Source organism: Nycticebus coucang, chromosome 4, assembly GCF_027406575.1.
Source record: "Nycticebus coucang isolate mNycCou1 chromosome 4, mNycCou1.pri, whole genome shotgun sequence".
Taxonomy (NCBI): Eukaryota; Metazoa; Chordata; class Mammalia; order Primates; family Lorisidae; genus Nycticebus; species Nycticebus coucang.
In genome coordinates, this window is record NC_069783.1 from 141,041,141 (window position 1) to 141,142,646 (window position 101,506).

The following is a 101,506-nucleotide window of genomic DNA, read 5'->3' on the forward strand; positions in this document are numbered from 1 at the left end:
TCAAAAAAAAAAAAGTCACTCTGGCCTCAGAGGAAGGATTAGAGGGGCCCAGGGGCTGGCATAGTAGAGGCAGGGTCATGGATGGACTTAGTTATCCTGGATGTGGAAGAGCCTGATGCTGGGTGGCAGCTGGAGTCTAAGGGAGAGTGAGCCCCCTCAGATGACACCAAGGTTGGGGCAATGCTTCAGTTTGCTGACTTGGTATAGGGGACTAGTTAAGAGCAAGCCATGCAGGGGAGGTGCCATGTCAGCTCCAGGCAGAAGGCAAATGCCTCAGTGTGGGAGGACTGGGCAGAGTAGCTAGAAGAGCCCAGCACAAGCCTTGGAGTCCTCCTGCATTTAGGGGATGGGAGGGCAGCAAAGGAAATGGGGAACCACGACGGGACAGCCACTGACATACGAGGTGGAAAAGCTGGTGTGTTTGAGGGCTGCCATTTCAGTGAAGCCAAGACAGAGAAGAAATGGTTTTTTTTTTTTTTTTGAGATGGAGCCTCAAACTATCACCTTGGGTAGAGTGCCATGGCATCACAGCTCACAGTAATCTCCAACTCCTGGGCTCAAGTGATTCTCCTGCCTCTGCCTCCCAAGTAGCTGGGACTACTGGCTTCTGCCATAATGCCTGGCTATTTTTTGGTTGTAGCCATCATTGTTGTTTGGTGGGCCTGGGCTGGATTCGAACCCAGCAGCTCAGGTGTTATGTGGCTGGCATCTTAGCCACTTGAGCCACAGGCACTGAGCCCAGAAGTGGGTTTTAGTAAAGGAGGTGGACATAGTACTTTTCCTTGAATTTCCCTGTCAGAGCAGGAAGATGGTTTGCTGGCTGGAGGTGGATAACAGGTAGGGTTTTCCAGAGGCAGGATAGCAAACACATATAGAACATGAAAGAAAAAAGAACCAGCAGAGGTGAAGCATGTATCCAGCAAGGCTGGGGAACAAATGCAGAGAACCTGCCCCAAAACTTCAGGACTCTGAGGCATTTCAGGGGAACTTGTGTGTCCCAGAAGCAAACCCCACAGATGGCCCCTGAAAGGCTTCCTAAGTCCTCCCCTACTGCCATCAAGCAAGGGAAAGAAATCAAAGAACTCAGTCCACATTGTTCTTGTGCCCTCCCCCTTAACCCACTCTCTCCTTTAACTCTTGGACACTACTGAGACTGTCAGGACAGTGCTTTTGTTTCCATGACCAACAATGCCCTGCTCTGCTTTGATTTCCCATCCCAATCTTTCAGATTTTCCCTTACATGGCACTTGATCAAACTTATCTAGATGGCACCCATTCCCTGGTGGGTTCAGGGCATTGTCCAAGTAGACGTGCAGTGACTGTGGAACAGAGGCCGAGAAGAATGACCGTTTATAAACATTTGTAATTTTATTTAAAAAAAAAAAAAAAAAAAACATCACAACCATGAACATTGTTACAGTTAGAGGCCCTCCTGGTTCTCCACAATGATACTGAGCATGCTCACAAGGGGTTCCCACTGTTAAGTTTTAGTTAAACAACCATCTTTAAAAGAAAAAAAAAACTCCGCACACTACCATTTAACTTGTTTTAATGTTTCTTCACAAATGGTGAAAAATACTAAAGTACAGACAAGGAATAGTCATAATGTTGTGGCCAACATTATAAATATGGAATTATAAATTTAAAACATTTTCTGGTTTAAAAAATAAATCTGGTAGTCAATGCAGCTCTGTGGGATCTCTGCATCTAGTAGGGCCGGTCTCTGCGCTCCTGACGGTGCTCACCTCTGCAAGGCAAAGAGAGCCCTGTGGTTACAGCAGGGAGGGGGCCAGTAAAGAGCCCCACAGGACCCACCCTCTTTCTATCTGTCCTAGCACTGGCACAAGCTCCCTGACAGGTGGGAAGGACTAAATGCCCTCTCACACTGTGCCCAGCAGCAGTCTGTGCCTGCTTTGAATCATCACATACTTATCCATTTTTCCAGGTCCTCCACGTCCGCCTCTTCTTCCTCCCATCTGTTCCATCAAAGGTCCAGGAGGGCCTCCAGGGCCACCTCGTCTTCCTCCACCAAAACCACCTCGGTCCATACCCCGGCCACCACGGAAGCCACCTCTGTCTCCACCACGACCACCTCTGAACATTCCACCAGGGCCACCACGGTCCATGAGACCACCTCTTCCTCCCCGCATGCCACCAGGGCCACCTCTGCCACGATCACCACCTAAGGTGAGGAAAGGATGAGAGACAACAGTTAGTGGGTAGATGTAGAGGTTCTGTGGACATGCCATGGAGGCTGTTCAGGATATGCGTCCTTCTCCCAGAGCAGAAATAAAGCAGATACTTTTCTTAAGCAGTGGGAAGCTGTTTTTAACCAAAGCCCATAAATAAGAACAGAAGTGTAGCACCAGGAAGCTGAGCTCACAAAACTTGTACCTACCCGGGGGTGGGAAGGGTGGTGGGAGGAAGCCTTCAGGCTTTGGGGCCTTACACTGGTTGCATTCTGTTCTCCAGGCGAAGTTCTGGTTTCCACAACCCCTGTGTGAAATCACCATCACAGTAGAAATCATCATTTGAACTAAGAAAATTGAACAAATATCATGCTCGAGCAGTTACACACTCCACTATCGCTATAATCACTGGGTCCCAGATCACAAACCATTAAGTTCTGTGTACAGAAAATGGCTTTAGAGCAGTCTCAGAAGGCTGCACACCCACAAGACCAGTGGAATAAACGGTGATGAGAAGGTGCTGAAGCAGCCAGGGAATGCCTGATTTAATGGCCCCCTCCCCACCAGTCAGGTCATGGTCACGGTCATAGTCATACTCTTTTAAACAAAGAGAATTCAGCAATCCTCCTTCCCAGGGTGGGAAGGAGGTGAGGAGGAGGGTGACTTCAACTAGCAGGGTATCGATTTGCCAAAAAAGGTACATACGGATTGGGACACTGCCAGTCTCCAGCTCGGTGCTGGACGTTTCCTCCTCCTGAGGGGTTCCCTCTGGAGCCCCGCGGGCCCCTCGGAGGGAAACCTCCTCTATCTCCTCCACGGCCTCCCATACGACCCATGGGTCCCCCAGGACCTCCTGGGCCTCCAGGACCTACCAAACAACAACAACAACAACGAATCATTTCTTTGCAGGACCAGATTTGCTATAGGTAAATAAAAATCACTTAGCAGGGCGGCACCTATGGCTCAAAGGAATAAGGCGCCCGCCCCATATGCTGGAGGTGGCGGGTTCAAACCCAGCCCCAGCCAAAAACTGCAAGAAAAAAAAAAAATCACTTAGCAAATTGCAGACTCTACTGCTGTCATTTCCCCACCACTGGCCCCGTAGGCTCCATGGCCTAGCTCAGGGATCAGCTCATTCCTATAATCACCAGGGTCTGTGTGGAGCACTTTCCACATATTATTTCATTTAGACATTTTCATGATGAAACTAAAGCAGAATAAATAAAAGACAGCCTCCACAGTTGATACCCAAGCCTCCCTGAACAATTAAAGCCACACTTCTCTTCTATTCCTTTTATTCCCACAAACACTTACCATCAGCTTCCAGCAGTCTACTATTAACTCTACACACCTTTTTTGTATTTCTAATGGGGTCATCTTCACTACCAAGTTTCTCAAAGGCAAGAAGTGTACTGAAAAACTTTTAAAGCAACACAGAAGTAGCTCAGAGAAAGTGCTGAGTAAATACCTCCACGGAGTGGTGGTGGCACCCCTCTGCCCTCACGGGGTGGCATACCACCGCGCATGCTGTTCATTGGAGGCTTCTTCCGAGCAAGAGAGACTTTAAGTTTGCTCCCCTGAAAATCTTTACCTGAAACAAGATAACAGAATGCTAATTACTCCCCCACATTTTTTCACCAACCCCCACTGTATCACCAAACTTGAATGTCCTTAAATGCATCAAGTCTGCATAGTCTTATTTCTTTTTTTTTTTATGACAGAGTTTCACATCATCACCCTCAGTAGACTGCCGTGTTGTTATAGCTCACGGCAACCTCAAACTCTTGGGCTCAAGTGATTCTCTTGCCTTGTCCTCCCTAGCAGCTAGGACTACAAGTGCCTGCCACAACCCCAGCTATTTTTTTGTTTGTTCAGCAGGCCCAGTCTGGATTCGAACACACTAGTCATGGATCATGTGGCTGGTGCCCTACCACTGAGCTACGGGCGCCCTCCCCACAATCTTAGTTCCAAAAATCTTTATTGACAAATCCAGAAAAAGACTTTTTAAACATATTTAAAAAGCTCTTGGCCAGGTGTGGTGGCTCACACCTATAACCTAGTACTCTGCAAAATCTCTGAAAAAAACAAACAAATAAAAAAAAGCAAACCCCCCCCCCAAAACAAAACAAACAAAAAAACCCATAAAACCTCTCTATCCCCTGTAATCCCAGCACTGTGTGAGGCCGAGGCGGGACTGCCTGAGCGCAGAGGTTCGAGACCAGCCTGAGCCAGAGTGAGACCTTCTCTCTAAAAGTAGCTGGGCGTTGTGGTGGGAGCCAGATTCCAAAGTAGTGGCAGCTACTTGGGAGGCTGAGGCAAGGGAATCTACTTGAGGCCAAGAGTTTGAGGTTGCTGTGAGCTATAATGGCACACTACTCAGGGAGACAGTAAAAATCTGTTTCAAAACAACAACAAAAAAATCCAGGATTAATTTTAAGACCTTCTTTGAAGGGATCTCCCTAGTCAGGGTAAGTGACTGGAGCCCTCACACAGCTTAATGGAGACAGACAATCTTCTGGCTCCTATGGCTCAAGCTCCCTCTACCTGCCACACCCTACAAGACTGCAAAGAGAGAGTACATTTGTTTTTTGTCCCTAGAACCACGTAAGAGAATGGTGTTTAGGGCAAGCACAGTAGGGTGGCACTTGTGGCTCAGTGAGTAGGGCGCCGGTCCCATATGCCAGAGGTGGCAGGTTCAAACCCAGCCCCGGCCGAAAACCACACACACACACACACACACACACACACACACAAAAAAAAAAAAAAACAAGAACAAGCACAGTAGCTCATGCCTGTAATCCCAGCACTCTGGAAAGCTGGGGAGAGTAGAGTGCTTGAGCTCAGGAGTTTAAGATCAGCCTGAGCAAAAGCAAGACCCTGTCTCTGCTAAAAATAGAAAAACAAGTCCGATATTGTAGCTGGCGCCTATAGTCCCAGCAACTCAGGAGGCTGAGGGAAGAGGATTGCTTGAACCCAGCAGTTTGAGGTTGCGGTGAGCTATGATGCACTATTACCTAGGGTGACACAGTGAGGCTCTGTCTTAAAACAAACAAACAAAAAAAAAAAAACCCTCGGCGCCTATGGCACAGTGGTCATGGTGCTAGCCACAGGCACCAAGGCTGGCAGGTTTGAGCCTGGCCCAGGCCAGCTAAACAATGACAAGTGCAATAAGAAAACAGCCAGGTGTTGTGGCGGGCGCCTGTAGTCCCAGCCACTTGGTCGGTTGAGGCAAGAGAATTGCATAAGCCCAAGAGCTTCAGGTTGCTGTGAGCTGTGATGCCACAGCATTCTAGCGAGGGCGACACAGTAGACACTATGTCCACTGTCTCCAAAAACAAACAAAAAAAGAGAGAAAGAAAGAGAATGGTATTCTAGTAGCATCTAACAAGACCCTTTTTTTACCTGTAAATTGACACATGCAAAATTTGTTTCAAGACCCTGTGCGTGCCCAGAATGAGTTAAGAATGCCAGCACATCCTACCATCAAACCACTCCACGGCAGCCTTTGCAGTTGGTGGGTCTTCATAGGACACCGTGGCATCACCTTTGGGCTTTCCTGTTTCCTTGTCCAGGTAGATGTGGATCATGGGTTGTCCAGTTCTCTTGTTCATCTACACATAAAACAGTAGTTAGGCTGTGACTAGAATATACTACTAGTTTGGGAGAAAACAGTCCATGTGAAATTCTCAAGAGTCTCTCAGACTATCAAAATGTAGTCATTTTTTTTTTTTTTTTTGGTGCATTTTGGCCGGGGCTGGGTTTGAACCCGCCACCTCTGGGATATGGGGCCGCCCCCAAAATGCAGTAATTTTTTACATGCAGTCACTAGGATGTCCATTTATCTTTTGAGCAGTAAAATCATGGGTGACTTATTCCCCAAATTTTTACAACAATGTGTATTTAGATGATCTCCCCTTAGATGTGTTCTTTTTTTTTTTTTTTTGTAGAGACAGAGTCTCACTTTATGGCCCTCAGTAGAGTGCCGTGGCCTCACACAGCTCACAGCAACCTCCAACTCCTGGGCTTAAGCGATTCTCTTGCCTCAGCCTCCCGAGTAGCTGGGACTACAGGCGCCCGCCACAACGCCCGGCTATTTTTTGGTTGCAGTTTGGCCAGGGCCGGGTTTGAACCCGCCACCCTCAGGTATATGGGGCCGGCGCCTTACCGACTGAGCCACAGGTGCCGCCCTAGATGTGTTCTTATTATAAAAATAAAAACAGAACTGAAGTTAATGTGTGAGTAAACAGGATGGGCTCTTTTCCTTCCCTAGCCATCTTCTGTGCCCAAACAGGCAGCCACCTTGTAGATGCAGTCATATTTTGATGCCATCACATAAGACAGGACTACATAAAGAAAATACCCATAGACCATTAAGTACCCAGTATTAAGGGCTGGGTGTGCCATAAAACTTCTTGGTTAAGTCCAAGACAGCCAGCCTTTCTTTCAGAGTTAGAACAGAGAACTAGTTGTTCAGCTGAATATGAGATGTAGCTGGTTTGAATTCAGTAGCCACACTCTACAAGGATATTCATGTGTATTTTTTGTACTAAATATGCACATGGTCAAAGTCTTATCTATACCTGTTTGTTCACATATCCAGTAATACTTAAGAGCAATCAATTTACACTGCTGTAAAAACAGAGGAACAGTTGTAATAGTATGTATGTACTAATACCCATGCTTTAAAAAAAGGACGTGATACATAAAAACTGAACTATAGCAAAATGATAGTATGAAAAACGGGAAATGTATTTACTTCCCTTTATTTCTAAAATTTTGATGGTAAATACTACTTTCTCAACCAGTGTAAATCCTATACACCTTAATAAGTAAAATATTATATAAATATTAAAAAACAATCTTCTGAAAAGAATTTGTTCCTTAAACATAAAGTGCAAGCATAAGTATTTTTGGGTTCATCTTTGCCAGGAGCACGCAGATCATGACAGCAAAAACTAAAACTAAAACCATTTAGCTTTTGGGGCCAGGCATAGTGGCTCATGCCTGTAATCCTGGGAGGCTAAGGCAGGTGGATTGCTTCAGCTCAGGAGTTAAGAGATAAGCCTGAGTAAGAAAGACCCCATCTCTACCAAAAATATAGACAAAACTCCTTATGTAATTTACCAAATCCAGCTTGGCACCCGTAGCACAGTGGTTACAGCAACAGTCACATACACAAAGGGTGGCATGTTTGAAGTTAGTCCAGACCAGCTAAACAATGACAACTGCAACAAAAAATAGCTGGGCGTTGTGGCGGGTGCCTGTAGTCCCGGCTACTTGGGAGGCTGAGGCAAGATAATCACTTAAGCCCAAGAATTTGAGGTTGCTGTGTGCTGTGACACCACAGCACTCTACTGAGGGCGACATAGTGTGACTCTGTCTTAAAAAAAAAAAAAAAAAGATTTACCAAAACCAATTGTACTTCTACGTAACTGCAATAAATCAGAAAATGTCATTTAAGGACTATTAACCACAGCAACTCAAACAAAACAAACCAACACCCCCAACCTAAAAATAAATCTAATAAATATCTGTAAGACCTTTAAGGAAATATTAACTGAAGACCTCCATAAAAGGGGGGACGGGAGGGATGGACCTCTTACTCAGTATTACAAAAATGTCAATTCTCCTCAAACTATTTTATAGAATTAAACATCCAACTGGGTAAGGTTTTAAGTTTGTGGAGTTCACAAGCTGATTCAAAAATTTATATGAAGGGCTATATCTGTGGCTCAAAGGAGTAGGGCGCCGGCCCCATATGCCGGAAATGGTGGGTTCAAACCCAGCCCCGGCCAAAAACTGAACACACACACACACACGAAAAAAAAAAAATAATATATATATGAAAAGAGAAAAGAGCAAGGGATTGTAAAATATTCCTGAAGAAAAAAACAACAAAACAGGTTTGGTGCCTGTAGCTCAGTGGCTAGGGCACTGGCCACATGTAGCAGGGCTGGTGGGTTCAAACCCGGCCTGGACCTGCCAAACAACAACCAGAGCAACAACAAAAAAAATAACCAGGTGCCTGTAGTCCCAGGTACTTGGAAGGCTGAGGCAAGAGTCTGAGATTGCTGTGAACTGTGATATCACCGCACTCTACCGAGGGCAACATAATGAGATTGTCACAGAAAAAAAAAAAAAGAAAAATGACAAAACAAGAATTTGTTCTAGCTATCACGACTCAACTCAGCATAAAGACATAGTAATTCATTGTGGTATTAGCAGAAGATCATACAAACTGACCAACATAAGAGAGCCATTGCCCGGCAGTGCCTGTGGCTCAAGTAGGGCGCCGATCCCATATGCCGGAGGTGGCAGGTTCAAACCCAGCCCCGGCCAAAAAAAAAAAAAAAAAAAAGGAGAGCCATTGCCGGGCATTGTGGTGGGTGTCTGTAGTCCCAGTTATTTCGGAGACTGAGGCAAGGGAATAGCTTAATCCTGGGGTTTAAGGTTGCTGTGAGCTGTGACAACACAGCACTCTACTGAGGGTGACATAGTAACACTCTGTCAGCAAGTTTGCATGCGTAAATTTCTATGTGACAGATAAAGCACTATACACCACGGGGGAAGGCGAAGACTTGTTAATAAATGTTGCTGAAACAAAAAGATTTTGTATATAGAAAAAAATAGACATAAATCAGTAAGGAAAAGAATAATTAGTTCAACCATACTAAAATCATTATCTTTTGGGCACGCCTGCGGCTCAAGGGGTAGGGCGCCGGTCCCATATGCTGGAGGTGGTGGGTTCAAACTCAGCCCCGGCCAAAAACAAATAAAACCAGTTTTAAAATCATTATCTTTTATTCATCAAAAGAAAACTAAAACAAGGAAAAGATATTTGCAACTCAGACACAGCTCATATAGATATGTTTTTTTTTTTTTTTTAGACAGAGCCTTAAACCGTTGCCCTGGGTAGAGTGCTGTGGTGTCACTGCTCACAGCAACCTCAAACTCTTGGGCTTAAGTGATCCTCTTGCCTCAGCCTCCCAAGCAGCTGGGACTATAGGTGCCCGCCACAGCATCAGCTATTTTTTTTTTTTTGCAGTTTTTGGCCAGGGCCGGGCTTGAACCTGCCACCTCTGCCATATGGGGCCAGCGCCCTACCCCTTTGAGCCACAGGCGCCGCCCCGCATCAGCTATTTTTAATTATAGCTGTCGTTGTTGTTTGTCAGGCCTGGGCTAGATTTGAATCCGCCAGCTCCAGTGTATGTGGCTGGCGCCTTAGCCTCCTGAGCTATAGGAACCGAGCCACGGCTCATATAATATAAAGAACTATTACCTATAAATCAACAAAAGACAATAAAAAATGAGTATAAAACATAAACAGGAATTTCATTCAGGTAAGAGGGTAGGCAATAAAAACAACCTTTTAACAATCAAGGAAAAGCGATTTAAAACCATGCTATTTTTCTTTCACCAGAAGAGCAGACAGACGATTCTAGCGTAGAGAGAAAGACGTAAACCTCGTTATCAGAAATGCTGGCTGGAGTCTAAGTTGTTCTGCCATACTGTTATCTTGTGAAGCTACATATGTGCACACTTCAAGAACCAGCAAATTCCACTCCTAGATACAGGTGATCCACATTATTTGTGGATTCATTCTCTGTGAATTTGCCCATTCCCTAAAGGTTATTTGTAACTCCCAAATGGTACTTTCATGATAATTTATCAACATAAACAGGGTAGCAAAACATTCAAAATGCCCAAGGCACATGTTCCTAACTGAGGTGGAAGACAGGGCAGAAGCTCTGTTGTTTTGTTTGAGTTTGGGCAAGCTGAGAAGTTTGGAAACCAACTCTGGCATCAGTCAGCAGGGCAGGCTCAGACAAGTCACTTAACATCTTTTTTCTCTTAGAAACTCAGCTACTTATCTGCTTCTCCCTTTGAAAAAAACTCCATCTTTCTTAATTTTCCAAACTTCACTAACACCATGCCAATAATTCAGACCAAAACATTCTAGTCACACCAGCCCTGTGAACTTGCCAGATTCCTGCCTCAGGAACTCTGCCCTTACTGTTCCCTGCACCTTCTCCCTCTTCTTGCTTTATTTTTTTGCATACTTAATCTCTAACCTGACATTCAATTTTACCATCCATTACCTATGATATGCAAACTCTGTTCACTGGTATATCCCCAGTCCTGAGAATAGTGCTGCCTTATAGTTATGTGTAGTAAAAATTCAAGTTAAAAAATATATGAGGCTGGATGCCGTGGCTCACACCTGTAATCCCAGAAGTCTGGGAAGCTGAGGGAGGATCCCCCTTGAGCTTAGGAATTTGAGACCACCATGAGCAAGATAGATACCCCCTCCCTGTCTCTACTAAAAATAGAAAAAAATAGCCAGGCGTTGTTGCAGATGCCTCTAGTCTCAGCTACTTGTTAGGCTGAGGCAGAATGATTGCTTAAATCCAGGAATTTGAGGTTGCTATGAGCGAGGCTAATGCCATGGCACTCTAGCCTGGGCAACAGTTAGAAGATGTATCTCCAATGAGGTAAGAATAATAAAATTCAGACTGTGGGAGAGAGGGATTTAATTCGGAATATGCCAAGTGTCTCAAAGGCAATCTTTTTTTTTTTTGAGACAGAGCTTTAAGCTGTCACCTTGGGAAGAGCGCTGTGGCATCATAGCTTACAGCAACCTCCTTCGAACTACTGGACTCAAGCGATTCTCCTGCCTCCACCTCCCAAGTAGCTGGGACTACAGGCACCAGCCACAATGCCTGGCTATTTTTTGGTTGCAGCCGTAATTGTTGTTTTGGCGGGCCCGGGATGGATTCGAACTGGCCAGCTCAGGTGTATGTGGCTGGCGCCCTAGCCACTTGAGCCACAGGCTCTGAGCCTTCTAAGGCAATCTTATTAAAGCTCTCCTTCTTTTTTTTTTTTGGAGACAAGAGTCTCAAGCTGTCATCCTGAGTAGAGTGCCATGGTGTCATACATCACAGCAACCTTGACCTCTTGGGTTTAAGCGATTCTCTTGCCTCAGCCTCGCAAGTAGCTGGGACTACAGGTGCCTGCCACAATGCCTGGCAATTTTTGTTGCAGTCGTCATTGTTGTTTTTAGCTGGCCTGGGCAGGGTTTGAACACACCAGCCTCGGTGGATGTGATCGGCACCCTACCTACTATAAAGCTCTACTACTTTTTTTTTTTTTTTGAGACAGAGCCTCAAGCTGTCGCCCTGGGTAGCATGCTATGGTGTCACAGCTCACAGCAACCTCCAACTCCTGGGCTCAAGTGATTCTCCTGCCTCCGCCTCCCAAGTAGCTGGGATTACAGGTGTCTGCCACATTGCCCGGCTATTTTTTTTGGTTGCAGCCATTCATTGTTGTTTAGCAGGTCCAGGCTGGATTCGAACCCGCCAGGTCAGGTGTATATGGCTGGCGCCTTAGCCGCTTGAGCCACAGGTGCCGAGCCAGTGTTCCTTATTTTTTAAACTCTATTCAACCTCAAAACTCATGGGTTTAAGTGATTCTCCTGCCTCAGCCTCCCGAGCAGCTAGGACTATAGGTGCCCACCACAACGCCTGGTTATTTTTTGGTTGCAGTTGTCATTGTTGGTTAGCAGGCCTGGGCCAGGCTCGAACCCGCCAGCCTTGGTGTATGTGGCCTGCTAGACAACTTATCTGTTTATGTGTTTACTGACCTTAACAACCCCACACTGCTTAAAGAAGTCTGCCAGATCATCTAGGGTCACATTGTCATTTAATCCTTGCACATAAATTGCACTGTTGTCAGAGTCTTCATCCGGATCTACAGGTGGGCCTTGCAGAGAAAATAAGAGTGAAGTTATTATCTTTATCTATAGGAGCTTCTTATCTTGCTAGTGCCTGATGGTATTCATCACAAATCTAAGAGAACTACCAACTATAATAACAAAGAATGCTGTTTTTTATTTATTTTATTTAAGGTGATCATGGGTGCTCGTAAGGGCAGCCCAAAGTACCCCTGACAGTAAGAGTGTAATACATTGGTCTATCGGGCTGCTGTATTCTACCATTCATTTACTTCTGTGCCATTAATTCATAAAGCACAGTACAAAGTTCAAGAGTTCAAAATTACCTAGATCAAGATCTGGTCCTTCATCCATGGGTCCTGCCAACCAGGAAAGATCATATAAAATATTATTAGTGCACGCCTTGCAAGCTACAAACCTTACAAACACACACAGCTATCTACTATACCACCATTTGATGGGGATTCATTAAATTCAAAATGACCTGCACTGCTAAAATGGAGCAGTGCCTCTTTAACATTTGTGAAAGGTTTGCTAGGGTTTGCTGTTTCCTTTGCTGGTTTGCTTCTAAACCATTAACCAAATACACTCTCAATGCTTATTGTGCCAAATTAGTGTTAAATTTAAGTCAAAATTTTTCCTCCAAATAAACCAAATTTAAAAAATGTATTCTCCCCCATATTACAGAAGCAGTTGGCTCAATACTTCAAGTTACCCTTTGTTTTGTAACCATAGGTTAACCTTATTACCCCTAAGACAATGCCGGCAGTACCCATTAGTCTCTTTTGTATAGATCATTTTTAAACCACTTATGAAACTAATAAAAAATTATAGTTTTCTAAAAACTGATCGTATTTTTTTTTAAACACTATCCATGGTAATACTCAAAAACTTACCACCAGGCTTATTGAAGCCACCTCGCTCTCCAGCGCTGCTGGGGGGATAAACGAAGAAATGAAGGCCTTTCCCTTTAAAAGCCAGTACCGCTCTGAGCCTTGTGGGGGGCTCGTGGGGAAGAAGGGCACTGGCTAAACACATCTCCAAACAATGCATCTCTCTCATCTTGTCACTATGCCTTTCTTCAGGGCAGCTTGCTCAAATTTCCTCAATATACAACCTTGCTTCTCTGATTGTACACACCAGTGTGGTTGGTTCCTTTCATTTCGGGGGCTGGTATTAATAGTGCAATACTTGGCAAATTAGGAAGAAAAAAAAGTAGATCCCAAACACCCACCCCATAAGCTGAAAAACCGGGACACATAGAGAGGAGGAGCAAGCAAGAGTAACAGCTGTGATGAATCTTTCCATGTTCATAAAGGTGCACCCTCAACCTCTCCCAGGGGAGAGCCAAATGAGGCCCTGGGCTTCCTAACAAGTCACAATATAATAAAGCAGAAGACAACCACATCAAATGCCTACAACACACATCAGAGGACGCATCCAGCCAATCTTCAGCATAAAGCCATACATTTCAGGGCACTAATGGATTTAACAATTGCTGTGAAAGGAGAATTTACAACAAATACCAAGGCTCAACGGACTGGGGGTGCAACTTTATAGACATTATCAGTTAAAAATAATGATTATGGCAGTATAAAATTACATATCTCTTTAGAGTGGAGACAAGAGTATGAATTGGGCTTTTTTTGGTTAGAGTTTGTTTACTTTAAATAAAGGCAGCTCCTCAGTGGGAGGCCTTGAGATTTTTTCTAACCAGTATTGCACCTTTAATACCTGAATATACAATTTCAAGCTGTTGCATGCAGCTTTGTTTCCTTTTTAAAAGAACACACCATAAAATGCTCGCTCTCTTTAAACACAAAAAGTTTACACTTTAATTTTACACAATTCTAGAGTATTATACCTCCTCTGGTTCATTACCAAACAACAAGTATGCAGTTACCAAAGTTACAGAAGGATTCCATTTATACAATGAATACATTTTGTTAAAAATATTCTATGTATATTTTTCCTCTCCATATGGACACCGTGTCTAGTCCCACTTTTCATTATGCTGCCGGCTGAGTACTGAGTACAGGTACTTTTTAAGTATTGAAGTGTATACAAGGCTCTCACTTTGTAACCTGTAGCATATAAATGCGACAAAGCATGTTAAAAAGTTTCCACGTTTAACAGCCAATGAAAATATCAAAATACTGAGGCAATGAAAAAGGGCATGTTAACAACATTGAGTGCCTTACCTGCAGAAGACACTGAAAACCATCACCACACCACAATAAAAAAGGGGAAATGGGGGAAACACCCCTGTCATGTTCCCAAAGGATCCAACAGACTGCTTCACAGTCTGTTGAAAAACCTATTGGGAAAGCCATGGTCTCTTCTATGGCTCCAGGCATCCAGAAAGAGAAGCCCCTCTATTAGCAAAATTAGTAAAATAATTACTTCTGGAGTATTAAAATAAATAAACTTGAAATTGCTCTGACAATCGAAAAACACTAAGAAGTCTAGGTGATTTGAGACGTGATGATAGTAATTTCAAGTGTCTATGTCTATTTTAAAACAGCCATAAAGAAGTGAAACCTTTATAATGGAATGATATTTTCCGAATCAGAAGATTGATTGTACTATATACCAAATTATTCACAAACTTTTGCAATTGTAAAATGATTTTTTTCCAATAAAGATTTCACTGAAGACTTTATTTTTTAAAGTTATGCAGAATATGCAAAACACTATTAAGTAGAAAGAGATTTGCAAATATGAAAATTAAAGCTCAACTTTTTACCTATTTAATTCTGAAGTTCATTTCTGTTAAAAAAATGCTTTTAATTTTTCCTTGAACTAGTAGTGGCATGCCAAATCCAATTTATACTTCTTTAACATTCTGCATAACTTTTTAAAAACTAGTTTATATAGGGACAGAACACACACAGAACTAAGCCTTCTGGATTATGTTAACCATCAACATTATAGCTCACCTTTATCAAAGTACAGACACCAGAAAGGAAAGAGGGGACGGGAGAAGGGAGGGGAAGGGCAGGCAGAGGTATCAGGGTTATGTCATTGATCTAAACAAAGTTTTCTAAACCAGATTGTGCCATCAATCAAAATGGTCAAACCGATTTAGACTTTCAGAATCTCCAATGGGGAGTGAACCTATATAATTATATATATCACTCTGCAAAAAGCTATTGGATTTTTCTGAACTTCATCCAAACTCTGTATCAGGTGCACCTCAGGCCATAGTTTAAGGGTTATGGGACCCTGATCATTATGTTCAACCATTCTGAGTATAAACAGAAGTTGGGGACAAACATTGTGGAAAACAGCTGCATTCCTTTTCTGCAGTTTATACCAGGTATTTCAAGACAACCATTCAGAGGCAATTAGTTAAAAACCTAGGGTCGTTAGAAGGGTTGTGTGTGTTCCATCCCAAATCTATTACCCACAGAGGCTTTTCACCTCTGGAAATCCTGAAGGGAACTGAAAGCTCTAGTTTCAAAACCATTCTTTTCTTTCCCCAACCCAACAGAGTATATTTGGCAGGGAAAAAAGCAAACTGCCATATATATGTCATAAAGATGACATTTCCATGTTTTAGAATGGTTTGATCTCAAAAGATTGTCCATGGAAATGCAGAAATAAATTTCTTATGTCTTTCAGTCCCTTCTTTCCATTGAAAATCCTATGGATGAAACAAAATTAGGTAAAAGGAGAAAAGGTTTGCTCTTACCCCATTCCACCGCGTCCTCCTCCCCGCCCACCTCTGCTCATGCCTCCACGATCAAATCCCCCTCTTCCCCTGCCCCGGTTATCAGGGCCACTCATGCTCCGGTTCTCTCCTGGTCCGGAAAATCCTCCAGACTCCTGCCCATAAACACCCATGCTACTGGGGTGGTCCTGTCGGAATGAACCTGAGGAAAGAGTCACATCTGTAAGCCAGGGACCAGCATTTATACTATTGCCTGATGTACTTTCTCCTGGAATCACAGAATTCTCAACTGCAAGGCACTAATACCAAGGTACAACCTTCTTTACACCATGATATGGCAGCCCAAATCAGTAAGCTCTTCTAAGTTCAACTGCTGATTTTATGAAGGCTGAAACCATCTTATAGAGTTAGCCTAGAATAAACCATTTGTAGACCAAAAAAGCCCCTGGCCGACATACATTTATAGGGTTCTATAGCCTAAGATGCCTCTAAAAGCAGCCGCTTTAAACTGTACTCAAGAAAAATATAACCAGTAGGGCTTTAGAATTTTGCTAGGGACTGAGCTCCATCAAGTAGCACTACTTGTTTCAGTCATGAGACATGCTTGCTGATGGAAGAAATTAATTAAAAAAGGGCAACAATCCAGGTAGAAATTATGAAGATAGTAGTTTCGTGCTTTTGGTTACTTCCCTACACACAAAAGTACAAGTATTCTGTAGTTTTTTTTTTTTTTTTGAGACAGTCTCATTATGTAGCCTTTGGTAAGAGTGCTGTGGCATCACAAAGGCGTCTCTTGCCTCAGCCTCCCAAATAGCTGGGACTACAGGCGCCCGCCATAATGCTCAGTTATTTGTTTGTTGCAGTTGTCACTGTTGTTTTAGCTGGCCCAGGCTAGGTTCGAACCTGCCAGCCTCAGTGTATGTGGCCGGTGCCCTACTCACTGAGCTATGGGCGCCAAGCCTGTAGTATTTTCTTAATGCATATAAGCAAACAAAAAAATAAAAACATATATAGCATTTAGAGCCAAGCACAGTGGTGTATACTACGATCCCAGCTACTCAAGAGACTGAGACAGAATAGCTTATGCCCCAGAGTTGGAAGCCAGCCTGGACAATGTAACAAGAGTCCATCTCAAAAAAGATAAAAATATACTTTTACTTAACTATCAAAACCATAGTAGCCTTCAATAGCTGCCTGCCCACTCTCCTTTATGCTTTAAGGTGAGTAGGCCATAAGAATGCTGGATTTACTCACTGCATATAACTTTCCTAAAATACTTTTTCTCGTCAGTTACCCTTTTTTAGTAAGGCATACTAATGACAACTACATTGGAGAAAAGCACTGAAGTCATCTTTATTGAGACATCAAGCTGTTAGCTAGGATGTCATGTCCTAAAGATGTATCTAGGATTCCAAAAGTAAACAATGGTAAAAAGCATTTCTCATGTTCAAAAACTTCAAACACAATCATTCTTATTTGGTTTTCTCTCTTAGCAACTCACTCTGCTGCCCGTAGCTGCTGCTCTGCTGGCTATATTGACTTGGAGCCTGGCTGTAGGATCCAGTTTGGGGGGGGTAACTAGTGGGAGGCTGCTGCCCATAGCTGCTTTGTTGACCATAGCTACTCTGCTGTCCATAGCTGCTCGGCTGCCCATAGGTGTTCTGCTGAGAGTAACTGCTCTGATCATAACTAGTCGGCTGTGTAGAAGAATAGCTGTAAGAAAAAAAAAAAAAGAGAGCACTTTTTAGGAAGGAGAGAAGGCTTATTACTTCCTCAAATAAAGGAGACATTCATAGCACGTGACATAGACATCCTGAAGAAAGCAGTCATTTTCTACGTATCAATAGTCTGAATTTAAAATATGCAATTATTTTTGCATTTAGAACAAAACTTTAAATGGGGGGGGGAGGGGGTTGTTATTAGAACCCACCTGTACAAGCATCATAGAATCTCCTCTTATGTCCCCCATTCCCATTTATTTTATCTACCTACCTACCTACCCACCTTTAAGGGATAGTCTCACTCTGCTGCCCGGACTAGAGTGCCACAAAGTCAGCCTAGCTCACAGCAACTTCAGACTTCTGGGTTCAAGAGATCCTCCTGCCTCACTCAGTCTCCCAACTAGCTGGGACTGTAGGCGCCCACCACAACATCTGGCTAACTTTTCTACTTTTAGTAGAGACGAGGTCTTGCTCAGGATGGTCTCAAACTTCTAAGCTCAAGGGATCCCCTGACCTGGGTCTCCAAGAGTATCAGGATTGTAGGTGTGAACCATTGTGCCTGGTTCCCTCATCCCTATTTAAAATGTGTTTATTTTTAACTATAGTCAAGAAAATATGGGAATTTAGATGTTTCCTGTATTATGATCAGAATATTCACATGCACATGTGAGGAAGGCTGACCCAGTGAAAAGGACATTGAGGAAAGGCAGGAAGATAGGCACAGTGGCTCATGCCTATAATCCTACAACTCTGGGAGGCTAAGGCAGGCGCCTGTAGTTCCAGCAACTTGGGAGGCTGAGGTAAGAGGATCACTTGAGCGCAAGAGTGGGAGGCTGCTCAGTGAGCTACAATGCCATGGCACTCTACCAAGGGGCAACAAAATGAGACTCTGTCTCAAAAAAAGATGAGGCAGGGAGAGTTAAATGAGGTGTTCGGCCCCCAGCCTGTCTCCAATAACTCTTCTGGAATAACAACGATTTTCCAAAAAGACAAGGCTGCCTGGTGGTGTGTGTGTGTAGGGGTGTGCCACAGAAAAGTGGTCATTTTGGGGCGGCACCTATGGCTCAGTGAGTAGGGTGCTGGCGCCACATGCCAAGGGTGGTGGGTTTGAATTTGGCCCTGGCCAAATTGTTTTTTTTTTTTTGTAGAGACAGAGTCTCACTTTATGGCCCTTGGTAGAGTGCCGTAGCCTCACACAGCTCACAGCAACCTCCAACTCCTGGGCTTAAGCGATTCTCCTGCCTCAGCCTCCCAAGTAGCCGGGACTACAGGCGCCCACCACAACACCCTGCTATTTTTTGGTTGCAGTTTGGCTGGGGCCGGGCTTGAACCCGTCACCCTTGGTATATGGGGCCGGTGCCCCACCAACTGAGCTACAGGTGCCGCCCAAAGACGACTTTTTTTCCCAAAGACGACTTTTTTTTTTTGTAGAGACAGAGTCTCACTTTATGGCCCTCGGTAGAGTGCCGTGGCCTCACCCAGCTCACAGCAACCTCCAACTCCTGGGCTTAAGCGATTCCCTTGCCTCAGCCTCCTGAGTAGCTGGGACTACAGGCGCCCGCCACAACACCCGGCTATTTTTTGGTTGCAGTTTGGCTGGGGCTGGGTTTGAACCCGCCACCCTCAGTATATGGGGCTGGCACCCTACTGACTGAGCCACAGGTGCCGCCCGGCCCTGGCCAAATTGTAACAACCACCACCACAACAATAAAAGCCAGGCATTGTGGCGGGCACCTGTAGTCCCAGCTACTCAGGAGGCTGAGGCAAGAGAATCGCCTAAGCCCAAGAGCTGGAGGTTGCTGTGAGCTGTGATTCCACAACACTCTACCAAGCGTGACAAAGTGAGCCTGTCTCTAAAAAAAAAAAAAAAAGTAGTCATTTTCCCTTGAAGATTTGTCTAAGTGTTCACAATTGCTTTGCTATACAGTTAAAACTTTTCAGACATGTCTGAATGCAACCTGAGCATTAATAAAGAAAAGACAGAAGAAAACTTCAGAATACATAAACTATATGAAAGATGACTATGAAACATAGAGAGGGCTGGAACAGCGGCTCATGCCTATGGTCCCAGCTACTGAGGAAGCTGAGATGGGAGATCGTTTTGTGTCCAGAAGTTCAAATCCATCCTAGAAAAGACAGTGAGACCCTGGCTCTAAAAACAAAAATTTAATCAGTATGTTAAATAACTGGCAGAGAAACTAATGAAAGATATATTCTTGTATAGAAATAAAGCTTGAAACAACTAGTATTAAATTCTGATGAACCACGATAATGAGAAACAAAAACGACATTATTTTAAGATGCAATTAAACTAATGGCCTATCACATCACAGTTGTGTGAATTCCATAGTCTCTCAGTGTGCACCTATTCAACTTGCCAGATTAACTGTTCTTAGCACAACAGATATGGACCAGCTACAGAAGAACAGCTGTAAGTTTTGCCCACTTTTGCTCCAAGTTGTATGGAGACATTTACTCTGGCAGCTCCTTTTGTTTCAGAACCTGTTCATGTCTCCTGCACTTTAATGAAATTGTGTGTAAAAAATCCCCAAACTTTTTTTTTTTTTTTTTTTTTTGAGACGGAGTCTTTCTGTGTCACCCTCAATAGAGGGCCCTGGCATTATATCTCACAGCAACCTCAAACTACTGGGCTCAAGTGATCCTCCTATCTTAGCCTCCTGGGTAATTGGACTATAGGTGAGCACCACCATGCCCCACTAATTTTTCTATTTTTAGTAGAGATGGACATGTCTGATTGTCCATAAAATCTGGTCTTAGGCTGGTCTCAGACTGCTGAGCTTAAGCACTCTACACGCCTTGGCCTCTTAGTGAGCCTGACCTGGTAATTATTATTTCTAGTAAAATTTGGGCTAGGTGAGATGGTTCATGCTTGTAATCCTAGCATTCTGGGAGGCCAAGGCAAAGATCCCTTGAGCTCACCTGTTTTGAGAGCAGCCTGAGCAAGAGAGACCTGCTTCTAGTAAAAATAGTTAAACTAACTTGGAGGGTGTGCCTGGAATCCCAGCTTCTTGGGAGGTTGAGGCAAAAGGATCACTTGAGCCCAAGAGTTTGAGGTTGCTGTGAGCTATGAGGCCAGGGCACTCTATCCAGGGCGACAGAGTAAGACTCTGTCTCAAAAAAACAAAACACTAGGCTCTGTGCCTGTAGCTCAAGTGGCTAAGGCACCAGCCACATATACCAGAGCTGGAGGGTTTGAATCCAGCCTGGGCCTGCTCAACAATAATGACAACTATAAACAAAAAATAGCCAGGTGTTGTGGTGGGCGTCTGTAGTCCTAGCTACTTGGGAGGCTGAGGCAAGAGAATTGCTTAAGCCCCGGAGTTGGAGGTTGCTGTGACCTGTGACACCACAGTACTCTACCCAAGGAGACAGCTTGAGGCTCTGTCTCAAACAAACAAACAAACAAAAAAATTAAGGCAAAGTGACAAAGTTACTTTAAAACAAACAAACAAAAAAAACGCCTTGGACTTTATCCATCCTAACTGCATTGGAGAAAATGGCTCCTATGGTTCTGTGCTTTCACATGCTTTTGCCTCTTACCCTTCTAAGTAAAAGAGCAAGAAAGAAAATTTTTTTTTTGGAGACAGTCTCACTCTGTTGCCCTGAGTACTGTGGCATCACAGCTCACAGCAAAAAAGACCAAAATTAAAGGGAAGAACCTAAAGTACTAAAAATGTTTTTGTTTTTATTTACAGGAACAGTTATTCACTGTTAGGCACTGCCATGAGAATCCAGGACTGAGGTGTTAATATAACTAAACATGTTCAGAGTTATCACTGGCAGAGTTAGATAATATATCTTACCAGAGGAGGTGAAAGCAAGCTGGTCAGCAACCTGAAAAAAATTCTGTTTTGTTATTTTACTAGGTCATCGTTCACAAGAAGGGACTGACCTGGTAGGAGGGTAGGATGGAGGTGCGGTGACTGGCTGCATGGGATAACTCCCAGGTACCTGGGGATAACTGTAGTTACTCTGTCCGTATCCTAGGTTAGGCTGGTTGTAACCCCCTGTGCTAGACTGAGGTTGACTAGTCTCAGCAGGCTTGTTACCATCCTGGGGTCTAAAAGGAGAAATAAACAATGAGACTTTATTACCCACAAAACTCTTGGGTAAGAACTCCACAATCTATGAGCAATATGAAGCATTGGAATTGAGCTTGGAAATAAATATAAACCACATCAAACCCAGGATCAGTCCAACTCCAAAGAGAAGATTATGAAAGGCGAAGGAATCAATCACATCCACAGAAAAAATACCAACATGTGAAAAATACCACTTATTTCACATTAACAGCTATAAAAGGCTGTTATATTTTGTGTTGCCATCTTAAATGATATGATTTGTTAGGGAAGAAAATGCTTTTTCTCAACGGGGACTGTTAAAGACAAAGTTTTAGGTGGCGCAGTAGGTAGTGCACCAGCTGCATACACCGAGGCTGGTGGGTTTGAATCCTGCCGGGTCAGCTAAAAAAGAATAACAACTGCAACAAAACAAATAGCCGGGTGTTATGGCAGGTGCCTGTAGTCCCAACTACTTGGGAGACTGAGGCAAGAGAATCACTTAAGCCCAAGAGTTTGAGGTTGCTGTGAGCTGTGATACCACAGCATTTTACCCTGGATGACAGTTTGAGACTCTGTTTAAAAAAAAAAAGAAAAAAGAAAAGGAAAAAAAAGAAACAGAAACTTTTAACAATAATGTTAAGTTTTAGGTTAGAGTAACATTTAACCCCACGGCATTATAAATTTGGGAAGTCTGTGGGTTTCTATTTCTCCTAACAGACCAGAAAAAACATTTCCATACCAAGGACAGAGTAAGACTCTGCCTCAAAACAAAACAAAACAAAACTTAAGGTTGCTGTAAATTAATCTAACTTTGCTTCAAAGTCTCCATAATAGAAGTACCACAGTAAGGGAAGATGACCGACACACACACACAGCCTCCCTCATGATCAGATGAACTAGGAAATACCCCTGTTTGATGATGAAAATTAATCCCAAACCCCAAGGAAAAAATCCAGGGGTTTTGCTTTACACCAAGGTTATAGAAGTGAGCTGGAACTATTTTAAGCAAAGCCCAGGAGAACTAGCAGGCAGTAGAGAGATGATATGGACATGACAAGCTTCTCCACTGAGCTGAAATTGATCACAAGGCCCCCTCTTTCCAGTGGAAAAGGGAATAGCTGCCACTGATCACAAGCCAGTTGTTTTAAGTGCCAAGGATTGAAAAATAAATGGTAATTTATCAAAAAACCAATTCATATATAAAACCATCCAGCTATGACTTGGATATATCGTTGCAAGAGAGCACCAAATGGGACTTTACACATGTGATAACACTCTGAAACACCTAGGTCAACTGAAATAAAGACCTTCTAGGAATCAGCCACATAGCCAGATAGTTTAACTACTGCACAGGCTTTCTAGTAAGAATAAACTATCAAGCGGGTCTCACTGTATTGTTCCTCTCAGAAGTACTGTTACAAGGGTTTGCCAGAGTTAATTTCTTATCTCTACAGCAGACAAAAAGTCTAGGTTACAAGTTGATCTCTTGTTTATTCCCTAAAAATTCATCTTTGAAATCAGTGTTCAGTGTTCCTTCAAGAGCCACCTAAATGCACTGCCTAAACCAAAGACCTGAAATCATCTGTTAAGTAGTAATATTGTTTACCTGCTAACCAGTCATCAAGTATGAATGCTGCTGAACCTAATATTCACCCTGTAGCAGGGCACTCAGCCAAGAATTTGTATTTGTGTATGTGTTTTTTTAGACAGGAGTCTCACTTTGTTGCCCCTGGTAGAGTGCCGTGGCATCACATCTCATAGCAACACCAAACTCTTGGGCTCAAGTGATCCTCATGCCTCAGCCTCCCAAGTAGCTGAGACTACAGGCACCCACCACAACACCCGGCTATTTTTAGAGACAAGATCTCACTCTGGCTCAGACTAGTCTCAAACCCGTGAGCTCAGGCAATCCACCTGACTCGGCCTTCCAGAGTTGCTAGGATTATAGGCACAAACCACAGTAGCCAGCCTGTGTATGATATTTAGGTTATCAAACCTCTATGTAACACAGAGTAACTCATGACAACTGCTTAAGATGAGGTAGTGTTGGGGCGGCACCTGTGGCTCAGTAGGGAGGGTGCCGGTCCCATATACTGAGTTTTTTTTTTTTTTGGTTTTTGGCCGGGGCTGGGTTTGAACCCGCCACCTCCGGCATATGGGACCGGCGCCCTACTCCTTGAGCCACAGGCGCCACCCGGTCCCATATACTGAGGGTGGTGGGTTCAAACCCCGCCCCGGCCAAGCTGCAACAAAAAATAGCCGGGCACTGTGGGGGGCGCCTGTAGCTACTCAGGAGGCTGAGACAAGAGAATCACTTAAGCCCAAGAGCTGGAGGTTGCTGTGAGCTGTGACGCCACCTTCTACCAAGGGTGACAAAGTGAGACTCTGTCTCTTTAAAAAGAAAGGGCTCGGCACCTGTAGTCCCAAATACTTGGGAAGCAGAGGCAGGAGAATCGCCTGAGCCCAGGAGTTGGAGGCTGCTGTGAGCTCTGATGCCACAGCACTCTACCCAGGGCGACAGCTTGAGGCTCTGTCTCAAAAAAAAAAAAAAAAAAGAGAAGAAAAAAAGAGGTAGTACTGTTCGACTTCCAAGATATGATACATCTTTTACTGACAACTGGGTCATAAGCCTATTTCTCTTCTTTTCTTTTTTTTTTTTACAGTTTTTGGCCAGAGCCAGGTTTGAACCCGCCACCGTATATGGGGCCAGCGCCCTACTTCTTGAGCCAGAGGTACTGCCCAAACCATTTCTTGATATCTATCATGCTCCCTGACTCCCCTTGTATTGTAAACTACCATGCTTTCCTCAAAGAAAAAGTTGTTACCGGGCGGCACCTGTGGTTCAGCGAGCAGGGTGCCGGCCCCATATACCGAGGGTGGTGGGTTCAAACCCAGCCCCGGCCAAAAAAATAGCCAGGTGTTGTGGCGGGAGCCTGTAGTCCCAGCTACTCGGGAGGCTGAGGCAGGAGAATCGCCTAAGCCCAGGAGTTGGAGGTTGCTGTGAGCTGTGTGATGCCACGGCACTCAACCGAGGGCAATAAAGTGAGACTCTGTCTCTACCAAAAAAAAAAAAAGATAAAAAGAAAAAGTTGTTACCCATTTACAGAGCCAAATAACCCCCAAAATAAAAGAATCAAATGTACAATTCCATCACTCATTTTTTTTTTCCTTTTGAGACAGAGTCTCAAGCTGTTGCCCTAGGTAGAGTGCCATGACGTCACAGCTCACAGCAAACTCCAACTCTTTGGACTTAAGCGATTCTCTTGCCTCAGCCTCCCGAGTAGCTGGGACTATAGCAGCAGTTCTCAACCTGCGGATCGTGACCCTTTTTAACAATGAAAATATACTGTGGCATTAGGAAGGTTGGGAACCACTGGACTATAGGCACTTGCCACAATGCCTGGCTAGTTTGTTATTGTTGCAGTTATCATTGTTGTTTTAGCTGGCCTGGGCCAGGTTTGAACCTGCCAGCCTCGGTGTATGTGGCCAGTGCCCTACCCACTGAGCTATAGTCGCTGCCCCATCATGCCATTCTGTTGTGAAGAAAAATACTCAATTTTCTTCCAGGTTTAGTAAAGTAAAATCAACATCCTTTTCCTATCTCAAATGATCACCACACTGAAACCAAACAACCCAATCAGAGATATTTTTCATTATAGCCTTTGGATGGTACCATTTCACTGCTAAATGGAGAATATTTCTGTGATGTGTTCTAGCACCTTAGTTACTGGCAACTACGTCACAGATTCTCCATGTGTGCACAGCTGCCCTCTTTCCCTCAAACCCAAGCCTGAAGCAGTACAGAATTCAGAGTAGGTAAGTGTGGTCTTACCTTGTAGGTGCAGTAGCTGCCGGCTGCTGCCCATAGGCTGGGTAAGCAGGTTGAGTGCCATAAGCAGACTGAGCTGCATAGGAGGCCTGGGTGGTGGTGACTGTAGCAGTGGTGGTATCATAAGCACCAGTGCCATACCCCTGGACAGGCTGGCTGTACGCCTGGGGGGCAGTTGGAGTAGTATAACCTAGAACACAAAGGAGAGCTATATCAGATTTCCAGTCCCCTTAGAGAGCTGCCTAGACACTTACTCAAAAACAACAATTTGCAAACCATCTACTTTAAACCACCACAATATTGAATCCTTTATAATACCGTCCCTTTAGCAATAGCAATTAAGAAACCAATTCTTAAAGCCTAAATTCTCTGTTATCTACCTGGTTATTAGTAAAGCACTATTTCATTTACTCTAAAACTACACCTAACAGAAAGATGTTATGCTACAGAAAACAGAGTTCCTTCTGCCTCTTTCTAAAGGCATTCAATAGGAGACAAGTTGGCTTTTGCCAAGTCTCTAATGATTTTACTAGCAGGCCTTATTCAAAAGTTTCTCAACCAATAAACGTTTTTTTTGAGACGAAGTCTCACTTTGTTGCCGTTGGTAGAGTGCTGTGGTCTCATAGCTCACAGCAACCCCAAACTCGGGCTCAAGTGATCCTCTTGCCTCAGTTTCCCAATAGCTGGGATTACAGGAGCTCACCACGAAGCCTGGGTTTCTTTTTAGAGATGAAGTCTCACTCTTGCTCAGGCTGGTCTTAAACTCCTGAGCTCAGGCAATCCACCTGCCTTGGGCCTCCCAGAATACTAGGATTATAGGCGTGAGACACTACCTGGCCTTCAACCAATAAACTGAAGTATCCAAAGAACCCTCAAGGAAGAACAAAATATCCCTGGAAGGGAGGTAAAATTAAAGGCAAAAGATACAGCATTTATTTTTTTTTGTATACATAGTACCCCACAGGTATCTTCTCATCCCTCATTTAAAAATAGCTTACAGGGCAGTGACTGGCTCAGTGAGTAGGGCACTGGCCCTATACCGAGGATGGCAGGTTTAAACCCAGCCCTGGCCAAACTGTAATCAAAAAAAAAGTAGCCGGGTGTTGTGGTGGGCACTTGCAGTCCCAGCTACTTGGGAGGCTGAGGCAAGAGAATCGCTTAAACCCAAGAGTTTGAGGTTGCTGTGAGCTGTGACACCACAGCACTCTACCGAGGGCAACATAATGAGACTCTGCCTCAAAAAAAAAAAAAAAAAAAAAAAAAAGGCAAAAAAGCTCACAAAATAACAATCCAGGTACTTGTTTTAGTACTAAACCCTCTAATTTGGGTAGTAATTCATTTAATTACTTTCTAACAGCCCAAAACTCTGCATCATGGGCAGCTCATGTTTAATTTAAACAAACTGGAAATTCTACAGAAGGATGTGTTTAATTTTTTTTTTTCCTGAGACAAGAGTTTGATCCCCTTGCCTCAGCCTCCCCAGTAGCTGGGACTACAGGCACCCGCCACAACACCTGGCTAATTTTAGAGACAGGGTCTGGCTCTGGCTCAGGCTAGTCTTGAACCCATGAACTCAGGTCATCTACCAGCCTCAGCCTCCCGGAGTGCTAGAATTACAAGAGTGATGTGTTTAATTTTCAGTGGAAGGTGTTAATACTTCATGAAACACTCTAAGAAATGCTAATTTTCTTTCAGGTAACAACTACAAAAAAGTCTTGTTATCAGCAGTAGAGTCTGAAATAGCACATAATAAAAGATATACTACTACAACACAGGTTATCCTATTTTTTGCAGTGAATTATCTTAAACTAAACTTTAATGCTCCCCCAAACAAACCTTTAAAGGGTAATGTTCTCCACATAATTAACTGTGTGATTCTAGCCTGCTTCTCAAGGTATCCAGCTTCATTCCTCTTACCTACCACAAGCAAAATGGCCTTTTCTTCCTGCTCAGCAATATTGGAGGGGTACACCTTAAAGTCTCCCACCCCCTGCATCCCCTTCAGTATGTCCCTAACCAAGTGTTACAAAGACCTGCTCTCATAGGTGTGCTGCAGACCAAAATGGAGCCTCTCCTTGCCATACCAGGCAGGCTACATGCCTTTTCCTTTGGGATTTGGGCTTAAGCATGACCAAGTCTGCAGCTCTTTACTTGAGTTCCTTTCTTATTAGAGGTGTTGTAACTGTTCCTGGTACTGGGTTCTTCTTCCTCATGGCCAACAGGTATAGCTAAGCCATCCAATAAAGTCTGGTCTAGGGTGGCGCCTGTGGCTCAAAGGGGTAGGGTGCTGGCCCCATATACTGGAGGTGGCCGGTTCAAACCCAGACCTGGCCAAAAAAAAAAAAAAGGTTTGGTCTAGACGTCAGTATTTATATCCAAAGAAAAATCCAAATCTCAGTAAAGTGCAAGAGTTTTTTTTAGGTCAGGCACAATGGTTCTTGTCTGTAACCCTAGCACTTTTTGAGGCTGAGGCAGAAGGATCACTTGAGGTCAGTTTTACCAGCTTGAGCAACACAGTAAGAGTCTGCCTCTACAAAAAATTAAAAATATTAGCTAGCGCATGCCTGTAGTCTTAGGTGCTTGGGAGGCTGAGGGAGGAGGATTGCTTGAGCCCAGGATTTTGAGGTTGCAGTGAAATACCACTGCAATCCAGCCCCAGGCAAAAACATGAGCCACTGTCTCAAAAGGGGAAAAAAAACCTGTTTCAGTATTTGAAACAAATCAAGACTGCTCATTTTAGTTAAGATTTAGGGCTTTAAACAAACAAGAAAATTTAGTTAAACCTTTAAACTTTAGTTAGAACAAAGTATCCTCACTAAACATACAACCTGTTAGCCAAAGATAAACACCAGCTTCCTTTTATACAATATAAAGTATCACCTTCTGTATGTGGCATAAGAATATGCTACTTTCTTCTCCATCCCAACATTTAAAGAAAAATCTAAAATTAACTACACACAGCAATAATGATTTCCTTGTCAAAACTACTGGGTTGAAAATATATATGAAAGTGTATTTCACAAAACAGGGAGCCCCAAGCTATGGAAGTGTTTTTGAATTGGCATGTTGTTCACTTGAACTGCTGCTTATTTAAGTGTTTTTGCAGTCCTAAGGTCAACTATATAAAGCACCCATTTATTTAAGTTCCATCTATCTTATTAATAATCACAGATTTTCCATCTTAACCAGTACATGCTATCTGTAAGATTTACAAGAATAGCAATTAAAATGTAGCAAAAAACCCCTGAAACTGATCAAGGCAATGACTCCTGCCCAGGGGAACTATGCAACAATTAAGGCCTGTCATGCTAAAGATTACAGTAACATACACTGAGTTAATAAATAATCTTTAAATTAATCTGTAGCACCCACCCAAGCAAAATAAGAAAATTAAAAAATAAACAGAGCAAAATGATTTAATGATAACAAAAAAGACCAACAGTAAAAAAAGAAAACACACCTACTATGTGCAGACAACTTGAAGGAAAAAAGTGAAGAAAATTAAACTGGCTAAAATTCTATTTAACTTGAAGAGCAAAAATTAAAGTTTAAAAATTCTACTCAAATTAAGATTTATATAGCATCTTTCTTCTGAAGGTTAAAAATTTAAAATCCTAGAAGAGAACAGTGTATTTTTTTATTTTTTTATTTTTGTAGAGACAGAATCTCACTTTATGGCACTTGGTAGAGTGCCGTGGCCTCACACAGCTCACAGCAATCTCCAACTCCTGGGCTTAGGCGATTCTCCTGCCTCAGCCTCCCGAGTAGCTGGGAATACAGGCGCCCGCCACACGCCCGGCTATTTTTTGGTTGCAGTTTGGCTGAGGCCGGGTTTGAACCCGCCACCCTCAGTCTATGGGGCCGGCGCCTTACCGACTGAGCCACAGGCGCCGCCAGAGAACAGTGTATTTTTATCTATATCTATTCCCTACAATAATTATCCAATAACTTTTATGTGTAAAGGTAGCATGGACTGAGGAAAAAACCAGTACTCACTACCTGTTAGGCTCCTACTTAGTTCTGTTCAGTCACTTCACTCATCAGGTTTAATATTGGTTCTTATACCCCAAAAGTTGTCGGGAGAATTAATGGATATGTAAAGGGTACCCCAGAAATATTCTTTATTACTAGTAAGTACAAACTCTGGCTCATCAAAGCTACTGGCCTCTGTATTAGAGTGTCTTACACTTTTTTGGGCCCAGTAGTGATAGGACTTAACCAATGACAATACAAATACATGGCTTTAGAGAACTATTTTGCCTATAAATCACTTTATCTCATTTCTGCAAAACAATCCCAAAGGCTAGCTCTAAATCATATTATTTATTTTCAAATCATACTGTTTATAAAAATGTATTAGCTTTAGGCAGCACTCGTAGCTCAGTGGGTAGGGCGCCGGCCACATATACCAAGGCTGGCAGGTTCGAACCCGACCCAGGCCAGCTAAAACAACATTGACAACTGCAAAAAACGGAACAAACAAAACCACCCCACCAGGTGTGGCAGGCCTGTTGGGAGGCTAAGGAAAGAGACTCGCTTAAGCCCAAGAGTTTGAGGTTGCTGTGAGCTGTGACGCGATGGCACTCTACTGAGGGCGACAGCTTAAGGCTCAGTCTCAAAAAAAAAGGCTCGGCGCTCGTAGCACAGTGGTTACAGTGCCAGCCACATACACCAACGGCGGAGCATTCGAACCCAGCCTGGGCCAGCTTAAAAACAAACAAACAAATAGCTTAAAAAAACAAACAAAAAAAGGTAATACATCTGTAAAATGTAAAATTCATCTCATAATTTCAAACTTCTGTGTTAAAAATCCAAACACACAATTTAGTTCCAGTTCTTCCCACAGTTGCAATTAACATCACTAGAATGTTTTGATAAACATTTCCCCTCCTGGTCAAGATACCTATTATATAGGTTAGCAAGTACTTCCCACCAACCTCAGGACATTGGTACTCAATGAGATAAAGAGATATTTTCCCCCATACTATACTATATACAATTTGGAAAACTGAATTGTTTGAAAATAAGAGTTTTCAGATTTTCTTGTATTAAAACATGTCTTTGGAGTAATAGTAATAAAATAAAAAGGGGAAGTAAGGTAAAGCTCCTGAAACATACATAGCACGAAACAGAGAAAAGTTATCACAGATTTTGTATATACTCCACTCAACCTTTGCATCAGGATACAATTTATTCTAACAATTAGAAAGTTTTTTAGCTTCCTAGAATATTGTTCTTTTACACATATATGTATTTGAGACATACTATGGGTGAATTAAAGTAATTCATAACACTTAAAATATGTCTGGACTGGAAGCCAACCAACAGACAAACATGATACATGCAGGGTGGCAGTTGGCAGTTTGTTCCTCTAAATAAAACTAATCATGCAATCTATCTTTTAGGGAATAGGGGAGAATCAGCTAAGGAGAAATCATCTAAAATACCTTTAGGAAGGTAAGTAACCATTCTTTTTTTTTTTTTGTAGAGACAGAGTCTCACTTTATGGCCCTTGGTAGAGTGCCGTGGCCTCACACAGCTCACAGCAACCTCCAACTCCTGGGCTTAAGCGATTCTCTTGCCTCAGCCTCCCGAGTAGCTGGGACTACAGGTGCCCGCCACAACGCCTGGCTATTTTTTGGTTGCAGTTTGGCTGAGGCCGGGTTTGAACCCGCCACCCTCGGTATATGGGGCCGGCGCCCTACCGACTGAGCCACAGGCGCCGCCCAAGTAAGTAACCATTCTTAAGGCTCAACACAAATAGTGTTAAATAACAAAACCTTTCCCAAAATCATACAGAATCAGACATGGATCTGTGAATGGCACCTGAAGCAGTTTTTCATTAGCACCTTTTTGTGTGATGTTAGAAAGTTTGGGGGTTAAACAAATGAAAACACCTAAAGGGTTAACATTACAGGGTTAGACAAGATGGAAAGCATTTCCCATGCAAGAATGAGCAGGATAGTCAAACCTGTACTGGTCCCTTCTACTGTGGAAAGCACAAAACAAAAAGTAGAGGGTACACTATCAGATGAAGCAAACAGATGTGAAAACCAGTTTGATTTTTAAGCAGCTCAGTTTAAGAAGGCTCATTCTTACTAAGTATTAGATTAGCGCAATCTTTTAAATAGTCTCCATTTTGTCATGAGGTTATTCAATACATTGCATAAAACAGTAAAAAGGAAAGTTCTTTTTCCCTCTTGGAATTCATCCCACCCACATTCTATTAGAGATCTCTCAAGAATAAAAAGAAAGGGAAAAATGAAAAAATACTTCCTCCTATGGAATTAAAGATCCCCAGATGCCAAGGAATGGCCAGAATATACCTCCAAAAGCATGAGTAACAAGCCTCTTTAGCAAATGCCCTAGCCAACATGAGCCAAAAATATCTAAGGCAGGCCTTACCAGTGGGAGGCTGTCCATAAGAAGTCGCATAGGCAGTCTGCCCATAAGTTGCAGTGGTCTGAGCTTGGGTATAGCTGACATCAGTGGGCTGTCCATAGGTTCCATAGCTTTGCTGCCCATATGCCTGCTCCAAAGAAAATGAATTCAAGAACCTCATATATGAATCTTGTATTTTAGCAATTAAATGAACTGACTTACATCTTAGCTTCTAAACTGGAGAACCAAAGTAAAAAATATTGCTTCCTAGTAAGACTAAAAAAAACAAAAAAAGGTAAGTTATCATGAATACTTATTATCCCTAATTCTTTCATATTTTGGTACGGTTAACTACCAAAAGTTCCTTAGTGAGATAATTTGTCAAAACCTTGGCATACTAGAGATAACAAGATGCTCGCAAAGGAAGAGGCACAGGTGTGCGATTGACAGTACTGAGTGAAATACAGTTTTAGTAACTGGAAACAAATGTTAGGAAGACAAGATGAAGACAAGATGAACAAAAAAGAAATGAAGATGAGGCTAAAATAAACCAACACACTCAATGTTGTCTTCTTTTTTTTTTTTTAGACCCAGTCTTACTTTGTCGCCCTGGGTAAAGGCTGTTCTTTCAGATGTAAACATGATCATATTCTAGGTTTGAATGACCAATTATGTAACATCTGCCAGATACATTGAATTCTGCCTTTCCTAGAATATGCTTCCATGACAGTTATTAGCATCCATTTCATAGCATGGATATTTTCAGAATTCAAGGTGCTCTTGTGAACACTAAGAGGCTAATTTCTGGAATGTGCTGACCCAGGCTTTTAACACAAGACTAGTGTAATGCAAAGAGTTCAGGAGCTCTGACCCCTCCACATACTGTGCAATCACTGGCAAGTTACAAAACACCTAAGCACTGTATTTTCTCATCTGCATAATGATCTTATCATCTTCCTTTGGAGAAATGCTGTGGCAATTAACTTAAATAAATTTAAACATAATAAAACATGTAAAAGGATTAAGCATAAAACAAGGCACCTAACTTGAGAAATGATGGATTCTAGAAAGTTACAGAGCTAATTACCAGATGGATACAAAGGTTAGGAAAGCAAAATGAAGAAAGAGAAAAAAATGAAGATGGGGCTAAGTCTGTCAAACAATATTGAAAACCAGATTTTAAGCATGACACAAAGATTTCAGACCACTGCACAACGGAGTTCTTTAAAATCCCACTGTGGAAAACTAAAATATCTGGGTTTTTTAATGATTACAAGTACATCACTATAGGGTGCCGGCCCCATATACCGAGGATAGTGGGTTCAAACCCAGCCCCGGCCAAACTACAATGAAAAAATAGCCGGGCATTCTGGTGGGTGCCTGTAGTCCCAGCTACTTGGGAGGCTGAGGCAAGAGAATAGCCTAAGCCCAGGAGCTGGAGGTTACTGTGAGCTGTGACGCTGCAGCACTCTACCGAGGGCAACAAAATGAGACTCTGTCTCTAAAAAGAAAAAAAAAAAAGTACATCACTATTTTTACTTTTCTTTTTTTTTTTTTTTTGTAGCAACAGAGTTTCACTTTATTGCCCTTGGTAAAGTGCTGCGGCATCACAAAGCTCACAGCAACCTCCAACTCCTGGGCTTAGGTGATTCTCTTGCCTCAGCCTTCCAAGTAGCTGGGACTACAGGCACCCACCACAACGCCTGGCTATTTTTTTGTTGCAATTTTGCTAGGGTCGGGTTCGAACCTGCCACTCTGGGTATGAGGCCGGGCCCCTACCCACTGAGCTACAGGTGCTGCCCCACTATTTCACTTTTCTTCTTCTTTTTTTTTTTTTTTTGAGACAGAGTCTCAAGCTGCTGCCCTGGGTAGAATGCTCTGGCATCACAGCTCACAGCAACCTCAAACCCTTGGGCTTAAGTGATTCTCTTGCCTCAGTCTCCCAAGTAGCTGGGACTACAGGCACTTGCCACAGTGCCCGGCTATTTTTTGTTGTTGTAGTTATTATTGTTTTTTTTTTTTTTTTTGTAGAGACAGAGTTTCACTTTATGGCCCTGGGTGGAGTGCCATGGCATAACACAGCTCACAGCAACCTCCAACTCCTGGGCTTAAGCGATTCTCTTGCCTCAGCCTCCCGAGTAGCGGGGACTACAGGCGCCCGCCACAACACCCAGCTATTTTTTGGTTGCAGTTTGGCCGGGGCCGGGTTTGAACCTACCACCCTCGGTATGTGGGGCCGGCGCCCTACCAACTGAGCCACAGGTGCCGCCCAATTGTTATTATTGTTTTTAACAAGCTCGGGCTAGGCTCAAATCCACTAGCCCCAGTGTATGTGGCTGGCGCCCTAACCACTGAGCTACAGGCATTGAGCCTCTACTACTACTACTTCTTTTCTTTTTTGGACAGTGTTGCTTTCTGCCCTGGATAGAGTGCCTGCCATGGTATCCTAGCTCACAGCAACTTCAAATCCTTGGGCTCAAGCAATCCTCTAGTTTCAGCCTCCCAAGTAGCTATGACTACAGGAACCTGCCACAATGCCTGGCTAATTTTTCTATTTTTCATAGAGACAGGGTCTTGCTCTTGTTCTTGTTCAGGCTGATCTTGAACTCCTGAGCTCAAGGGATCCTCTTGCTTCTACCTGCTAGGATTATAGGCATAAGCCGTGCCAGGACACTACTTCACTTTTCTATTATAGTTTTTATATTATTTTAATGGTTGAGAGAAGCATTTTAGTTTAGAGATGCAGCTACATACAATTATTTTATAAAAGATTACCTGGGTGGTCTGTGCATATCCTTGAGTGGGCTGGGCGGTATAAGCACTGTAGCTGCAAAAGAATTAAATGCAAGAACTGAACACTGAACATTCAAATACCATTACTACATTCTCTACAACTATAGGAGGCTCCATACTCTAAAAACATTGATCACAGACATAATACTGTTGTAAAAAACTGACTTACCCCTGCTGGGCTGCAGCTTGGCTGTAGGTACTGTAATCTAGAACAAAACAAAGAGAGAAAATAGCGTGAAGTTAGCAGAAACAAGAAGGAAAAAAGCAGGGAAGGATTTCAGGTGACAGGAAGAATTCTGTAAAATATTCAGAGGCGGCTCGGTGCCAATAGCTCAGCAGCTAGGACACTGGCTACAAATACCACAGCTGGCAGGTTCGAACCTGGTCTGGGCTGGCCAAACAACAATGACAACTACAACAAAAAAATAGCCGGGTGTTGTGGTGGGCAGCTGTAGTCCCAGCTACTCGGGAGGCTGAGGCAAGAGAATCGCTTAACCCTAAGTTTGAGGTTGCTGTGAGCTGTGACGCCATAGCACTCTACCAAGACCTACATAGTGAGACTGCCTTAAAGAAAAAAAAAAATTTTTTTTTCAGAGGAGTCTTAAAAGCCAACGCAGGTCCAAACGAGTCCCTCAGGTCTTTCAACACCAAACCAAAAAAGTAAGTTAAGCCAGTTAACTTCACGAAGTTTGAATATGATGCTGGCCAATGAGGTCAGATGGAACTCCGGCCATGTGGCATGGATACTTGCACATTCCCACAACCACAAACCCCCCTCAACCGCAGGGTGTCATTTCAAATACATCATCTCAGGGTTAAAAGAGGGCTCGTTAAGGGGATCAGAAGTTTTTTTCTGTTTGAAACAGAGTCTCGCTATGCTATGAGTGCCATGGCACCACAGTTCACAGCAACCTCAAACTCTCAGGCTTAAGCAATTCTCTTGCCTCAATTTCCCAAGTAGCTGGGACTACCGGTGCCCGCCACATGCTCAGCTATTTTTTGTTGTAGTTGTCATTGTTGTTTAGCAGGCCTGGGCCAGGTTCGAACCCGCCAGCCTTGGTGTATGTGGCCAGTGCGTAACCACTGAGCTACGGGCACCTAGCCCAGAAGTTTTTCCTTCACATAATAGGCATGCAACAATATTATGTTGCCTCGGTGGTGCCTGTGGCTCAGTGGGTAGGGCACCGGTCCCATATACCGAGGATGGTGGGTTTAAACCCAGCCTGGGCCAAACTGCAACAACAACAACAAAAAAATAGCCAGGCATTGAGGTGGGCTGTAGTCCCAGCTACTCTGGAGGCTGAGGCAAGAGAATTGCCTAAGCCCAGGAATTGGAAGTTTATGTGAGCTGTGGCACCACAGCACTCTACCGAGGGTGATAAGGTAAGACTCTGTCCCTAAAAACAAAACAAAACAAAACAAAAATAAAACGTTTAACCTCAAACCAGTTATTTTAGTAGCTACCTCTCTTCAAAAATTAGTTATATTATCACTCCCTTCACTTTAGCAAGTTAGGCCCACCCTAATTTCCCCAGTACAGTGATAGTGAAATGGAATGGCAGAAATAGCCACAACAATCCAGGGTCTTAATGGGTTTGTTTTGTTTTTTTTTTTTTTTGGCCAGGGCTGGGTTTGAACCCACCACCTCTGGTATATGGGGCTGGCACCCTACTCCTTGAGCCACAGGCGCTGCCCATTCTTAATGGGTTTGTTGACTATCAGAGTTACATCTGCACAGTAATTCAAAAGCTAGATGAATTATAAATCCTAGCAAGGCAGAGTTAAGACAGAATCCTGAAGTGGGAGAGAAAGGACTTATTCTTTCTGGGAATAATCAGTTTCAGGTAACATCACGATTTCTCAAAACTCAAAAGTGACAGCCAGGCTCGATGGCTCATACTTGTAATCCTAGCACTCTGGGAGGCTGAAGTGGGTCGACTGCTTGAGCTCAGGAGTTCGAGACCAACCTGAGCAAGAGTGAGACCTCCCCTCCAAAAACAGCCAGGCGTTGTGGTGGGCGTCTATGGTCCTAGCTACTTGGGAGGCTGAGGCAAGAGGATCACTTAAGCCCAAGAGTTTGAGGTTGCTGTGAGCTATGACACCACAGTACGCTACCGAGGGCAACAAATTGAGACTCTGTCTCAAACAAAAATAAATAAATCAATCAAAAAATTCAAAGTGGGGCGGCGCCTGTGGCTCAGCGGGTAGGGCGCCGGTCCCATATGCCAGAGGTGGCGGGTTCAAACCCAGCCCCGGCCAAATTAAAAAAAAAAAAAAAAAAATTCAAAGTGATTTCCAACTTTTAAGAAAGTACCATAAGGGCGGCGCCTGTGGCTGAGTGAGTAGGGCACTGGCCCCATATGCAGAGGGTGGCGGGTTCAAACAGCCCCGGCCAAACTGCAACAAAAAAATAGCCAGGCGTTGTGGCGGGCGCCTGTAGTCCCAGCTGCTCGGGAGGCTGAGGCAAGAGAATCGCGTAAGCCCAAGAGTTAGAGGTTGCTGTGAGCCGTGTGATGCCACGGCACTCTACCCGAGGGCGGTACAGTGAGACTCTGTCTCTACAAAAAAAAAAAAAGAAAGTACCATAAATTTTCTTCCCTTCTCCAAATAAACCTTTCTATAATTTTCCTTTACATATTAAATTCATGAAACTCTGGTCCACTGAGATGCCCACAAGTAGTGCATACAAACAAAAAATAGTTAAGTTTTCAGAGCACTACCCAAGTAAATTTAGGGTTTTTTTAATATGGTTAATTATTTCTAAAAATTCTGCTCAATTCTTTCCTTCTCCAAAAGAATACATATCTTGTTTATGTTTGAAGACAGTATTGGCATTAGGACGGAACAAAAGGGTCCTTTCTTTCCAACCAGAAAATTCTTCATCCAAAAGCCAACAGCCTTCGTGGAGGAGTTCTACCCCACTCCATGCAATCCAAAGCTAGCCTCACAATCCTCTGGCCTTAAGAGAACTTTGCTGAATTCACCTCTTTAAGTTGGCTTTTCTAACTCTCTACACTCCACTGGGCTGCTTTCCTTCCTTTGTACCTACCCTCTTAATTCAGAACTCTGAATCTTCAATATTATCAAATCAACTGCCCAAACGATGACCTCATCTGTTCAAGACAATCTTAAAGCATTTAACACTACACGTCATACTTTTTATGTGACATACAAAAAATTAAATGCAAATCATTTTTTCCACGTGACATCAGCAAAATAAACACAATGAAGCATCTGAAATCAAGTATTTCTATGTACATATTGCTTTGAATGAGAAATGATCCTGAATCACTGACATGTAAGTTAAATGTCTGCGAGAAGGCTTTTACACAAGAGCAGTTATTTAAAACGTAAAACTGGCAAAGCTGATATGGAACTAATGACCTATCAGTGTGAAACCAGAGGATTTGGCCCTACGCTGGTGGGTTAAGGGAGGCAGCAAACTTGTTTCATGAGAATTTATCTTTTTAGTGCAGACATTATATGGCCTCAAATATGCTAGGTTTTTTACACACAAAGTAGTCAGATATTTTAAGAATCAATGTGTTTTTTTTTTTTTTTTTTTTTTTTTTTGTAGAGACAGAGTCTCACGGTACCGCCCTTGGGTAGAGTGCCGTGGCGTCACACGGCTCACAGCAACCTCTAACCCTTGGGCTTACGCGATTCTCCTGCCTCAGCCTCCCGAGCAGCTGGGACTACAGGTGCCCGCCACAACACCCGGCTATTTTTCCGTTGCAGTTTGGCCAGGGCTAGGGCTTGAACCCACCACCCTCGGCATATGGGGCCGGCGCCCTACTCACTGAGCCACAGGCGCCGCCCATCAATGTGTTTTTTAATCCCCAACGTGCCAAGTGAAAATTTTACTAGATATCCAGTACAGGTTAAGTAAAAAAGAGCTGTGATGGAGGGGGTGGATGGGAGAGCTCTAGAGTGTTGACAATATTCTACTTCTTGGTTGGAACAGTGGTTATTTGGGAGTTTGTATTTTAATTCTTTGTTAAACTAGATATATGCTTTCCATATTTTTCTATATGAGATATACTACATGGGGGTAAACATCTACTATTACTCAAAGTAGCAGCTTTGATACTTTATCCAAGCTGTAGGAATGTAAACCTTCTGACTACATGGAGCAACTTCATTGAGGAGCAAAATGCTTTGCTGTAGGGCAGGACTCAAAAAAAGCTTTCTAAAGGTCTCTAGCCTAACTCCCACATTTTGCAGGAAAGAAAGCTAAAGTCCAGATATCACTCCTCAAAGATCCCCCAGCCAGCCCTAATAAATGTTATGTCTATATTCTGTAATTGTAACACTATACATGGTGTTTACCCGTAAACAAAGGTTTGACAGTTGACTGAAAAAAGGCATGTCCAACCACACAAAAGCTTTAACGTGCACGTTTTGCCTTCTTTAGCAGGGGAGGAGAGGCTAGAAAGAGGCACCTGGAAAACCACTTCCCACCAAGATACTTTACACTGGTTATTTCTAGGTACTCTGGCACGAACAGCCAACACTTATCTGTTTACTGACCACATAGCGGAGGTTAAGTTCTTAAATCTTGATTCTGGACTCTTTCCACATTAAAAGTCACAAGAACCCACCCACATCTTTTGCTGTCTTCTCTAGCATCTTCTCCCACTGTCTCTAAGGCCTGGAGCCAGGCGGCCTAAGAACACCTACCCCTTCCAGGCAAAAATGCTCCACCTCGCTAACCACGGTGGGTTAGAGTCCCAGATGGGTTAGAGTCCTAGCGGGCCGCAAACCGCGGGGGGACGGTTGGCCGCGCTCTTCAACACTCCAGCAGTAAGGACACCGCTTGTCCCCCGCATTCTAGAGCCCCCACCCGGGCTTTCTTTCAAATTCACCACTCGCCTTCTTTGCCTCTCCTCTCGGTCGGCGAAATAAACAAGCCTGCCGGCCTAAGGCGGGCGGGCGGACGGACGTGCGAAACGACTGCTTAAGCATAATTCAAACGCCGGCCCGGCCTTTTGTTCCTCCTAGGTCACAGAGGCCAGAAATTTCTTTCTGCAAGGATTTCTGGTCTCTCGATCCAGGCTGACCTTATTATACAACGGATGTCCCTCGGCGTTTGCAGAAAAAGGGCCCTGGGAAGCCAAGTAATTACTTTTTAGAGAAAAAAGGAGGTGGGGGTTAACAACGATAAAAACCGAAAAGCCCAAGGACACGGTAAATTAGGGGGCCCTACAGGGGGTGCACAAATTCAGTCTACAAGTCCGGCTTGGAGCTAGAAGCCGACCAGGCCGTAAAGATGACGGGGCTCCAGCTGATAGGCCGGCGCCCCTCGGCTCGCAAATCCGTGATGCCCTTTTTGTTTATTTGCTTTTTCCCTTTGGGTTTCTCAGGGAAAAAGAGTCGCCCTCGGGGTAGGGCTAGATGCCTGAACACCGGGAAGGGAGCGTCACAGAGGCAGCAGGCCCGCAGTTTCTCCAGCTGCCTTCCGGGCTCTCCCGCCGGTTTCGGGGGGACCGGCCCAAAGCCCGGACCGATACCCCCCGCCTCACGCGGGGCCGCGGAGGCCACAGGCTCCGCCCACGTGGCGGGCTGCCCGCAGCGCGGGGCTCGACGACCGCCGCACAATGGAGACCAAAACAGGCCCCCCGCGCCCCCACCGCCGCAAGCCCCCCGCGCGCCGGAAGGTTCCAGAATCGGCTCGCCCGGTGGGGGGAGGGGAGGGAAACGCGGGTCCCTGAACTCGTCGAACCGCGGCGGGTACCTCAAACCCTTCTGGGCAACTCCACTTATTCGTCCCCACCACCCCTAGAGATAAGTGGCCCCTCGTTTGGGCGTCCCGGCTGTCGCCAGCACGACCGCAGTTCCACCACACTTACCCGTGGACGCCATTTTCTCTCCTTCCTCCTCGTTCTCTCAACGTCCGTCTCCCTCTCGCTTTCCCTCTAGGCGCCGCACTGCGCAGGCGCAAAACCCGCAACCTCGGGCGCTACCATCGGGCCAGGCCACGGGGGTGCGGTAAGGAACGATGCACCACTGCTTTTTCGTTCTTCACATCCGCAGCTCTAGTTCCAATCCTCTCTAAAGAGCGGGGGACGCGATTCTCGGCCCAAAATAGCACCTAAGGGGCCTCAGCATTGGGTAATGGATCTCGGTGAAGCCGGAGCGATTCTCTACACGAAGCTAGGTGGTTTGGAGTGGTTACGTCCGCTGGCTCTAAGGGACCGTCTCTGAAGAGTCTTCCCTGGAGGGAAACGGAGACTGGCGGAAGGGCTGGGGGAAGGGACCCAGGCCTAGAACAACTGCTGACTAATCGGCTGGCGGCGGGGGTGGTGGTAGGGAGGTGGCACGCCGGCCAGAGGGCCGGGGTCATGCGTCTAGGTGTACGCTGAAGGGGTTCAGGGTTCCCGGGTCGCGGTCTGGAGATAAAGTCCCGACTCCCAGCCGCGATCCCCGCCTGGCCTTCGGGGTGGGGGGCGCGCTCCGCAGTGAGTACCCCGGACGCGTGGCCGGGGCCGACGGGGGAGGGGGCCGAGGCCGGCCGGCTGGGTGGGAAGCCCCGAACGCCGCTCCGGGCCCCGAGACCTGCCCGCACCCGTCCTCCGCCCCAGTAACGGTCGAGGTTGAGAAGGCCCTTTTAATCTTCCTGTGTCCAATACCTTTGTTTTTACAGAAGGGGAAACTGAGGCCCAAGGAATTTGAGTATCTTTCCAAAATCACAAAGCTGATTTCGACCCAAGCAGACCCTGGGACCCCCCACTCTGCCCACCACCCGGAAGAGTCTTCCTTGTCCTTGTCTTCCCATTCTGTCCTGGCTTCCCAGTAAGATAGGCAGGGCCTGATGGTATAGCCACGGTTTATAGGTTGAAGAAACTGAGGTCCTGAGGGCTCAGGTCCCAGTTCTGAGTGTCCATGCCCAAGTCCTTCACCCTTGCTGAAGTACCTTGGGTTCAGGGGAAATGGTGTGAGGACGCTTGCAGTGGCTGCCTTGGTCCCAGATGCTGCTTCCAGGCAAGGATGCCATCTGCCTACTTTCTTGGATCTCAGCCCAGCCCCCTAGGTGGGTGCCCAGGCCCAGCAAAGGGCAGGGCTCACCCTCAAATCCCTCAGCAGGACCAGGAGCCAAGCTAACCTCTTTCTTGCAGTGAATACACATCAAGCACCAGCTGTGTGCTGGAATAACCCTGTGGTACTTGGGGATGAGTTAAAAGGAGCTATTACCCCCAGCTGCCTAGGGAGACAGGCCAACCTGTGTTCATAAGATAAGATTCATGATGTGGGGGGCCAGAGGAGGAGAAGGAGACATTTGGGATGGGCTTCATAGGGTGAGTAGGAGTTTGCCCATTGGAGAGACGGAGGAAAGGACATTTTAGGCAGGGACAGGAGAGCTTTCCTCATTTTTCCTGCAGGAAACTGGTAGATACAGAGAATACCCTTGGCAAGGGACAGATTAAGCACCTTCATGTTTCTCTGGTATCCTGCTTCCTGTCATGAATCAGCCCAGTGGGAGTTCTGGGACAAAGAGTCCTGACCAGGGTTGAAAAAAGTTCCAGTGGGGTATGGGGGACAGGCTCAAGGCAAATGGGAACACAGAGGAGAAAGAGCCTTACTTTGTGGACAAGAAATGGCTGTGTTTGAAGGTCAAAGCTGGGATCAGCAAGGCACTGTTGCCCAGGCTGGTCTTGAACTCCTGGCCTCAAGCAATCCTCCTACCTTGGCCTCCCAGAGCACTGGGATTAGAGGTGTTAATACTGCACCTGGCCAGGAAGAGATTTTCCTAATCCCTATTTTACAGGTGAGGAAGGAGAGGCTCAGAGGTTGGGACATTTGCCTGGGGACACATAGCAGAAAGAGGTAGAGTGAATGCTGGAACCTTTCAGTGCAAAGGGGGCTAGGCCCAGACCCCTTGTACTCTGGGCTGGGGAGGAAGGGAATGTCGCAGTTCCAGATCTCTTAGTATGGCTCAGGGTGTGGGATACCTGCTGCTCCTCCTGCACTCCTGCTCTTCCCCATCAATCAGTGCATTGACTGGCCCCCACTCCTGGTGAAGGGCAGTTAAGGTCATCTGGAGCCTTAAGGCTGGGTACAATGGAGGAGAGATGGAGACAGAAGAGGGCTAGAGATGGTCCTGAATTTGTCCTGGGGGGCTGTGCCCCTCTCTGTGAGAGTCCATGGCCCCATTTCAGCATCCCTTGCCCTGCGCCTCCCACTCAAGACTTCAGGGCCTATCAGGACTCATCTCTTCATGCTTGTCCCCTGTTCCTCCTCATACATAGGCAAAATGACTAGTAAGCACCTGGTTAGGGTCTGAGCTCTATTACAGCCAGGTTGCTGAGTCTGCCTCTCTGGCCTGTTTCCACCTCTGTGAAATGGGGCTGTTAGTAAGGTAGTTGAGAGTGTGTCAGATAAAAGCTGCATTAATGACTATAGTTATGTTTTCCTTTACCCCCAGCACCTGGCACCAGGACCACCCTCAACCAAGCTATGTGTGCCCCAGGCCCCCCTGGCCTCCTGTCCCCGGCACTGCCTCTTGCCTCTTCAGCCCTAATACTGGTGCTGAGCAGCCTGTGGTTGGTGGGGGCTGGCCCCAGCCTCACCCTGGCTCCGGAGCTGCTACTGGACCCCTGGCAGGGTGAGGACCAGCCACATGGACCTTGGAGGAGGCAGGAACTTGCTGTCAGGCCTGAGATCAGTTGGTAGGAGCAGTGTGTATCCTGCTGTGGTCAAGCAGGGATAAGATCCAGTGCCCTGGGGAAGGTTGGCCCTAGACAGGAGTATGCCCAGCTCACCCACAGTCAAGGGAAGACAGGACCCAGCAGAGGAGCCAGCAAGGTGGTGTGGGAACCTGTGAATAGGAATTCCTTTCTGACAGCTTCCCTTGAAACAGGACCTAAGACTTTTAGCTAAGCATGAGGATGGGGAATAGGTTTGGGGAGTTCAAGGAGTGACCCCAGCTGAGCACCTGTGCCCCAATAAGAACAACAGCTCCAGTTTACATTTGAGGAACCCAAATGACTCTCAGAGTGATTTGTCCAAGGTCACACAGCTTGGCGGAATGGGATAGCCCCAGGATTGGAGCAGGCAATCTCATCAGAACTCCTGTTCTTAATAGGGTTAACTGAAGCACCTTCCTGCTGCCTGGGATGTAGTGAGCACTCACTACTAGGTTACTATTGAGAAGATGGAGTGGTGGGTCAGGCTTGTTCTGTTTAATGAAGCACAGTGTTTGGTAGCCCTTAGTCCCCTCTTTCAATGATTAAGTGCCAGTGGTGGGTGGACTGGGTGAGGGCTGGCTGGACAGGTGGCACTGGAATGTAACCCCCAGCCTGGCACACTTGGGCTAGCCTCCGAGGTTGGGGCCTCAAATTTGGCACATAAGTACCTTCTGCCCCCTAGTGCACCGGCTGCTGACCCATGCCCTGGGCCACACGGCCCTGCCAAGCCTGCTCCTGAGCCTGCTGCTTCTACCTGCCCTGGGTTGGCAACAGGAGTGCCACCTGGGCACACTGCGGTTCCTGCACTCCTCCGTCCTGCTTGCCCTGGCCACTGGGCTGCTGGCTATACTGCTGGCAGGCCTTGGGGTGTCCAGCGCAGCTGGTGGCTGTGGATACATGCCTGTGCACCTAGCCATGTTGGCTGGGCAGGGTCACTGCTCTAGACAGCCCCATGGGCTGCTGCCATCATGGCTGCTGCCATGGCTGCTTCTTGCCCTGACCCCGCTGCTCAGCTCTGAGCCACCCTTCCTGCAGCTTCTTTGTGGTCTCCTTGCTGGCCTGGCCTGTATCCTTTGCCTGAGTCCAGGGCCTGTCGGGACGTGTAGGTTCTGTGAGTGCCTGGAAAGGAAGTGGGACAGTGGAGTGAGGTCTGAGCAATGCCAGGATGCTGTGCACACATTGGAGGAGCACCTCTGAGTCCTCCTTTGGGCCACGCTCTGGGTTGGGGACTAGGAGCTCATGGCCAGGTGGAGGTGCCAATTACAACTTAAAGGGCTTTGGGGAAGCCTTGGAGGACTGAGGTGGCACACACTTGGACTTCCATGCAAGAGGAGGGCGTTCAGTGAAGAGAAGTAAAAAGAGTGGGCAGATGGTACAAAGGCTAGGGCTGGGGGCAGGCAGGGACTTTGGAAAGGGAGAGGCAGTGATACGTGGCCAGGAGTGCAGGTGGCTTAAACACAGACTTTTGTTCCCAAGATGCTTAATACCAGTCAGGGGAAACACTGCCAACGAAAATAGGCTGACCCCTTACAGTTGTGGCTTTCAAGGGAGGCGTCTGTCTTGGATTGGGGACACCAGCTGCCCAGGCCTGTCTGAATGAGGAGCACATTGGCCTGGCTGAAGGTGAAAGGGGGCTTGGGAGAAGTCACAGACCTCATCAGGCACACAGAGCTCTGGAAGAGTGGGTCAGGGGTGGGGGAAGCAGGGGATGAGCTCAGGGTTTGGGGTGAGGCACATTTAGGTGTGCCAGGTCCCTTTTCCTCTCTGAGCCTCCACTGCTGACCAGGAGGATGCTGTTGCTTATTGGGCTGTCGTGAAGAGACACAAGGGAATGGCCAGCACGTGCCATTCGTACAGCGGGGCTGGCATGCAGTGTGGGCCTACCTCTGGCCAGTTTTGGTTTTCCTTGACCAGCTGCCCTGCCCTGGGCAGACAGATGCCACTGGGGCCTTCCAGTGGCTGGAGCTCTCAGAACAGTGGCTGCAGGCGCTTCAGGAGGGCATCTTGTGCCGGACCCTGGCAGTGTGCTGGCCACTGAGGCTCTTTCCCACCTTGGGCAGCCTGGCTGAGCTGCCTGTCACTGATCCTGCCAGAGTGAGGTGAGGATGACACTGGTGACACTGGCCTAGCTGTGGATGCTGGGGCAGCGCCACATTCAGGCTCTCTTCTGCTCCTCCAGGCCACCCATCCCCAGACCTCCTTATGTGGCCTCCCCTGGCCTCTGGTCCCAAAGTGAAGGCTTAGCCATGTTCCCACCGGGCCTGAGACCTGTACAGCCGACCTGGGAGGGCTCCTCAGTGGGCCTGGCCTGGGCTGCAGCGAACTGCTCCCCAGGGACTCCACTGTGGGCAGCCCTGGAAGAACAGATGCTACAGGAAGGGATCCAGGCTTCACTCCTTGATGGGTCAGCCCAGGGCCCACCATGGCTTCCCAAGTCCTCTGTCTCCTCTCTGCGGTAAGGTGGGGTAGGCAGGGATGGGGTACTCTGGTGGGGGGGCTGGAGGTGGCCTTGACACTCTCTCCTTGCCCCCCCAATTCCCCCTCACAGGCTACAGCAGCTGGAGCGCATGGGTTTCCCCACGGAGCAGGCAGTGGTGGCACTCGCAGCCACAGGCCGTGTGGAGGGTGCAGTGTCACTGCTGGTTGGGGGGCAGGTGGGCACAGAGGCCCTGGTAACTGAGGGGAAACGTGGGCCTGCCCATCCTGAGGGCCCTGGGCCCCCATAGCCCAGGCAGAGGGCAGGAGCACCAGGCCCTTTGGCCTGTGGGTAGGTAGTCTGAGGGCCATAGGGGTATGGAGGCACTCTGGGGGCAGGATTGGTCCCCCAGCATTGTTGCCCTGGTACTATTTAGAATAAAAATCCATTTGATTTTCAACCTGGACCTCTTTGGAGGTAGTAGTTGTGTCTGACTCCTCTGTGTTGGAATTAATGAATGAGTGAACAACGAATGAACAGTTGTGGGAGAGCTGCTCCTTGATGTCCAGAGACACGGTTCTTGCCCTGCACTGTACAGCCTCTTCCTCCAGGAGGCTGTGTTGCCAGCACAGAGCACTGTTCCCTGCTTGTTTCCGGCTAATTTCTGCCCATCCTGTCCTCAGCTTGGACAGCCCTTCTCAGCTGCCCCCATCTGAGCACACATTGAGACCAGGCTAGGTGAGATCAGGTGAGGGCTTTTATTGGACAGGACATAGCCACCTCCTGATCTGTCACACATGCTGATGGGAGCAAATGGCCCCTTCCTCTCCATGTCCCCACCCTCCCACCGGGCCACTGGGGAAGGACTGGGGGCAGAAATGAGGTGAGGACCCCCCATAATCCAGTCAAGGACAAGGACGAGGCAGCCTGACCTCAGGGTTGAGAACCCAGCATTGGAAATTAGGTGGGTTGCAGGGGCACTCCCCACTGTTTGGCTGGGGAAGAGGCCCCTTCTGGTCATTCGCTTCTGGCTCCCTACTTCCTAGTGTCTTTGGGGATGGGTACATAGCTGATGAGAAGATAAGGAGACTTTGACTTTGAAGGCTCACATCACCTCTTTTCACACAGGGAAACTGAGGCCCAGGCCTCACCTCTTATCTGTAGCTTGGGCCCTTGTCCCTGCTCAGCCTCATATGTATGTGAGGTGCCAGGACCAAGACCTGTCCACCCCTAAGACGTGGATGGCAGAAGAGACCCTGAGGATGTTAATAAATACCGACAGGCGGTCCCTGGAGGCAGCTGGCTGAGTCCAGGCTAGGATGGGAAGCCTGGCCTGATCCACCCCAGGGGCCGCACCGCCCTCAGCCTCTCTCATTCCGGCTCCTAGGGGCCACGATCCGGTAGTTGGCTGTGTGTCCTCCCCTCTTGCCCCGAAGGAGGCTGGGGGTCCCTGTGCCAGCAGGGCCTGCCCCAGACCCCAGCTCTGGTTCTGCTGGAGGGAAGGAGAAGGAGAAAGGCTGTGTTAGGGGGTCCATATGGGGTGCTCACCTCCTCTTGGCCCTCTGGGGGGGTGGAAGGACACGGTAATCTACCTGCTCTCTGGGAGCAGAGCTGTAGGAAAGAAGAGGGTCTGCAGGCTGGTTAGTGCCTCCCACCAGGACTTAGCCCCACAATCCAGTGAGAGCTCTCAGGGTATTTATAGTTCATTTCTGCTTTGTCAAGTGGGGTAACCAGATCCATTATATTTATGAAGTGTTTAGTACATAGCAAAGACTCCATTAAAAAGTATAGTTCTTTTTATCTATTCCTCATTTGGGGGTGGAGGTGTATCCTGAATCGTCCTCATTTTGTAGGTAGGTAAACTGAGCTAGGGAACAGACCCACTTGGGCTAGGCTACCCATTGGGGGAAAAGGCTCAGGAGGTTCCAGGTTAGACTCTGCCACTAACCTCTACTGACCACTAAACACTACCATACAACTTTGGGGAAGGTCAGTGTGGCCTTGACCCAAGACTCCTGCATGTCTGGTCATTATGAGTTTGCTATGAGATGCTATACTGACACAATCAATTTCAGGGCCCTCAATTTCTTCTGGATCCCACTTAGTGCCTGGCTGAGTGGTGGTATAAGCAAACCTTTATTGACGGAGTGAAAGAAGCCAGAACTTAATAAAGGAGAGACCTAGGGTGGACCTTTCTGCTTTCCCTATGACCTTAAGGGAGCCATATGAGCCCTCTGAACCTCTGTTTCTTCATCTGTAAAATGGGCATGGTTTTGCCCACCTGGTGTCAAACAACGTAACTCCCTCAGCCACGGTGGGCCAGACATGTGGTAGCTGTTATTATCTTCTTGGGGTAGATATTATCTTAATGGGGTAGCTGATATTATCTTCTTTATTGATTTTAACCTAAATGTGAACCCCATCTGGGTCTTTAGTTAGCACCTGCTGTGTATGCTGGGCCAACTGGGAGTGTCCTAGCTCTGTTCTTCCCCTCCTGCATCTCTCCCTCCAGACTCCAACCCAAGATCAAGGGGCCACTCTCCCAGGCTCATGGCCACTGACAGTGGGCATGAGCTTTCCCAGGTACCTGGCACTTCCTCCCTATCCTGTCAGAGACAGAGCCAGCTGAAGGCAAGGAGAGAGAGATCCAGGGCCACAGTGGCCCAAATGTGTCCTGTCTAGCTCCTGCCCCAATCCTGCCAGGAGAGGAGGTAAGGCACACCTAAAAAAGTACTGAAAGACCAAGATTTGGTCCTTGGTCCCTCCCTATAAGAGGGGAGGTGGTCTGGGAGATGGTTGATGTTTCTAGAGGTTAGAGAAGCCATGGGCATGGTGGGAGGAGCTTTCAGACACTACACACTTTCCAACCTCTAGGCTTCTGCTTATATGAGACACTGCAATAGCTGTCCTTCCTACTCCGTCACCTGGCCCACTCACAGGAGTCTTCTAGAACTCCATGCCAATGTCTCCTTTGCCAAGGAGACTTCTCCAGCCCCCCATGAGAAGTGACTGCTCCTCATTCACATCCTCTGGTGCTCCCATAGGCCTTTCCCTGCCACTCAGCAGGCAGCTCCCCAAGGCAGGGACCTATCTGGTCTCAAGGGCCTCAGCACCAACCAGGCCTAGCACTCAGTAGATGTTCCCTGGAAACCTCCTGCTGAACGAAGGAGGGTTGGCTCCAACCTTGACCATGCTTCTTGCCTGGGACCTCTTTCTGTCTGTAAAATAGATTCAAGGTTGGACATGATGTCAAAGTCTCTGTGCACTGATTGATTGCTCAATGAGCTGTGAATAGGGCAGTTGGGTAGGTGATGAATGGAGCCAGCCCCTAGGGTAGCCAATCCTGTCCTCTCTCCAGGGCTAGCCATAGGCTCCAGTTTAATGGGATGAGACCTCTTCAGCCTCAACCCGAGGAGCCAGGCACAGGGGCAGGTACTGCTTACCTGGGGTCTAACCTCCTGTACCCTCCCCAGGTTGCCTTCTAGCACCTTTTCAATCTAGGCCCTACCAGATTCTCCAGCCCCTAGGCTCTTTCTGGTCTCTTGGCCTTTGCCCATGCTGTTCGCTCTCCCCAGATCCTTCCCCTTAGATATCATCTCCAAGAAACTGTCCCTGAGACCCCCTTTGACTTCCCCCAGGCCTGGGCCAGAAGCACTTCTGTATGCCCAAGGCTGTCTGTAGTCACTACACTGTGAGATACTTCCCCTTGGGTTTCCCTGCCAGTGCCAGGGCTCTCCCCAGTTCCCTATCCTAAGCTCCATGAGGGCAGGGCTGTATCTCTTATTTGGTGAATTCTGTGCCAGTAAGGTGCCTGGCTGAGAGTAGGTGCTCATTCACTTAAGAGCTAGTCACCAGAGCCTTCTCTATGCCAGGCACCATCTGTTGGACGTATGGAAGGATGAAGAGTAAATGTTCATTGGTCTGGACAAGCATTGGAAGGCGCCTTCCGCAAGCCTAGGCCCTTCCCAGGCCTTTCCTGGAAGGGGCTATCCCTGCCTGCCCACCCTGCCATTACCTGGCCAGATGATGGCTTCCAGCAGGGTGACTCGTCTGGCCAGGAGCTCCAGCTGAGCCTGCTGCTGCAGGAAGCTCTGTAAGCTAGGAGCCTGATGGGAGATCGAGAAGAGCAGACGGTGCGAGTCTGGCCTCCAAGGGCTGGGCTGGGGAGGACGGGAGGGCACTGCTAGCTGGCTTCAGGGCAGGAGTGTGGGTGTGACTCTCTATTGAGACCTCAATCTCCACTTCTAAAGTGGGGACAGGGCTTGCCTGGCTCCTCAAGTGACCAGGTAAGTGGGGGATTGTTGGGTGAATGCCTGGGGTCTCTCTGGCCCTCAAAGGGACCTGCAGAGCCAGTTAGGAGGATCAAAGGGGGAACTGTAAGGGAGATACTTGAGGCTAGGGAAGTCTGCCCTGTGAGAGCTTCTGGGGGCTTATGAGGCAGGAAGGTCAGAACTAGCAGGTGGTCCCCCCGGGACCTGAGCTGGGCTCTGTTACCTACAGCTTCCTATACTTCTGGAGTCTAGCTCCACGGTCTACTGTCCTAAGGGCCTAGAGACTGACTCTCCTGATTTTTCTAGAGCTGGAAGCCTGGGTCCCTCACCCATAATCTTGCTGTGGGCCTGGGCTCTGACTTCATTACCTACAATTCCGTGTACTATGGGAGTCTGGCTCTGTCACCCATAGTCCCCTGTGGGTCTGGAGTTTGGGTCAAGTGCTTGTAATTTTTTCCAAACTCAAAATCTGTCATCCCTTGTTCCTTGCAGGCCTGGAAACCACACTACCCACAATGCCTGGATGCTGAGGTCTGACCACTGTGGTGGATCCCCCACCTGTGGAGGAGGGGACCAGTCATTGCAGGCCAAGTAGTCATGGCTTCTCAGGCCCACACTTGGCTGGGGCACAAGAAGGTGCCACACTGCACCTTCTGCAGCCTCATGACTTGGCTCAGGCCAGTTCTACCCCAGGAGGACTTGGGGAAGGCTGGCAGGCAGGGGCTGGGCTGTCTGTCCGCCTGTCTGTCTCTACTCACCATAGAGCCCAATCATTGTTTCCAAGATTAAAACCCTCTCAGCTAAAATCTTCAAAGCCTCGCGTAGTTGGTGCAACCCCTCCCCCTGTGGAGGAAAGAGACAGATGCAGCCGTGAAGGGGGCTGGGGAGAGGGCCCTGCAAAGCCTGTTGGTGGCCCATGCCCCACCCGGGACATGCACCTGCAGCCCTGCACCACTTGCCACAGCCCAGGACCCATGGACAGCCAGAACAAGACCAAGAGAGGATAGGAGGGGAGTAAGGCAGGCGGAAGCAACTCCTGAAAGACCTCTCAGAAAGTCCCACTGGATCAGGCTGGCTGCTCTTTCCCTACACCACTGAAAATCCTGTCGTGGAAGGCAGATCCAATCTGCAGGGCCAGAGTGGCTGCCCACAGCCTGCCACGAAACCTGTTCCAGAGGCTGCCACAGGTCCACCCATCCTCCAATCTTTGTCACCCAGGACTAGCTGCTCTCCAATCACTTGCACAATTCCTGCCAGATCCCTGGGCCATCTATGCTCTTATTTACTTCATATTCTTTACCTTCACGCTTTGCCATAAATTACCACATTAACTTCACCCTAATTAGCTTTATTAGTGTTATCAGGCTAGTTACCAATATTTTCATTTGTACCAAAATGAATATACAGATGCTGCTTTTCAAAGGGGTTACATCCTGATAAACCCATCGTGTGTTGAAAATAGTTAAGTCAAAAGTACAGTGGGCTTATTTAGATGTAGCCCCATTGCAAACCAAGAAGCATACTGAACACCTATCATTTTCACACTATTATAAAGTCGAAAAATCATTGAGTCGAACCATCATACATCATGGACTGTCATTATGTGAGTGAAATTAGAAAATGAGTTGCATTACTGTCAGGGAAACTGTGCTTGAAACACAAGCAAACCTGAGGCTTAAGCCCAGCACCCCTTCCCTAACCCTTTTCACTTTGGGATCTCTCCGTGGAAAATAGCACTCAGCCCTCGCAGAGCTTAGACTATGCCAGGTCTGTATTTTGGCACATATTGGTGCCTTACCCACAGCCCAGCCTTCTCCTTATATTGGCACCAGTCTGCTTGGTGCGTTTCTCCATGTCTCTGGTCCCAGGTCCCCAGGCTATGGCAGTGGGCCCACAAAGACCCTCCTTTAAGCCCACTCACCACTCCACAAGCAGTGCCAGCTGCTGCCCAAGGCTCAGCCATGTGTCTGTTCTTTCCTTCCCCGGCATGGGGTCTATGGTCTTGCCGGCATTCTACACTCCCTCAGTCTTTCTTCTTTCCTAGTCCATATACCAAAGCTATTTCTGGAATGTACAAATTTCAATTCCAACAGAGCACCAGGATGGAAAATAGAACTACCCCGGCCCTGACAACATCTGGAGGTCTCTCTGGGCATCCTTCACTCGTACAGGTTAAGTGAAGGGATATGTGATATGCGTATTTATACAATTATAATCCATCCCTTTAAGGTGCTCCTTGGATGCTCCCACAAAAACATGGCAACAGCTGAGAGGTCTTCTAACCCATCCATTATGAATGAGCCAGCCCACTTGGCTGTCCCTTGGGATCTAGCTGTCTAGTCCATATCACATGGGATTGGGCTACCTGCAGGCCACTTAATGGAGCCTGAGGGGTCCCAGGGTCACCACAGGCTGCATGCCAAAGTAATCCTTCTTCAAGTATTATAGTAGCAGGATCTAAAAATGGATGACGGGGCGGCGCCTGTGGCTCAGTCGGTAAGGCGCCGGCCCCATATGCCGAGGGTGGCGGGTTCAAACCCAGCCCCGGCCAAACTGCAACAAAAAATAAAAATAGCCGGGCGTTGTGGCGGGCGCCTGTAGTCCCAGCTACTCGGGAGGCTGAGGCAAGAGAATCGCTTAAGCCCAGGAGTTGGAGGTTGCTGTGAGCTGTGTGAGGCCACGGCACTCTACCGAGGGCCATAAAGTGAGACTCTGTCTCTACAAAAAAAAAAAAAAATAAAAAAAAAAAAAATAAAAATGGATGACCTTGGCTCGGTGTCCGTAGCTCAGTGGTTAGGGCACCAGCCACATACACTGAGGCAGGCTGGTTCGAACCTGGCCCGGGCCTACTAAAGAACAATGACAACTCCAACAACAGAAAAATAGCCAGGCCTTATGGCGGGCGCCTATAGTCCCAGCTACTTGTGAGGCTGAGGCAAGAGAATTGCTTAAGCCCAAGAGGTGGAGGTTGCTGTAAGCTGTGATGCTACAGCAGTCTACTGAGGGGGACATAATGAGACTTGGTCTCAAAAATAAATAAAATAAACAAATAAAAATGGATGACCTTCAAAAATTCCATGAAGCCATTCCTGGCTTGCACAAGGGCACAAGCTGGCATCATGAACCTTCTAACAAGGCACAGTAAAAGGGCACCCACCCAGCTTGGCACCCGTAGCCCAGTGGTTAGGGCACTGGCCACACGTACTGGGGCTGGTGGGTTCGAACCTGGCCAGGGCCTTCTAAACAATGACAATGATAACAAACTAACAAAAAAAAAACCCAAATCCGAAAAACAGATGTAGTGGTGGGCGCCTGTAGTCCCAGCTACTAGGAGGCTGAGGGAAGAGAATCACTTAAGCCCAAGAGTTGGAGGTTGCTATGAGCTGTGATGCCATGGCACTCTACCAAGGTAAGACTCTGTCTCGGAAAAAAAAAAAAAAAAAAAAAGGCACCCACTGTGGGCAACAGAGAAATACTGTCTCTACAATTAGCCGGGCGTGGTGGCACATGCTGATAGTCCCAGCTACTTAGAAGGCTGAGGCAGAAGGATCTCTTGGGCCCAGGAGTTGGAGGTTACAGCAAGCTATAAATCCCCCCACAGACGATGACATATTTAACCTGCACTCATCATGAAAAAACAATTAGACAAATTGAAGGAACTACCTGGGGTCTTTTCACAAAAAGGCAGTCAAGAGAAGAAGAAAAGAGCAGAGGCCTGTTCTAGATGAGTAGAGACTAGAGAAGTGACAACCAAATGAGCTTTAAAAGGCATCTTGGGGACAAATGGTAAAACTTACATGTAAGTCACCTATTAAATGGCATCATTATACTGAATAAATGTTAGCTTTCTTAGGTGTGACAGTGGTAGTGCAGTTATTTGGGAGAATGTCCATATTCCTTTAAGAGGAACACTGAAGTGTTAGGGGAGATTTAGATGAGGTTAGTAGCTTACTTTTACCTTCAAATGAATTAGGAAAAAAGACCTATAAATATATAAAGAAAGAAAGACGGAGCAATTGTGCCAAAATAGTGATATACCACATAATGATGGTTTAGTCAATGACAACCAAACAGCTTGATGACGGTCGCCTAAATTATGAAGGAGGCAAAAATTCCTATTGCCTAGTATTTACTGTATTATACTTTTTTTTTTTGAGACAGAGTCTCACTATGTCACCCTCAGTAGAGTGCTGTGGCATCACAGCTCACAGCAACCTCAAACTCTTAGGGTTAAGCGATTCTTTTGCCTCAGCCTCCCAAGTAGCTGGGACTACAGGTGCCCACCACAATGCCTGGCTATTTTTTGGTTGCAGTTGTCATTGTTGTTTAACAGGCCTGGGCCAGGTTTTAACCTGCCAGCCTTGCTGTATGCGGCTGGTGCCCCATTCACTGAGCTACGGGCACTGAACCTATACTGTATTTTCTTTGTTTCTTACTTTTTTTTTTTTTTAGAGACAGAGTCTCACTTTGTCGCCCTTGGTAGAGTGCCATGGCATCACAGGTAACAGCAACCTCCAAACCTCCAGCTCTTGGGCTTAGGCGATTCTCTTGCTTCAGCCTCCCAAGCAGCTGGGACTACAGGCACCCAGCACAATGCCTGGATATTTTTTTGTTGCAGTTTGGCCGGGGCTGGGTTTGAACCTGCCACCCTCGGTATATGGGGCTGGTGCCTACTCACTGAGCCACAGGCGTCACCTATGCCATATATTCTATTATTGTTTAGAATAGTGTTTTTCAACCTTTTTGATCTCATGGAACACTTAAACCTATGGTTAAACTTCTAAATTATGCTGATTTGGCGGCACCTGTAGCTCAGTGAGTAGGGCTCCAGCTCCATATACCGAGGGTGGAAGGTTTGAACCTGGCCCCAGCCAAACCGCAACAAAAATATAACCGGGCATTGTGGTGGGCACCTGTAGTCCCAGCTAATCAGGAGGGTGAGGCAAGAGAATCGCCTAAGTCCAGGAGTTGGAGGTTGCTGTGAGCTGTGACGCCACAACACTCTACTGAGGGTTACAAAGTAAGACTCTGTCTCTAAAAAAATAAATAAATAAATAAAAATAAATAATGCTGATCAAGGCTCGGCACCTGTAGCTCAGCGGCTAGGGTGCCAGCCACATACATCCAAGTTGGTGGTTTGGAACCCAGCCCGGGCCTGCCAAATGATAATTACAACAACAACAAAAATAGGTGGGTTTGTGGTGGGTGCCTGTAGTCCCAGCCACTTGGGAGGCTGAGGCAAGAGAATTGCTTAAGCTCAAGAGTTTGAGGTTGCTGTGAGCTGTGAAGTCACAGCACTCTACTAAGGGTGACCAAGTGAGACTCTGTCTCAAAAAAGAAAAAACAAACCAAGGATGCTGTTAAACATTCCACAATTCACAGGACAAGCCCCCATAACAAAGATTGTCCAGGTCAAAGTGTCAGTGGGGTCGATATAAAGAAATCCTGCTCTAAGCAATTATTCTTTAGGAATTAAAAATACTCTAATGGGCAGCACCCCAAAGAGTAGGGCGCTGGCCCCAATACTGGAGGTGGTGGGTTCAAACCCGGCCCTGGCCAAAAACTGCAAAAACAACAACAAAAAACTCTACTGCTCCCAGCTATTCGGGGAGCTGAAGCAAGAGAATCACTTAAGCCCGAGAGTTTGAGGTTGCTGTGAGCTGTGACATCACAGCACTCTTCCGAGAGTGACATACTGAGACTCTGTCTCAAAAAAAAAAAAAAAATTGGTTTGGCACCTGTGGCTCAAGCGGCTAAGGCGCCAGCCACATACACCTCAGCTGGCAGGTTCAAATCCAGCCCAGGCCCGCCAAACAACAATAATGGCTGCCACCAAAAAATAGCCGGGTGTTGTGGTAGATGCCTGTAATCCCAGCTACTTGGGAGGCAGAAGCAGGAGAATCGCTTAAGCCCAGGAGTTGGAGGTTGCTGTGAGCTGTAATGCCATGGCACTCTACCCAGGGTGACGGCTTGAGGCTCTGTCTCAAAAAAAAAAAAAAAAATTATGCTGATCAAAAAAAAAAAAAAAAGAGCATGAGGTGGGGCGTGGTGGCCTATGCCTATAACTCCAGCACTCTGGGAGGCTGAGGTAGATAGATTGCTTGAGCTCAGGAGTTCAAAACCAGCCTAAGCAAGAGCAAGACCAAGACCCTGTATCTAATAAAAACAGAAAAATAATTATCCGGGTGTTGTGGTGGATGCCTGTAGTCCCAGCTAATTGGGAGGCTGAGGCAGGAAGATTGCTTGAGCCTAAGTTTGAGGTTGTTGTGAGCTATGATGACAACACAGCACTCTACCCAAGGCGACATAGTGAGACTGTTTCAAAAACAAAAACAAACAAAAAAGAGTAAAAAAAAAGACTATCCTTACTGTGATTTGAACTTGTTTTTTTTTTAAGACACAGTCTCATTATGTCACCCTGGGTAGAGTGCTGTGGCATCACAGCTCACAGCAACCTCAAACTCTTGGGCTCAAGTGATTTTCTTGTCTCAGCCTCCCAAGTAGCTGGAACTACAGATGCCCACCACAAAGCCTAGCTATTTTTAGAGACAAGGTCTCACTCTGGCTAAGGCTGGTCTTGGACTTGTGAGCTATGGCAATCCACTTGCCTTGTCTTCCCAGAGTGCTGGGATTACAGGCATGAGCCACTGCATCCAGCCTGATTTGAACTTCTTTTGAAAATAATTTAATTAATGGTCTTTAAAACTTTTTATGGCCCACAGGTTAAAAATCACTGTTCTAGAGTATATTGCTTCAGTTTATGTATGTAAAAAAGTTAGCTGTAAAACAACCTCTGGTAGGTCTTTCAGGAAGCATTCCAGAATAAGGCATTATGATCATAGGAGATGACAGCTCCATGCATGTAATTGCCCCTGAAGACCTTCCAATAGGACAACATGTGGAGGCGAAAGTCAGTGATATTGATGATCCTGACCCTGTGTAAGCCTAGACAACTGTGCATGTTAAGCGTTAGGTTTTTTTTTTGAGACAGAGTCTCACTATGTTGCCCTCAGTAGAGTGCTGTAGCATCACAGCTCACAGCAACCTCAAACTCTCGGGCTTAAGCGATTCTCTTACCTCCCCCTCCAAAGTAGCTGGAACTACAGGTGCTTGTCACAAGGCCTGGCTATTTTTTGTTGTTGTCGTCATTGTTGTTTAGTAGGCCCGGATCAGGTTTGAACTCACCACCCCCGGTGTATGCGGCTGGTGCCCTCACCACTGAGCTATGGGTGCTGAGCCTAAAGTGTTAGTTTTTAATAAAAAAGTTTGAAAAGGTAAAACAAAAATCATAAAAAATTAAACAGAAAAAAGCTAATAGGATAAGGATATAGAGAAAGAAAATATTTTTGTACAGCTGTTCAGTATTATTAGGAAAGAGTCAAGTGAAAGACATTTAAAAGTTTATAAGGTGACGGGCGGCGCCTATGGCTCAAGGAGTAGGGCGCCGGTCCCATATGCTGGAGGTGGCGGGTTCAAACCCAGCCCCGGCCAAAAACCACACACAAAAAAAAGTTTGTAAGGTAAAAACATTACAGTAAGGTTAATTTATTACTCAAGCAAAGTTTTTTTAGAGATAGGGATCTTGCTATGTTGTCCAGGTCAGTCTCAAACTCCTGGCCTCAAGCAGTCCCCTAAGTAGGGATTACAGGTGTGAGTCACTATGCGAAGCTCAAGAAAAGTACTTTTTATAAATTTAGTGCAGGTTAAGTGCACAGTATTTATGAAATCTGTGATAGTGTACAGGACTACTCATCACTCAATCACTGACTCACCGAGAGCAATTTCCAGTCCTGAAAGCTCCATCAATGGTAAGTGCCTTATACAGGCATACCATTTTTATTTCTTACATTTTTTTTTCATTTGAGGCCAGCCTTGGGGGCTCTTGCCTATAATTTTAGCACTCTGGGAGGCTGAGGCAGGTGGATTGATTGAACTCAGGATTTCGAGATCAGCCTAAGCAAGAGTTAGAACCAGAAAAAACAGAAAAACTAGCAGGGCGTGTGGCGGGTATCTGTAGTCCTAGCTACTGGAGAGGCTGAGAAAAGTAGATCACTTGAGCCCAGGAGTTTGAGGTTTCTATGAGCTATGACCCAGGGTGACAGAGTGAGACTCTTTTTCAAAAAATAAAAATAAAATTGAGACAGTCTCTCTCTGTCACACTGGCTAGAGTGCAATGGCGTCATCACAACTCATTGCAATCGCAAACTCTTGGGCTTTTGTGGTCCTCCTGCCTCAGCCTCCCGAGTAGCTGAGACTACAGGCATGTACCACCACGGTCAGCTACTGTTTCTACTTTTTTGTAGAGATGAGGTCTCACTCATGCTTAGGCTGGTTTCAAACTCCTAACCTTAAGAGATAGTCCTCCCTCCTTGGTCTCCTACAATGCTAGGATTACAGGCATGAGCCACCACATCTGGCTTCTTATGCTGTATTTTTAAGGTACCTTTTCTTTTTTTATTTATTTTTTTGTAGAGACAGAGTTTCACTTTATCGCCCTCGGTAGAGTGCCGTGGCGTCACACAGCTCACAGCAACCTCCAACTCCTGGGCTTAGGCGATTCTCTTGCCTCAGCCTCCCGAGTAGCTGGGACTACAGGCGCCTGCCACAACGCCCGGCTATTTTTTTGTTGCAGTTTGGCCGGGGCTGGCTCTGAACCCGCCACCCTCGGTACATGGGGCCGGCGCCCTGCTCACTGAGCCACAGGCGCCGCCCTGAGGTACCTTTTCTATGTTTAGATACACGAATACTTACCATTGTGTTACAACTGCCTACAGTGTTCAGTACAGTAACATGCAGTACGGTTGTGTAGTCTGGGAGCACAGGCCATACCATGTAGCCTACATGTGCAGTGGGATATACCCTCTAGGTTTATGTAAGTTCACTCTGTGGTGCTGACACAGCAACCAAATCTCCTAGGGACACATTTCTTAGAAATATCATCATTAAGTAACATGACAGTATTAATTATTAGTCAGTCTACAGGAAGGGCAGAAAGGGATTCATCATACCAACTTTTCTGTGTATTTGAAAATTTTCAAGATAAAAATTGGGGAGAAGTATTAAAAAAATATTCACTGCTTGGAGCCCCTGTCAGATGGGTGTCCTACTGCTTGTGCTGATGATACCCGAGGCCCATCCAGCCTGGCCTGCCAAATATACTCTGGATCTAAGCCTGCTGGACACCCCTACCTAGCTAAAACACAGATACCCCTCTTTGTTCCATGGACAAGCTCAGTGTGTGTGCTTCTCCTGGTTCTCTTTCACTATTTTAAGTCTTCTTTCACCCTCACTCCCCTTCACAGTCAAACCAGCTGTCTGTCCTCACTGCCCCCAACAGTTCTGGCCTCCACAGTCTGTCACCAAGATGATCACAATAGCCTCCTGCCTACTGTCTCTTTCTGCCTCTCCCATTCACTCTCCACATGGCCATCAGAGGACTATCTCACAAACAAAAATCTGACCACATCATTCCCCTGCTTATAATACTTCCCTGATTACCCACTGCTCATAGAAGTCCTTAATATGGCCTCCCAAGTCCTGAGAGACTCTATGGTCTCTGCCTCAACTCTCTTCTGTCATACTCCAAGTTTCTGCAGCTCCCTAAACACCCCAGGCCCCTTGCACTTACTGTGCCCTTTCCTCCTCCTTCATATCCTGTGCCTCTTCACATCTTCAAGCTTAAACCTGTCCCCTTCAGGAGGACACTAAAGCATCTCCCATAACAGCTGAACTTCCTCCATTCTTATCCCCACCCTGCCTCACTGTGATCACCCTGAGGTCATATCCAAATGACATCTGAGTCCCACTCTAGGCTGGTACCTACAGAGGAGATTCTTGGAGAATAGTAGCTGGTTATCTGGTCCTGGGAATGCAAAAGCCTGGGCTCCTATTCCCATTCTGCAAAGGATTCTCTCTGCAGTTAGGTCTCAATTTCCTTGCCTGAATAAGGGGTGAAAGCTTTAGTTTAATCAAGACGGGCTGTTAGTCCATCACTCCAGATCTTGCAGGGCATACTCATGACCACCAGGTGTCACTGCTGCACCACAAGATGGCCAGTGTTTCTGAAAGATGTGCTAAGGGTTACTTGGTAGGTGGCCTGTGTATAGGAGCCGTCAGGGAACTTGCCAACACTGGACTCCATCCCCACCTGCTCCCAACAGAGCCAGTCCTCTAGCCCCCAAAGCCTCATGCAATCCCCAGTTCAGCAGGTCCCCTCCCAGGCAGGCAACAAGCAGGGGCAGAAGTGCAGGTGGACGATGGGGAAGAAGTGGATGGGCAGGGGCCCTGCTACCTCTTGGGGGATCCCTCCCACAAGTGGTCTTGGGTTTGAGGACTGGTCTAGGGTATCCCAGGCATGCTGTTCCACTGACAGGAGTCCCCATGTTGGGACAGGACTGCCCAGGCTAATTCTGCCTTGACCTAGCCTCTCCTGCTTCTCTTGGGCTGTGTGAAAAATGTGCTCCCAGACCCAGGGCTCCAAGAGAGGCTAGTGAGGGCCTAGAGGAGGCAGAGGGCTGGGCTCATATAGTACTACTTGACCCCCAGCTCTGCTCATGCCCATGCTGGCAGTAGTCTTAAGAGGCTCTAGGCAGGGGTCCTCAAACTGCAGCCCGCGGGCCACATGAGGTGGTGTGATTGTATTCATTCCCGTTTTGTATTTTTTTTTTTTACTTCTAAATAAAATATGTGCAGTGTGCATAGGAATTTGTTCATAGTTTTTTTTTTTTTTTTTAAACTATAGTCTGGCCCTCCAACGTTCTGAGGGACAGTGAACTGGCCCCCTGGTTAAAAAGTTTGAGAACCCCTGCTCTAGAGCCAGAGGCTGAGTGGGGGCTTATGAGAGATGCAGGGGCTGCAAGGGGCTGCTCTGGAAAGGTGTGCTGGAGAGGTAGCAGGGCCCCAGTAGTTATGGGGAGATGTGGGGGAAGACTCGTGCAGGGTGGAGGGCTCCCACGGCTGTATCCATCACTGACCCCACTATCAAGAACTGAGAGGGCAGGGCAGATGCTGGTGCTACCCACATCCTCACTAACCAATAATTACCAGGAAGTAGGGCATCCGAGCCAGACTGCATGAGGAGGAGCCCAGGGAGGATGGGGCATCAGGATACCACACTCCAAAACAGCCTTCTAATCTTCTGTCCTGCAGGGGTGTCAGCCTCCACTCTGTCCATTTTCTAAATGTCTCTTTTGTCAGTGATTGTTTCCAGGTCCCCTCATTGTGGGGCTTTTGGGCATGGTGTGTTCTAGGGCCCTGCTCCTTGCCCATGTATATCTTGGGTGAGGAGATTTCTAAGTCTTGAAATTCCTTCACTACAATTACCCCCAATGATTACGATGGTTTCTAGCACTCCTCATTAATCATGGGATTTGGGGGATGGGATGTTTTTTCTAGGTATCCTTTCTCCTCTAGACTTCTATGTATATAACAATTTCTAGGCCTCCCTTCTCATTCTTCATGGGTTTCATTTGTATACAGTGGTGTCTGTATCCCCAGTCCCATTTTCCACAATTCTCCTGTGCATGTGAGTTTTTCTTTTCTTTCTTTCTTTTTTTTTTTGAGACAGAGCCTCAAGCTGTCACCCTAGGTAGAGTGCCGTGGCATCACAGCTCACAGCAACCTCCAACTCTGGGGCTCAAGTGAGTCTCCTGCCTCCGCCTCCCAAGTAGCTGGGACTACAGGCGCCCACCACAAATGCCTGGCTATTTTTTGGTTGTAACCATCATTGTTGTTTGGAGGGCCCAGGCTGGATTCGAACCCACCAGCTCAGGTGTATGTGGCTGGTGCCGTAGCTGCTTGAGCCACATGTGGACAGTTTCTAGGCTTCTCTTCTCATTCATCATGAGTCCCCTATGTGTGCGATGCTGCCTAGGACATTTTGTAAATTATAGATATTTTGGGCTTAATGAAGTGTAGATCTTCTGACCTCACAAACCACCTCAAATATGTACATAATGGTTTTGAGGCATCCCTTCCAATTTGTTGTAGATTTCCTGGGTATATAGTGGTGTCCAGGTTCCTTGTCCCTTTTGCCACGGGGCTCCCATGTACCTCCCCATTTCCAGGCTTCCTTTCCTAGGCTTCACAGCTGTCCTAAGGTCCCCTGGACATTCTTCCATGTTGATGCTATCTTCATGCTTCCCTTTCTTCTGTAGACATGGGAGCACAGCCAAAGCCCTTGCCGAGAGGGGGCTATGGAGACAGGAACTGCAGTCTGGCCTGGGTCACCCAAACTGCCCAGGAGGAACAGGCAGAGCCATCCAGGCCTGAAAAGGCCACAGAAGGAAGGCAGAGATAGGGACAAAGGCTCAGCTAGAGAGCATGGGGTCTGCTGACTGTGCTGACATTGCTGAGTTGGGAGGGACAGGAAGGAGGATGGAGCTGGAGCTGAGGACTGCCAAGGCTCCTGCCAGGGAGGCCAAGCTGCGGTGGGGATGCAGGTGGGGTGTTCCCCCTTCCCAGGGCCCACTGGTGAGGGAATATTCTGAGCACCCAGGGCAAGGAAGGTGTGGGCCAGAGCTTGCTTACCCAGTGGCTCTTCTCACCAGGGTCTCCCTTGGGGCCAGGTTCTCCCTGAAAGGAGAGACAAAGAAGCAGTAAGGAAGAGGAGAGAGAGCGGGAAGGAGGAAGCAGGGAAGAAGAGAAGGAGAGAGACTTAGAGAAACCGAGGCAGAGAGAAGCTTGTATCAGACTAATGTAAGATAAAAAGGAGAAAAACAACTGCTTGAAGGCAATATAAAGTTATAAAGAGCAGCCAGACACTGGAGGATATTCAACCCTTCAAAGAAGGGAACTGCACTGGGTAAAATTCATGTATTCCCGGCTTTTCCTCAGAAGGCACAGCCCAACCCTCAGCCCAGGAAACAGAGCTCAAGCAGAAAGTTTCAGTTTTATTGGCCTGAGGAATCAACTGGAGTTGGGGTTACCTAAGAAACAGAAAATTGAGGGGAAATACTGGAAAACAAAGTCATAGTGGCAGAACAAAATATGCATAAATGCTCCCCTCTAATTGTTGGATGATCCCTAAACTGTCCTGGCCACAGGGGGGGATCACTCCAAGAAGCCCAGGGAGAAAACAACAGGTTGATGAACCTGAGAACAGATTTCAAAAATTTCCTACTATAGAGGATACAGACTTTGGAGTTCAAGTCTAAATAAGTTAGAGGTGTTTATTAACATCTAAGGCTTTCTTTCTTTTTTTTTTTAGAGACAGAGTCTCACTATGTTGCCCTGGGTAGAGTGCTGTAGCGTCACAGCTCACAGCAAACTCCAACTCCTGGGCTTAGGCGATTCTCTTGCCTCAGCCTCCTGAGTAGCTGGGATTACAGGCACCTGCCAACATCTAAGTCTTTCTAATGAAACTCTAGAAAGGCCATGTCTTAGGAATAAAGACCTAGGACTAAGGGATTTTTTCCTAAGACTAAGAGCAAAACCAAAATGGACTTTCTCTGATAAAACCTACAAATAAGCCTCCAAAAAAACACAATGATCCATCAGTAATTTGTGTTAGAATAAAACTCAACACTCTTCAGAGGAAGGTAAAAGAATTCAGAGTCTCTTTATTAATTATTAATTTTGTCCAGTATGCAATAAAAAATTCCTAGACATGTGAAAAAACAGTAAAGTGTAACCCATCTTCAAGAGAAAAATCAGTCAATAGACATAGATCCACAGTCAGAACCCTCAAAGAACTCAAGCTAGACCTCCCATTTGATCCTGCAATCCCATTCTGGGCATCTCCCCAGAAGGAAAAAAATCCTTTTATCATAAGGACACTTGCACTAGATTGTTTATAGCAGCTCAATTTACAATTGCTAAAATGTGGAAACAGCCTAAATGCCCACCAACCCAGGAATGGATTAACAAGCTGTGGTATATGTATACCATAGAATACTGTTCAGCCACTAAAAAAGATGGAGACTTTACATCTTTTGTATTAACCTGGATGGAGGTGGAACACATTCTTCTTAGTAAAGCATCACAAGAATAGAGAAGCAAGAATCCTACGTACTCAATTTTGATACGACAATTAATGACCTAGTACATGGTGGGGAATGGGGGAAGGAGAGAGCAGAAACAGGAGGGAGGAGCAGAGAGAGCGAAGGAAGGAGGGGGTTGGGGGTCTTGGTGTGTGGCACACATATTTGGAGCAAGACACAATTATAAGAGGGACTTTACCTAACAAATGCAATCAGTGTAACCTGGTTTCTTGTACCCTCGATGAATCCCCAACAATAAAAAAAAAAAAAAAAAAGAAATAGATCCATAGTCAATTTAGGTGTTGAAATTAGCAAATAAAGAGCTAAAAATATCTATGACAAATATATTAAAGAATCAACTGAAATTGATATAATGGGTGATGACAGAGAATTTTAGGAGCGATATATAAATTATAAAAGGGATCAAATAGAAATCCTGGAAATAAAAACAATAATATTAGAAATAAAAAACTCGCCGGGCGTTGTGGCGGGCGCCTGTAGTCCCAGCTACTCAGGAGGCTGAGGCAAGAGAATCGCTTAAGCCCAGGAGTTGGAGGTTGCTGTGAGCTGTGTGAGGCCACGGCACTCTACTGAGGGCCATAAAGTGAGACTCTGTCTCTACAAAAACAAAAACAAACAAAAAAAAAAGAAATAGAAATAAAAAACTCATTAGATGGAATTAACAGAAGATTGAAAACAATAGAAGAAATTATTAATCAACTTGAAGAGACGTTAATGGAATAACTGAAACTAAAGCATAGGGGAAAAAAAAAAGATTTTTGGCTCAATCTTTTTTTTGGCTCAGTGCCCTTAGCTCAGTGGTTACGGCGCAGGCCACATGCACTGAGGCTGGCGGGTTCGAACCCAGCCCGGGCCAGCTGGACAACAATGACAACTGCAACAAAAAAATAGTTGGGCATTGTGATGGGTGCCTGTAGTCCCAGCCACTTGGGAGGCTGAGGCAAGAGAATCACTTAAGCCCAAGAGTTGGAGGTTGCTGTGAGCTTTGATGCCACGCATTCTACCAAGGGTGACATAGTGAGACTCTGTCTTAAAAACAAAACAAAACAAAACAAACAAACAAACAAAAAAAAATATATATATTTTTATGTCAGAATTCTACCAAACCTTTATTTTTTTTTATTGTTAAATCATAGCTGTGTACATTAGTGCAATGGCCTGTACCCATTCTAAGATGCACCATAGATGTGGCCCCACCCATTACCCTCCTTCCACCAAAACCTCCCCCCTCCCTTCCCCTTCCTTGGCCCTTTCCCCATAGTCTTGTGCTATAGTTGGGTAAAATATATATATATTAAAAGACTAGCAGAGCTTCAATGACTTGTAGGAGAATATCAAGTATAGCTGGAGTTCTAGAAGGAAAAAGCAGGAAAAGAAAAAAAGTTTGGTGAAATACTAACCAATTATTTTTTACAAATAGGAGTTTAAAATAAAACAAAACCTCTGGGTTATTGTCTGGCATGTAAAGAGCTTAGAGGATGCCACTCAATCCAAACAAGTAAAAAGCTGAAAAAACTGAAAAAAATGAACAACTCTTTTTAGATGTACTGGAGAACTGAGACCACAGGCAAGCAACTTTCCCCAAATCTAGACAAACATATGGGCAAATACAGAGAATTACAACTTACCAAAGCAGAAACCTCCACAGGAACCAGTGCTAGGGAAGAACACTCTAAACTCTAACTACTCCTTGAGCCACAGGCGCCGCCCCGGAGTATTATTTTCTTAACAAGGCCTGCTCTTGACGGAAACTATTTTATCAGAGCCTAATGAAACTGGAGAAAGGGAAGTGTTAATTCTAGCTCTTTCTAGCTTTCCACATAGGGGAAGAGAAATAGCAGTACCAGGTTATGAGTGAGATAGGTTCTATAGGTTTGTTCTTAAGTTGAATTTGTTAGTGTATGTTGAGAAAGAGAGAAAATGAAATCATATAAAATGAATAAAACCACAAAAGGAATAAAATGTGTTGAAAAGAAAAAAACAAATATAGCAACAAATATAGCAAATATGAATCCAACTATATCAGCAATTACTTTACACCTCAATGGCCTAAATATATCAATTAAAATATGAGATAGTCAAGGCTGGGTGCAGTGGCTTATGCCTGTAATCCTAGCCCTTGGGAGGATGAGGTGAGTGGATTGCTTAAGCTCGAGACTAGCCTGAGCCAGAGCAAGACCTCATCTCTAAAAATAGCCAGGCATTGTAGCATGTGCCTATAGTCCCAGCTACTTGGGAGGCTGAGGCAAGAGAATCGCTTGAGCCCAAGAGAGTTTGAGCTCATGGCATCATAGCCATGGGAGTCTCCCGAGGGTGACAAAGTGAAACTCTGTCTCAAAAAAAAAAAAAAAAAGATTGTCAGAATGGACCAAAAAAGCAAGACCTAACTATATGTTGCCTACAAGAAACCAACTACTATAGTTTAGATGTGGTTTGTCTCTACCAATTTCATACTGAAATTTGATCTCCAGTGTGGTAGTGTTGGGAGGTGGGACCTATTGAGAGGTGTCTGGGTCACATGGGAGGATCTCTCAGGAGTACATTAATGCCTTGTCTCAGGAGTGAATGAGTTTTTACTCTACTAGTTCCTGGGAAAGCTGTTAAAAAGAGCCTGCTGGCCAGGGGCAGTGACTCATGCCTATGATTCTAGCACTGTGGGAGGCCAAAGTGGGAAAACACTTGAGTTTAGGACTCCAAGACCAGCCTGAGCAAGAGTGAGACCCTGTCTCTACAATAAATAGAAAAAAATTATCTGAGCATGGTGGCGTGAGCCTATAGTCCCAGCTACTTGGGAAGGTGAGGCAGGAGGATCATGTGAGCTATGGCATCCCACTGTACTATACCCAGGGTGACAGAGACAGACTGTCTCAAAAAAAAAAAAAAAGAGCCTGACACCTCTTCCCCCACCTTCTTGCTTCCTTTCTTGTCATGCAGTCTCCACACTCTACACACAGCAGCTCCCCTTTGCCTTCTGTCATGAGTGGAAACAGCATCAGACACTCACCAGATGTCCAATATGTCCAATCTTTTTTTTTCTTTTTTTGGAGACAGACTCTCACTCTATCACCCTGTGTAGAGTGCCGTAGTATCATAGCTCACAGACACTTCAAATTCTTGGGCTCAAGAGAACCTCTTGCCTCAGCCTCCCAAGTAGCTGGGACTATAGCCACTTGCCACAATGCCTGGCTAGTTTTTCTTTTCCCTTTTCTGTTTTTAGCAGAGACAGAGTTTTGCTCTTGCTTAGGCTAGTCTCAAACTCCTGAGCTCAAGCTCCTGGGCAAACCACCCACCTCAGCCTCCCAGAGTGCTAGGATTATTGGTGTGAGTCACCATCCACAGCCCTAGATTCCAATCTTGATCCTACCAGCCAGCAGAGTCATGAGCCAATTAAACCTTTTTTCTTTATAAATTACCCAGCCTCAAGTATCCCTTTTAATGTCCATGGGTTCTCCCGTGAAATAAAGACTAAGACATGGACTTTAAATACAGAGACAAATGTATATTACAGGGAAAGGGATGAAGAAAGAGGCAGCAAGCTAACACTAATCAAAAGGAAGTAGGAGTAGCTATATTAATTTTAGACAGAGTGGATTTCAGAGCAAGAAAAGTTATCAGAGATAAAGAGAGGTGATAAAGAAGTCAATTCTCCAATAAGTCATAATAATATTTAACATGTAAGCACCAAATGACAGACCATCAAAATATGTGAGGCAAAAACTTATTGAACTTTTAAGGAGAAATAGATGAATCCACTATTATAGGTGGAAATGTTAACACCCTTCTATCAGAAATAGATCTGGAAGGCTAAAAATCAGTTAAGGACATAGTTGAACTTGATAGCACCATCAATCAAGGGAATATAATTCTACTTCCTCTAACAACAGGAGATTACACATTCTTCTCAAGTTTACAGGGTACACTCAACAAGATAGACCACATTTTGGGCCACAGAAATCTTTCAACAAATTTAAAAGAACAGAGGGGCGGCGCCTGTGGCTCAGTGAGTAGGGCGCCGGCCCCATATGCCAAGGGTGGCGGGTTCAAACCTAGCCCCGGCCAAACTGCAACAAAAAAATAGCCGGGTGTTGTGGCGGGCGCCTGTAGTCCCAGCTGCTTGGGAGGCTGAGGCAAGAGAATCACGTAAGCCCAAGAGTTAGAGGTTGCTGTGAGCCGTGTGACGTCATGGCACTCTACCAGAGGGCCGTACAGTGAGACTCTGTCTCTACAAAAAAAAAATAAATAAAATAAAAGAACAGAAATCATACAATTCATGATTACAATGGAATTAAACTTGAAATCAATTACAGAAAGGTGGAAAATTTCAAAATACTTGGGAGATTAATCAACATATTTCTTTTTTATTTTTTTGCAGTTTCTGGCCAGGGCTGGGTTTGAACCCGCCACCTTCAGCATATGGGGCTGGTGCCCTACTCATTTGAGCCACAGGCGCCGCCCTCTCTCTCTTTTTTTTTTTTTTTTGAGACAGAGTCTCAGTTGCCTGGGGATTGAGTGCTGTATCATAGCTCACTGCAACCTCAAACTCTTGGGCTCAAGAGATCCTCTTGTCTCAGCCTCCTGAGTATTTGGGACTATAGGTGCTTGTCACAGCGCCTGGCTAGTCTTTCTATTTTTAGTAGAGAAGGGGTCTCGCTTTGCTCAGACTGGTCTTGAACTCCTGAGCTCCAATGATCCCCCTGCCTCGGCCTCCCAGAGTGCTGGGATTATAGGTGTGAGCCACTGTACCTTGCCCCAAATCAATACATTTCTAAATAACACAGGGATCAAAGAATAAATCTCAAGAGAAATTCTGAAATATTCTGAACTACAAATGAGTCACATGCAGTGGTGTGCTCCTGAGGACCAGGGAGACTGAGGTAGAAGGATCACTTTTGCCCAGAGTATGAGGCAGCAGTGAGCTATGATGATGCCACTGCCCTTTATCTAGCTGGGCTGACAGAGTAAGACTATCTCAAAAAACTTCTTTCTTTTCTTTTTTTTTTTTTTGAGATAGATAGAGTCTTTTTGCGTTGCCCTCGGTAGAGTGCCATGGCATCACAGCTCAAAGCAACTTCAAACTCTTGGGCTTAAGCGATTCTCTTGCCTCAGCCTCCCAAGTAGCTGGGACTACAGGTGCCCACCCCAATGCCCGGCTATTTTTTTGTTGTTGTTGCAGTTGTCATTGTTGTTTAGCAGGCCCAGGCTGAGTTTGAACCTGCCAGCCCTGGTGTATGTGGCCGGTGCCCTCATCATTGAGCTACAAGTGCCGAGCCCAAAAGACTTTTTTTGAACTACATGAAAATACAATTTATCAATATTTGTGGGATGCAGCAAAAAAAGTGAATAGAGGGAAATTTAAACATTTAATGCATACATTATAAAGAAAAGAGATCTAAAATCAATAATCTAAGCTTTCACTTCAGGAAAAGAGAAATTATATCCAAAGTAAGAAAAATAAAAGACATAATAAAAATTGAAACAGAAATCAATGAAACTGAAAATAGGAAGTCAACAGAGAAAAATCAACAAAACCAAAAACTAGCTTTTTTTTTGTGGTTTTTGTCCAGGGCTAGGTTTGAACCTGCCACCTCCGGCATATGGGACCGGCACCCTACTCCTTGAGCCACAGGGGCTGCCCCAAAAACTAGCTTTTATAAAATATCAATCAGGGCTTGGTGCCTGTGACTCAAGCGGCTAAGGCGCAGGCCACATACACCTGAGCTGGCGGGTTCAAATCCAGCCTGGGCCCGCCAAACAACAATGATGGCTGTAACCAAAAAATAGCCAGGCATTGTGGCGGGTGCCTGTAGTCCCAGCTACTTGGGAGGCGGAGGCAGGAGAATTGCTTGAGGCCAGGAGTTGGAGGTTGCTGTGAGCTGCGATGCCATAGCACTCTACCCAGGGCGACAGCTTGAGGCTCTGTCTCAAAAAAAAAAAAAAAAGAATCAGGGCTGGGTGAGGTGGCTCATGCCTGTAATCTTAGCACTCTGGGAGGCCAAGGCAGATGGACTGCCTAAATTCACGGGTTCGAGACCAGCCTGAGCCAGAACGAGACCTCGTCTCTAAAAATAGCTGGAGGTTGTGGCGGGTGCCTATAGTCTCAGCCACTCGTGAGGCTGTGGCCAGGGAGTCACTTGGGCCCAAGAGTTTGAGGCTGCTGTTAGCTATGACACCACAGCACTCTACTAAGGGCAACAAAGTGAGACTCTGTCTCAAAAAAAAAAAAAAAAAAATCCCAATTAAATTGACCAGTTTGTAGCCAGGCTAATTAAGAAAAAAGAGAAAAGACACAAATTACCAATGTCAGAAAAGAAAAGGATCATCACTAGAAAGCCCATGGACATTAAAAGGATAATGAAAAAAATATTATGAACATTACAATTACAAAGATGTGGGAACAATCCAAGTACCCTTCAACACATGAATGGATTAATAAACTGTTTTATACCATGGCCATAAAAAATGATGGAAATCAGCTCGGCTCAAGCGGCTAAGGTGCCAGCCACATACACCTGAGCTGGTAGGTTCAAATCCAGCCCGGGCCCGCCAAACAATGACGGCTGCAACCACAAAAAAAAAAATAGCTGGGCATTGTGGCAGGCGCCTGTAGTCCCAGCTACTTGGGAGGCTGAGGCAGGAAAATCACTTGAGCCCAGGAGTTGGAGGTTTCTGAGAGCTGTGATGCCACAGCTCTCTATCCAGGGTGACAGCTTGAGGCTCTGTCCAAAAAGAAAAAAAAGATGGGGCGGTGCCTGTGGCTCAAGAAGTAGGGCGCCGGTCCCATATGCCGGAGGTGGCGGGTTCAAACCCAGCCCCGGCCAAAAACCACAAAAAAAAAAAAAAAAAAAAAGGAAAAAAAGATGGAAATCCTGTATCCTTTGTTATAACTTAGATGGATTTGGAGATCACAAGAATGGAAAAACAAACATTGCACATACTCAATGCTAATTTGAAACTTGCAGATTAATGACAACGTGCTCATACGAGAAAAGGAGCGGTGGGGGAGGATGGTAGGTTCCTCCCCAATGGGAACAATGCGCAGGTGTATGGCACACTTCTGGGTGAAGTACACAATTACAACTTGGACTTTACTTACAAATACAAACAATATAACCTAATTGTATGTATCCGCATATTAATCTGAAATAAAAATATTTAATACTGGGTGGCGCCTGTGGCTCAGTTGGTAAGGCGCCAGCCCCATATACCGAGGGTGGCGGGTTCAAACCTGGCCCCGGCTGAACTGCAACCAAAAAACAGCTGGGCATTGTGGCGGGCGCCTGTAGTCCCAGCTACTCGGGAGGCTGAGGCAAGAGAATCGCTTAAGCCCAGGAGTTGGAGGTTGCTGTGAGCTGTGTGATGCCATGGCACTCTACCGAGGGCCATAAAGTGAGACTCTGTCTCTGCTAAAAAAAAAAAAATATTTAATACTAAAAAAAAAGAAAAGAAAGATACCATTTGCCAAGACTTCCACAAGAAGGAAAAGATAATCTGAACAGTCATATCTAGTAAAGAAATTGAATTGATAATAACTTTTCAAAACAGAAAATACCAGGCCCAGATGGGTTCATTACTGAATTCTATCATTTAAGGAAGAAATTATATCAGTGGTTCTCAACCTGTGGGTCGCGACCCACAGGAACTGTATTAAAGGGTTGCGGCATTAGGAAGGTTGAGAACCACTGAATTATACCAATTCTCTAAAATCTCTTTCAGAAGATAGAAGGAATACTTCTTAACTCATATGATGGCCAGCATTATCCTAATACCAAAATCAGACAAAGACATTACAAAAAAAGAAAACTACAGACCAGTATCTCTCATGAACATAGATGCAAAAATCCTCAACAAAATATTACCAACATTACAATTTTATAGCGTTATACAATTATAATTCTATAAAAAGGATTACATAACACAAGCAGAATTTATCCCAACTATGCAAGGCTGGTTCAGTATTCAAAAATCAATGAATGTAATCTATCACATCAGCAAACTAAAGCAGAAAAATCATATTTTTCACAGGAATAGACACAGAAAAAGCATATGACAAAATCCAACACTCATTCCCGATAAAACCTCTCATCAAACTAGAAATAGAGGGAATTTCTTCACCTTAATAAAGAACATCTACAAAGAGCCTTCCACTAATATCATGCTTAATTGTGAGAAACTCAAAACTAACCTCCTAAGATCAGGAATAAGGCAAGGCTGTCCCTTTTTACCACTGCTTTTCAACATTACACTGGAAGTCCCAGCTATATAGTTAAGACAAGAAAAGGAAATAAAAAATATATGGATTAGGAAGAAAAATATAAAACTGTCTATTTGAAGATGACATCATTGTCTATATAGAAAATCCAAAAGAATCAATAAAAAAATTCCTGTTGTGCCTGTAATCTCAGCTACTTGGGAGGCTGAGGCAAGAGGATCACTTGTGCCCAAGAGTTTGAGGTTGCTGTGAGCTATGGCGCCATGGCACTCTACCAAGGGCAACAAAGTGAGACTCTGTCTCAAAAATAAATAAATAAATAAATTCCTGGCTGGGTGCCCATCGCTCAGTGGTTAGGGCACCAGCCACAAACACCAGGGCTGGCTGGTTCAAACATGGCCTGGGCCTGCTAAACAACGACAACCACCACCACCACCACCACCACAACAAGAAAAATACCTGGACGTTATGGCAGGTGCCTGTAGTCCCAGCTACTTGGGAGGCTATGGCAAGAGAATCACTTAAGCCCGAGAGTTTAAGGTTGCTGTGAGCTGTGATATCACTACACTCTATGGAGGGCGACATAGTGAGACTCTGTCTCAAAAAAAAAAGAAAAAAAAATTCCTGTAATTAATGAGCAAAAATATCCAGCTTGCAGGATATAAGGTTAACATACAAAAGTCAAATGCTTTCCTATGTGCCAACAAACAAGTCAAATTTGAAATTAAATTAATTACCACCCCCCAAATGAAATACTTTGGTCTAATTCTAATAAAATACATATAAGATCCATATGAAGAAAATGACAAAACTCTGATGAAAGATATCAAAGAGGAACTAAATAAATGGACAGATAATCCATATTCACAGATAGATAGACTCAATATTGTCAAGATGTCAGTTCTTCCTAAGTTAATCTATAGATTCAATGAAATCCCAATCAAAATCCCAGCAAGTTATTTTGTGATATATTAAATTGATCCTAAAGGGTTTTTTAAACTTGTTTGTTTTGTTTTTTGGTTCTTTTTCAGATAGGTCTCACTCTGTTGCCTGGGCTAGAATACAATGGTATTGCAGCTCACTGTAACCTCAAATTCCTGGGCTCAAGTGATCCTCCTACAATAGCTTCTCAAGTACCTAGGACTATAGGCAAGTGCTACCATGCCTGGCTAATTTTCTTTTTTGGGGGGGGGAGGGGGACAGAGTTTCACTTTGTCACCCTTAGTAGAGTGCCATGGTGTCATAGCTCAGACCAAACTCAAACTCTTGGGCTCAAGCAGTCCTCTTGCCTCAGCCTCCCAAGTAGCTTGAACTATAGGTGCCTGCCACAGTGCCTGGCTATTTTCAGAGATGGGATCTTACTCTGGCTCAGGCTGGTCTTGAACTCCTGAGCTCAAGCTTGGCCTCCTAGAATATTAAGACTAAAGGCATGAGGCAACATGCCAGGCCTTGCCTGGCTAATTTTTTAATTTTTTTTGAGACAGAGCCTCAAGGTGTTACCCTAGGTAGAATGCAGTGGAATCACACCTCATAGCAACCTCCAACTCCTGGGCTCAAGCGAGTCTCCTGCCTCAGCCTCCCAAGTAGCTTGGACCACAGGCACCCACCACAACGCTTGGCTATTTTTTGGTTGTAGCCGTCGTTGTTTGGCGGGCCCGGGCTGGATTTGAACCCGCCAGCTCAGGTGTATGTGGCCGGCACCTTAGCCATTTGAGCCACAGGCACCAAGCCATAATTTTTAAATTTTTTTATAGAGATGGAGGTCTTGCTGTATTTCTCTGGCTAGTCTCAAATTTCTGCCCTAATGTAATCCTCCCTCTTAGTTCTCCCAAAATGATTCTAAAGTTTATATGGAGAAGCAAAAGACCCAGAATAGCCAACTCAGTATTGAAGGAGAAGAACAAAGTTGGAGGACTAACACTGCCTGACTTTAAGACTTACTATGGTAATCAGGACGGTGTGGTATTGGTGAAATAACACAAAGACTGATCAATGGGACAGAATAGAGAGCCTAGAAATAGACCTAGAAATAAATCTTTGACTAAGGAGCAAAGGCAATGCAATAGAACAAAGATAGCCTTTTCCTCTGACTCTAGAAACAAACCTTACTTACACTTCCACAAAAATTAACTCCAAATGGATCATAGACCTAACTGTAAATGCAAATCTATAAAACTTCTGGAAAATAACATGGGAAAAATCTAAGTGATTTTTGGTATGGCAATGACTTTTCTTTTTTTGAGACAGAGCCTCAAGCTGTTGCCCCTAAAATAGACTGCCGTGGCGTCACAGCTCATAGCAACCTCCAACTCCTGGGCTTAAGCAATTCTCTTGCCTCAGCCTCCCAAGTAGCTGGGACTACAGGCGCCCGCCACAAGCCCGGCCATTTTTGGTTGTCGTTCTCATTGCTGTTTGGCAGGCCCGGGCTGGATTCAATACCACCAGCTCTGGTGTATGTGGCTGGTGCCTTAGCTGCTTGAGCTACAGGTGCTGAGCCATGGCAATGACTTTTTTTAATTTTTTTTTTATTGTTGGGGATTCATTGAGGGTACAATAAGCCAGGTTACACTGATTGCAATTGTTGGGTAAAGTCCCTCTTGCATTCATGTCTTGCCCCCATAAAGTGTGACACACACCAAGGCCCCCCCCCCCATGGCAATGACTTTTTAAGATACAATACCAAAGGCATAATAAATGAAACTTCTGTTCTGCACAAGACAGTGCCAAAAGAATGAGAAGGTTAAGTCACAGACTGGGAGAAAATACTTGCAAAAGACATATCTCATAAAGGACCGTTGTCCAAAATGTATAGATAACTCTTAAAACTCAACAATAAGAAAATAAACAACTTAATGAAAACTCCTGAACAGACACCTCACCAAAGAAATATGAATAGGGATGAAAAATAAGCAAGAGAAAAGATGTTCAACATCATACATCCTTAGGGAATTGCAAATTAAAACAACAATGAAGCCCGGGGTGGCTCTTGCCTGTAATCTCTGCACTCTGGGAGGCTGAGGCAGGTAGACTGCTTGAGCACAGGAGTTTGAGACCAGTCTAAGAAAGAGTGAGACCCTCCATCTTTACTAAAAAATGGAAAAAAAAAAAAAAAAAGACCATAGCTGAAAAGTTGTTAGTGGAGATAAAATGGAATCACAAAAAATAGGCTACAAAAAGGCAAGAAAAGAAGGAGAAAAACAACAGGCAGAGTAAAGAGAATGAAAATAGCAAGATGGCAGACTTATATGGAATCACTTCGACAATTGTACATATCATTAAATGTAAATTAACCAAACATACTATTTAAGAAAAGCAGGACCAAGTTATATGCTGCTTACAAGTCATGACACACTTTATATGTAAGGACACAGATAGGCTGAAAGAAAAAGGATTGAAAAAGATATACACAGGCGGTGCCTGTGGCTCAAGGAGTAGGGCTCCAGCCCCATATACCAGGGGTGGCAGGTTCAAGCCCGGCCCAGCCAAAACTGCAAAAAAAAAAGAAAAGAAAAGAAAAAGATATATACCATGAAAACACCAAGCTTAAGAATCCTGATGTGGGGCGGCGCCTGTGGCTCAGTTGGTGGGGCGCTGGCCCCATATACAGAGGGTGGCGGGTTCAAACCCGGCCCTGGCTTAACTGCAACCAAAAAATAGCTGGGTGTTGTGGCGGGTGCCTGTAGTCCCAGCTACTCGGGAGGCTGAGGCAAGAGAATCGCTTAAGCCCAGGAGTTGGAGGTTGCTGTGAGCTGTGTGATGCCACGGCACTCTACCGAGGGCTATAAAGTGAGACTCTGTCTCTATAAAAAAAAAAAAAAGAATCCTGATGTGGCTACTTTAACAACAAACAAAGTTAGAATTAAAGATGAGTACTACCAGAGATAAAGATATTAATTTATTAATTTTGTTTTTTGTTTCTTTTTTGTTTTTAAGAGATAGGGTTTCACTATGTTACCCAGGCTGGAGTGCAGGGGCATGATAATAGCTCTCTATAACCATAAAATCCTGGGTTCAAGCAAAAAGATATTAATTTCATAAGTGAAATGACCAAGAAGACATTAAAGTCCTAAATGTGTGTGTACCTAATAACAAAGATTCAAAATACATAAAGCAGGGGTGGCACCTGTGGCTCAAAGAGTAGGGCACCAGCCCCGTATGCCAGAGGTAGTGGGTTCAAACCCAGCCCTGGCAGACAAAACATAACAAAACAAAAAACCCCCCAAAATACATAAAGCAAAAATTGACCAAATTAAAGGGAGAAATGGAAAAACCTACAATGGGAGTTGGAGAGAAAGAACGTGAAAGAGAGAAATACAGAGTCAAACAGACAGACACACAAAGGGAAAGAGAGAAAGAAAAACAGCTACAGAAATGCAGAAAGCCAGAGTGAGGGAGATGGCAGCAGCCTGATCCTAAGAGAAACAATGAGTCCCAGAGACAGGGAGCTACGGAGAGGAGATGGAGCAGCCATGGACCAGACAGGGTGGGTTAGGGGTTGTGGTCACAGGGGATAGAGCCAGAGCAGGAGTCTGGGCTGGTGGGATCCTGCTGGGACAGCATCACTTACCCGCAGCCCTTCAGAGCCTTGGGGACCAGGTTCCCCACGCAGTCCCTATGTAGGAAGGAGAGGTGTGGTGTCAGCTATTCAGGGCTCTGACCTGGGACACCCCCCCGCCCAGCCCCAGGACTCCCCAGAATCCCCAACACAGGGCTGCCTGGGTACTCACTCTCTCTCCCTTCTCTCCTGGGTGGCCAGAGAGTCCTTTGGGTCCAATGGGGCCTGGGGGTCCCTGGGCAACAGGATAGGGCTTTAGACTTGTGTTGGGTGAGATGAAGCGTGCAGGGGCTTGGAGGCAGAGATTGGGAAGGGGGCCCCAGCCTGGCCCAGGCCTCTGGGTTCTTCACCATATACCCAAAGCCTGGTACACACTGGGCAGTTCAGGCAGCTCAGTGTTAAGACCCTGGAGTCAGATAAGTCAGATAGCCCCACTCCAACCCACACATGTTGCCATGTGTTGGCTGCAGCCCCAGGGCAAGAATCTCCACTTTTCTTGGCCTTAGGTGATAATAATACTTGCATCTGCTTATGTGAACTGAATGATAAGATTATGGAAAGTAATTTATACATTAAATACTCAGTAAATACTTATAGAATGAACGAATGAAAAATGAATGAATGAAAGGATGAATAAATGGATGTAGGATCACTTGGAGAACAACTCACCATGTGTCCAGGACTCCCAGGGACACCTGCAGGGCCAGGAGGTCCAGGGGGACCTGGAATAAGACAGAATGTCCTCAGGGCTGGAACAGAGTACAGTGTGAGGAAGTCCCCCATCAGCTTCCTCCTGAGAGCCACAGCCCTCCCTCTGCCATCTACCAACTCTACCCCAGGCCTGGACTCAACTTACCCATGGGGCCTGGAGGCCCTGGGGGCCCCGTGGGTCCCTGGGGCCAGTGGCTTCTGGTCTCAGTGAAGGTGTTGGACAGTAATGGGTCCCCTGGGAGAGGAAAGACGGTGAGTGAGCAAAGCTGGACGTCATGGTCAGTCAATCTCATTGTGCCACCCCTGCTAAGATAGCTCTGATTGCCCTACAGGGCAGCTTGGGGCCACTGGGCATGTGTTCCTAGGGTAGGAAGTGGGGACAGTGTTGGCCATGCGAAACCAGGAAGTAAGTAAACCTGGGTTCTAACCCCGCTGCAGTCTAGCCGGTGATTCCCAGCAAGACTCCACTTTGCTGTGACTGCATTGTTGCCTGTCAGATGGGAATGATAACAAAAGCTACCATTTATTGACCACCTACATGTGCATGGTGTTGTCACAGTGCTCTGGGAGGCTTGCCTCCGTACAGATGAGGAGCTGAGGCTTGGAGAAGGGGAATGAATAGTGAGATGGAATGGGAGAATGAATGAATGTTGGGGCATGCACCAAGGATAGGATAGAGATGAGGTTGAACCTGGTGCTCCATGCTCTGCCCCAGGTGCAGGTCAGGCTGGGCTGCCAAAGGGAAGAGGCCAAGGACACAAGTCAAGACCCAGCCCAGAGGAGGGCCCCTGAACCCTCTGAGCAGAGGGCAGGCCTGCAGCCTTGGGAGCTCAGGGCTCTTTTCCTGCTGCAGGGCCTTGGGCCTCCCACTGTTCTGAGGGCTGGATTCCGGCCAGCTCCAAGGCTTATCGAAGGCCTGATGCCAGGTGGCTCTGATCACAGGCTTTAGAGTCTGTCTGGGTTTGAAGCCATTCCCCCCTGCCCTGGAGGTGGGACCCTGGCAGTGACCTCCCCTCTCTGGCCTATCTCCCCCTATCTGTGAACATAGGAGGACAACCTCACTTATAGGAGGGCTGGCTGATATGTGGCCTACTAGGGGCAAGCCTGCCACACAGAAGGCACCTAGCAGATTGTAACGGGCACTGTGGGGATGGTTACTCCACCTTCACCCCACCCCCATCTCAATCTGCCAGGACACCAGGGAACTCACCATGCTGAGAGATCTGGGTATGGGTTGGCCCCATGGGGGCTGGGGGGCCAGGGGGCCCAGGAGGCCCTGGTGGGCCTGGAGGTCCCTTCTCTCCAGGGGTACCCATGGCTCCAGCCTGGCCAGGGCTCCCTGGAGGGCCCTGTGGACCTGCAATGGAATCACAGAGGTTCCTATGGTGGTCTCGAGGAGGCAGGACAAGGCAGCAGGCATCAGTGTGCTCTACAGTCTGCAGGTTGAGTACAGCACCCATCTTCTATCCCATCCAGCTGGGTCTGAGCTTCCTTCTATGGGGCTGTCATACCTTCAGCATCCCGCATAGGAACCCTGGTCCATCTGAGGTACTTACTGCCATTTCCCCTCTGCTGAGCCCCTCCTACCAGTCTCGGTGCTCAGGAGGGGAGGGACATGTTTGATCCTACCCTAGTGCCCAGCTCAGAGTCTGCTGAGTCCAGGTACTCAGGGAACATGGGCTGAGTAAATCCAAAAGAGGGTTTCAGGGAGCCCCAGTGTGAGAAGGACACTCCCTGGAGGGGTGTGGAGGCAGGTGGTTGTAGTGGCCCAGGCCTGGGTCCGCCCAGTGAGGGGAAAATGGCCAGGGGAGTTGGAGGGGGGCAGTATGTGGGCACTCACCTGGTGGGCCTCTCATTCCTGCTGGGCCCTGGCTGCCGGTGTCTCCCTTGGGGCCAGTGGGCCCAGGCAGCCCCTGAGCACTGACTTGGTCTGGGGAGCAAAGTGCAACAGGTCAGCAACTCCAGACTTGCTCCTGACCCCCACCCTGACCCTGGCCCTGCAGCCAGCACCTACCATCTCGAGCGAGCAGTGGGATCCTCACACTCTCTCTGGCTCCTGGCAGTCCTGGGGTTGTAGGGGTAGGCAGGGGTCAGTGTCCCCACTGGCTTGGGGCCAGAGAGTTATCCAGAGCGCCCACCTGCAGCTCCACTCTGCTGCTTGACCTGCTTGTCTTCCCAGGCCCCAGCATGCAGGAGTCCCTGCAGACCCTCCTCTCAAGCCCACGGGACAGATGGGAAACTGAGGCCTACTGGGGGTTGAGCTGGGAGTCAGCAGCAGGGTGGGAACCAGAATCTCACCTCTCAGCCCCCCAAGTCCCAGTGCAGTGCTCAATCCCACATGCGAGTGTGCTCCCCACCTGACTCACTCACCTTGGAGGCCTCGATCTCCAGGGCTGCCCTGGGCGGCTGGGGAACCCCAGAGCAGGGCAGGGTCCTCAGGGGTCACTGGGGTCGGGGACATTGCCCGCTCCATGACAGTCAGTATGGCTACCTTGGAGGAAAAGGGAGACGGGCATGGGATGGTACCTTGGTCTCACCAGGGACAGGTCAGTCAAGGGAGGCCCTGGTGTGGGAGGCAGGAGGCCCAGAGCCAGCAGAACCCAGCTTGGAGTAGGCGCCAGGGCTTACAGGGGCGCAGAACGTTACCAGAAGTGATTGTGCTTCTAAAAGTGTCCAATTCATAACGCTCATTGTAGAAAAGTCCTTAAACATCATCACCACCACGCAAGTTGAGCTCTGTGATCGTCACGCTGGGCCAGGCAGTTTTTTTACCATGCTTATCTACATAAATAATATGATGCTTCTCTCAGGTTAAAGCACCACAGGGTTATGGCTGGGAGGATTTTCACTGAATTTGGAGAGAAGTTTGAGAGACTCTGACCGGAAATAAAGGCCCAGAGTTATACACAAAATCCATTTCTGGGCCCAAAGTAAGGAAGGTTCTAGAAAGTTGGTGATATTCCCTCAGCCAGGGTTGGGGGGTTGTCAGCCAAGGTAAAACTCTCAGGTAGACCCAGGGCTGAGCTGCCTCTCAGATGGGCTTCTCCTGGAAGGGAACACAGGGAATGCGGGTTCTAGCACGTGCTGTTTGGAAGCTTGGCCACATCAAAGCCACCTTTTTATGTTAGAAAATGGAGGTATTTTAAAGGGCTGCATAGTAATCCACAGAGCAGATTCCCCATAACTATGCAACCACCCCTTCTACTACCTAGTTTTCAAATTTCTCTACCAATAATTAACAGTGGTAAACATTTTGGCATCTGATCATCTCCTTAAGATAAAGTCCCAGAGGGGGGAATGATGGAGCAAAGGAGATACACACTTTACACATGTCTATGTTTAGAAAATCTGGAAGAAAGATGTCTCAATGTTGACAGTGGCTCTCCTTGGGGGTGCTGCCTGTGAGCAATTATAATGAGTGGTTTTTCTAGTTGTTTTTTTCACATTACTGAGTTTTTCATGTTTCTAAATTCAGAAAGTCTTCTCTCACTCTCTCATTTTGTTGTTGTTGAGACACGATCCTGCTCTGTTGCCCAGGCTGGAGTGCAGCGACATTTTCATAGCTCACTGTAACTTCAAACTCCCAGGCTCAAGCCATTCTCTCGCCTCAGCCTCCCAAGTAGCTGTGACTACAGGCACTCACCACCATGTGTGGCTAATTTTTAATTTTTTGGTAGAGATTGGGGTCTCACTATGTTGCACAGGCTGGTCTTGAACCCCTGGCCTCAAGTGATCTTCCCACCTCAGCTTCCCAAAGTACTGGGATTAGAGGTTTAAACCACAATGCCTAGCCTACATATACAGTCTTAACTGTGAGTAGGTGCTAGTATCACCTCCACTTTACAGATAGGAAAACTGAGGAGCACTGGAGGAGAGGCCAGGGTATGCCTGACAGGGGGTATGCCTGCTGAGTCAGCTCAGGGCTGCACTATAGGATTGCTGAGGGGGCAGATACCAGGCATGTGGTGCAAAGAAATGGGTAGAAAGGCCCTAGCTTAGTCTGGGTAGGGGGCAAGAGGGAACTGCTCACCCACCTTGGCCTCCAGCACCTTCAGCCGCTCAGTCAGCTCTGACACTTTGCTGCAGTTGAGACAACCTGCAGGAGTTGGGGGAGAGGTTGGGGCTGCGGCCAGGTCCCCCCTCAGAGCCCTTTGGCTCTTAGGGGAGGGATGGATAGAGGGACAGGTCACCTGATGACTCTAACCCATGAGGGAACCCAAGGTGGGGAAGGAGCTTCAGAATCACTGCAGGTCCAGGGTGAATCAGACCTTGTAGGATTCCTTTCATGCCAGGGCCTCCAGAGTAGACCCATTTCTCTCAGAGCAGGAGCAGGGCCCTGACTCCTGGCAGCCTCTGCGTCAAAAATGACCCTTTCCCAGAAGGCAGGCCAAGAAATTCTATTTCTTCCTCCCTGGGCGGGGCTAGGCTTTGCCAGCTTTGGGGACCAACACAACATGGTCTGGACTGGGCTGGCCTCAGGGGTGCCATCCTGTGATCCCCCCTGACTACATCTGGCTCTCCCGCCTCCTCAGCTGGGAGACCTGTGAGTCACTCATAACAGCCCTGGGTATTTATGGCCAGTGCTGAACCTGCTGGTCCTTCCAGCCCTCAGTGGCACCTGAGGGGGGTGTCACCCCCATGCACACCTGAGGATGCCCAGCTCAGGGCAGGGATGAGTAGGTGCCTAAGAAGCACAACACCCTGAGACAGTCCCAGTGCTGCCCCCTCCTGGCAACAGGGCCTTGGGCAGGACAGGCCACTTCTCTGACTCTCAGTTTCCTCATCTTTAAAACACAGACAGTTAAAAATAAAATAAAAAATAAATAAATAAAATGCAGACAGTGAGGCCTGGCTGGTGGTGAGGTATGGATCTCTGTGAGGTTTTTTTTTGAGATAGAGCCTCAAGCTGTCGCCCTGGGTAGAGTGCTGTTGCATCACAGCTCATAGCAACCTACAACTTCTGGGCTTAAGCGATTCTCTTGCCTCAGCCTCCCAAGTAGCTGGGACTATAGGAGCACTCCACAATGCCCAGCATTTTTTAGTTGTAGTTGTGGGTGGGCCTCGGCTGGACTCAAACCCGCTAGCTCTGGTGTATGTGGCTGGCCCCTTAGCCATTTGAACTATAGGCGCCAAGCCTCTCTATGAGGTTTAAAAGAGCTGATGACATGCCTGGCACATTACAGACACTCAGAAAAACTTTGTTTGAATAAAAAGAGGAAATGGGGAACCTGTGTCTTCAGGAGTCCAGTAGCCATCAGTTTTGAGGTGCCTGGGCCCACGCTGGGTTCCCCTCTGGGCCCTTTCTCTGGCCCTGGAAGGTCTGTCCAGCCTGGGGATGTGGTAAGGGTGGGATACTCTCCTTGACCCTCCACTGTTAGACCCAGATGGCTTTCAGCACAGTTATCACATTGCCCTGGGCCCCTACAGCCCTCTCCCAGAGTAGGGGATCCCCCAAAGCCACTCCAGGACTACCTGAGAAGGCTGTGGGCCGAAGTGCCATCCTCCGCATGGTGCTGCCTGGCCACCCAGGCTCCACGAGGCCAGAGGAGCCTGCAACTGAGGGATGGAGAGGGTGAGAGCCTCGTCAGGCCAACCTGCCACCATGGTAGCCTTAGCAGGGACCCCTCCTCCCCTCAGTGCAGAGAGAGAAAGAGGCCCAGAGAGGTAGGGCAATTTATCTGGGTCACACAGCATGAACTGGTCTGAGCTGGGGTAAGGCTGGCCACTGGATGGGGCTGGTCAGAGGGGCTGGTGATGAAGCTGGAGGCTTCCCCAGTGACCCCAGCCAGTTGCCTGGCTTCACAGTTTACAGAGCTCACAGACATTGACCCGTGTGACTTGTCCTCTCTTAACCTATTTTCCCATCTGGGAAATGGGATAGTAAAGGCTCCGTACCTCCTGGGCTGGTGGGGGCCCTGAGGATGGTCTTGTGCGCAAAGAACCCACTGTGCACTCTCAGGACCTGGCACAGTCAGTACTCAACACATGACAGCTGTGAACAGTGCTGTCCATGCTCTCCCTGTCTCGTCTGGTAGGAGCAGACTGAAGTGGATCCAGCCCTGATTTTAAATGAAAACCAGAGGGAGGCTGGCTGTCTGAGAGGGCAGGGGAGCCTATTTCAGGAGCCCACCCTTGTATAAGGACCAGCTGCCCTGGCTGGACCGGCTCTGGTTTTCTCCACAACTGGAGGGATGGGCTGGCCAAGCCAGGGGCAGGAGCACAGCTGGAGGGCCTGAGAAGTCACCCCCAGGGCTTGCCTTTTAAGGCCTCAGAGTATCATGTGGGGGGAGAAAAGACCCAAATAAGGCACAGGCCTGGCAGCTCAGAGCTGGGCTGTGGGTTGATGCAGGGAGCAGGAGGCGCCAGGAACCCAAACCAGACAGGCCCCTCTGGCCAGCCCCCAGTGGGAGGCTGCCAGGCCCTCCTCCGGGTCCCACTATGGGGCTTTCCCTCATGCTGAGCCTGCATCCCCAAAGGGCTGTGACTTGCCTGGGCTCGGGGGCAGGCCTCACCCAGGATGGAGGAAGATGGGTTGCTAGTTTAGGACTGGGACAGGCCCTGTGGCTCTCAGGGCAGGGGTTGTCACTGTGAACTAGGCTTACACTAAATGCTTCACACAGCCTGGCACAATCCTACCAAGTTGATAAAAATAACAACAGCTAATTCTCGCTTAGCATTTACTAACAGCAGAATGGGCCTGGCACATTGTAAGCACTTTACATATATAGTCTTTTGTTTTTTGAGACAGTCTTAGTATGTCACCCTTGGTAGAGTGCCGTGGCATAACAGCTCACAGCAACCTCAAACTCCTAGGCTTAAGCGATTTAATTCTCTTGCCTTAGCCTCCCAAGTAGCTGGGACGACAGACGCCCGGCTATTTTTTGGTTGTAGTTGTCATTGTTATTTGGTAGGGCTGGGTTCGAACCTGCCAGCTCTGGTGTATGTGGCTGGCGCCCTAACCTCTGAGCTACAGGCACTGAGCCCACATATATAGTCTTAACTATGAGTGGGTGCCAGGTCACCTCCACTTACAGACAGGGAACTGAGGCCTGGGGTAGTTCACTGTCCCCATGCTCAGAAAATTGGATAAATGTGTAAGACTCATCCCCATTTTTCCCCTTGGAAGAAAGTGAGGCAGAGAAGTACAGTGACAGTTGTCTCCAGGAAGATCTCAGGCCTGGACCTGAACCTGATAAGTCTGACTGCAGGGCTAGATGTCTTTTTTGTGGGGGCGGCGGGGGGCACCTAGCAGGGAGGCCCAGTGTCCTGTAGAAGTACTGGTGCCTGAGAAGAACGGTCTCACCAAGGCCTCTTTATCCTCTTTGTTCCCATGTAGAGATATAACATGTCATTTTATTACTTTTTTCAGGAAATTGACCAAAAGAAACGATGTCCCTCCAACTCTGTGGAAGTTTGGGTTTTCGCTGTCAAGAAGCTTAACTTCTGGGCGGCGCCTGTGGCTCAGTTGGTACGGCGCCAGCCCCATATACCGAGGGTGGCAGGTTCAAACCCGGCCCCGGCCAAACTGCAACCAAAAAATAGCCGGGCATTGTGGCAGGTGCCTGTAGTCCCAGCTACTCGGGAGGCTGAGGCAAGAGAATCGCTGAAGCCCAGGAGTTGGAGGTTGCTGTGAGCTGTGTGAGGCCACAGCACTCTACCGAGGGCAATAAAGTGAAACTCTGTCTCTACAAAAAAAAAAAGAAGCTTAACTTCTGTTGATGAATGCATGAATCATGGGCTGAAAATAAATTTCAAGCAAACAAAAGAAAAGACAGATACAAATTGTCTCGAAGATCAGCAAAATGTTCTAAAGTCACACGAGGGTGTCCCTCGTAAACTTGTGATTGGAAATTCTTTTTTAGCCTATGTTTTTGGACGTTTGTCAGGAGCCAGAGAGAATTAGAAAAACTAAGAGAAACAGTCTGACCATCAGCACAGACTTAAGGGGCTCAAAGTAATCATGAATTTACAATAAAGGAGGGGAGGGAGCTTAAAGAAATAATGAAACTGTCAAAAAGACCAGAAAATGTTGGCTTTGGGTTCTGGATTTACAAAACTTATCCCAAAACTCTCCTAAATTCTGATAAATGGGTAGAAATACTTAAGGGACATTTCGGGTTGTAAAAATGGCACACAAAATTTCAGTAAGGAAGAAGCCATGGCTTGGAGGTCTCCTGTTGGACAAAAATGTCACATCCCACCCACTGGTGTTTGGCCAAGGGCCTTCAAACAGGCCTTGGTGGGCAGAGACACATACCCCTGTCCTGGTGTGTCCTGGTGGTCCCTCCTGAAGGGCTCTTCCTGGGTCCACAAACCCCAGCTCCATTCTGGGAGCCTGACTATGGGCCACTTCCAACCATGTGGGAGGTCCTCACACATCCTACACACACATACATATCTCCACCTGGCACCTTCCCCAATCCTTATAGCTGTTGGGCCCATGTCGCCTCCTCTAGAAAGCCTTCCCAGACAGAACAGGGCACACACCAGTGTCAAAACCCCTATTGAAGCTCTTATCACGCTGTCTTGACCTTCACAGATTAGTGCTGTCTGGAGTTTCTTCCCTCTTCTCACTGCTGAGCCTGAGCTAAGAGGCTCTGTGCTCCTTGTGTTCTGCATCCCATAATACAGATGAGGATACTGAGGCCCAGAGAGGAGACACTGCCTGCTCTGTCCAATCTCTGATGGAGCCGAGATTCCAACCCTGCCCTAAACTGGGAAAGGCTGGGGAATGTCCCTGGCCTCGACTTCTGTGATTTACTCCCCCAGGAGAGGAGGTGAGAGAGGGGCTTCATGACTGACCTCCCCCCAGATCTGTGACCACACATATGGTCATAGAGATCCAGCCTCCCCAGCCCCAGCCCACGTCTCCTGCAAGGAATTTACTTTGTGAATATAAGTATTCACTGCCAGTGGCCAGAGCCAGGGGCCAGGTTCAGAGCTGAGGCCCAGAGTTATAAGAACCTGACCAAGACGCCTCTGAGATAGCTTTATCTTTGTCCAGCCTGGTCCCTTCTTCCCATGCACCTACTATATACCAGGCTCATGCCAGGCACTGGGGGCAGGAGGAGTATGATAGCAGGGTGGAGTCACCTTAAGCCACGTGGGAGCACCAAGATCACAGGCAGGCAGGACACCCACTGCCGAGGCCATGGGTGGGAAGAGGACGCTGGGGTGAGGTCAGCTGGAGGGAGGGCGGAGGGTGGGGCAGGGATACCAAGGGGCTTGCTGCCCATGCTGGGTGTGCAGGACGGGCTTGGGGGAGGTAAGGACTGCCAGGCCTCCTCGAGAGGAGTGTGAGTGGACAGTATTGGACATGGGCAGATTGGTGCAGTGTTTAGCCGTCGGGACACTGCATCTGCCAAGTAAAGCACAGGCTTGGCATTGCACCTGGCACCTGGTTAGAGCCAGGTGCGTGTGGGACGTGCCCAGCCCTGGGCGACGGGAGAGGCTCAGGGGCTGGCACCTCAAGTGTCTTCTCAGGCTACTTGGTGGTGTGACCCTGGGCAAAGTTCCCTTTTTGGTCCCCCATCGTGGAGGTCTAGGGCTGTGAGGGACCACATACAGGAAAGGGACATGTCTGCTAAGGACAAGGGACCTTATGTGGTGGAAGCTGAGGTGGCCTGGCTTCCCAGGGCCCATAAGGAGATGGGGGTGAGGGATCCCCAGCCTCTCTGCCCTTCTATCTGGGAAAGGCCAGGCCTGAGACTAGATCACCAGCCTCATGGCATCCCACTGTCTGAACATACTCTCCTGGGAGTCCTCAGACCCCTGATTCCATGGTCAGATTAACTGGGTTTGAATTCGGCTCCTCAGCTCATAAGCTGCCACCCTGGGCAAGGTATTTCCCTCAAAAGGCTTGATTTCTGCTTCTGGATGCCCTGTGCCATGACATGCTGGCACGATGCGGGTAGATACACGTTGCCATGTCCAGCGCAGAGGTAGCTTTCCTCAGCCTTGTCATTATTACTGCAGGAGGGTAGAGGGTAGGGGGATGCCACAGATCTCAGGCTAGTGCTTACCTGCTGTGTGATCTTGTGTGAGACTTACACCCTGTCTGAGCCTCCCTTTCATCATTTGGACAATGGAGCTGACGAGCAAGAGACCTGACTACAGGAACCCCACACACACACACTCCCTGAGTTAAGGTAACACAGTGGTAGATGCTGCAGCCCCTGCTCTCAGCAGGACCCACCAGCTCAGGGTACTCAGAGAGTCAGGCCCAGACCCAGAAAAGGTGATTGTTGGGTTCTGGCCAGCCTCCTGACATGACTTTGGCATTGTGCCTGCCCTCTGCCCACCCCCACCTGGCTCATGTGGTACATTCTGGCCTTGGCCCTTCCTTACCCATTGTTTCTCCAGGGTCCAATTGTTTCTGATGAGAAGGCACCAGGTGAAGGCCTTAGCCAGCCTCACCCTTCAAGGCCTGGGGGCATGGAAGCCCAGTCTGGTAAGTCCCAACACTGGTGCTGAGTGACCCCAGGCCAGTCCCTTCCCTTCACCTCTCTGAGCCTTAGTTTCCCCACCTGTAAAATGGGGCATGTTCTAGCCCCTTCCTCACAGATTGTCATGAACATCAGATGAGACCATCCTTACTCATCATCACAGAGTGAACATCCACATTCCGCAGATGAGAAAACCGAGCCTAAGATTAGGGAAGTCCTTCACAAGGGCCCACCGGCCTCATGGACATCAAGTCTGGAGACTCAAGGCCAGTTTGTTGAGCAGCTTACTGAGAAGTGGGATCTCAGAGATGGCAGGCAGGGTTGTGTCTGCTGAGTCATCACCAAATCGCCAGCACAGGGGACAGGAGGGAAGAGGAAGACATTTATGGAGCTTAAGTGTCAAGTTCTCAATCACAGGTGACTTCTAGGTAAAGCCAAGGTTCAGAGAGGTGAAGTGACTTGCCCCAAGTCACACAGCAGAGCGCAACTGATCCCAGCCTGGATTCTGGATTCAGCTCACCCCAGGGTCGTCCCATCCCTGGTGACACAGCTCTAGGCCCCAGGGTCAGGTAACAGCAATGGGCAGGCCACAAGGGCAGTCACCAGCAAGGGGAAGCAGTTGGAGAAGCCTGGCCTGAACCTGGCTGTGGAAGAAAGGGCAGGGCCTGGGATTGGCCAGAACTGTCCCCACGCCTCTCTGCCCATTCCCATGTTCCCGGCAGGGCGGTTTTCCAGAATAATCAATCAGTCATCCACTCACCCACTTCCCTTTCCTCAGCTCCAACCCTGCGGCTGGGAAGGCCCTTCCTGTCCTATTGGTCACTACATACTTTCTACCATGGGCTACCAAGCCATGTGTGAGGGCTTTGCTGCTTCATTTCATCTTGGCAACATCCCTGGGCAGCGGAGTCTATTTCCCCGCCCATTTCACAGGTGAGGATGCTGAGGCTTCCACAAACACACATGGCAGCTTTGGGCCCTTTAGTGAAGGCACCCCACCCTCCCTGAGTGGGCAGAAAAAGAATGTGCCAGGATTACAGGTCCCCACCACCAGCTCTGTGCCCTTGCACAACAACTGGCATGATGGATAGGGAGTTCCCAGCCAAAGGCCATACAGGTAGAGGTCCCCAGGCAGGGACCTAAAGGCCCCACAGAGGGAGCTGACAGACATCAAGTTTGGCCTGGCCCCAGTGCCTATCTCGCACCCTCGCCTTACCAAAAACTTGAGCCCTCAACCCTTAGCCTGGCCCCTGGACGTGTGGCCCCAGTGGCCAGACTCAAGGGCATAGGTACTGCCCCCACCTGTCTTCTGCCCTCAGCTGCTCCAAGAAGGCCCAGAGATGGGGACAGTCTACCCTTGGGAGTGGAACAGGGACAGAAAGGCCTTTGTCTGGACAGGACCTGACTAGGGGATCTGCCCCTCTCTACCTGCTTGGTAGCTGCCCCTCCTGGCTCCCTGGGGAACCCACCACCCCATGTCAGAACCCATCAGACCCCCCTCCCACCCCTATTTTGTGGTGAATTCTGCCCCCCCCCACCCCCACGCCTATATGACTCTGGGCCCTCGATCCATTTCTGTGGGCCTTGGTTGCCCCATCTGTGAACAGGACTGTTGTGGGGTCCCAGGGAGGTGAAGCATGTAAATGTCTCAGGAAATGTCTACATTTCTGTTAGCACCATCTTCCCTTGATTCAGAGGCTATGTTTTCACACATTTGTGTTTCTAGAATCAGGATATATCTTACAACTGATGTTCACATTCATGTGCTGCTTTGGGGACCCTCTTTCCTCTGAGGCACCCATGGGCTTGGCTCTCAAGTTGATTCTAGGCCAGTCTATCATCTGTGGGGCTGTGCTTGGGATCACAGCTCTTGGTGCCCAGAAATCTGCCACCTGCTTGGTTCAACTAGGCAGGAGGGTGGGAGGGGCCCCAACTGCTTTGGCAGAGAGGCAGGTGTCCTGAGAGGGCTCTGCAGGTGAGCGTGTGGTTGGGCTCCAGGGCGGCCCTGGCTGCCTCCTTGGCCCCTGACAAGTGCTGGGCCCTCAGGCACCCTGTGCTGCACACAACGAAGGTATATGGGGTGACAGGAGACCCTCTGCTGGGGACGTGCCCCACACATGGGGGCCCAGCAGAGCCCTCCCATCCCTGAGGCCCAGAGGCAGGGGGCAGAGAAAAGCACTAGGCAGACAGGGCTCAAGGCCTGACTCTGCCACGTAGGAGCTGTGTGCTCACCACCTTCTTGAGCTACAGTCTTCTCAGGCAGAGTGGGCATAACCATTCTTACCTCCCTGACCCTGAACTGACTGAAACGACTCTTTGTTACCATATGGTGTCTGTTCCACATTGTATGGAAATGTCTGGATGGGTTTTGCTCAAGTTGGAGAAAAGACTTGGGATTGTGTGACTCAATATTTAAGCTACACAGCCCATACAAAATTCTCCCAAGGGTCCCGAGGGTCTCCCAAGAGTCCCTGTGGGGTTGGGAGGACAGAGGCACCAACCGCTTCTGAGCCAGGCCCTGCGGCATGGGCTCCAGTGGGCACTGTTCTGTGCATGTGCAGCCCCTACGGATGTGGTTAAGTCCTCCCATGTACCTGCGGGGAGGCACCTGGCCTGCCATCGCAGGGCTCTGCGGGCTGGTTGGGCAGTCCTACCTTCCTCGCAGCTCACCCCTGAGTGCCCAGGGCAGCACCTCCATTCACGGGCAGTCACTGTCTTGTACATCACCTTGTATGTGGGTCTCATCACCGTCCTGTAGCTGAAAGAGTCCCCAAGTGGCCCGGTTTAGATAAGGTCTTCTATGGCCTCTCCCCCTGGCCAGGACACTCATGAGGGACAAACACAGAGCCTCCAGGATCCTTGGCCTCCAGATCGCTTTGGAGTCCCTCTCCTCCTGCATTCTTGGTTTCAGCACTTCCCCCATGCCCTGACCCCCAGCCTGGGGTATCTGATACCAGCTGGACAGGACTCCCTGCAGGCAGGGCTGGGGTCCCCTCTGAGTGAAGGCATGCAGAGTGGTGTACCCCTCCTTCAGGAAGCCCTCTAGGGTGCCCAAGAGCACAAAGGGATGATCTGAGAATGGGTCCAGGGCCAATGTTGCCTTTGCTCCAACTACCTTAGGGTAGCTGCCACCTACACTCCCTGGGCAATCCCACCCCCAGTGCTGTCAGCTCCTTCTCTGCCACAGCATCCCTTACCTGCTCCCCGGGCAGCTCATAGGCCAGGGGCAGTTCTGCAGCACTCGCTGAAGGTAGGTGCCATTCTGCACATGGCACGAGACGGTGCGGGTCACCACATACGAGCACCAATTCCTGAAACAGACCCAAAGAGTGGAAGCTCAGTGCCATGCAGAGCCCCCTGGCAGGGACTCTGGGAAGATGAGCAAGATGTGTGTTTTCTCTAAGAGCTCCAAGTGCCCAGGCAGAAAGACCCTTGAGCTCACAGAGTCCTTTGGGCCCTGGTGGGAATCTCTGTGGCTAGAGGGGAAGAGAGTAAATTTCATGGTCCTGGGTGTGGGGCACTTGGGAGGTGCTGGGGCAAGATGGGGGCAGGGCACTTCATGGGACTCTCCCTCCTCAACATCTCTTCTCTCCAACCTGATCCATCCAGGCCACCATCACTTCCAGACTCCCACCTGGATAACTGCAGTGATCTCTTCTGTCTCTCTGTCTCTCCCTAGAAGGGTGTCACAGAATGGAAAACTGGCCATATCCCTCACTTGCCCAGCCAACTCTCCAGTCCTCAGATCTGTGCCCAGACCTGCTGTGGATCCCTTACCTCTAGGACTCTGCTTCTGCTGGGCTCATGGCCTGGGGCGCCCTTCCTCTACTTTCCCAGGTGACACCTCCTTCCACCTTCAGAGCCCTGCTGTACTATGGCCTCTTCCCATCATACTGTCCCATTTCCGCTCCTACTTGAACACAGTTGATGCTTCCCAGCCCTGGGTCCCCTGGCACTTTGAACACCGTCACAGTGAGTGAAGCTGATGATTTATGCCAGCCCCCTCCACCAGCATGTGAGAGAGGCCCTGTGTCACTCTCATGTTCCCTCTGTGTGATAGTCACAATGTGCAATCAATGACCTAAGCCTGGAGGTCCGATTCCTCTAAATGCTGACAATCATATTGCACTGCACATAGTGAGCACTTACTGTATGCTAAGGATATGCCACTCTGCAATGGTGAGCCAGTAAGCACCGCTCCCCCATTTCAGAGAAGAAACTGAGGCTCATGGAGGTGAAGACAACTGCTTAAATGGAGAGCTAGTACCTGGAGAAACCAGAATTGAACCCAAGAATGTGGACGGCCCAGCCCGGCTTCAGACTCCATCCCAGAGGCTTCAGCTCCTGTCCCCTCCCCATCTCCTTGAGCTATGGTCTGGGGCTCTATGAAGGCCCCAGCCTGAGAGCCTGCTGATCCTGGGCTCAAGGCCACAGAGGAAAGTATGGCTGGGTAGAGAGCTCAGGCTGTGAAGGGTCACCTGAAACCATCCCTCCTTCCCTGGTCCCTACAAAAAACACAGTATCCATGACCCCATGCAAGACTGAGCACCACTGAGCACCTGGAATGTCCCAGCCAGCACAGGTGTCCCCACCACCCACTGCTTGCCACCTCTGCCAACCCAGCCACCCCCCCGCAGCTGCTGCCTCACCTTCCCTCCCCAGGTCACCAGTCAGCCAGGACCAGTCAACTAACTCAGTTTAGTGTCCTGGGGATTCACTCCCTTCACTCCTCTGTGTGGGAGTAGAGGGAGGAAGCAGCCCAGTCAAAGACCTAGAGGTGGGAAAGCTGGGAGGAGGGACAGTTTGGTCTGCCTATGAAGTGGCAGGAGCTCATTAAAGCCCTAGTCAGCCATCCCACACAGAGGGGACAGGTGCTTGCTAGGGCACCATCAAAAAAGCACAAAACTGGGAAAAGTCTGAACGGCTATGCAACCACCAGACACAGAAAACAAGAAGCTGTGATGAAGCCCAAGGTCTCTGCAGGCTGGGCCTAAGCACCTGTCAAACCTGGCTAAGGGGAAAAGAACAAGCACAGATCAATAAATATAGGATGACTGCATTTCTATTAAAATGAGAGTCTACTATTTATACATGCATGCACATATACAGACAAGTGTGTATAAAGTTATATAAAAAAAAATTATACTCTCTGGGCGGCGCCTGTGGCTCAAAGGAGTAGGGTGCCAGCCCCATACGCCAGAGGTGGCGGGTTCAGACCCAGCCCCGGCCAAAAACTGCAAGGAAAAGGAAAAAAAAAATTACCACTGTGGGCAGCACAGTTAGGGTTGGAACTGAGGTCTGTCCCATCCCAGAACTTGCACTGGAAATGTTCCTCCTGACAACTAAGTGAGGCTTTTTCAAGTTTAAAAAGATACATATATCAAGGCTCCCCATTCAGGTCTCTAGAGCCGTGGTTTTGAGCAGGTTAGGGTTTTATATAAGATGGGGACATAACACCCCTTGGGAAACTGATATGAACTGTGGTCCCTCTTCAGAAAAATTGTATAAAACCTGGTGTACAAGTTAAGGGGGTTCAGAGGCTCCCTGCAGCCTATGTGACACTCCCTAGCCTGGCATAGGGGCTCTATGAGTAAAGGAGGGACAGAGGGAGGAACATAGGGAGAGTAAAGTCAGAAGCTCTGGGATACAGAAATAAATAGAAATTGTTATGCTCTGGGCATAGAAATAACACTCTAGACCAGTGTGCAAATGCACACAAACGTGCACACTCAATGCATGCACACGCAAACTCAGCACATGCAAATGCACACACGGGCACGCAGGGGCAAACATGGACACACATGTGCACGTGTGCATACAATGTATGGATCCACACTGCCCATGTGTACATGCACAGATCGACATAAGCACACAGACACATACACACACACTCAGGCACACAGACAGGCCAAGTCAAACCCAGTAAAACACTTAGGCACAGAAATGACCATTCTCCCTGCACATGAGTCCACACCTGCAGATACAGCTCTGTGTGTCTTCACATGAGTGCACGGACATGCACACTCACACTACATTTATCAGCTCTCTCACATGGGCACAGGCAGGCCAAAGAAGGCCCCTTAAGGACAATCAGAGCTCCATCTCCTCCCACACTTGCATATATACCCACATGCCGACACATACACACTCACACATGCCCCTCACATGGACACAAGAAGGCTGCGGTTGTGATTTCTACGCATATCCACACCAGATGCACAGGTCTGTGTGCCCTCACTCATGTACACGCTGCACACACACAACTCTCTTACATATACACAAACAGTCAGAGCAGGCCCAGGAGAGCACTGCCGATGACCTTCCTCTCACGTCTACACAGGCTCCCACAGGGCCATCCGTGTGCTCTCACACACACCATGTGCGCGTGCACACACACACACACCCTATCTCCAGCCCCAAGATGGGGCAGGGGGAGATGGGTCTGTGACTATACACAATTGTCTGAGCTGTCCTTTTTACCAGGGGAGCTACAGAAAAACAATTATTTTTCTTCTTTCTTAATTAAAATCTCCCTCATGTGGGCTCCTGCCTGGTTCCCTGATTTCTCTCTCACAATCTGGACTTTGCTTAAATCCCCTGCTTAGGAGACACGGAGCTGGTGACCAGCTATCCAGACATTTTAGACAGGAAGGGACACTCAGTCCAAGTTGGTTCACAATCAGCTCCTCACCCTGTCCATCTGGGGTCACCAATAACCATGTCGTCCATTCTCTGCCTTAAAGACCCCATTCCCAGGGTACTCAACATAAGCCTGTGCCTCCTTTTGGGTCCCAGCCTTGCTCTGCTATCTCCCTGACCCTCCATCCACTTTCCAGAGGCATCTGGAGGCTCTTTCTAAAGCATAAACCTAATGGTGCCACTGCCCACCATGGACTCCATAGCCTACCATAGCTCCCCATCAGCCTGTAAGCCCTTCTGGCCACATCTGTCATTCCTCATACTGCTTGCCTCCCGTGTGCACCCATGCAGCTCCTCTCCCACCTCTGATCCTAGCATGCGAGGATCCCTCTACCTGGACAGCCTCCTTGCTCCAGAAAACCCCTATTTATCTCTTAGGTCTCAGCCTCCAGGCCCAGATGGGATTGGGCCTCTCCTGGGGGGCATCTGTCAGCCATTTGGAGTAGCCCTCAGCTTTATTCTCTCTTGCAGGTGCTGAGGGAGGCCATGGGGCTGGGATTACGCTCCAGGATGTTTGCTGAATGACTGAATGAGAATGGACAGTGGGCCTAGGCAGAGGAGCCAGCAGATTCCAAGAGACAGGCACTCTCTCTACTGCCCTGAGGGCTTCCCTCCCTAGGGTGTGGTCACTGATTAGCTGCCCAAGAACCAGGTGAGGCTGGCAGTGCAGCAGGTGAGAGGAGGGGGTGATAGTGGCAGCAATTCCCTCCTGCGCCAGGCGCTTCTGCCCCTTCAGCAGAAGTAGGCCCCTGGGAGAGGAGAAAACAGGCCAGACTAGCTCAGCCTGGCACCAGTCACCCTCACTAGGGCCCCCCTTCACCTACACCCACACTTTACCTCATGCCACGAGGGGCCCAGGGGACTTTGTCTCTCTAGAGGGCCCAGGGCTGTGATCCGGAACAGTGATAGGGGCTAATTGCAGGAGGCAGCCAAGCAGGACCCCAGCCAAGGCTGTTATGAAAAGGAGAGAGAAAAAGAGCTGTGTGGATGGGGGTGGGGTGATGAGAGCCAGAACCCCACACTGGGGGCGAAGCTCCAGTGCTAACTCTGCTCCTAAATCAGTAACATTGGATGAGGCCCTGATCCTTTCTGACCTCACTTTGTTTATCGGCAAATGGGGATGGCAGTATCTCCTCTAGCAGGGAAGGCTTCATGCAAAGCACTCAGCACAATGATGACAGCTACTATTAATTCTTGTTCCTAGACAGTGGGGCGATAGCCCAGTCATGGGTCCCACACCCAATAGCTGTGGCCCAGGGGCTTCCCAGGGGTGTCCCTGGGACATCAGCACAGTATCTCCTTCACAAGGCCCTCCCCTTGACTATGGGAGAAGATTGCCAGGCTCTACATTTTAGAGAGGGGGAAACTGAGGGTCTAAGAAAAAGCACCTGCCAAGGGTGCATAGAGCTGGGATTTGAATCCCCTAGCTAGGGGCTGCAGGAGATTCCATCCATTTTAGAGCTCTCCACTCTCCCTGATCTGGGATTTCCCCAAAGGAAGCTGGTGTTACAGGGCAGTGAGAGCCCTGGGCCAGGACACTGATGATGGCTTGAACCCCAGAGCTGCCATGTTAAGATGAGCAATTAAAGGAAGTGGCTTCAGGCCGGGTAGGATGTTGGTGGGGCAGGAAACAGCCCCAGCAGGGCATGAGGGGCTGGCAGGGGCCAAGGCAGCTCTGTATGGCCCCTGGCTACCCTGGGGTCCCAAAGTCTCACCACATTCCTAGGGCTGGGGGTGGCCCTTTGGATGCCTTCCCAGGCCACCCCCTCTCCAGGACAAAGCCTCTTTTCTGCCTTTGCTCCCTCAGCTGCCATGGGGTACTTGAGGCCCTGGGCTAGGGGTGGAGGGAGGGCTGACAAGGCATGACATCCCCATACTGTCTCCAATGACACTGGGGTGGGGCCACAAGTGAAGGTCCTGGCAGCTGAGGACCAGACTCCTCCAGCCTGAGGTTCCTACCCCCCTTAAAGTTGGTGAAAGCAGGAAACACTGTCCATGAGGTTCCATGCTGGTCCTTCCCAGGGTGGACTGTCCAGTCTTAGAATAGGCCTCAAGCAGGGCATGAGCAAAAGAAAGGGGGGAACAGAGAAGACAGAGCAAAACTGAGACCTATGGCCAGGAAGCAACGTGCCTGAGATCACACACCGAGTGGGTGACAGAGCCAGGAATAAAACTGCATTCTGTCTGAGGCCAGAGCCCCTAACTCCTAACCATGGCCTACAAACGTTTCCCAGACCCCCAAGTTGACAATCTCCCTCTCCTGGGAGGAGGGCTGCTGGGGAAAGGCACTGAATTTGGAAACCGGCCTTGATTAAGGGGTCACTTTTCCCCTCTAGGCCTCGTCTCCTTATCTGTAAAATGGGAACAATAGTATTGTGCACAGGGCTTTTGTGACACTCAGGTTACTGTGACAGTCAGCTGTTAACAGATGCGGTGACAGTCCCCATCTGCCCATAGCCACCATCCTGTTCCCACTCAGGAAACCACGGGAGGATGAGAAGCCCAGGCTGTGGGGTTCTGCACTGGTCTGGCTGGAAGGGATTCCTGCCTTTAAGCTCTCTTGACCATCATCTTGAGCCTGACACTGCAAATCCTGAGTTCAAAGTCTCTGTTATCTTAGCATCTGGGATCCTGGGGCTCACATGCATGCTCTAGGCAGCTCATACTCCCTATCTGAGGCTCAGCTTCCTCCTCTCTGAAACAAAGATGATAAAAAGCTGGCTTGGTGCCCATAGTACAGTGGTTACAGTGCCAGCCACATATACCGAAGTTGGTGGGTTTGAATCTGTCCCGGGCCAGCTAACCAACAATGACAACTGCAACAAAAAATAGCTGGGTGTTGTGGTGGTACCTGTAGTCCCAGCTACTAGGGAGGCTGAGGCAAAAGAATCACGTGAGCCCAACAGTTGGAGGTTTCTGTAAGCTGTGATGCCACGGCACTCTGCCTCAAAAAAAAAAAAAAAAAAAAAAAAATGCCTCCAAGTGGCAGTTGGAAAGATTCTGGAGGCAATGGATCTAGGCCAGCCATCATCAGCACGCAGTAGGTGGTGGCTGTGACATCTGCCACATGTCCGTCCCTGTCTCAGACAACTGTTCTTCTGGCCTCTGATGCCCCAGCCACCTCCATGCTCCAGCCCAGCCCATATCACCTGCTCTTGCTAGCCCAGCAGGACATACTGGCCCCTGACCACTGGGAAAGGGAAATTTATGAAAAGAGTTAAAGAATTGAGGCCATAGGGGCAGGGGCCGCGCGGGCCTTTGAATGGGATGAAAAGGCCTGGAGAGGCTTGGCTAGTTCACATTGTCTGCCTTGGACAACAATGCCTGGCCCTCAAGAGGGGACCCCAGGGAGGGGCAGGAGCTGCAGCCAGGACAGGGGTCAGGTCAGGTTTGAACACTCATCAAATCAGAAAGATAAATTTGAACCCAGCTCTTCGATTAAAACCCCTTGAGCCTGGAAGATTATGTCAATATTCTGGGGTCTCAGTTTGCTCATCTGTTGAATGGGGTGGGTTTTCCTGCTTCATTCAGCTGTTGAAAGATTAATGATGACACTGTACATAGAGTCCCACAGTGCCACTGGGAGAGCAGCAGGAAGGCAGAGTGATCCCTCTTGTCTGTCTCAAATGCCAGGTTCCCAGGGAGCTTTCAACACTGACCCACTGGGCTGTGAGACTCCACCCAAGTCCTTCCTCTGAAAGAATTAATAGCCCTGGTACTAAAAAAAGCCACGAGTAGGGAAAAGGGGAGGGGAGTCTCTGAAGTGTCGGCTAAAAGGTGTGGTGGTCCTTTCCCGTAGCAAGGAGAAGGGCCCTTGGAAGGTGAGGGGGGGCGAAGTCCCGGGGGGTTTCCGTCCTCGATGTGCCCCTTCCCCCTCCCACTGAATTGGGCTGAAGGGCACGGAGTGAAAGAGGCTGCTGGCTCCTCCGGATACTTGGGGTGAAGGACCTCGCACTACCGAGAGGTCCACCGCTCTGGCACTGTCGGGGTCGCTTCCCAACCCCGGCCTCGCACGGCGGTGGCGTGTGTGCTTATGCCCGGACTCCCAGCCCCCCGCCGCCGGCCAGGAAGGCAGGCACAGAAGTGGCGGGAGTCCTTACCTGCGCCCAGAGAACGGGGCTCCCCCGACGCTCCACGCGGCGCCGCCTCCCGGGAGCAGGAGCCCGAGGCAGAGCAGCGCCCAGGCTTGCGGGCCGCCCATGCTGCGCCCGGCGCCCTCCGCGCGCGGCCCCTAGCCGTCGCCGCCCCCAGCCTGCCGTCCGCGCCCGCCAGCCCGCGCACCCAGCCGCCCCGGACGCGCGGACCCGGACCCCGTGCGGCTGCCGGAGGGCGGACGGGAGGCGCGGGGCGGGGCGGGGCGGGGCGGGGCGGGGGCGCGCGCTCCCGGCCTCGCCCGCCCCTCGGCGCGGCCCCGCGCCCCCTCGCCCGCGCCGCCAACCCGGAAGGAGCCCCGGGGGGGCCGGAGCGCCCCCGTCCGGAGACCCGACAGGTGCCCACCTGAGCCCGCAGCCCCGCGCTGTCCGGCCCTTTGGGGGGCGGGGTGCGGGTTGCGACGCGCCCTCGCACCTGTTGCTGACTGGGGAACTGACGACTCTTGAGCGAATGATGTCGGGGACTCATCCCGTCTCGGTATCTCTGCGGGATCCCGCCATCCAACAAAGGCGTGGCAAGCAGTGTGCGCCATGTGTACCAGGCATCTCACCACCGCTGCTTGATGTCCTGTCTCAGTTTAGTTTTAAAAGTACGTTATTCCCAGTTTACACGTGAGCAACCCGAGGCCCCGCTACTCACAGTCCCCTAGGGAGGAAAAGACCTGAGCTGATCCCCTAAGTGTCTTGTCCACTCTTATTCCCATTTTACAGGTGTAGAAACTGAGGCACAGAGAGGAGATGTCATCTATCTGAAGCATCTAGGCAGTGGTTGGCAGAGTCAGGGTTTTAACCCAGATCTCCTCACTTCAGAGGTTGTCAGGGTTTTTTTTTTTTTTTGTAGAGACAGAGTCTCACTTTATGGCCCTCCGTAGAGTGCCGTGGCATCACACAGCTCACAGCAACCTCCAACTCCTGGGCTTAAGCGATTCTCTTGCCTCAGCCTCTCGAGTAGCTGGGACTACAGGCGCCTGCCACAACGCCCAGCTATTTTTTGGTTGCAGTTCAGCCGGGGTTGGGTTTGAACCTGCCACCCTCGGTATATGGGGCCGGCGCCTTACCGACTGAGCCACAGGCGCCGCCCTTGTTTGTTTGTTTGTTTGTTTGTTTGTTTGTTTTTGAGACAGAGTCTCACTCTGTAGCCTTGGGTAGAATGCAGTGGAGTCACCTTAGCTCACAGCAACCTCCAGCTCCTGGATTGAAGCGATCTTCCTGCCTTAGCCTCCCAAGTACCTGGGACAAAAGGCACACATATCACAACATCTGGCTAATTTTTCTATTTGCAGTAGAGATGGGGGTCTTGCTTAGGGTGGTCTGGAACTCCTGAGCTCAAATAATCCACCTGCCTCAGCCTCCCACAGTGTTAGGATTAATATAGCGTGAGCCACTATGCTCAGCCAGGTATCAGCTTTTAACCATAATTAGGGAAGAGTATAGACAGCACGTTGGTCTGGGCCTCAGTTCCTGATCTGTAACAGGTAAGGATTGGTGGTGTGTGGAATTTCTTCATGTAGGGTACATGGATGGGGTTCTGAGGGAAGGGCTCTGCATCCCTCCAAGGTATATGCAAACATAGTGTGTATGTCGGGGTGATGGTGTCTGTGCTGTGTGTCATGTGTGTATGTGATGGATGTGAGTACAGGCAGGAATGTATCCATGTGCACGTATATGAAATGTGTCTATGATTGTAGTGTGTGTTTATGGGGAGGGACTAGAGGTTTCATCTAAGGGGATCCAAGCCTCTCAACCTCCCAGGGCAGTCTCTAACCCCTCTTTCCACCTGAATTGATATGTACCAGGCAGTCCCGGTCTGGTGAACCCCTTGCCTACCATGAGCTGTGGGCCTGTTTCTGCCATGCCGGAAGTACTCCCCAGAGGATCTGTCAGCACCCACCTCTGATTTCTGGGGACTGCCTCTCCTTAACACACCAGGTCCTGAGTCTGAGTCAGTATAGGGGTGACATCACCAGTGTGCCCATACAGAGGAAGCTGATGCGCTGATTCTCTGTCCTCAGGGGGGATGGGTAGAGAGAGCTGGGTTCAAATGCTGACTGGGCATGGAGGCCATGTCTGTAATCCTAACCCTCTGGGAGGCTGAGGCAGGATCACTTGAGCTCAGGAGTTCGAGATCAACCTGAGCAAAGTAAGACCCGATCTCCACTAAAAATAGAAAAATTAGCCAGGCATGGTGGTGGAACTGGGTAGTCCCAGCTATTAGGGAAGCTGAGGTGGAGCCCAGGAGTTTGAGGTTGCTGTGAGCACAGCTGAGGCCATGGCACTCTGTCTCAAAAACAAACAAACAAACAAACAAATGCTGCCACTGCCATTTCTGCCCAAGTTAGCCCAGGCAAGTCCTGCTCTTCTCTGTGCCCCAGCTTCTCTTGTGTAAAGAGGACAGTTTACCTTCCTTTCGGGGGTGTGGGCAGGATTGAGATATCATGGTAATGCCCTGAGACCCACCATCCTTTGCTTCACATGGTTCCCCGAGTGCTCATCACTTCTCCAATGACATCACCATGGTGCCAACTTTGCTTCCTTAGGGAGAAGCCTTCCTCCCTTCCATGTGAAATTTTGGGGCATCTTCTGTGCCATCTCTGACCCCCCAAGAAATGCAACTTTGGGCCTCTCTGGTTAGGCTTTCTTTTCTTTTCTTTGTCTCACTTTGTCACGCTCGGTAGAGTGCCGTGGCATCATAGCTCACAACAGCTTCAAGCTCTTGGGCTCAAGTGATTCTCTTGCCTCAGCCTCCCAAGTAGCTGGGACTACAGACGCCTGCCACAAGGCCTGGCTATAGGCCTTGTTTTCAACACAGCTAGATCAATGACTTAGCCTCCTGGGTGACTGGTTACTCCTGAGGGACCACGTCCCAGGAGGATCCCAGGCTTGTCTGAGGCCCTGATCAAATGATTGGGATCAAAAACCATCATCTCAAGGGCCACTTTGAAGGGTCCTGGAGGGACTGAGAGGTGT

The 101,506-nt window shown here is 47.8% G+C and overlaps 3 protein-coding genes across 19 annotated transcripts; 1 reads left to right on the top strand and 2 right to left on the bottom strand.

Annotated features, from left to right (window-relative positions):
- Window positions 1-1,349: 1,349 nt before the first annotated feature.
- On the bottom strand, window positions 1,350-40,383 carry EWSR1 (EWS RNA binding protein 1). Of its 5 annotated transcripts, none has more exons than XM_053588817.1 (18): window positions 40,248-40,383; window positions 34,568-34,604; window positions 34,381-34,432; window positions 31,630-31,753; window positions 31,196-31,213; window positions 25,228-25,414; window positions 21,227-21,394; window positions 17,094-17,305; window positions 15,614-15,794; window positions 12,816-12,850; window positions 12,246-12,278; window positions 11,830-11,948; window positions 5,671-5,800; window positions 3,658-3,780; window positions 2,895-3,057; window positions 2,399-2,496; window positions 1,930-2,182; window positions 1,350-1,747 (listed from the first exon to the last, which is right to left on the bottom strand). In XM_053588817.1, exons 1-18 carry the CDS (start codon window positions 40,258-40,260, stop codon window positions 1,708-1,710), a joined length of 1,986 nt encoding a protein of 661 aa, XP_053444792.1. In that variant the 5' UTR covers window positions 40,261-40,383; the 3' UTR covers window positions 1,350-1,707. The 5 variants fall into 5 exon arrangements, with proteins under 5 accessions (XP_053444792.1, XP_053444791.1, XP_053444796.1 ...); XM_053588816.1 differs by having other exon boundaries at window positions 12,816-12,853; XM_053588821.1 differs by lacking the exon at window positions 31,196-31,213 and having other exon boundaries at window positions 40,248-40,329.
- RHBDD3 (rhomboid domain containing 3) lies at window positions 40,369-45,958 on the top strand. Of its 7 annotated transcripts, none has more exons than XM_053588836.1 (7): window positions 40,369-40,386; window positions 42,164-42,222; window positions 42,821-43,000; window positions 43,765-44,148; window positions 45,019-45,181; window positions 45,262-45,537; window positions 45,631-45,958. In XM_053588836.1, exons 3-7 carry the CDS (start codon window positions 42,853-42,855, stop codon window positions 45,806-45,808), a joined length of 1,149 nt encoding a protein of 382 aa, XP_053444811.1. In that variant the 5' UTR covers window positions 40,369-40,386; window positions 42,164-42,222; window positions 42,821-42,852; the 3' UTR covers window positions 45,809-45,958. The 7 variants fall into 7 exon arrangements, with proteins under 7 accessions (XP_053444811.1, XP_053444808.1, XP_053444806.1 ...); XM_053588833.1 differs by lacking the exon at window positions 40,369-40,386 and adding an exon at window positions 40,648-41,428; XM_053588831.1 differs by lacking the exons at window positions 40,369-40,386; window positions 42,164-42,222 and adding exons at window positions 40,648-40,856; window positions 41,042-41,428.
- Window positions 45,959-46,225: 267 nt separating this feature from the next.
- On the bottom strand, window positions 46,226-98,730 carry EMID1 (EMI domain containing 1). Of its 7 annotated transcripts, none has more exons than XM_053588826.1 (16): window positions 98,489-98,706; window positions 90,887-91,000; window positions 90,344-90,447; window positions 82,717-82,800; window positions 81,279-81,340; window positions 79,615-79,735; window positions 79,259-79,309; window positions 79,085-79,174; window positions 78,455-78,601; window positions 77,390-77,479; window positions 77,203-77,255; window positions 76,706-76,768; window positions 76,546-76,590; window positions 62,298-62,342; window positions 49,514-49,604; window positions 46,721-46,987 (listed from the first exon to the last, which is right to left on the bottom strand). In XM_053588826.1, the coding sequence occupies exons 1-16, from the start codon at window positions 98,587-98,589 to the stop codon at window positions 46,860-46,862; spliced, it is 1,389 nt and encodes a 462-aa protein (XP_053444801.1). In that variant the 5' UTR covers window positions 98,590-98,706; the 3' UTR covers window positions 46,721-46,859. The 7 variants fall into 7 exon arrangements, with proteins under 7 accessions (XP_053444798.1, XP_053444799.1, XP_053444801.1 ...); XM_053588825.1 differs by having other exon boundaries at window positions 46,721-46,990; XM_053588828.1 differs by lacking the exon at window positions 49,514-49,604 and adding an exon at window positions 50,528-50,612.
- Between the last annotated feature and the right edge of the window lie 2,776 nt (window positions 98,731-101,506).

Excerpts from the sequence above, each read along its gene's own strand:
- EWSR1 (XM_053588816.1), bottom strand. Across the intron at positions 17,306-21,226 it reads CCATCCTACCCTCCTACCAG|CTATTCTTCTACACAGCCGA; the intron begins GTCAGTCCCTTC and ends TTTTTCTTACAG. Across the intron at positions 2,497-2,894 it reads GACTGGCAGTGTCCCAATCC|GGGTTGTGGAAACCAGAACT; the intron begins GTATGTACCTTT and ends GATTTCACACAG.
- RHBDD3 (XM_053588830.1), top strand. The coding sequence starts at position 41,281 with ATGCCCAAGTCCTTCACCCTTGCTGAAGTACCTTGGGTTCAGGGGAAA. Across the intron at positions 43,001-43,764 it reads GCTACTGGACCCCTGGCAGG|TGCACCGGCTGCTGACCCAT; the intron begins GTGAGGACCAGC and ends TCTGCCCCCTAG. Across the intron at positions 45,538-45,630 it reads TCCTCTGTCTCCTCTCTGCG|GCTACAGCAGCTGGAGCGCA; the intron begins GTAAGGTGGGGT and ends TCCCCCTCACAG.
- EMID1 (XM_053588823.1), bottom strand. The coding sequence starts at position 98,589 with ATGGGCGGCCCGCAAGCCTGGGCGCTGCTCTGCCTCGGGCTCCTGCTC. Across the intron at positions 79,175-79,258 it reads CCCACTGCTCGCTCGAGATG|ACCAAGTCAGTGCTCAGGGG; the intron begins GTAGGTGCTGGC and ends TTTGCTCCCCAG. Across the intron at positions 77,256-77,389 it reads AGGGCCTCCAGGCCCCATGG|GTCCCCCTGGACCTCCTGGC; the intron begins GTAAGTTGAGTC and ends GTCTTATTCCAG.